Source organism: Coregonus lavaretus, assembly GCF_964263955.1.
Source record: "Coregonus lavaretus genome assembly, chromosome: 19".
In the NCBI taxonomy this organism is placed as follows: domain Eukaryota; kingdom Metazoa; phylum Chordata; class Actinopteri; order Salmoniformes; family Salmonidae; genus Coregonus; species Coregonus lavaretus.
This window is the reverse complement of record NC_140006.1, coordinates 3642637-3786815: the sequence shown is the minus strand read 5'-3', so window position 1 is coordinate 3786815 and position 144179 is coordinate 3642637. Positions and strand designations below refer to the sequence as shown.

Here is a 144179-nt window from a genome sequence, read left to right as displayed (position 1 = left end):
GGAATGGGCCAAAATACCAGCAACAGTGTGTGAAAACCTTGTGAAGACTTACAGAAAACGTTTGACCTGTGTCATTGCCAACAAAGGGTATATAACAAAGTATTGAGAAACTTTTGTTATTGACCAAATACTTATTTTCCACCATAATTTGCAAATAAATTCATTAAAAATCCTACAATGTGATTTTCTACATTTACATATTTTACATTTACATTTTAGTCATTTAGCAGACGCTCTTATCCAGAGCGACTTACAGTTAGTGAGTGCATACATTTTTCATACTGGCCCCCCGTGGGAATCAAACCCACAACCCTGACGTTGCAAGCGCCATGCTCTACCAACTGAGCTACAGTTGCATTACATATTGCATTACTCAGATTGGTTGAACTTTCCCACTGAAACATACCAATCATTCTTACATTGTAACAGAGGTGCTGAGTTTTTCAGACAATTTTTCTGTTCAATAGGCTACACCATGTACAGCTAATGTAACCTACCAAAAGAAATATTTCTGGATTTTTTCTCATTTTGTCTGTCATAGTTGACATGTGCCTATGATGAAAATTACAGGCCTCTCTCATATTTTTAAGTGGGAGAACTTGCACAATTGGTGACTGACTAAATACTTTTTTTCCCCACTGTATATCCTTCCCTACAGTCCACCGTTTGGGTAAAAGGCCTGTCATATCTAGGAAAAGCTAAAGCTGTTTGGGAAGTGAGCAACTTTTTTATCTCTATAACTTGTTCCTCCGCCTCGGAGTTCCAAATGATTTTATCATGGGCTGCCATTGCCTTCCCATAGATAAGATCACTTAACTTCCCAGTATGCAGTGCATAATGTGGTACCCAAGCTCTACAGTAGTTTATCAACCCCAAAAAGCTCATAATTTGTTTCTTGTTTAACGGTTTTGGCGCTCCAAGTATAGCAGTTTTTCTGGATGAGTTTAACATTCGTCCCTCCTGAGTTATGGTGTGTCCTAAGTAAATCACTTCGCTCTGCCAAAGTTGAAGTTTCTTTTTGCTCACTTTGTGTCCCTGTTCTGCCAGGAAGGTTAACAATTGGATTGTATCCCTCTTACATCCCTCCTGAGTGGGATTAGCTAATAGAATATAATCTACATAAACCAACATTTGGCTTCCTTCCTGAGGTTAAAACTTTCCCAAATTCCTAGTTATAGCCTGGGCAAAGATTGTAGGACTTTTCGAGTAGCCTTATGGCATCCTAGCGTAAATCCATTTCCTTCCCTGGAATGTAAAGCCAAACCACCCCTGACTATCTGGATGAACTGGGATACTAAAGAAAGCATTAGCTAAATCAATCACCGTAAAATAGGAGTTATCTGGTTTCAATTGGTTCAGCAATGTATGTGGATCTGGTACACATGGAGCTCTGGTAATTATATTTTTATTAACCCCCTGCAAGTCCATGACCATCCTCCAGTCGGCGCTAGGTGCCGCCTTTTTAACAGGAAATACTGGAGAGTTGCATTGTGCCTCATCTCCAGGAATTATCACCCCTCCCTTAAGTAAATGCTCAAATGTAGGTGTTATCCCTTTTATTGCTTCTGGCTTCATAGGATATTGCTTCTGGTATGGCCTGTGATCGGATCGAGGAACCACTTGTACTGGAGCTACCCCCTTAATTAGTCCCACATCGGCAGGTCCTTGTGACCATAATTTGAACGGAATTGCTGCTAACTCATCCTCCTGTTCCTGAGTTAAGAAAATATCTTCCTGTCATTCGTCAAAACTTGTCTCCAGGTGGACCCCGGGCTGGGTTTTTGCTCTCCAATTCAACTTTCTTCTGTATCTCCCAGTGGAGTGGCTATACTGATCCCCATTTGGTGTATTCTGCCAGTCAGTGATGTTTTTCCCCTGTTTTCCCAATTTACCTAGTGATAACCATTCCTCTGAAGGTTCTTTCACTAGGGAAACATGGGGGCTCCACTTTTCTCTGTACAGTCTCTGGCTCTGTGGTCCCAACTCCACCTCTACAGCTGCACGTTTTTTATCATAGTGAACCCATTTTAACCCAATTGTTCTTTCTGTGGTTTTTCTGTGGGTGCTCATTACACCATAATGTACAGTGTAAGTAATCTACTGTCATCTTGGTTGATCCAATCACTAAATCATTTGCTAGGTCTATTAGTGATTTTGGTATGTCTGTTAGTCCCCCTCTTAGCAGATCCTGGCTATACCAATAGCATGGTTCTCCCTCCCCGCTCACTACCATATTATCCCTTACTACATATGCCTTCATACCCCTCAGAGTCGGCTTCACAGCTACGTTCAACTGAGTCATGGCATCTCTTCCTAGTAAATTGACTGGACACAGGCTTGATACAAGTACAGGTATGCATACCTTTCCCCCTGAATCTTCACGTTGTAAAGTCACAGGGGCCGATAAACGCTCTATAAATTGATGGCCCGAGGCCGAGCGTACCATGATTTTTTCCCCATTAATTCTAATTCCTTAGGGCTTGTCGGCTGCACAGATCTCTGTGCGACATGCCCCTGTGTCACACAATGATGTAATATTTTTTCCCAGTACTGTTAAGGTGAGGTATGGTTTCTGTTCTTGCTGCAGAGCCAATTCAATCGTTGCCAATTCAAACACTTCACACCCCGTATCAATGGGTTCCTCTGACCCCTCTCCTCAACTATCTGTACTACTATCTTCCCCTTGTTCTAGTCATGCCTCATCTTTATCTTCCTCTTTACCGGAACTGGGTGATGGGTGACTGTAGGCCCTTTCTCTTTTTCCACCCCGATTATCTTGCTTACCCTTTCCTTTATGGCCACAGCTGCGATGGTTATGACCTGTCTTGGTACAGTATTTACACAGGGCCCAACACTCTCTGGCAAAGTGTCCTTCCTTGTTACAGTTAAAGCACTTACTTCCTCCCCCATAGGGCAGGAAAGAGTGAGGCCTTTCTCCCCTCTCTTCTGGAGTTCTACCTCTACCAGCTATTTCCCCTAGAGTGGTCATTAAATACTCTGCTCCCTTCTGTTCTTTTCTTACTCTGTCCTGTCTACTATTCTGCTCATGATGGATTGCATATCTCTTCACCTCGGCCTACAAAGTAGTTCCCCATCCCACTAAAGTCCTTTTAATATTCCTGCTTATTTCTGGTCTCATTCCACTGAGGAATGCTATTTTCAGCAACTGGGTAGGCTCAGGTATGCCACTATTTGCGTTAAATACATTTCTCAGTCTTTCTAAATATTGGCTGATGGTCTCACTGTCTTCCTGTTTACATTCATGTACTTTGGAGAAGTCAGCATGTCGATGGTAATGTTCCCTTAAATTATTACACAACTCAGTTATTTTCCCAACATATTGCCCATCATCTGCCCATGGCAGGACTGCTCCATTGGCATCCCCTGAAACCCACTGCCCCCGAACAGCTGCCCAATCTTTCCCAACTAGCGTTCTGACTGCACTCTCAATTTCCCCTGTGTTTAGCTTAAAGCTTGCTGCTAGACTCTCCAAGTCCCTCCTGAACCACTCTATTCCTGTCTTAGGTTGCACTACACCCTCTATAGCTCTTACTACATCTCGCTGTGTCCACGCCCTATACACATCCAGTGTGTCTGGTGCATGCTCCTCCCCAGTCCTTGGGTTCGGCAAGGCTATCAAAGGGTACTGGTCATCTCCTTCCTCATCATCTAACCACTCTCTCTTCCCTGGCTTATTATAGTCTTCTAATCTCTTCAACTCTCTGTGTTTAAATTCTCTAGCCCTTCCTGACTCTTTCTCTCTATCCAGTTCTTCTCTTAGCCTGCCTATTTCCTTTCTACTCTCCCTGAGTTCTGTAAGTTATTTCTGTAAAACTTCCCCCTCTTTCTTATCTTTATTGGCCTCCCTACCCTCCCCCCCTTCTTCCCCCCTCTTCCAACATTCCGGCTTGGCCGTCATATGGTGGGGGAGGGGAGGGACCAGTCCTAATTTTCTCCTACACATGACAACGTTATCATCTGGGCTTTATTTCCAAGCCTGCTCTACTAAAACTGGATATAACCTTTCTGCCCTCTGCTCCGGGGGAGGCACTGAAACCCCAACTTTTACTATATATATATATATATATCCACAAAAAAATATATACATTTGGAAAGTATTCAGACCCGTTCCCTTTTTCCACATAGATTTTTCCCTCATCAATCTACACACAATACTCCATAAGGACAAAGTAAAAACAGAAATACCTTATTTACATACAGTTGAAGTCAGAAGTTTACATACACCTTAGCCAGTTCTTCACAATTCCTGACATTTAATCCTAGTAAAAATTCCCTGTTTTAGGTGAGTTAGGATCACCACTTTATTTTAAGAATGTGAAATGTCAGAATAATAGTAGAGAGAATTATTCATTTAAGCTTCTATTTCTTTCATCACATCACATTCCCAGTGTGTCAGAAGTTTACATACACTCAATTAGTATTTGGTAGCATTGCCTTTAAATAGTTTAACTTGGGTCAAACGTTTCAGGTAGCCTTCCACAAGCTTCCCACAATAAGTTGGGTGAATTTTGGCCCATTCCTCCTGACAGAGCTCGTGTAACTGAGTCAGGTTTGTAGGCCTCCTTGCTCGCACACGCTTTTTCAGTTCTGCCCACAAATGTTCTATAGGATTGAGGTTAGGGCTTTGTGATGGCCACTCCAATACCTTGACTTTGTTGTCCATAAGCCATTTTGCCATAACTTTGGAATTATGCTTGGGGTCATTGTCCATATGGAAGACCCATTTGCGACCAAGCTTTAACTTCCTGACTGATGTCTTGAGATGTTGCTTCAATATATCCACATAATTTTCCTTCCTCATGATGCCATCTATTTTGTGAAGTGCACCAGTCCCTCCTGCAGCAAAGCACCACCACAGCATGATGCTGCCACCCCCATGCTTCATGGTTGGGATAGTGTTCTTCGGCTTGCAAGCAACCCCCTTTTTCCTCCAAATATAATGATGGTCATTATGGCCAACATTTCTCCAAAAAGTACGATCTTTGTCTTCATGTGCAGTTGCAAACCGTAATCTGTCTTTTTTATGGCGGTTTTGGAGCAGTGGGCTGAGCGGCCTTTAAGGTTATGTCGATATAGGACTTGTTTTACTGTGGATATAGATACTTTTGTACCTGTTTCCTCCAGCATCTTCACAAGGTCCTTTGATGTTGTTCTGGGATTGATTTGCACTTTTCGCACCAAAGTACGTTCATCTCTAGGAGACATAACGCGTCTCCTTCCTGAGCGGTATGACGGCTGCGTGGTCCCATGGTGTTTATACTTGCGTACTATTGTTTGTACAGATGAAAGTGGTACCTTCAGGCATTTGGAAATTGCTCCCAAGGATGAACCAGACTTGTGGAGGTCTACCATTTTGTTTCTGAGGTCTTGGCTGATTTATTTTATTTTCCAATGATGTCAAGCAAAGAGGCACTGAGTTTGAAAGTAGGCCTTGAAATATATCCACTGGTACACCTCCAATTGACTCAAATGATGTCAATGTGCCTATCAGAAGCTTTTAAAGCCATGACATCATTTTATGGAATTTTCCAAGATTTTAAAGGCACAGTCAACTTAGTGTATGTAAACTTTTGACCCACTGGCATTGTGATACAGTGAATTATATGTGAAATAATCTGTCAATAAGCAGTTGTTGGAAGAATTACTTGTGTCATGCACAAAGTAGATGTCTTACCGACTTGCCAAACTATAGTTTGTTAACAAGAAATGTGTGGAGTGGTTGAAAAATTAGTTTCAATGACTCCAACCTAAGTGTATGTAAACTTCCGACTTCAACTGTATATATGAATGTATGGAGCATAATGTATTTAAAGTTTTATTCACGTTTTCAAGTACTGGTGACAAATAATGCATTCCAATTCTTGCATAGATTGTAATGGACACCTATGATGTGTGTAAAATACTTTTTTGAAGGTTCTACTGATTATAATGAGCTAATGCTAAGCTATTTGTCAGCTATATGTGGTGCCGTGTTTATTGACATCATACAATGTGTTCTGGGTGTCGCGTAAACGTCTCTCAGATTAAAGATGTTATAATGAGGTGAAGGGTAAACTTCCAAAAGTGAATGAAGGGAAGTGAATGATCGTAGACGACACACCCTCTTCAACATGCATACTGCAAACAGACCAAACTCATCGTCTCCTCTTATTATCTTTGGTTGATGCGAATAAACAAAAATGGCGGCGCTGACAAACTACCCCCATCGTCGTATTACTTCTGATTTCTAGAATGTGTTTTACTCAATTATTTCGATCAATGGTGAGCTCACCCGTGATGTGATGAATTATAAATAGTAATTGCTATTAGCGAATTCATATTGTGGTGTCTGACAGCCGAGAGTTATCTAAATATGACCACTTGTCATATTATTGTTTCTTCAGTTAGCGATAGGACAACTGTAGAATGGGACCACTGTAGAATGGACCACTGTAGAATGATCACACCCGTTTGTTGGTAAGTGTGAAAAGGTTAAAATAGTTGGCAATATCAGTCGGTTTTGTAATGAATGAGCCATCTTATTCAATGAATGATGGAGCTGAGTTTGCCTTTTTCCCCAAAATGTCATTGAAGGTGCTCCAAAGCTTTTTACTATCATTATTTATGTCATTTATCTTTGTTTCATAGTGCAGTTTCTTCTTCTTTTTATTCAGTTTAGTCACTTGATTTCTCAATTTGCAGTACGTTGCCAATCGGTTGTGCAGCCAGACTTATTTGCTATTCCTTATTGCCTCATCCCTCTCAATCATACCATTTATCAAATCCTCATAAATCCATGGGGATTTAACCATTACTTTTTTTCTTAACAGGAGCATGCTTATTAGTAACTGGGATAAGCTATTTCATAAATGTGTCAAGCTCCTCATTACACACCATGGACCAACAAATATTATTTACATCAACAACACAACTTATTTTATGACCTCTTATACACTATATTAGGCCCAGCCTTTGGAACTTTGGTTTTCCTAGATGGAATGCCCCTTTTACCCAGAGGGCATAAAAAGCCTTGAAACATAGATCAACCTTTTAAACCAGAAAACAGGAGAGTGGCGACTGCACGTTTAGAATGGTTAGAACTTTGAATGAGAAGGACCAGAAAGTGTGGAGCTGTGGCTACACGGCTTAAAATGGTAAAAAAAACATTTTAGCAATTTAGCAGACACTCTTATCCAGAGTGACTTACAGTTAGTGAGTGCATACATTTTTCATACTGGACATACCCACAACCCTGGCGTTGCAAGCACCATGTTCTACCAACTGAGCTATAGGAGGTTAGACCAGAAAGACCAGCCGACGTGCAGCGGGAGCTGAACGTTACAAATGGTTGACACTCTAAGACCGGGAAACGTGAGATGTTAGTCCACATGTTTGAAATGGTGAGAAACTCTCAAACTCTCAATCTGTACACAAGAAGAAAAAACTCACTAGACCGTAGCATTACCAGTCTGCAGCTGGTATGTAAAGTAGTCTAGAACTTTCACTAAAGACACGAGTTGGGAAGGACAATCCCATCTCAGACAACAGTTGGTACATCTGAAGTATCTCTTCTAACGAACATTCCATTTAAAGACAAGTCTCACAGAAGTGGGATAGGACACTCAAACCCTTTTTGAGAAAGTGGTTCAACAGAGAGACGACAATAAAGGACAGCTACGCGTAAATATATACCTTGCATTTCTTATCCAAATGAGCGGTGGTTAGGGTCCCAAGTATTATGATTACTGTGAGCATAGTTTCCAAATGTAAGAACGATAGTTTAAATCTCTCTGTCTCTCCCTCTACCTCTCTTTCTGACCCCTCCCTTACCATAACCAAGCAGTCATGTTGTTAGTCCAGTCCACTAGGGACCTGTTTTCATTGCATTACGTTAGTAATCAATAACCTATACTGTGTGTGTGTTCATGTATTCTGTGTTATTATTTAGTTAGTAAATAATTCATTAAACAAATGTGTATTGCTGATTCATCAATAAGGTTAGGGTTCTTGCAGATATCAAGGAGTATGCAACGTTCAGAATGAGACTGATGAGGTAATGATTGATAAGTGACTGTTATCGATATATATATATATATATATATATATATATATATATATATATATATATATATATATATATATATATATATATATATATATATATCTTCCAATAGTTAAAATTGGGAGATGGAAACTCATTAAACAAATTATTCCGTGGTGCCCCAAATTCCTAATTAGTTAATTGTTACATGATTCATTTAATCGGGTAACAATTAAACATAGATAGTTGATTCGATAAATAACAGTCTTCATATTAATGAAAGTCAAGTCATGACAATCCGATGGATCTGGATACTGCTTTCAAGCACATTTCTGCAGCATTAGTAAAGATGTGATCAATACATGTTGATGATTTCATTCCTGTGCTGTTTGTAACTACTCTGGTAGGTTGGCTGATAACCTGAACCAGGTTGCAGGCACTGGTTACAGTTTGAAGCTTTTTCTTGAGTAGGCAGGTTGATGAAAGCCAGTCAATATTTAAATCACCCAGAAAAAATACCTCTCTGTTGATATCACATACATTATCAAGCATTTCACACGTTTTCCAGATACTGACTGTTAGCACTTGGTGGTCTATAGCAGCTTCCCACAAGAATGGGCTTTAGGTGAGGCAAATGAACCTGTAGCCATATTACTTCAACAGTATTTAACATGAGATCCTCTCTAATCTTTACAGGAATGTGGTTCTGAATATAAACAGCAACATCTCCACCACTGGCATTTTTGTATTTTCTGTAAATGTTATAACCTTGTATTGCTACCACTGTATCATCAAAGGTATTGTCTAATTGAGTTTCAGAGATAGTCATAATATGAATGTCATCTGTTACTAGCAAGTTATTATTTTCATGAACCTTGTTTCTTAAGCTACATATGTTAACGTGGGATGCTTGCTTATTTTCATTGCTTTACTGGGAAGCTTAGCAGAAGTAGATATTATCATGTTATTTATGTTAGTGCAGGGTGAGCTGCACACAGTGGACTTTCTACTAGGGCACACCGCCTCAGTGCTAACAGCATAAATCTGGTTCACAGACACATGATTGCTGCATACAATAGCTGTAGGATCAGCAGGAGGCATACAGAGCAGTTAGAGGGACATACATTAGGTTACTTACATTGTGTCTACCAATGCCCCTGGTATAATGTATATTTACTAAAGCATTATGATGACTCAGTGACACAATGGTAGGGATTAACTGAGCTGGGCTTGGGTCATTGATAAGTAATTGTCTCACGCAGCCTTATAATGCTGTGAAAGGATCCAGGAACCCAAATGATTTGGATGGATCCCATCCTCCTTATAAAAAGTGTTTTGTTTCCAAAAGGTATCGAAATTGTAATCAAAAGTTACAACCATTGAGCTGCAATAATCACGTAGCCAGTGTATTTTTTATTTTTTTTACCTTTATTTAACTAGGTAAGCCAGTTGAGAACAAGTTCTCATTTACAACTGCGACCTGGCCAAGATTAAGCAAAGCAGTGCGATTAAAAACAACAACAACACAGAGTTACATATGGAATAAAATAAAACGTACAGTCAATAACACAATAGAAAATCTATATACAGTGTGTGCAAATGTAGTAAGATTATGGAGGTAAGACAATAAATAGGCCATAGTGCAAAATAATTACAATTTAGTATTAACACTGGAGTGATAGATGTGCAGAAGATGATGTGCAAATAGAGATACTGGGGTGCAAATGAGCAAAATAAATAACAATGTAATTAACAATATGGGGATGAGGTAGTTGGGTGGACTAATTACAGATGGGCTGTGTACAGGTGCAATGATCGGTAAGCTGCTCTGACAACTGATGCTTAAAGTTAGTGAGGGAGATAAGAGTCTCCAGCTTCAGAGATTTTTGCAGTTCGTTCCAGTCATTAGCAGCAGAGAACTGGAAGGAATGGCGGCCAAAGGAGGTGTTGGCTTTGGGGATGACCAGTGAGATATACCTGCTGGAACACATACTACGGGTGGGTGTTGCTATGGTGACCAATAAGCTAACATAAGACGGGGATTCGCCTAGAAGTGATTTATAGACAACCTGGAGCCAGTGGGTTTGGCGACGAATATGTAGTGAGGGCCAGCCAACGAGAGCGTACAGGTCACAATGGTGGGTAGTATATGGGGCTTTGGTGACAAAACGAATGGCACTGTGATAGACTACATCCAATTTGCTGAGTAGAGTGTTGGAAGCTGTTTTGTAAATGACATCGCCGATGTCAAAGATCGGTAGGATAGTCAGTTTTACGAGGGCATGTTTAGCAGCATGAGTGAAGGAGGCTTTGTTGCGAAATAGGAAGCCGATTCTAGATTTAACTTTGGATTGGAGATGCTTAATGTGAGTCTGGAAGGAGAGTTTACGGTCTAACCAGACACCTAGGTATTTGTAGTTGTCCAAATATTCTAAGTCAGACCTGCCGAGAGTAGTGATTCTAGTCGGGCGGCCGGGTGCAAGCAGCGTTCGATTGAAGAGCATGCATTTAGTTTTACTAGCGTTTAAGAGCAGTTGGAGGCTACGGAAGGAGTGTTGTATGGCATTGAAGCTCGTTTGGAGGTTTGTTAACACAGTGTCCAATGAAGGGCCAGATGTATACAAAATGGTGTCGTCTGCGTAGAGGTGGATCTGAGAGTCACCAGCAGCAAGAGCGACATCATTGATATACACAGAGAATAGAGTCGGCCCGAGAATTGAACCTTGTGTCACCCCCATAGAGACTGCCAAAGGTCCAGACAACAGGCCCTCCGATTTGACATATTGAACTCTATCTGAGAAGTATTTGGTGAACCAGGCGAGGCAGTCATTTGAGAAACCAAGGCTATTTAGTCTACCAATAAGAATGCGGTGATTGACAGAGTCAAAATCTTGGCCAGGTCGATGAAGACGGCTGCACAGTACTGTCTTTTATCGATCGCGGTTATTTTATCGTTTAGGACCTTGAGCGTGGCTGAGGTGCACCGATGACCAGCTCGGAAACCAGATTGCATACTGGAGAATGTACGGTGGGATTCGAAATGGTCGGTGATCTGTTTGTTAACTTGGCTTTCAAAAACTTTCGAAAGGCAGGGCAGGATGGATATAGGTCTGTAACAGTGTGGATCTAGAGTGTCACCACCTTTGATGAGGGGGATGACCGCGGCAGCTTTCCAATCTCTGGGGATCTCAGACGATACGAAAGAGAGGTTGAGCAGGCTAGTAATATGGGTTGTGACAATTTCGGCGGCTAATGATCATGATCTTTTCATCGAAGAAGTTCATGAATTCATCACTGCTGAAGTGAAAGCCATCCTCTCTTGGGGAATTCTGCTTTTTAGTTAGCTTTGTGACAGTGTAAAAAATAAATGTTGAATTGTTCTTATTCTCAAATCAAATTAAATATCATTAGTTACATACACATATTTAGCAGATGTTATTGTGGGTGTAGCGAAATGATTGTGTTTCTAGCTCCAACAGCTCCTAGCTCCTCAATTAGGTTGGAAAAATAGGATGATCGAGCAGCAGTGAGAGCTCTTCGATATTGCATGGTACTGTCTTTCCAAACTAGTCGGAAGACTTACTTTGGTGGAGCGTCATTTCCGTTCAAATTTTCTGGAAGCTTGCTTCAGGGCTCAGGTGTTTTCTGTATACCAGAGAGCAAATTTCTTGTGACACATTTTTTTTTTTTTTAGGGGTGCGACTGCATCTAGGTTAAATTTTGATCCTCAGTTAGGTGGTTAACTGATTTTTGTACTATGCCATCCTTGGGTAGCTGGAGGGAGTCTGGAAGGGCATTTAGGAATCTTTGTGTTGTCCGAGAATTTATGGCACGGCTTTTGATGATCCTGTGTTGGGGTCTGAGCAGATTATTTGTTGCGATTGCAAACGTAATAAGATGGTGGTCCGATAGTCCTGGATTATGAGGAAAAACATTTAGATCCACAATATTTATTCCACAGGACAAAACTAGCTCCAGGGTGTGACTGTGGCAATGAGTAGGTCCGGAGACATGTTGGACAAAACCCACTGAGTCGATGATGGCTCCGAAAGCATTTTGGAGTGGGTCTGTGGACTTTTCCATGTGAATGTTAAAGTCACCAAAAATGTGAATATTATCTGCCATGACTACAAGGTCCGATAGGAATTCAGGGAACTCAGTGAGGGACACTGTATATGGCCCAGGAGGCCTGTAAACAGCAGCTATAAAAAGTGATTGAGTAGGCTGCATAGATTTCATGACTAGAAGCTCAAAATATGAAAACGCAGGATTTTTTTGTTTGTTGTAAAATTAACTTTGCTGTTGTAAAGGTTAGCAACACCTCCGCCTTTGCGGGATACGCGGGGGATATGGCCACTAGTGTAAGGAGGAGAGGCCTCATTTTACACAGTAAATTCATCAGGCTTGAGCCATGTTTCAGTCAGGCCAATCACATCAAGATTATGATCAGTGATTAGTTCATTGACTATGACTGCCTTGGAAGTGAGGGGTCTAACATTAAGTAGCATTTTGAGATGTGAGATATCACAATCTCTTTCAATAATGACAGGAATGGAGGAGGTCTTTATTCCAGTGAGATTGCTAAGGCGAACACCGCCATGTTTAGTTTTGCTCAACCTAGATCGAGGCACAGACACTCAATGGGGATAGCGGAGCTGACTACACTGAATGTGCTAGTGGCAGACTACAATAAGCTGGCAGGCTGGCTAACAGCCTGCTGCCTGGCCTGCACCCTATCTCATTGTGGAGCTAGAGGAGATAGAGCCCTGTCTATGTCGATAGATAAAATGAGAGCACCCCTCCAACTAGGATGGAGTCCGTCACTCCTCAGCAGGCCAGGCTTGGTCCTGTTTGTGGGTGATTCCCAGAAAGAGGGCCAAATACCTACAAACTCTATATTTTGGGAGGGGCAGAAAACAGTTTTCAACTAGCGATTGAGTTGTGAGACTTTGCTGTAGAGCTCATCACTACCCCTAATTGGGAGGCAGAGACAATTAATTGATGCCGACACATTTTTCTAGCTAATTTACACGCTGAAGCTATGTTGTGCTTGTTGACCTCTGACTGTTTCATCCTAACATCGTTGGTGCCGATGTGGATAACAACATCCCTATACTCGCCACGCTCACCAGTTTTAGCCTTGGCTAGCACCCTCTCCAGATTAGGCTTTACGTTGGTAGCCCTGCCCCCTGGTAAAAAGTGTATGATCGCTGGATGATTCTTTTTAAGTCTAATACTGTGGGTAATGGAGTCGCCAATGACTAGGGTTTTCAATTTGTCAGAGCTAATGGTGAGGCTTCGGCGGCTCAGACCCCTTAACGGGTGGAGGAGAGACCTGAGAAGGCTCGGCCTCTGACTCCGACTCGTTGCATAACGTGGAGAACCAGTTAAAAAATTATGTTGGCTGAATGAGTGACACCGGTTGAGCATGCCGACAGCATTTCTTTCCAGAAGCCTTAAGAAAATTGTCCGCCTGCGGGGACTGTGCGTGGGGATTTATACTACTATCTGTACTTACTGGTGGCACAGACGCTGTTTAATCCTTTCCTACACTTACATTGCCGTTGCCTAATGATTGCATCAGAAGCTGGGCTTGCAACACGGCTATCCTCACCATAAGGTGATAGTTCTCCTGTATATTATGAGTACAGCGACTGCAATTAGATGGCATAGTGTTAATGTCACTACCAAGTAGCAACAAACAGCACAGGAACACGGAGACAAGTCCGGAAGTAACACTTGCAATTCCTCCAAATGATCATATCTAAGTGCTCGCTTGTCAGAAAATGTTTTTAAAAGTGTCATATTCTTCCTGGGGGTGTATTTGAAAATATTTTTATATGATTTCATGTTGCTAAAATGCTGTCAGTTCCACTTTCAAAAACCCATCTTCCATCCCGCCACCTGAATATAAGCGTTTGACATGGGGGAGGGGACTACTTTATCAATGTAGAAGCAACAGTCATTTTCCATACTTTGGTAGTCCTACTTTTCATCCAAATATCATCCAATTTAATGAAAGACATGATGTTGATTGTTGGGGAGCTTTAATCACCCGCAACCTGCATTGAGAATGACTGCCAGGATATGGAAAATTTATTATTGAGACTATCTAAATCATAGAAACTGGAACAGCCATCTCAGTAACAGGTACAATAATTCCAACTACTAACATATTGGATTAGTTTAGAAAAATGTATGTTATTTATGTTTGTGTAACATAAGATGAATCAACCAATCACAGTACATGCAAAACACAGGTATTGAAACAACAATTCTGAAAATCAAACTGCAAGAGAGCATTCTGGGAAATTTGATAATGATGGTCATGGTTTTGAGTTGTTTGAGCAAACATGAAATTGTAATTTTACTCAACAAGCTTCTTCAAATTCAGCTGATTTTGAGCAGAGGTTGTTGAGTAAACACACTTTAACACATTACCTCAAATGTGTGTTCTTTTGAAGTCCACGCAACTCACAGAATAATGCTGATTATCTTGGCCAGGTCGCAGTTGTAAATGAGAAATAGAAATGTAAAAATATAAACAAATACAATAAAAATAATAAGTGGTTGGCTTTTTTACAGTGCAGTGCTCTGTGTTGCTGTTTTGCAGTGAAGGCTAGTGGGAATGTCTTGTCTGATTAGGCTGCAACACACTGCAACATGCTCCCATATGGTGATTTAATTAAGATGGTCATCCCACTGGGCCACAGCATGGCTAAGGTACAGGCCTGGGCCCTTACCACTGACAACCAGCTAGCGCTGATTAGTCCAAGGCTGATTGGAGAGGAGAGACTGTTGTTGGGATGGGTTGGGAGGAGGATGATGATGGTGGTTATGATGAAGATGATGACATTAACTGTGGCCTTTCACCTTGTTTTCCTAGAAATGCCTCATTGGAGGTACTGATAGGAGAGGAAGCCAATGAGATGAACTGAGAAGAGGAGCCAAGGACAGGAGCTAAGAAGACTTTAGTTTTTAGTGAGGATCTCTACTGAAAAGAGGAACCTGCCCTATCTTCCCTCATCATGGGGACTCTTAATTTCACTCACCTTGGAGGTTTTGCTGGACTTGGTCCAAGCCCACTGACTGTCCAGGAGTCTACACACACCTCTGTCTCCTGTTCCTAAGCATACTCCTCCTCTAGCTATCCCTCCCACCTCTGACCTCTGGAGCTGAACTGAAGTGGGCCAGAACAGAATAGACTGAACTAAACCCCGGGAGAGGGAGGGAGACTCCAGAGCAGCTTATACATATATCCTTGGTATGTATGCCTCGTTTGCTCTGCTATGGAGCCAATGTTTGGCTCTCACAGAGTAGTTAGTGGTAGTTATTTATAGTTCTAATGGTTCTTACAGTGCATTCGGAAGTATTCAGACCCCTTCCATTTTTCCACATTTTGTTACTTTACAGTCTTATTCTAAAATGGATTAAATAGAAATATGTCCTCATCAATCTACACACAATACCCATAATGACAAAGCGAAAACAGGTTTTTAGACATTTTTGCAAATGTATTAAAAATAAAAAACAGTAATACCTTATTTACATAGGTGTTCAAACCCTTTGCTATGAGGCTCGAAATTGAGCTCAGGTGCATCCTGTTTCCATTGATCATCCTTGAGATGTTTCTACAACTTGATTGGAGTCCACCTGTGGTAAATTAAATTGATTGAACATGATTTGGAAAGGCACACACCTGTCTATATAAGGTCACACAGTTGACACTGCATGTCAGAGCAAAAACCGAGCCATGAGGTTGAAGGAATTGTCCGTAGAGCGCCGAGACATGATTGTGTAGAGGCACAGATCTGGAGAAGGGTACCAAAACATTTCTGCAGCAATGAAGGTCCCCAAGAACACAGTGGCCTCCATCATTCTAAAATGGAAGAAGTTTTGAACCACCAAGACTCTTCCCAGAGCTGGCTGCCCGGCCAAACTGAGCAATTGGGGGAGAAGGGCCTTGGTCAGGGAGGTGACCAAGAACCCGATGGTCACTCTGACAGAGCTCCAGAGTTCCTCTGTGGAGATGGGAGAACCTTCCAGAAGTACAACCATCTATGCAGCACTCCACCAATCAGGCCTTTATGGTAGAGTGGCCAGACGGAAACTACTCCTCAGTAAAAGGCATATTACAGTCCGCTTGGAGTTTGCCAAAAGGCACCTAAAGGACTCTCAGACCATGAGAAAAAACTTGGTCTGATGAAACCAAGATTGAACTATTTGGCCTGAATGCCAAGCATCACATTTGGAGGAAAACTGGCACCATCCCTATGGTGAAGCATGGTGGTGGCAGCATCATGCTGTGGGCATGTTTTTCAGCGGAAGGGACTGGGAGACTAGTCAGGATCAAGGGAAAGATGAACGGAGCAAAGTACAGAGAGATCCTTGATGAAAACCTGCTCCAGAGCGCTCAGGACCTCAGACTGGGGCGAAGGTTCACCTTCCAACAGGACAACAACCCTAAGCACACAGCCAAGACAACGCAGGAGTGGCTTCAGGACAAGTCTCTGAATGTCCTTGAGTGGCCCAGCCAGAGCCCAGACTTGAAACCGATTGAACATCTCTGGAGAGACCTGAAAATAGCTGTGCAGCAATGCTCCCCATCCAACTTGACAGAGCTTGAGAGGATCTGCAGAGAAGAATGGGAGAAACTCCACAAATACAGGTACAACCTTGTAGCGTCATACCCAAGAAGACTCGAGGCTGTAATCGCTGCCAAAGATGTTTCAAAAAAGTACTGCGTAAAGGGTCTGAATACTTATGTAAATGTGATATTTCAGTTTGTTTTTTATATACATTTGCAAACATTTCTACAAACCTGTTTTTGCTTTGTCATTATGGGGTGTTATTGTGTGGATATTGATGAGGGGGAAAAAAACAATTTAATCAATTTTAGAATAAGGCTGTAACGTAACAAAATGTGGAAAAGGTCAAAGGGGAATACCTACCGAATGCACTGAATGTGGTTTTAATGGTCGTAATATTGGTTCTTTATTGATGTGAAATAGTCACAGGCACATTGTTGGGATGGATCACTGAAAGGATTATTACTTGATACTATAAAAAGTGGATGGAAATAGCTATACAGTACTAGCTGTAATTGATATAGGTTTATGAATTCCATATAAAAATGCTGCCACATTAAAGAGCAACTGCCACTAAAAACCAATGTCTCATTTAGAAAAAAGCTTATATGCCATCGTTATGAGTCAGAATAATTTATTCTACTGTCAAAATTGACTACAAAGTATAAATAAGATAATTTTGGTGATAAAGTTAGTGTTATCCAAAACAGAGTTTTGTGAGACTTGTGTTTGTGGGCAGGATTGAAACAAACCCAACCTTCATTTGGGTTGTGATGCAGTCACACTTCATCACAACGTAAATGAAGGTTGGGTTTGTTTCAATCCTGCCCACAGCTGGCAGCACACAAGTAATCAACAATTTGGAGTGCAGGTGCACGCGACCCGATCGTAATGCTTGTGGTAAATTTGGGTTGACTTTGTATATCCCTATGGGGCTAGTTAGGGACCATCTGTAAATTACACAATAAGACAAGATGTTAAAATTCCAATAGCTCCAAATTTCTATGACTTAAAAACCTCAAACCAACTATAAATTGTAGAAATTCATATACAAATATTGAATCCTTTAATGAGAAAACTAAACGGTGCGCAACATGAAAATATTAACTAATTTACAATGTGTAATTTATTGGCGGCAAACTAACTTTACCACAGTCGCATACCAGACGGCTGAAGCTAATTCACAAAATAATTTGGCTAATTCTTCCCACATCAAACCACACAGAAACCAACTCACATTTGAAATCAGTCATGGCCGCTAGCGTTTCTTATTGAACCAAATCTAAAACATGGCCAAATCAGGAAGTGCAGTTGCCCTTTAAGTGGAATAATGTTATGGAAAACTTCGGATCTAACACTTCAAGAATCTGAGAGACTGAAAAATCCCAACATCTTATTTCCAGGACAAAAAGGTTTTGTATGAACCTTACAATACAATTAGAACAACTGATGTTTTGAAGCAAGGTACAGTAATGTGTGAAACACATAGGATGAAGCAATGTAGTGGTAAAGTGTAGTCTAAACGTTTGATGGATATTTTGTGTCTGTTACTGCAATGTCACAACTAGAGCAAGGAATAATAGATAATATCTAAAGTAGCAATTGTCTGACTTTAATAGCCATGTCTTGATTTAGAAGGTTTAAATGTTACGTTTCAGTGCTGACAACATTAGCTAAACAAAATGTAATACCTGTACATAGGGCACCTTTTTTAGTACAGGTAGCTACAGTTTTTGCATTGGTCCTTTTCCATGTGAAAACACAGAATGTGCTGATTTGTGCAAAAGAGCCTTTGAGGTGATTTTATGAAGTAGCCACTGATCATTTGTTTCAGCTCTTGACTGACAGCAATAACGCACTGTATTCTGGTGGTGTAGCTGTTCTCTTCTTCTTGCTTTGGACAGCTGTGGGCCTCAGACAGTGTCAACAAAGAGCTTCAGTGTGCTGTACATTTATGTTATACCGACCAAGATGTTAGAAATGTATTTTCATACAAAGATTGTTGATGGATGTTGCCGACACTTGGAGCAATGAATGCTTAGATAGATGTGAAAAGAGCACATTGCTGCACAAACAGTACAGTACAGTGATATTTCCCATGGTTGTGAAACAGTAGTAACAGCCATTTGCCTTACAGTGCAGTCCACAGTACACCTGTCCACCTGATGGTAGCTTAGTAGTGGTCAGTCAGTACAGTAATTCAGTCCAGGGTGTAATGATGTTGCAGGTCTGATTGCTATAGTATCATGTGTTTTTACTATGAATAGAAACGGTAGAATGTTGGTCTGGGTGTAGTTGTAATTATTGCACGCGTTAACTGTACTGTAACTAACAGGGAGAAATAAATATTGATATTTTGCAGTGTGTTTGGATGCCTCTGAATATCAATGTCTTGTTGCATTCAGATCACTGTTGTCTGTGCTACAGCTGCTTCTGTAGACAACTGAAGGAGACTGCATCCTGCAGCAAACGATACGTCTAGTCAATAAACAAAAGATTACACTGTTAACACATTATGATGAAATTCAGATGACCGCCAACCTTTCTTCTTTCTACATAAAACAGCCAGGTAATAATCTTGAGACTTTTGAAGTTTGGAGTTTGGAGCAATGAGCCCTTGGCCTAAGAATGATTAAGGTAGGAACTCTGTGAAAGTAGCTCAGGTGCAAAGCTCTACTTCAGCTCAAATAAGAGACTTTGCTCTCCGCTCCCTTTCCCTCTCCCGTCTGACACCAGTGTGAATTACATAACACAGCACCTCTCAATCACAAAGCTTTCTGTAGCTAGGTTTCTATCCAATTGGTGACAGATTTCAATGCGAATATTCAAAAATCTGCATAAAAATATATGTTTTTCCATCAAATTGACTTTTTGCGGATAAAAGGCTGGGTGTGATGACGTACTGCACATAAAAATACCTTTTGCGGTTCAATTCCCATGTACCGAATAAAAAAGACAAGTTAAATGGTCTCCATCACATTTTCAATTCTACTGATGGTTTTCGCACAAACATTTTTGCGTTATATAGCGAATGTGCCCACTTTGGTATTTGCACTTGCGCTCTAGCCAACAGCTCGCCGATACAGTGAGGATATAGCCTACATGATGAGATTATTTTTAGTTGTCAAATGGCAGCCAAGCATCGAGGATCATGTCACCAGAATAAGACCCTTGATATTTATTGGAAAGGAGCATCAAGCTCATCACCTTGCACTTTCACCACCCTGTGAAGTTCATCATAATTTATTTCATATGTAGCCTAATAAAATGCATGCTTTCCTGATGAGTCGTAGTGGTAGGACCACACGCCATATCATCACGTGACTGCAAGTTTACTTCGATATGATGGTTATTATATCAATATTTGCACATAAAAGCATTTCCACCGACATTTCTCGCATAATTAATTTTATAGACACAAAAAGATCCCACCTTGTCCAGGATATTTTGTTCTGTTGACATTTGGAAAGTTTACCGACAAATATTCTGTTTCCATCAGACCTGTCATGAAATGTTTTATCCGACATGTACTTTTCTTGCATAAAGAGGTTGGATGGAAACCTGGTTCGTGACTCTAATAATATTACCTAAGGTAGCTATCACTCACTTCTGATGGGGTGAAGGCACAGAACAGCTGGGCCTCTCTTAACCATAATACAGTGAGTTTGATTGACAGCTCAGGGTTTCTTTTCTAATTGGTAGCAGGGGCCAGATGTATGGGTAAGAGAGAGACTGATATATATATATATATATATATATATATATATATATATACTGAACAAATATGTAAATGCAACAATTTCAAAGATTTTACTGAGTTAAAGTTCATATAAGGAAATCAGTCAATTGAAATGAATTAGGCCCTAATCTATGGATTTCACATGACCGGGAATACGGATATCTATCGTTTGGTCACAGATACCTTAAAAAAAGGGTAGTGGCGTGGATCAGAAAACCAGTCAGTATCTGGTGTGACCACCATTTGCCTCATACAACGCGACACATCTCCTTCGCATAGAGTTTTTCATACCCACAGATCCAGTGGCTTAGCAGGAAATTCAGGTCACTGGCAACCAAAAGGTTCAAATCCCGATTGAGGTTGACTACCAAGTAATATATATTTTTCTAAACTAATTCAATCTTTTACACGCGTTACTGAAAGGGTTGTTCAAGTATAGATGTTCAATCATTCATCTTTTAAAAACTGGCAGTCATTCTTGAATGCAAATTGTATTTATTAAACATCACTTTACAAGCCAGCATTATGACTTGACAGGTGTCCACATACTTTTGGTAATGTATTGTAGGTCTCTTTTTCGAATGTGCCCTGTATTATACAATATAAATATACACATTATACACAAAATAATAAATATAAAAATATATAGATATATATACACACGACCAAAATGTGGACACCTGCTTGTAGAACATCTCATGCCAAAATCATGTGCATTAATCTAGAGTTGGTCCCCACCAGTTGACCGGGGCAGCTTTAGCAGGGCAGAAATTTGACGAGCTGACTTGTTGGAAAGTTGGCATCCTATGACGGACGGTGTCATGTTGAAAGTCACTGAGCTCTTCAGTAACGCCATTCTACTGCCAATGTTTGTCTATGGCGATTGCATGGCTGTATGCTCAATTTTATACACCTGTCAGCAACGAGTGTGGCTGAAATAGCCAAATCCACTAATTTGAAGTGGTGTCCACATACTTTTGTATATATAGTGTAGCTAGATAGCTATTCTACTGGTGCCAAAATGTGGCTGTAGGGTGTCAGTAAATATAATTAAAAGTTTACACTATTGATCTATGGCAAAGATACTTATGTCTCCCCTTTCATCTGTGTCAGGTGTTAGCTAGTTGCTGGCTAGCTATGGCTTCAGCCAACATCGAACAAAAGTGGGGAGGGTTGTTCAAAAATCTGACGCAGTTGTCATGTCAACACATCCGTCAGTGCCCCTTCCGGAGGATGTTTTCTCCAATTGTGGCCCCCAATTCACATCACGTGTATGGAAGACTTTCATGGAGAAGCTGGGGGTCATGGTCAGCCTCACTTCCAGGTATCGGCCTCAGTCTAACGGGCAGGCAGAGAGGATGAACCAGGAGATGGGGAGGTTCCTGAGGAGTCACTGCCAGGAGTGGGCCCGATTCCTTCCCTGGGCGGAGTACGCTCAGAATTCACTTTGTCACTCCTCCACCGGACTGTCTCCCTTCCATTGCGTCCCGGGGTACCAGCCGGCCCTGGCTCCATGGATCCCGAGCCAGACCGAAGCTCCTGCGGTGGAAGAGTGATTCCGGCCGCAGAGGAGGTGTGGAACGCTGCCCACGTGAGGCTCCAACACGCCATCCACCGCCAGAAGGAGCCCTGCCGGACTGTCTCCCTTCCACCGGTTTGTGGGGCCATTCAAAGTCCTCTAGAGGGTCAGTGAGGTAACGTACCGATTACAGCTCCCCACTAACTACCGGATCTCACCCTCTTTTCACGTTTCCCTCCTCAGGCCGGTGGTTCCTGGTCCCCTGGCGGATGCCTTCCCATTTCAGTAACGGATGGAAAAAAATCTAACTAACTGATTGGATTAATTTAGAAATATGTATGTCTTTGTGTAACATAACATTTATCAAAGTACATGCAAAAAAACATTAAAACTATTTTTTTTAAAATCTACCTCTAGTAGAGTATGCAGGGAAATATGATTATGGTACGAATTTGAATTTTTAGGGTACCACCCCAGTGACAAAGATGTTATTTCCTTTTAGGTGGAAAATTCATCATTGTACCATATGATGGGTATTGAGGGTACACAAAGTACGTTTGTACCCTGGAAACAGAAATGTACCCTTTTTTTGAGAATGTGATAATTGTACTTTTATTTTCAAAATATTGTGTACAAAAAGTGACCATTATACTCTTTATCCGCACGTGTATCCTGAAAGGTACTGAACATTATCATGTGAGATCATTGTGTACCTCTGAAGGTACATATTTGTACCCCAGGGAACAATACTGTACCATATTTCTAAGAGTGTAGGGCAAACATCAGCAGGATTATTTGTCACAGAGAAACTCAATATTGTCACTCTTGTGTCTCTCGTCTCACAGACAGAGCTCTACCAGTCTGTGTCCCAAAAAGCACCCTATTTCTTATAGTGCACAACTACCAGTGTAAAACAGTGGAGGCTGCTGAGGGGAGAATGGCTCATAATAATGGCCGGAACGGCGCAAATGGAATGGCATCAAACACCTGGAAACCATGTATTTGATACGATTCCACTGATTCTGCTCCAGTCATTACCACGAGCGTCATTACCACGAGCCCGTTCTCCACAATTAAGGGGCCACCAACCTCCTGTGGTGCAAAAGTAGTGGGAATAGAGTGCCATTTGGGATGCAACCAAAGAGTTTCTCATCATCCCCTGTTAATTGTCTTAGCCTTGCCTGTACGGGCTCTAAAACAATTTCCAGCTGAAGGCATTATAGGATTATTTCAGTCAAATCTTTGATTGTTTGAGATGAGGGGTCACGGCAAGTCCGATAACATGTTGAGTAGAGTAGAGGGGGTATACATTGTTGCTGGTGTTTCCCTGTGACACTATGTTCCCCGGTGAAGACAGCAAAGACAAAGTGTCATTGAATTCACTTGATATCCTATAAAACAGAGAGGGCATCCTAAGCTAAGGATCCTGGGACTAAACACCTCCCTCTGCAACTGGATCCTGGACTTCCTGGATCCTGGACTTCCTGACTTCCTGGACTTCCTGACGGGCCGCCCCCAGGTGGTAAGGGTAGGTAACAACACATCTGCCACACTGATCCTCAACACGGGGGCCCCTCAGGGGTGCGTGCTCAGTCCCCTCCTGTACTCTCTGTTCACCCATGACTGCATGGCCAGGCATGACTCCAACACCATCATTAAGTTTGCCGACGACACAACAGTGGTAGGCCTGATCACCGACAACGATGAGACAGCCTATAGGGAGGAGGTCAGAGATCTGGCCGTGTGGTGCCAGGAGAACAACCTCTCCCTCAACGTGACCAAGACAAAGGAGATGATTGTGGACTACAGGAAAAAAAAGAGGACTGAGCACGCCCCCATTCTCATCGACGGGGCTGTAGTGGAACAGGTTGAGAGCTTCAAGTTCCTTGGTGTCCACATCACCAACGAACTATCATGGTCCAAACACACCAAGACAGTCGTGAAGAGGGCACGACAAAGCCTATTCCCCCTCAGGAGACTAAAAAGATTTGGCATGGGTCCTCAGATCCTCAAAAAATTCTACAGCTGCACCATCGAGAGCATCCTGACTGGTTGCATCACCGCCTGGTATGGCAACTGCTTGGCCTCTGACCGCAAGGCACTACAGAGGGTAGTGCGTACGGCCCAGTACATCACTGGGGCAAAGCTTCCTGCCATCCAGGACCTCTATACCAGGCGGTGTCAGAGGAAGGCCCTCAAAATTGTCAAAGACTCCAGCCACCCTAGTCATAGACTGTTCTCTCTGCTACCGCACGGCAAGCGGTACCGGAGTGCCAAGTCTAGGTCCAAAAGACTTCTCAACAGCTTCTACCCCCAAGCCATAAGACTCCTGAACAGCTAATCATGGCTACCCGGACTATTTGCACTGCCCCCCCACCCCATCCTTTTTACGCTGCTGCTACTCTGTTAAGTATTTATGCATAGTCACTTTAACTCTACCCACATGTACATATTACCTCAACTACCTCAACTAGCCGGTGCCCCCGCACATTGACTCTGCAACGGTACCCCCCTGTATATATAGCCTCCCTACTGTCACTTTATTTTACTTCTGCTCTTTTTTTCTCAACACTTTTTTTGTTGTTGTTTTATTCTTACTTTTTTGTTTAAAATAAATGCACTGTTGGTTAAGGGCTGTAAGTAAGCATTTCACTGTAATGTCTGCACCTGTTGTATTCGGCGCATGTGACCAATAAAATTTGATTTGATTTGATCTGATTTGATTTGATTGTATTAATCCATCTTATTGAAGATTATATAGTTAAGGTATTCCCTCAGTTCCTATGTTAATCTGTGTAAAATTATAAAATGACTTGAAAGCGCACAGTATAAGTATCCACAGCTATCCTAACGCAGGGTTTCCCAAACTCAGTCCTGGAGCCCACCCTTGATGATTAGTTGATTATTTGAATCAGCTGTGTACTGCTATGGCAAAAAAATTACTTGCACCCAGGGGGCTCCAGGACCAAGTTTGTGAAGCCCTTAGTTGTATTTACTTTTATTTATTTGCACCAAAGAAAACAAGTGATAGACTGCTGTGCAGGTGTGGTTGGAAGCCCAAGGGCTTACATGGAAAATGATATACAATACATAAGTACAAAAATAAAAAAGGTTTGTTCAAACAGATAGCAAAACATACTTATTATAAATGTATAATTTAATTGAGCAGTCCTGCCCTAACCCATTCCCACAAAACGGTTCAGTAAATTCATCTGTGGGGACTAGCCCAAAGCAATCCCACATCAGCCCAAGACGGTCTAGCCCACAACAAGCCCAAAACAAGCTAGCCCACAACAAGCCAACATCAACCCAACACGGGCTAGCCTACAGCAGCCCAACAAAGGCTAGCCCACACCAAGTACAGCTACTTCAGAATGTAGAGGCGGGGTCTCATTAGAATATTGGGGGTGTGATTTGAATATACCCCAATTCATGTTAAGTTAAGTTAAGTTAAAAAAGAATAGAAGATAAAAGTTGCTGATACCATTCAAACCAATAAGGGTTCTGAACTTTGAAGCCAATTATCTCGGAATCAATCATCTTTTTTTCAGATAGAACCTTATCGTTCTTAGTCCACAAGTTATTTTACTGCAACCGTTACGAAGAGTGTAATTCCAGTTTAAGTGAACTGTTGTGTGATGTCAAGGATAGATGTATCTTGTACACTGCCGAAGACAAAGTCTTTCGGATAAGGTCATGTGGGCGAAGACAAACTTTAAGATTCTCTGGAATAAATATACATTGTAAAATACAAATAACTTAGCTATCTTTCTTCTACAATGTAAAGGTCAGCTGATCCAAAAGGGTGGGCTTATTTCAGGCAAAGTGAGGGCTGCCATTGGGAGTATGACCAAATGCGCATTGGCCCAACATGGGCAGCCTGTTTTTGGTAACAGGTTCAGGAAAGAATTGCAACATTTACCTGGAGCTAACTCTGCAAATAGCACTTCTGGGTGATTTGAAAAGTCATAGTCAATCGATCAAATAATATAATAATACTTTTAACAAAACATTTTATCTTTAATTTATAATCTGTAGAAACTATGAGAATAGAAAGGTTCAGAACTTTTATGAAACATCACAGCACAGTTGAAAAATATATGGCAAAAATGGATGGGCCTATTATGTAGCCTAATAAAATGCATGCTTTCCTGATGAGTCGTTGTGGTAGGACCACACACCATATCATGCGCGTGACTCCAAGTTTACTTCGATATGATGGTTATTATATCAATATTTGCACATAAAAGCACTTCCACCGACATTTCTCGCATAATTAATTTTATAGACACAAAAAGATCCCACCTTGTCCAGCATATTTTGTTCTGTTGATATTTGGAAAGTTTACAGACAAATATTCTGTTTCCATCAGGCCTGTCATGAAATGTTTTATCCGACATGTACTTTTCTTGCATAAAGAGGTTGGATGGAAACCTGGTTCGTGACTCTAATAATATTACCTAAGGTAGCTATCACTCACTTCTGATGGGGTGAAGGCACAGAACAGCTGGGCCTCTCTTAACCATCATACAGTGAGTTTGATTGGCAGCTCAGGGTTCCTTTTCTAATTGGTAGCAGGGGCCAGAGGTATGGGTAAGAGAGAGACTGATATATATATACATATATATAATATATATATATATATATATATATATATATATATATATATATATATATATATACTGAACAAAAATATAAATGCAACAATTTCAAAGATTTTACTGAGTTAAAGTTCATATAAGGAAATCAGTCAATTGAAATGAATTAGGCCCTAATCTATGGATTTCACATGACCGGGAATACGTATATCTACAGTTTGGTCACAGATACCTTAAAAAAAGGGTAGTGGCGTGGGATCAGAAAACCAGTCAGTATCTGGTGTGACCACCATTTGCCTCATGCAACGCGACACATCTCCTTCGCATAGAGTTTTTCATACCCACAGATCCAGTGGCTTAGCAGGAAATCCAGGTCACTGTCAACCAAAAGGTTTCAAATCCCAATTGAGGTTGACAACCAAGTAATATTTTTTTCTAAACTAATTCAATCTTTTACACGCGTTACTGAAAGGGTTGTTCAAGTATAGATGTTCAATCATTCATCTTTTAAAAACTGGCAGTCATTCTTGAATGCAAATTGTATTTATTAAACACCACTTTACAAGCCAGCATTATGACTTGACAGGTGTCCACATACTTTTGGTAATGTAGTGTAGGTCTCTTTTTCAAATGTGCCCTGTATAATACAGTATAAATATACACATTATACACAAAATAATAAATATAAATATATATATATATATATATATATATATATACACACACACATGACCAAAATGTGGACACCTGCTTGTAGAACATCTCATTCCAAAATCATGGGCATTAATCTGGAGTTGCTCCCCAACAGTTGACCGGGGCAGCTTTAGCAGGGCAGAAATCTGACGAGCTGACTTGTTGGAAAGTTGGCATCCCATGACGGACGGTGTCACGTTGAAAGTCACTGAGCTCTTCAGTAAGGCCATTCTACTGCCAATGTTTGTCTATGGGGATTGCATGGCTGTATGCTCAATTTTATACACCTGTCAGCAATGGGTGTGGCTGAAATAACCAAATCCACTAATTTGAAGTGGTGTCCACATACTTTTGTATATATATAGTGTAGCTAGATAGCTATTCTACTGGTACCAAAATGTGGCTGTAGGGTGTCAGTAAATATAATTAAAAGTTTACAGTATTCATCTATGGCAAAGATACTTATGTCTCCCCTTTCATCTGTGTCAGGTGTTAGCTAGTTGCTGGCTAGCTATGGCTTCAGCCAACATGGAACAAAAGGGGGGAGGGTTGTTCAAAACTCTGACGCAGTTGTCATGTCAACACATCCGTCAGTGCCCCTTCCGGAGGATATTGTCTCCGATTTTGGCCCCCAATTCACATCACGTGTATGGAAGGCTTTCATGGAGAAGCTGGGGGTCATGGTCAGCCTCACTTCCAGGTATCGGCCTCAGTCTAACGGGCAGGCAGAGAGGATGAACCAGGAGCTGGGGAGGTTCCTGAGGAGTCACTGCCAGGAGTGGGCCCGATTCCTTCCCTGGGCGGAGTACGCTCAGAATTCACTTTGTCACTCCTCCACCGGACTGTCTCCCTTCCAGTGCGTCCCGGTGTACCAGCCGGCCCTGGCTCCGTTGACCCCGAGCCAGACCGAAGCTCCTGCGGTGGGACGAGTGATTCCGGCCGCAGAGGAGGTGTGGAACGCTGCCCACGTGAGACTCCAACGCGCCATCCACCGCCAGAAGGAGCCCTGCCGGACTGTCTCCCTTCCACCGGTTTGTGGGGCCATTCAAAGTCCTCTAGAGGGTCAGTGAGGTAACGTACCGATTACAGCTCCCCACTAACTACCGGATCTCACCCTCTTTTCACGTTTCCCTCCTCAGGCCGGTGGTTCCTGGTCCCCTGGCGGATGCCTTCCCATTTCAGTAACGGATGGAAAAAAATCTAACTAACTGATTGGATTAATTTAGAAATATGTATGTCTTTGTGTAACATAACATTTATCAATGTACATGCAAAAAAACATTACAACTATTTTTTTTAAATCTACCTCTTGTAGAGTATGCAGGGAAATATGATTATGGTACGAATTAGAATTTTTAGGGTACCACCCCAGTGACAAAGATGTTATTTCCTTTTAGGTGGAAAATTCATCATTGTACCATATGGTGGGTATTGAGGGTACACAAAGTACGTTTGTACCCTGGAAACAGAAATGTATCCTTTTTTTGAGAATGTGATAATTGTACTTTTATTTTCAAAATATTGGGTAGAAAAATGTACCATTATACTCTTTATCTGCACGTGTATCCTGAACGGTACTGAACATTACCATGTGAGATCATAGTGTACCTCTGAAGGTACATATTTGTACCCCAGGGAACAATACGGTACCATATTTCTAAGAGTGTAGGGCAAACATCAGCAGGATTATTTGTCACAGAGAAACTCAATATTGTCACTCTTGTGTCTCTCGTCTCACAGACAGAGCTCTACCAGTCTGTGTCCCAAAAAGCACCCTATTTCTTATAGTGCACAACTACCAGTGTAAAACAGTGGAGGCTGCTGAGGGGAGAATGGCTCATAATAATGGCCGGAACGGCGCAAATGGAATGGCATCAAACACCTGGAAACCATGTATTTGATACGATTCCACTGATTCCGCTCCAGTCATTACCACGAGCGTCATTACCACGAGCCCGTTCTCCACAATTAAGGGGCCACCAACCTCCTGTGGTGCAAAAGTAGTGGGAATACAGTGCCATTTGGGATGCAACCAAATAGTTTATCATCATCCCGTGTTAATTGTCTTAGCCTTGCCTGTACGGGCTCTAAAACAATTTCCAGCTGAAGGCATTATAGGATTATTTCAGTCAAATCTTTGATTGTTTGAGATGAGGGGTCACGGCAAGTCCGATAACATGTTGAGTAGAGTAGAGGGGGTATACATTGTTGCTGGTGTTTCCCTGTGACACTATGTTCCCCGGTGAAGACAGCAAAGACAAAGTATCATTGAATTCACTTGATATCCTATAAAACAGAGAGGGCATCTGATTGTATTAATCCATCTTATTGAAGATTATATAGTTAAGGTATTCCCTCAGTTCCTATGTTAATCTGTGTAAAATTACAAAATGACTTGAAAGCGCACAGTATAAGTATCCACAGCTATCCTAACACAAGGTTTCCCAAACTCAGTCCTGGAGCCCACCCTTGATGATTAGTTGATTATTTGAATCAGCTGTGTACTGCTATGGCAAAAAAATTACTTGCACCCAGGGGGCTCCAGGACCAATTTGTGAAGCCCTTAGTTGTATTTACTTTTATTTATTTGCACCAAAGAAAACAAGTGATAGACTGCTGTGCAGGTGTGGTTGGAAGCCCAAGAGCTTACATGGAAAATGATATACAATACATAAGTACAAAAATAAAAAAGGTTTGTTCAAACAGATAGCAAAACATACTTATTATAAATGTATAATTTAATTGAGCAGTCCTGCCCTAACCCATTCCCACAAAACGGTTCAGTAAATTCATCTGTGAGGACTAGCCCACAGCAATCCCACATCAGCCCAAGACGGTCTAGCCCACAACAAGCCCAAAACAAGCTAGCCCACAACAAGCCAACATCAACCCAACACGGGCTAGCCTACAGCAGCCCAACAAAGGCTAGCCCACACCAAGTACAGCTACTTCAGAATGTAGAGGCGGGGTCTCATTAGAATATTGGGGGTGTGATTTGAATATACCCCAATTCATGTTAAGTTAAGTTAAGTTAAAAAAGAATAGAAGATAAAAGTTGCTGATACCATTCAAACCAATAAGGGTTCTGAACTTTGAAGCCAATTATCTCGGAATCAATCATCTTTTTTTCAGATAGAACCTTATCGTTCTTAGTCCACAAGTTATTTTACTGCAACCGTTACGAAGAGTGTAATTCCAGTTTAAGTGAACTGTTGTGTGATATCAAGGATAGATGTATCTTGTACACTGCCGAAGACAAAGTCTTTCGGATAAGGTCATGTGGGCGAAGACAAACTTTAAGTTTCTCTGGAATAAATATACATTGTAAAATACAAATAACTTAGCTATCTTTCTTCTACAATGTAAAGGTCAGCTGATCCAAAAGGGTGGGCTTATTTCAGGCAAAGTGAGGGCTGCCATTGGGAGTATGACCAAATGCGCATTGGCCCAACATGGGCAGCCTGTTTTTGGTAACAGGTTCAGGAAAGAATTGCAACATTTACCTGGAGCTAACTCTGCAAATAGCACTTCTGGGTGATTTGAAAAGTCATAGTCAATCGATCAAATAATATAATAATACTTTTAACAAAACATTTTATCTTTAATTTATAATCTGTAGAAACTATGAGAATAGAAAGGTTCAGAACTTTTATGAAACATCACAGCACAGTTGAAAAATATATGGCAAAAATGGATGGGCCTATTATGTAGCCTAATAAAATGCATGCTTTCCTGATGAGTCGTTGTGGTAGGACCACACACCATATCATGCGCGTGACTCCAAGTTTACTTCGATATGATGGTTATTATATCAATATTTGCACATAAAAGCACTTCCACCGACATTTCTCGCATAATTAATTTTATAGACACAAAAAGATCCCACCTTGTCCAGCATATTTTGTTCTGTTGACATTTGGAAAGTTTACCGACAAATATTCTGTTTCCATCAGGCCTGTCATGAAATGTTTTATCCGACATGTACTTTTCTTGCATAAAGAGGTTGGATGGAAACCTGGTTCGTGACTCTAATAATATTACCTAAGGTAGCTATTACTCACTTCTGATGGGGTGAAGGCACAGAACAGCTGGGCCTCTCTTAACCATCATACAGTGAGTTTGATTGACAGCTCAGGGTTCCTTTTCTAATTGGTAGCAGGGGCCAGAGGTATGGGTAAGAGAGAGACTGATATATATATACATATATATATATATATATATATATACTGAACAAAAATATAAATGCAACAATTTAAAAGTTTTTACTGAGTTAAAGTTCATATAAGGAAATCAGTCAATTGAAATGAATTAGGCCCTAATCTATGGATTTCACATGACCGGGAAAACGTATATCTACCGTTTGGTCACAGATACCTTAAAAAAAGGGTAGTGGCGTGGATCAGAAAACCAGTCAGTATCTGGTGTGACCACCATTTGCCTCATGCAACGCGACACATCTCCTTCGCATAGAGTTTTTCATACCCACAGATCCAGTGGCTTAGCAGGAAATTCAGGTCACTGTCAACCAAAAGGTTCAAATCCCAATTGAGGTTGACAACCAAGTAATATTTTTTTCTAAACTAATTTAATCTTTTACACGCGTTACTGAAAGGGTTGTTCAAGTATAGATGTTCAATCATTCATCTTTTAAAAACTGGCAGTCATTCTTGAATGCAAATTGTATTTATTAAACACCACTTTACAAGCCAGCATTATGACTTGACAGGTGTCCACATACTTTTGGTAATGTAGTGTAGGTCTCTTTTTCAAATGTGCCCTGTATAATACAGTATAAATATACACATTATACACAAAATAATAAATATAAATATATATATATATATATATATATACACACACACATGACCAAAATGTGGACACCTGCTTGTAGAACATCTCATTCCAAAATCATGGGCATTAATCTGGAGTTGCTCCCCAACAGTTGACCGGGGCAGCTTTAGCAGGGCAGAAATCTGACGAGCTGACTTGTTGGAAAGTTGGCATCCCATGACGGACGGTGTCACGTTGAAAGTCACTGAGCTCTTCAGTAAGGCCATTCTACTGCCAATGTTTGTCTATGGGGATTGCATGGCTGTATGCTCAATTTTATACACCTGTCAGCAACGGGTGTGGCTGAAATAGCCAAATCCACTAATTTGAAGTGGTGTCCACATACTTTTGTATATATACAGTGGGGAAAAAAGGTATTTAGTCAGCCACCAATTGTGCAAGTTCTCCCACTTAAAAAGATGAGAGAGGCCTGTAATTTTCATCATAGGTACACGTCAACTATGACAGACAAAATTAGAAAAAAAAATCCAGAAAATCACATTGTAGGATTTTTAATGAATTTATTTGCAAATTATGGTGGAAAATAAGTATTTGGTCAATAACAAAAGTTTCTCAATACTTTGTTATATACCCTTTGTTGGCAATGACACAGGTCAAACGTTTTCTGTAAGTCTTCACAAGGTTTTCACACACTGTTGCTGGTATTTTGGCCCATTCCTCCATGCAGATGTCCTCTAGAGCAGTGATGTTTTGGGGCTGTCGCTGGGCAACACAGACTTTCAACTCCCTCCAAAGATTTTCTATGGGGTTGAGATCTGGAGACTGGCTAGGCCACTCCAGGACCTTGAAATGCTTCTTATGAAGCCACTCCTTCGTTGCCCGGGCGGTGTGTTTGGGATCATTGTCATGCTGAAAGACCCAGCCACGTTTCATCTTCAATGCCCTAGGTTTTCACTCAAAATCTCACGATACATGGCCCCATTCATTCTTTCCTTTACACGGATCAGTCGTCCTGGTCCCTTTGCAGAAAAACAGCCCCAAAGCATGATGTTTCCACCCACATGCTTCACAGTAGGTATGGTGTTCTTTGGATGCAACTCAGCAATCTTTGTCCTCCAAACACGACGAGTTGAGTTTTTACCAAAAAGTTATATTTTGGTTTCATCTGACCATATGACATTCTCCCAATCCTCTTCTGGATCATCCAATCATTGATCATAGCAAACTTCAGACGGGCCTGGACATGTACTGGCTTAAGCAGGGGGACACGTCTAACAATGCAGGATATGAGTCCCTGGCGGCGTAGTGTGTTACTGATGGTAGGCTTTGTTACTTTGGTCCCAGCTCTCTGCAGGTCATTCACTAGGTCCCCCCGTGTGGTTCTGGGATTTTTGTTCACCGTTCTTGTGATCATTTTGACCCCACGGGGTGAGATCTTGCGTGGAGCCCCAGATCGAGGGAGATTATCAGTGGTCTTGTATGTCTTCCATTTCCTAATAATTGCTCCCACAGTTGATTTCTGCAAACCAAGCTGCTTACCTATTGCAGATTCAGTCTTCCCAGCCTGGTGCAGGTCTATAATTTTTTTTCTGGTGTCCTTTGACAGCTCTTTGGTCTTGGCCATAGTGGAGTTTGGAGTGTGACTGTTTGAGGTTGTGGATAGGTGTCTTTTATACTGATAACAAGTTCAAACAGGTGCCATTAATACAGATAACGAGTGGTGGACAGAGGAGCCTCTTAAAGAAGAAGTTACAGGTCTGTGAGAGCCAGAAATCTTGCTTGTTTGTAGGTGACCAAATACTTATTTTCCACCATAATTTGCAAATAAATTCATTAAAAATCCTACAATGTGATTTTCTGGAATTTTCTTTTCTCAATTTGTCTGTCATAGTTGACGTGTACCTATGATGAAAATTACAGGCCTCTCTCATCTTTTTAAGTGGGAGAACTTGCACAATTGGTGGCTGACTAAATACTTTTTTTCCCCACTGTATAGTGTAGCTAGATAGCTATTCTACTGGTACCAAAATGTGGCTGTAGGGTGTCAGTAAATATAATTAAAAGTTTACAGTATTCATCTATGGCAAAGATACTTATGTCTCCCCTTTCATCTGTGTCAGGTGTTAGCTAGTTGCTGGCTAGCTATGGCTTCAGCCAACATGGAACAAAAGGGGGGAGGGTTGTTCAAAACTCTGACGCAGTTGTCATGTCAACACATCCGTCAGTGCCCCTTCCGGAGGATATTGTCTCCGATTTTGGCCCCCAATTCACATCACGTGTATGGAAGGCTTTCATGGAGAAGCTGGGGGTCATGGTCAGCCTCACTTCCAAGTATCGGCCTCAGTCTAACGGGCAGGCAGAGAGGATGAACCAGGAGCTGGGGAGGTTCCTGAGGAGTCACTGCCAGGAGTGGGCCCGATTCCTTCCCTGGGCGGAGTACGCTCAGAATTCACTTTGTCACTCCTCCACCGGACTGTCTCCCTTCCAGTGCGTCCCGGGGTACCAGCCGGCCCTGGCTTCGTGGACCCCGAGCCAGACCGAAGCTCCTGCGGTGGACGAGTGATTCCGGCCGCAGAGGAGGTGTGGAATGCTGCCCACGTGAGGCTCCAACGCGCCATCCACCACCAGAAGGAGCCCTCCCTTCCACCGGTTTGTGGGGCCATTCAAAGTCCACTAGAGGGTCAGTGAGGTAACGTACCGATTTCAGCTCCCCACTAACTACCGGATCTCACCCTCTTTTCACGTTTCCCTCCTCAGGCCGGTGGTTCGTGGTCCCCTGGCGGATGCCTTCCCACTTCAGTAACGGATGGAAAAAAATCTAACTAACTGATTGGACTAATTTAGAAATATGTAAGTCTTTGTGTAACATAATATTTATCAATGTACATGCAAAAAAACATTAAAACTATTTTTTTTTAAATCTACCTCTTGTAGAGTATGCAGGGAAATATGATTATGGTACGAATTTGAATTTTTAGGGTACCACCCCAGTGACAAAGATGTTTTTTCCTTTTAGGTGGAAAATTCATCATTGTACCATATGGTGGGTATTGAGGGTACACAAAGTACGTTTGTACCCTGGAAACAGAAATGTACCCTTTTTTTGAGAATGTGATTATTGCACTTTTATTTTCAAAATATTGGGTACAAAAATGTACCATTATACTCTTTATCCGCACGTGTATCCTAAAAGGTACTGAACATTACCATGTGAGATCATTGTGTACCTCTGAAGGTACATATTTGTACCCCAGGGAACAATACTGTACCATATTTCTAAGATTGTAGGGCAAACATCAGCAGGATTATTTGTCACAGAGAAACTCAATATTGTCACTCTTGTGTCTCTCGTCTCACAGACAGAGCTCTACCAGTCTGTGTCCCAAAAAGCACCCTATTTCTTATAGTGCACATCTACCAGTGTAAAACAGTGGAGGCTGCTGAGGGGAGAATGGCTCATAATAATGGCCGGAACGGCGCAAATGGAATGGCATCAAACACCTGGAAACCATGTATTTGATACGATTCCACTGATTCCGCTCCAGTCATTACCACGAGCGTCAATACCACGAGCCCGTTCTCCACAATTAAGGGGCCACCAACCTCCTGTGGTGCAAAAGTAGTGGGAATAGAGTGCCATTTGGGATGCAACCAAAGAGTTTCTCATCATCCCCTGTTAATTGTCTTAGCCTTGCCTGTACGGGCTCTAAAACCATTTCCAGCTGAAGGCATTATAGGATTATTTCAGACAAATAATTGATTGTTTGAGATGAGGGGTCACGGCAAGTCCGATAACATGTTGATTAGAGTAGAGGGGGTATACATTGTTGCTGGTGTTTCCCTGTAACATTATGTTCCCCGGTGAAGACAGCAAAGACAAAGTGTCATTGAATTCACTTGATATCCTATAAAACAGAGAGAGCATCTGATTGTATTAATCCATCTTATTGAATATTATATAGTTAAGGTATTCCCTCAGTTCCTATGTTAATCTGTGTAAAATTACAAAATGACTTGAAAGCGCACAGTATAAGTATCCACAGCTATCCTAACGCAGGGTTTCCCAAACTCAGTCCTGGAGCCCACCCTTGATGATTAGTTGATTATTTGAATCAGCTGTGTACTGCTATGGCAAAAAAAATTACTTGCACCCAGGGGGCTCCAGGACCAAGTTTGTGAAGCCCTTAGTTTTATTTACTTTTATTTATTTGCACCAAAGAAAACAAGTGATAGACTGGTGTGCAGGTGTGGTTGGAAGCCCAAGGGCTTACATGGAAAATGATATACAATACATAAGTACAAAAATAAAAAAGGTTTGTTCAAACAGATAGCAAAACATACTTATTATAAATTAATTGATCAGTCCTGCCCTAACCCATTCCCACAAAACGGTTCAGTAAATTCATCTGTGGGGGCTAGCCCACAGCAATCCCATATCAGCCCAAGACGGTCTAGCCCACAACAAGCCCAAAACAAGCTAGCCCACAACAAGCCAACATCAACCCAACACGGGCTAGCCTACAGCAGCCCAACAAAGGCTAGCCCACACCAAGTACAGCTACTTCATAATGTAGAGGCAGGGTCTCATTAGAATATTGGGGGTGTGATTTGAAAATACCCCAATTCATGTTAAGTTAAGTTAAGTTAAAAAAAAGAATATAAGATAAAAAATTGCTGATACCATTCAAACCAATAAGGGTTCTGAACTTTGAAGCCAATTATCTCGGAATCAATCATCTTTTTTTCAGATAGAACCTTATCGTTCTTAGTCCACAAGTAATTTTACTGCAACCGTTACGAAGAGTGTAATTCCAGTTTAAGTGTAGTGTTGTGTGATGTCAACGATAAATGTATCTTGTACACTGCCAAAGACAAAGTATTTTGGATAAGTTCATGTGGGCGAAGACAAACTTTAAGATTCTCTGGAATAAATATACATTGTATAATACAAATAACTTAGCTATCTTTCTTCTACAATGTAAAGGTCAGCTGATCCAAAAGGGTGGGCTTATTATATGCAAAGTGAGGGCTGCCATTGGGAGTATGACCAAATGCGCATTGGCCCAACATGGGCAGCCTGTTTTTGGTCACAGGTTCAGGAAAGAATTGCAACATTTACCTGGAGCTAACTCTGCAAATAGCACTCCTGGTTGATTTGAAAAGTCATAGTGAATCGATCAAATAATATAATAATACTTTTAACAAAACATTTTATCTTTAATTTATAATCTGTAGAAACTATGAGAATAGAAAGGTTCAGAACTTTTATGAAACATCACAGCACAGTTGAAAAACATATGGCAAAAATGGATGGGCCTAAAATGTAGCCTAATAAAATGCATGCTTTCCTGATGAGTCGTAGTGGTAGGACCACACACCATATCATCGCGTGACTCCAAGTTTACTTCGATATGATTGTTATTATATCAATATTTGCACATAAAAGCACTTCCACCGACATTTCTCGCATAATTAATTTTATAGACACAAAAAGATCCCATCTTATCCAGCATATTTTGTTCTGTTGACATTTGGAAAGTTTATCCAACAAATATTCTGTTTCCATCAGGCCTGTCATGAAATGTTTTATCCGACATGTACTTTTCTTGCATAAAGAGGTTGGATGGAAACCTGGTTCGTGACTCTAATAATATTAACTAAGGTAGCTATCACTCACTTCTGATGGGGTGAAGGCACAGAACAGCTGGGCCTCTCTTAACATTTACATTTTACATTTTAGTCATTTAGCAGACGCTCTTATCCAGAGCGACTTACAGGGGCAATTAGGGTTAAGTGCCTTGCTCAAGGGCACATTTACGTCATTTAGCAGACGCTCTTATCCAGAGCGACTACAAATTGGTGCATTCACCCTATAGCCAGTGGGATAACCACTTTACAATTATACTTTTTTTTTTTGGGGGGGGGTAGAAGGATTACTTTATCCTATCCCAGGTGTTCCTTAAAGAGGTGGGGTTTCAAATGTCTCCGGAAGGTGGTGAGTGACTCCGCTGTCCTGGCGTCGTGAGGGAGCTTGTTCCACCATTGGGGTGCCAGAGCAGCGAACAGCTTTGACTGGGCTGAGCGGGAACTATGCTTCCGCAGAGGAAGGGGAGCCAGCAGGCCAGAGGTGGATGAACGCAATGCCCTCGCCTGGGTGTAGGGACTGATCAGAGCCTGAAGGTACGGAGGTGCCGTTCCCCTCACTGCTCCATAGGCAAGCACCATGGTCTTGTAACGGATGCGAGCTTCAACTGGAAGCCAGTGGAGTGTGCGGAGGAGGGGGGTGACGTGAGAGAACTTGGGAAGGTTGAACACCAGACGGGCTGCGGCATTCTGGATGAGTTGTAGGGGTTTAATGGCACAGGCAGGGAGCCCAGCCAACAGCAAGTTGCAGTAATCCAGACGGGAGATGACAAGTGCCTGGATTAGGACCTGTGCCGCTTCCTGTGTAAGGCAGGGTCGTACTCTCCGAATGTTGTAGAGCATGAACCTGCAGGATCGGGTCACCGCCTTGATGTTAGCGGAGAACGACAGGGTGTTGTCCAGGGTCACGCCAAGGCTCTTCGCACTCTGGGAGGAGGACACAACGGAGTTGTCAACCGTGATGGCGAGATCATGGAACGGGCAGTCCTTCCCCGGGAGGAAGAGCAGCTCCGTCTTGCCAGGGTTCAGCTTGAGGTGGTGATCCGTCATCCATACTGATATGTCGGCCAGAAATGCAGAGATGCGATTCGCCACCTGGTTATCAGAAGGGGGAAAGGAGAAGATTAGTTGTGTATCGTCAGCGTAGCAATGATAGGAGAGGCCATGTGAGGATATGACAGAGCCAAGTGACTTGGTGTATAGGGAGAAAAGGAGAGGGCCTAGAACTGAGCCCTGGGGGAAACCAGTGGTGAGAGCACGTGGTGCGGAGACAGCTTCTCGCCACGCCACTTGGTAGGAGCGACCGGTCAGGTAGGACGCAATCCAGGAGTGAGCCGCGCCGGAGATGCCCAGCTCGGAGAGGGTGGAGAGGAGGATCTGATGGTTTACTGTATCAAAGGCAGCAGACAGGTCTAGAAGGACAAGAGCAGAGGAGAGAGAGTTAGCTTTAGCAGTGCGGAGAGCCTCCGTGACACAGAGAAGAGCAGTCTCAGTTGAATGACCAGTCCTGAAACCTGACTGGTTTGGATCAAGAAGGTCATTCTGAGAGAGATAGCAAGAGAGTTGGCTAAAGACAGCACGCTCAATAGTTTTGGAAAGAAAAGAAAGAAGGGATACTGGTCTGTAGTTGTTGACATCAGTGGGATCGAGTGTTGGTTTTTTGAGAAGGGGTTCAACTCTCGCTCTCTTGAAGACGGAAGGGACATGGCCAGCGGTCAAGGATGAGTTGATCAGCGAGGTGAGGTAGGGGAGAAGGTCACCGGAGATGGTCTGGAGAAGAGAGGAGGGGATGGGGTCAAGCGGGCAGGTTGTTGGGCGGCCTGCAGTCACTAGTCGCAAGATTTTATCTGGAGAGAGAGGGGAGAAAGAAGTCAAAGCATAGGGTAGGGCAGTGTGAGCAGGACCAGCAGTGTCATTAGACTTAACAAACGAGGATCGGATGTTGTCAACCTTCTTTTCAAAGTGGTTGACAAAGTCATCCACAGAGAGGGAGGAGGGGGGGGGGGGAGGATTCAGCAGTGAGGAGAATGTGGCAAAGAGCTTCCTAGGGTTAGAGGCAGATGCTTGGAATTTAGAGTGGTAGAAAGTGGCCTTAGCAGCAGAAACAGATGAAGAAAATGTAGAGAGGAGGGAGTGAAAAGATGCCAGGTCGGCAGGGAGTTTAGTTTTCTTCCATTTCCGCTCAGCTGCCTGGAGCTCTGTTCTGTGAGCTCGCAATGAGTCATCAAGCCACAGAGCTGGAGGGGAGGACCGAGCCGGCCGGGAGGATAGGGGACACAGGGAGTCAAAGGATGCAGAAAGGGAGGAGAGGAGAGTTGAGGAGGCAGAATCAGGAGATTGGAGGGAGAAGGATTGAGCAGAGGGAAGAGATGATAGGATGGAAGAGGAGAGAGTAGTGGGAGAGAGAGAGCGAAGGTTGCGGCGGCGCGTTACCATCTGTGTAGGGGCAGAGTGAGTAGTGTTGGAGGAGAGCGAGAGAGAAAAGGATACAAAGTAGTGGTCGGAGACATGGAGGGGAGTTGCAGTGAGATTAGTAGAAGAGCAACATCTAGTAAAGATGAAGTCAAGCGTATTGCCTGCCTTGTGAGTGGGGGGGATGGTGAGAGGGTGAGGTCAAAAGAGGAGAGGAGTGGAAAGAAGGAGGCAGAGAGAAATGAGTCAAATGTAGACGTGGGGAGGTTGAAATCCCCCAAAACTGTGAAGGGTGAGCCATCCTCAGGAAAGGAACTTATCAAGGCGTCAAGCTCATTGATGAACTCTCCAAGGGAACCTGGAGGGCGATAGATGACAAGGATATTAAGCTTAAATGGGCTAGTGACTGTGACAGCATGGAATTCAAATGAGGAGATAGACAGATGGGTTAGGGGAAAAATTGAGAATGACCACTTGGGAGAGATGAGGATTCCTGTGCCACCACCCCTCTGACCAGATGCTCTCGGGGTATGCGAGAACACATGGTCAGACGAGGAGAGAGCAGTAGGAGTAGCAGTGTTTTCAGTGGTAATCCATGTTTCCGTCAGCGCCAGGAAGTCGAGGGACTGGAGGGTAGCATAGGCTGGGATGAAGTCAGCCTTGTTGGCGGCAGAACGGCAGTTCCAGAGGCTGCCTGAGACCTGGAACTCCAGGTGTGTGGTGCGTGCAGGGACCACCAGGTTAGAGAGGCAGCAGCCACGCGGTGTGAGGGGTTTGTGTAGCCTGTGCGGAGAGGAGAGAACAGGGATAGGCAGAGGCATAGTTGACAGGCTGCAGCAGATGGCTACAATAATGCAGAGGAGATCGGAATGAAATGAACTAAACATCAGGGAAAGGAGAGAGCAGGCCTCCCTCACCAAAAAAAAAAATATATATAACTCTCCCAACTTCCACCTCAGAAACTATAATTGTTTCACTGAACCACCCGAGTAAAACTCTCCCAACTTCCACTTTAGAAATTAGAATTGTTGTAAACTACAGCAGACTGTTATCAGTAGCTGTAATTAAGTACAGCAGCTACCAACCACCTAACGTTAATGCCTCGGATGAGGTTAGAAAAACAGCTGAATGGTAGCAGCTAGCTGGCTCAATCACAGGTACTCTTAAGCATGAAATAACATTGGAAACAATTAACCACAGTTGCAAAAAGTTACCAGTAGCTACCCGCTAGCTAGCTAGCTTTGTTGGTCCAAGTAGTGGGTAAGCTAGCCTCGTGCTTCGCCGGGGTCCACCGAATACAGTCCTTACCTACAATAATTACCTACAATAACCTTCAATAACTACCTGAGTAAGCTACCTATAATACCAAACTACAATACCTACCTACAATCTAAATACATGGTTTAAGCTTAACTCAACACCATATAAGAAGCCAAGCTTACCTTTCATAACGCAGCAATGATTAAACGTTGGGTAGCTAGCACAAAGATATTGTATTTAGCTACCACAGTACAGCCAGCTGGTAGTGTTGGCTGGCTAGCAATGGCTACTGTGTTGACTTTGTTTGAAAAAATGGCGTCGCTGCGAACGAATGTAGCTGTTTAAAAGGATATTGTTTTTAGTTGCAACCGTTGCTAATAGCAACTCGCCAGCTAATCCAGGAGGTGAGTTAGCTAGCTAGCTTCGTGCTACACCCGGCACCGCCGAATATAAAAGTAACCTACAATAACTACACAACAGCTATCCACAACAGCCCACGATGCCTACCTATACTACTTAATAATATACAGCCCACGATGCCTACCTATAGTACCTAACTACAATCTAAATACATAGTTTAAGCCTTACTCGACAAAGCCCAAGCTATGTATAAAGCCAAACTGGCAGACTGCAATCAGTAGCCGAAATTAAGTACAGCAGCTACCAACCACCTAACGTTAATGATAATGAGGTTAGAAAAACAGCTGAAGGTGGAAGCTAGCTGGCTAAATTACAGGCACTCTTAAGCGTGAAATAACATTGGATACAGCTAACCACAGTTGCTAAAAGTTGCTAAAAGTTACCGGTAGCTACCCGCTAGCTAGCTAGCTTTGTTGGTCCAAGTAGTGGGTAAGCTAGCCTCGTGCTTCGCCGGGGTCCGCCGAATACAGTCCTTACCTACAATAATTACCTACAATAACTACCTGAGTAAACTACCTATAATACCTAACTACAATACCTACCTACAATCTAAATACATGGTTTAAGCTTTACTCAACACCATATAAGAAGCCAAGCTTACCTCCTGCTAGAGAAAACACAACCTCTCCCGTCAGTGGGTCATCGGAAAGTGAGTTTGATTGACAGCTCAGGGTTTCTTTTCTAATAGGTAGCAGGGGCCAGAGGTATGGGTAAGAGAGAGACTGATATATATATATATATATATATATATATATATATATATATATATATATATATATATATATATATATATATATATATATACTGAACAAAAATATAAATGCAACAATTTCAAAGATTTTACTGAGTAAAGTTCATATAAGGAAATCAGTCAATTGAAATTAATTAGGCCCTAAACTATGGATTTCACATGACCGGGAATACGGATATCTATCGTTTGATCACAGATACCTTAAAAAAAGTGTAGTGGCGTGGATCAGAAAACCAGTCAGTATCTGGTGTGACCACCATTTGCCTCATGCAACGCGACACATCTCCTTCGCATAGAGTTTTTCATACCCACAGATCCAGTGGCTTAGCAGGAAATTCAGGTCACTGGCAACCAAAAGGTTCAAATCCCAATTGAGGTTGACTACCAAGTAATATATTTTTCTAAACTAATTCAATCTTTGACACGCGTTACTGAAAGGGTTGTTCAAGTATAGATGTTCAATCATTCATCTTTTAAAAACTGGCAGTCATTCTTGAATGCAAATTGTATTTATTAAACATCACTTTACAAGCCAGCATTATGACTTGACAGGTGTCCACATACTTTTGGTAATGTAGTGTAGGTCTCTTTTTCAAATGTGCCCTGTATAATACAATATAAATATACACATTATAAACAAAATAATAAATAGAAATATATATAGATATATATACACACACATGACCAAAATGTGGACACCTGCTTGTAGAACATCTCATTCCAAAATCATGTGCATTAATCTGGAGTTGGTCCCCACCAGTTGACCGGGGCAGCTTTAGCAGGGCAGAAATTTGACGAGCTGACTTGTTGGAAAGTTGGCATCCTATGACGGACGGTGTCACGTTGAAAGTCACTGAGCTCTTCAGTAAGGCCATTCTACTGCCAATGTTTGTCTATGGGGATTGCATGGCTGTATGCTCAATTTTATACACCTGTCAGCAACGAGTGTGGCTGAAATAGCCAAATCCACTAATTTGAAGTGGTGTCCACATACTTTTGTATATATAGTGTAGCTAGATAGCTATTCTACTGGTGCCAAAATGTGGCTGTAGGGTGTCAGTAAATATAATTAAAAGTTTACACTATTAATCTATGGCAAAGATACATATGTCTCCTTGTTCATCTGTGTCAGGTGTTAGCTAGTTGCTGGCTAGCTATGGCTTCAGCCAACATGGAAAAAAAGGGGGGAGGGTTGTTCAAAACTCTGACGCAGTTGTCATGTCAACACATCCGTCAGTGCCCCTTCCGGAGGATATTGTCTCCGATTGTGGCCCCCAATTCACATCACGTGTATGGAAGACTTTCATGGAGAAGCTGGGGGTCATAGTCAGCCTCACTTCCAGGTATCGGCCTCAGTCTAACGGGCAGTCAGAGAGGATGAACCAGGAGCTGGGGAGGTTCCTGAGGAGTCACTGCCAGGAGTGGGCCCGATTCCTTCCCTGGGCGGAGTACGCTCAGAATTCACTTTGTCACTCCTCCACCGGACTGTCTCCCTTCCAGTGCGTCCCGGAGTACCAGCCGGCCCTGGCTCCGTTGACCCCGAGCCAGACCGAAGCTCCTGCGGTGGACGAGTGATTCCAGCCACAGAGGAGGTGTGGAACGCTGCCCACGTGAGGCTCCAACGCGCCATCCACCGCCAGAAGGAGCCCTCCCTTCCACCGGTTTGTGGGGCCATTCAAAGTCCTCTAGAGGGTCAGTGAGGTAACGTACCGATTACAGCTCCCCACTAACTACCGGATCTCACCCTCTTTTCACGTTTCCCTCCTCAGGCCGGTGGTTCCTGGTCCCCTGGCGGATGCCTTCCCATTTCAGTAACGGATGGAAAAAAATCTAACTAACTGATTGGATTAATTTAGAAATATGTATGTCTTTGTGTAACATAACATTTATCAATGTAAATGCAAAAAAACATTAAAACTATTTTTAAAAAATCTACCTCTAGTAGAGTATGCAGGGAAATATGATTATGGTACAAATTTGAATTTTTAGGGTACCACAAAGTACGTTTGTACCCTGGAAACAGAAATGTACCCTTTTTTTGAGAATGTGATTATTGTACTTTTATTTTCAAAATATTGGGTACAAAAATGTACCATTATACTCTTTATCTGCACGTGTATCCTAAAAGGTACTGAACATTACCATGTGAGATCATTGTGTACCTCTGAAGGTACATATTTGTACCCCAGGGAACAATACTGTACCATATTTCTAAGAGTGTAGGGCAAACATCAGCAGGATTATTTGTCACAGAGAAACTCAAAATTGTCACTCTTGTGTCTCTTGTCTCACAGACAGAGCTCTACCAGTCTGTATCCCAAAAGGCACCCTATTTCTTATAGTGCACAACTACCAGTGTAAAACAGTGGAGGCTGCTGAGGGGAGAATGGCTCATAATAATGGCCGGAACGGCGCAAATGGAATGGCATCAAACACCTGGAAACCATGTATTTGATCCGATTCCACTGATTCCGCTCCCGTCATTACCACGAGCGTCATTACCACGAGCCCGTTCTCCACAATTAAGGGGCCACCAACCTCCTGTGGTGCAAAAGTAGTGGGAATAGAGTGCCATTTGGGATGCAACCAAAGAGTTTCTCATCATCCCCTGTTAATTGTCTTAGCCTTGCCTGTATGGGCTCTAAAACCATTTCCAGCTGAAGGCATTATAGGATTATTTCAGACAAATCTTTGATTGTTTGAGATGAGGGGTCACGGCAAGTCCGATAACATGTTGAGTAGAGTAGAGGGGGTATGCATTGTTGCTGGTGTTTCCCTGTGACACTATGTTCCCCGGTGAAGACAGCAAAGACAAAGTGTCATTGAATTCACTTGATATCCTATAAAACAGAGAGGGCATCTGATTGTATTAACCCATCTTATTGAAGATTATATAGTTAAGGTATTCCCTCAGTTCCTATGTTAATCTGTGTAAAATTACAAAATGACTTGAAAGCGCACAGTATAAGTATCCACAGCTATCCTAACGCAGGGTTTCCCAAACTCAGTCCTGGAGCCCACCCTTGATGATTAGTTGATTATTTGAATCAGCTGTGTACTGCTATGGCAAAAAAAATAACTTGCACCCAGGGGGGTTTTATTTATTTGCACCAACGTCAACAAGTGATAGACTGCTCTGCAGGTGTGGTTGGAAGCCCAAGGGCTTACATGGAAAATTAAATACAATACATAAGTACAAAAATAAAAAAGGTTTGTTCAAACAGATAGCAAAACATACTTATTATAAATGTATAAATTAATTGATCAGTCCTGCCCTAAACCATTCCCACGAAACGGTTCAGTAAATTCATCTGTGGGGGCTAACCCACAGCAATCCCACATCAGCCCAAGACGGTCTAGCCCACAACAAGCCCAAAACAAGCTAGCCCACAACAAGCCAACATCAACCCAACACGGGCTAGCCTACAGCAGCCCAACAAAGGCTAGCCCACACCAAGTACAGCTACTTCAGAATGTAGAGGCGGGGTCTCAATAGAATATTGGGGGTGTGATTTGAAAATACCCCAATTCATGTTAAGTTAAGTTAAGTTAAAAAAAGAATAGAAGAAAAAAATTGCTGATACCATTCAAACCAATAAGGGTTCTGAACTTTGAAGCCAATTATCTCGGAATCAATCATCCTTTTTTCAGATAGAACCTTATCGTTCTTAGTCCACAAGTTATTTTACTGCAACCGTTACTAAGAGTGTAATCCAGTTTAAGTGTACTGTTGTGTGATGTCAAGGATAAATGTATCTTGTACACTGCCAAAGACAAAGTCTTTTGGATAAGTTCATTTGGGCGAAGACGAAATTTGAGTTTCTCTGGAATAAATATATATTGTATAATACAAATAACTTAGCTATCTTTCTTCTACAATGTAAATGTCAGCCGATCCAAAAGGGTGGGCTTATATCAGGCAAAGTGAGGGCTGCCATTGGGAGTATGACCAAATGCGCATTGGCCCAACATGGGCAGCCTGTTTTTGGTCACAGGTTCAGGAAAGAATTGCAACATTTACCTGGAGCTAACTCTGCAAATAGCACTTCTGGGTGATTTGAAAAGTCATAGTCAATCGATCAAATAATATAATAATACATTTAGCAAAATATTTTATCTTTAATTTATAATCTGTAGAAACTATGAGAATAGAAAGGTTCAGAACTTTTATGAAACATCACAGCACAGTTGAAAAATATATGGCAAAAATGGATGGGAGGGGTTGAGGGGAGCTGAAGGGTGGGACTAAAAACAACAAGATAACTAATGTAAAATATACTGGGTCCATAAAATGTATATAGGTCCAGAACTTTTGTAAAACAGCACAGTTAAAAATATATGGCAAATAGAAATCATAACGGGATCGTCTTCAGAGATAGATTGTAGGGGTTTAGGGTAGCTGAAGGATGGTATTAAAAACAAAAAAAAGATAACCACCCGGTTCATCAAAACCACCCGGTTACTCAACCCTGCACCTTAGAAGCTGCTGCCCTATATACATAGACATGGAATCACTGGCCACTTTGATAATGGAACACTAGTCACTTTAATAATGTTTGCATACTGCTTTACTAATCTCATATGTATATACTGTATTCTATTCTACTGTATTTTAGTCAATGCCACTCCGAAATTGTTGGTCCTAATATTTATACATTGCTTAATTCCATTCTTTTACATTTAGATTTGTGTGTATTGTTGTGAATTGTTCGATACTACTGCACTGTTGGAGCTAGGAACACAAGCATTTTGCTACACCCGCAAAAACATCTGCTGTGACCAATATAAAATGTGATTTGATTTATTGTAAAATACATTGTGTCAGTGAAATTTATATAAAATGTACAGTTGAAGTCAGTGTCCCGTGTAGCTCAGTTGGTAGAGCATGGCACTTGCAACGCCAGAGTTGTTGGTTCGATTCCCACGGGGGACCAGTATGAAAAATGTATATACACTCACTAACTGTAAGTCACTCTGGATAAGAGCATCTGTATTTTTTTTTTTAAATTGAAGTTTACATAGCCTTAGGTTGGAGTCATTAAAACTTGTTTTTCAACCACTTCACACATGTCTTCTTAACAAACTATAGTTTTGGCAAGTTGGTTAGGACATCTACTTTGTGCATGACACAAGTCATTTTTCCAACAATTGTTTACAGACAGATTATTTCACTTATAATTCACTGTATCACAATTCCAGTGGGTCAGAAGTTTTCATACAATAAATTGACTGTGCCTTTAAAAAGCTTGGAAAATTCCAGAAAATTATGTCATGGCTTTAGAAGCTTCTGATAGGCTAATTGACATCATTTGAGTCAATTGGAGGTGTACCTGTGGATCTATTTCAAGGCGTACCTTCAAACTCAGTGCCTCTTTGCTTGACATCATGGGAAAATTAAAAGAAATCAGCCAAGACCTCAGAAAAAATATTGTAGACCTCCACAAGTCTGGTTCATCCTTGGGAGCAATTTCCAAATGCCTGAAAGTACCATGTTCATCTGTACAAACAATAGTATGCAAGTATAAACACCATGGGATCACGCAGCCGTCATACCGCCCAGGAAGGAGACGCGTTCTGTCTCCTAGAGATGAACGTACTTTGGTGCGAAAAGTGCAAATCAATGCCAGAACAACAGCAAAGGACCTTGTGAAGACGCGGGAGGAAACAGGTACAAAAGTATCTATGTCCACAGTAAAATGAGTCCTATATCGACATAAGCTGAAAGGCAGCTCAGCAAGGAAGAAGCCACTGCTCCAAAACCGCCATTAAAAAGCCAGACTACGGTTTGCAACTGCACATGGGGACAAAGATCGTACTTTTTGGAGAAATGTCCTCTGGTCTGATGAAACAAAAATAGAAATGTTTGGCCATAATGACCATCATTATGTTTGGAGGAAAAAGGGGTGCTTGCAAGACGAAGAACACCATGCACCGTGAAGCACGGGGGTAGCAGCATCATGCTGTGGGGGAGCTTTGCTGCAGGAGGGACTGGTGCACTTCACAAAATAGATGGCATCCTGAGGAAGGAAAATTATGTGGATATATTGAAGCAACATCTCAAGACATCAGTCAGGAAGTTAAAGCTTGGTCGCAAATGGGTCTTCCAAATGGACAATGACCCTAAGCATACTTCCAAAGTTGTGGCAAAATGGCTTCAGGACAACAAAGTCAAGGGCATTGCGTTCATCCATCTCTGGCCTGCTGGCTCCCCTACCTCTGCGGAAGCACAGTTCCCGCTCAGCCCAGTCAAAACTATTCGCTGCTCTGGCACCCCAATGGTGGAACAAGCTCCCTCACAACACCAGGACAGCGGAGTCACTCACCACCTTCCGGAGACAATTGAAACCCCACCTCTTTAAGGAATACCTGGGATAGGATAAAGTAATCCTTCTATCCCCCCTTACCCCAACCCACCCCCCATAACGTGAATGCACCAATTTGTAAGTCGCTCTGGATAAGAGCGTCTGCTAAATGACGTAAATGTAAATGTTTTGGAGTGGCCATCACAAAACCCTGACCTCAATCATATAGAAAATGTGTGGGCAGAACTGAAAAAGCATGTGTGAGCAAGGAGGCCTACAAACCTGACTCAGTTACACCAGCTCTGTCAGGAGGAATGGGCCAAAATTCACCCAATTTATTGTAGGAAGCTTGTGGAAGGCTACCCAAAATGTTTGACACAAGTTAAACAATTTAAAGGCAATGCTACCAAATACTAATTGAGTGTATGTAAACTTCTGACCCACTGGGAATGTGATGAAAGAAATAAAAGCTGAAATAAATAATTCTCTCTACTATTATTCTGACATTTCACATTCTTAAAATAAAGTGGTGATCCTAACTGACTTAAGACAGGGATTTTCTTTTTACTGAGTTAAAATGTATTTGGCTAAGGTGTATGCAAACTTCCGACTTCAACTGTATAAGTGTTGTTGTCAATTAGTTTACTCCAATTAGGGGAGGGGTGGTAGGATTAGAGGAAACAAAAAAAGGAAAAATATATATTTTATACACAGTTTGAGTTTGAGTTTGAGTTTGAGTTTATTTTTACAGGGATAGTGCACATTAATCAACGTTTCAGTAAAAGTGCTGGTTTTAGCCAGCCGGCTAATTTTCAACCGCAGTCCCTGGGCAGGTTATTAAAAACAATTACAATATAGACAATAACAACATAGAACAAGACATATCATACAGACATAGCAACATAGGACAAACAAGACGTAGCATACAGACCGAGCAACATAGAACAAAAAGCAGCAAGACAAAATTCATAAAAGCAACAAAATGTTTCCACACCTCACAAGTTACAGACAACAGACATGGAAAGCGGCAACACACAGCTAGGGACCATGTTCACAAATCTGATTGACCTTTAGCCATGTCTTCAAGCATTTTGTGAAAGTGTGATATGTGGTGCAGTTATGTGTGTCTGATGGCAGTGTATTCCAGACATGGGAAGCTCTCACAGAAAAAGCGGATTTACTAAAGGTGCTTTTCCTTAGGGGAACTACACAGTCACCTCTCATGGCAGACCTTGTGGATCTGCTGCCATATGTTTGGGTTTTCTGTTTAACAAAAATACTGAGTGGAGGGGGAGCCAAGCCATTTAGGATCTTGAATACAAGACATGCATCGGTGTATTGCACAAGATTTTCCCAACTCAGGAGCTCATGTGGTCAAAGGTTTTGAGAATGACACAAATACTAATTTTCACAAAGTCTGCTGCCTCAGTTTTGATTATGTCAATTTGCATATACTCCAGAATGTCTTTAAGAGTGATCAGATGAATTGCAATTAATTGCAATGTCCCTCTATGCCATAAAAATGAACTTAATCCCCCAAAAAACATTTCCACTGCATTTCAGCCCTGCCACAAAAGGACCAGCTGCCATCATGTCAGTGATTCTCTCGTTAACACAGGTGAGAGTGTTGACGAGGACAAGGCTGGAGATTACTCTGTCATGCTGATTGAGTTAGAATAACAGACTGGAAGCTTTAAAAGGAGGGTGGTGCTTGAAATCATTGTTCTTCCTCTGTGAACCATGGTTACCTGCAAGGAAACACGTTCCGTCATCATTGCTTTGCACAAAAAGGGCTTCACAGGCAAGGATATTGCTGTTAGTAAGATTGCACCTAAATCAACCATTTATCGGATCATCAAGAACTTCAAGGAGAGAGGTTCAATTCTTGTGAAGAAGGCGTCAGGGCGCCCAAGAAAGTCCAGCAAGCTCCAGGACCGTCTCCTAAAGTTGATTCAGCTGCGGGATTGGGGCACCACAAGTGCAGAGTTTGCTCAGGAATGGCAGCATGCAGGTGTGAGTACATCTGCACGCACAGTGATGCAAAGACTTTTGGAGGATGGCCTGGTGTCAAGAAGGGCAGCAAAGAAGCCACTTCTCTCCAGGAAAAACATCAGGGACAGACTGATGTTCTGCAAAAGGTACAAGGATTGGACTGCTGAGGACTGGGGTAAAGTCATTTTCTCTGATGAATCCCCTTTCCGATTGTTTGGGGCATCTGGAAAACACCTTGTCCGGAGAAGACAAGGTGAGCGCTACCATCAGTCCTGTGTCATGCCAACAGTAAAGCATCCTGAGACCATTCATGTGTGGGGTTGTTTCTCAGCCAAGGGAATGGGTGTTTCTCAGCCAAGGGAATGGGCTCACACACAATTTTGCCTAAGAACAACACAGCCATGAATAAAGAATGGTACCAACACATCCTCCGAGTGCAACCTCCCTACCATCCAAGAATAGTTTGGTGACGACCAATGCCTTTTCCAGCATGATGGAGTACCTTGCCATAAGTAATAACTAAGTGGCTCGGGGAACAAAACATCAACATTTTGGGTCCATGGCCAGGAAACTCCCCAGACCTTAATCCCATTGAGAACTTGTGGTCGATCCTCAAGAGGCAGGTGGACAAACAAAACCCCCAAAATTCTGACAAACTCCAAGCATTGATTATGCAAGAATGTGATGCCATCAGTCAGGATGTGGCCCAGAAGTTTATTGACAGCATGCCAGGGCGGATTGCAGAGGTCTTGAAAAAGAAGGGTCAACACTGCAAATATTGACTCTTTGCATGCACTTAATGTAATTGTCAATAAAAGCCTTTGACACTTATGGAATGCTTGTAATTATACTTCAATATACCATAGTCACATCTGACAAAAATATCTCATAACACTGAAGCAGCGAACTTTGTGAAGACCAATACTTGTGTCATTCTCAAAACTTTTGACCACGACTGTACAGTACCAGTCAAAAGTTTGGACACACCTACACATTCCAGGGTTTTTCTTTATTTTTACTATTTTTTACATTATAGAATAATAGTGAAGACCTCAAAACTATGAAATAACATATATGGAATCATGTAGTAACCAAGAAAGTGTTAAACAAATCAAAAATATTTAATATTTGAGAATCTTCAAAGTAGCCACCCTTTGATGACAGCTTTACACACTCTTGGCATTCTCTCAACCTGCTTCATGAGGTAGTCACTGGAATGCATTTCAATTAACAGGTGTGCATTGTTAAAAGTTAATTTGTGGAATTTAATGCGTTTGAGCTAATCAGTTGTGTTGTGACAAGGTAGGGGTGGTATACAGTAGATTTGGTAAAAGACCAAGTCCATATTATGGTAAGAACAGCTCAAATAAGCAAAGATAAATGACAATCCATCATTACTTTAAGACATGAAGGTCAGTCAATACGGAACATTTCAAGAACTTTGAAAGTTTCTTCAAGTTCAGTCGCAAAAACCGTCACGCGCTATGATGAAACTGGTTCTCATGAGGACCGCCACAGGAAAGGACGACCCAGAGTTACCTCTGCTGCAGAGGATAAGTTCATTAGAGTTACAATCCTCAGATTGCATCCCAAATAAATGCTTCACAGAGTTCAAGTAACAGACACATCTCAACATCAACTGTTCAGAGGAGACTGTGTGAATCAGGCCTTCATGGTCGAATTGCTGCAATGAAACCACTACTAAAGGACACCAATATGAAGAAGCGACTTTTTGAAGAAGAGACTTGCTTGGGCCAGAAAACACGAGAAATGAAATCTGTCGTTTGGTCAGATAAGTCCAAATGTGAGATTTTTGGTACCAACCGCTGTGTCTTTGTGAGATGCAGATTAGGTGAACGGATGATCTCCGCATGTGTGGTTCCCACCGTGAAGCATAGAGGAGGTGGTGTGATGGTGTGGGGGTGCTTTGCTGGTGACACAGTCTTTGATTTATTTAGAATTCAAGGCAAACTTAACCAACATGGCTACCACAGCATTCTGCAGCGACACGACATCCCATCTGGTTTGCGCTTATTGGGACTATCATTTGTTTTTCAGCAGGACAATGACCCAACACACCTCCAAGCTGTGTAAGAGCTATTTGACCAAAAAGGAAAGTGATGGAGTGCTGCATCAGATGACCTGGCCTCCACAATCACCCGACCTCAACCCAATTGAGATGGTTTGGGATGAGTTGGTCCACAGAGTGAAGGAAAAGCAGCAAACAAGTGCTCAGCATATATGGGAAGTCCTTCAAGACTGTTGGAAAAGCATTCAAGGTGAAGCTGGTTGAGAGAATGCCAAGAGTGTGCAAAGCTGTCATCAAGGCTTTGCAATCCAAGATGGGGTACTTTCCTGCACCCCGCCTCACCCAATGTGGAACGGATTCTATTATTTCTTATAACTTTTTTATCTAGAACCAGCTGAAACTAGCCAGCTAGCCAGCTAACTAGCTACTTGCTAGCTACTTGCTATTAGCCACCGTTAGCGGTTTTCACCATTGTCCATGGCCTGCACTACCTACCAGCCAGCTCTAGCCTGGACAATTATTGGCCAGTCTGCACAGCGCACTATCGACCCAGAACATATCGTATTTTCTGCTGGAATCACTGAATCAATGGACCTTAACACCGGATCATCACAACTAGCTAGCTGCAACCGAATGGATGTTGTAGTTGGCTAATCACCACTGTCCAGAAGCTAGCACCAGTTAGCCTTGAGCTAGCCTCGAGCCAGGCCCATCTCCCGGCTATCTACCTCTCTGTCAACTGGACGGGACCTCCTAGTGTCGACACGGAGCCCTGCCGATCCATCACCACTGGTCTGCCGACGTAATTGATGTGGTTTCAACAGCCTTCCCGTTGCGATGACCACGAAGATCCATCTGCTGGCCCTGGCCCGCTAGCACACGCAATCAACAGCCGTGCGTCCTGCTCGCCTGTTACATAGCAGCCATCGAACTGCTCCCGGACTCACCTATTGCTGTTCACTGGACCTTATGATCAATCAGCTACACAGCTGATGCCTGCTGGACTGTTCCTTTACACGGTACCCCATCCTGTTTATCTGCCCTGTTTATCTGTTTAGCATCAGCCCAAACTTTCATCGCCATTACCAGTTGTTGTCTTAGCTCTCTCGAATAACACCTGTAATTGCTTTATGCCTCTCTCCCATGTCAATATGCCTTGCCTATTGCTGTTTCGGTTAGTTCTTATCAAATTTCACTGTAGAGCCCCAAGTCCTGCTCAACCTGCTTCAGATAGCTCCTTTGTCCCACCCCCCACACACGCAGAGACCGGCTCAATCGGTGCCTCCAGTGATGCTATCTCTTTCATCGTTACCCAACACTTAGGTTTACCTCCATTGTACTCATCCTTCCATTTCCTTGTCTGTACATAATGCCCTGAATCTATTCTACAACGCCCGGAAATCTGCTCCTTTTATTCTCTGTACCCAATGCACTTGAAGACCAGTTCTTAAAGCCTTTAGCCGTATCCTTATTCTACCACTCCTCTGTTCCTCTGGTGATGTAGAGGTTAACCCAGGCCCTGTAGCCCCCAGTATCACTCCTACTCCCAAGGCGCTATCATTTGTTGACTTCTGTAACCGTAAAAGCCTTGGTTTCTTGCATGTTAACATCAGAAGCATCCTCCCTAAGTTTGAGTTATTCACTGCTTTAGCACACTCCGCCAACCCTGATATTCTAGCAGTGTCTGAATCCTGGCTTAGGAAGGCCACCAAAAACTGAGATTTCCATCCCCAACTACAAAATGTTCCTTCTAGATAGAACTGCTAATGGGGGCGGAGTTACAATCTACTGTAGAGATAGCCTGCAGAGCTCTATCATACTATCCAGGTCTGTGCCCAAACAGATTGAGCTTCTACTTCAAAAAATCCACCTTTCCAGAAATAAGTCTCTTACTGTTGCCGCTTGCTACAGACCCCCCTCAGCCTCCAGCTGTGACCTGGACACCATATGTGAATTGATTGCCCCCCATCTATCCTCAGAGTTCATACTGCTTGGTGACCTAAACTGGGATATGCTTAACACCCCGGCCGTCCTACAATCTAAACTAGATGCCCTCAATCTCACACAAATTATCAAGGAACCTACCAGGTACAACCCTAAATCCGTAAACATGGGCACCCTCATAGATATCATCCTGACTAATTTACCCTCTAGATACACCTACGCTGTCTTCAACCAGGATCTCAGCGATCACTGCCTCATTGGCTGCGTCAGTAATGGGTCCGCGGTCAAACGACCACCCCTCATCACTGTCAAACGCTCCCTAAAACACTTCAGTGAGCAGGCCTTTTTAATTGACCTGGCCAGGGTATCCTGGATGAATTTTGACCTCATTCTGTCAGTAGAGGATACCTGGTTGTTCTTTAAAAGTACTTTCCTCTCCATCTAAAATAAGCATGCCCTATTCAAAAAATTCAGAACTAAGAACAGATATAGCCCCTGGTTCACCCCAGACTTGACTGCCCTTGATCAGCACAAAAACATCCTGTGGCGTACTGCATAAGCATCGAACAGCCCCCACGACATGCAACTTTTCAGGGAAGTTAGGAACAAATATACACAATCAGTTAGGAAAGCAAAGGCTAGCTTTTTCAAACAGAAATGTGAATCCTGTAGCAATAACTACAAAACGTTTTGGGACACTGTAAAGTCCATGGAGAATAAGAGCACCTCCTCCCAGCTGCCCACTGCACTGAGGCTAGGAAACACTGTCACCACCGATAAATCTACGATAACCGAGAATTTCAATAAGCATTTTGCTACGGCTGGCCCTACCGCTTCTCCTTCACCCAAATTCAGATAGCTGATGTTCTGAAAGAGCTGCAAAATCTGGACCCCTACAAATCAACTGGGCTAGACAATCATGAACCTTTCTATCTAAAATTAACCACCGAAATTGTAGCAACCCCTGTTACTAGCCTGTTCAACCTCTCTTTCATATCATCTGAGATCTCCAGAGATTGGAAAGCTGCCGCAGTCATCCCCCTCTTCAAAGGGGGTGACACTCTAGAGCCAAACTGTTACAGACCTATATACATCCTGCCCTGCCTTTCGAAAGTATTTGAAAGCCAAGTTTAAAAACAGATCACCGACCATTTCAAATCCCACCATAACTTCTCCGCTATGCAATCTGGTTTCCGAGCTGGTCATGGCTGCACCTCAGCCACGGTCAAGGTCCTAAACGATATTATAACCACGATCGATAAAAGACAGTACTGTGCAGCCGTCTTCATCGACCTGGCCAAGGCTTTCGACTCTGTCAATCACTGCATTATTATTGGCAGATTAAACAGACTTGGTATCTCAAATGACTGCCTCGCCTCGTTCACCAAATAATTCTCAGATAGAGTTCAATGTGTCAAATCGGAGGGCCTGTTGTCTGGACCTCTGGCATTTTCTATGGGGGTGCCACAAGGTTCAATTCTCGGTCCAACTATATTCTCTGTGTATATCAATGATGTATATCTTACTGCTGGTGACTCTCAGATCCACCTCTACGCAGACGACACCATTTTGTATACATCTGGCCCTTCATTGGACACTGTGTTAACAAACCTCCAAACGAGCTTCAATGCCATACAACACTCCTTCCGTAGCCTCCAACTGCTCTTAAACGCTAGTAAAACTAAATGCATGCTCTTCAATCGAACGCTGCTTGCACCCGCCCGCCCGACTAGAATCACTACTCTCGGCGGGTCTGACTTAGAATATGTGGACAACTACAAATACCTAGGTGTCTGGTTAGACCGTAAACTCTCCTTCCAGACTCACATTAAGCATCTCCAATCCAAAGTTAAATCTAGAATCGGCTTCCTATTTCGCAACAAAGCCTCCTTCACTCATGCTGTCAAACATGCCCTCGTAAAACTGACTATCCTACCGATCCTTGACTTCGGCAATGTCATTTACAAAATAGCCTCCAACACTCTACTAAGCAAATTGGATGTAGTCTATCACAATTCCATCTGTTTTGTCACCAAAGCCCCATATACTACCCACCATTGTGACCTGTACGCTCTCGTTGGCTGGCCCTCACTACATATTCGTCGCCAATCCCACTGGCTCCAGGTCATCTATAAATCTCTGCTAGGCATATCCCCGCCTTATTTTAGCTTATTGGTCACCATAGCAACACCCACCCGTAGTATGCGCTCCAGCAGGTATATCTCGCTGGTCATCCCCAAAGCCAACACCTCCTTTGGCCGCCATTCCTTCCAGTTCTCTTCTGCTAATGACTGGAACGAACTTAAAACATCTCTGAAGCTGGAGACTCTTATCTCCCTCACTAACTTTAAGCATCAGTTGTCAGAGCAGCTTACCGATCACTGCACCTGTACACAGCCCATCTGTAATTAGCCCACCCAACTACCTCATCCCCATATTGTTATTTATTTTGCTCATTTGCACCCCAGTATCTCTATTTGCACATCATCTTCTGCATATCTATCACTTCAGTGTTAATACTAAATTGTAATTATTTTGCACTATGGCCTATTTATTGCCTTACCTCCATAACTTACTACATTTGCACACACTGTATATAGATTTTCTATTGTGTTATTGACTGTATGTTTTTTTTAAAATCCCATGTGTAACTCTTGTTTTTTTTTTTTATCGCACTGCTTTGCTTTATCTTGGCCAGGTCACAGTTGTAAATGAGAACTTGTTCTCAACTGGCCTACCTGGTTAAATAAAGGTGAAATAAAAATTAATACAAATAAAAGGCAAAGGGTGGTTACTTTAAAGAATCTAAAATCTAAAATATATTTTGATTTGTTTAACACTTTTTTTGTTACTACATGATTCCTTATGTGTTATTTCATAGTTTTGATGTCTTCACAATTTTTCTACAATGTAGAAGATAGTAAAAATAAAGAAGAACCTTGAATGAGTAGGTGTGTCCAAACTTTTGACTGGTACTGTATATATATTGACAAAAATATGGGGGAGTGGAAATTATGCAGACAATTACGTTGATGGAAGCCTCAATCTATCTGCAATATTAAAGCTGATCTACCCCCTAAAAATATAGAAAGAAAGGGGCAGCCTGCATAGGTTAAATGTTTTAACTTGATTTGGGCTCACATCGTGCCAATGTGGGCATGTTTGCTGGGAAAAGAGGGGCTTATTTCAGGCAAGGTGAGGACTGCCCTTACTAGATATGGGCTGCCCACACTGGGCCACACTGGGCCAATGCCTTGGGGGCCAATGTGGAACCGATAAGCAAAGGCGCATCGGCCAAATGTGGCAGCCTCTGTGGGGCCAATATTTGACCCGCATTGGGCCCACATCGTGCCAATGTGGACATGTTTGCTGGATCCTCTCTGTTCTTTGAAGTAGATGTTAAATTGAACACTCTGCCTTGCTGTCTGTCTGTCTCATCTTTTTGATCAATACCCTTGGATGAAGAGCGCCATGCAATTTGAATACCCTTTCGTACCTCAAAATCAATACAGCAGATCTCTCACAAAGACATACCTTCCTCATTAATCAAACCAGCGCTGTTGTTGTTATTGTTTTCAAGTGTGTATTCTTCTCATGTGTTGCTGTTCACAAATTAATGTTTACCTCTTGAGTGAGTTGTATACAGTGGGAAAAAAAGTATTTAGTCAGCCACCAATTGTGCAAGTTCTCCCACTTAAAAAGATGAGAGAGGCCTGTAATTTTCATCATAGGTACACGTCAGCTATGACAGACAAAATGAGAAAAAAATATCCAGAAAATCACATTGTAGGATTTTTAATGAATTTATTTGCAAATTATGGTGGAAAATAAGTATATGGTCAATAACAAAAGTTTCTCAATACTTTGTTATATACCCTTTGTTGGCAATGACACAGGTCAAACGTTTTCTGTAAGTCTTCACAAGGTTTTCACACACTGTTGCTCGTATTTTAGCCCATTCCTCCATGCAGATCTCCTCTAGAGCAGTGATGTTTTGGGGCTGTCGCTGGGCAACACAGACTTTCAACTCCCTCCAAAGATTTTCTATGGGGTTGAGATCTGGAGACTGGCTAGGCCACTCCAGGACCTTGAAATGCTTCTTACCAAGCCACTCCTTCGTTGCCCGGGCGGTGTGTTTGGGATCATTGTCATGCTGAAAGACCCAGCCACGTTTCATCTTCAATGCCCTTGCTGATGGAAGTAGGTTTTCACTCAAAATCTCACGATACATGGCCCTATTCATTCTTTCCTTTACACGGATCAGTCGTCCTGGTCCCTTTGCAGAAAAACAGCCCCAAAGCATGATGTTTCCACCCCCATGCTTCACAGTAGGTATGGTGTTCTTTGGATGCAACTCAGCATTCTTTGTCCTCCAAACACGACGAGTTGAGTTTTTACCAAAAATTTATATTTTGGTTTCATTTGACCATATGACATTCTCCCAATCCTCTTCTGGATCATCCAAATGCACTCTAGCAAACATCAGACAGGCCTGGACATGTACTGGCTTAAGCAGGGGGACACGTCTGGCACTGCAGGATTTGAGTCCCTGGCGGCATAGTGTGTTACTGATGGTAGGCTTTGTTACTTTGGTCCCAGCTCTCTGCAGGTCATTCACTAGGTCCCCCCGTGTGGTTCTGGGATTTTTGCTCACCGTTCTTCTGATCATTTTGACCCCACGGGGTGAGATCTTGCGTGGAGCCCCAGATCGAGGGAGATTATCAGTGGTCTTGTATGTCTTCCATTTCCTGATAATTGCTCCCACAGTTGATTTCTTCAAACCAAGCTGCTTACCTATTGCAGATTCAGTCTTCCCAGCCTGGTGCAGGTCTACAATTTTGTTTCTGGTGTCCTTTGACAGCTCTTTGGTCTTGGTCATAGTGGAGTTTGGAGTGTGACTGTTTGAGGTTGTGGACAGGTGTCTTTTATACTGATAACAAGTTCAAACAGGTGCCATTAATACAGGTAACGAGTGGAGGACAGAGGAGCCTCTTAAAGAAGAAGTTACAGGTCTGTGAGAGCCAGAAATCTTGCTTGTTTGTAGGTGACCAAATACATATTTTCCACCATAATTTGCAAATAAATTCATAAAAAATCCTACAATGTGATTTTCGGGATTTTCTATTCTCAATTTGTCTGTCATAGTTGACGTGTACCTATGATGAAAATTACAGGCCTCTCTCATATTTTTAAGTGGGAGAACTTGCACAATTGGTGGCTGACTAAATACTTTTTTTCCCCACTGTATGTTGTTGAGAACTTCAACAACCTTTGCCGAGCGCAAAGTGAATTCCTTATAATCTTGCTCAGTGATACACAGGAAGAAGTCGGAGCAAAGAATTGGACAAACATTTCAAGCTAAGGGTAGGCCCAGGCAAAAGAAAGTTAAAGAATGTACCCTTTTACAAGCACTTTTATTTCAACTTTCAGATACTACCTAAGTATTGTACCTCCCAAGAAATATGAGCCTGGCAAACTGTATGAATTGGAAGTCCCTCGCAAACATCCAATAGAGCAAAATGAAGTGAACTTACTGTACATACTGAAGAATTCCAGTGCCAAAAGTTTCAACATTGATGTGTAGAAGGCCCAACTTGAATACAGAGACCTTTCAGTGGAGGACCTATTCAGACAGTATTTGTGTTCACTTTAGCCTCTCTGCTGTAAGCCCATTGCTGAGAATACTGCATGGATGAAAGAGCCTCTAACTCTACCACATTGATGCCGAACATGGTCAGCCTTTTGTCACCTTTGTCCTCTAAATGGCTTAATCGATCCGACGATCACTGGCGCCACACGAAAAGGCTGAGAGTTTGAAAAGCTTTCACAACCCCTACTGCCATGTTTATTGGAAGCCAGAAAATAGGCAATGTACCTTTTTGACTTCTGTGCCCACTCCAAGGAAAGGGAAAAGCTGCAATATGTGGACTTCTTTTCTGAAAATAGCAGATTAGAGAATATTGTTTAGCTACAGAAAAAGATTGTGATTGGTAGACCGGTCCGTCATCAATCAAATGCAACAAACCGAATTACACAGATACAATTTCATTAAATAAACTTCACAGCCTTTGATTATTGAATTGGATGTAGGCCAACTGCAATTCGATATTATCAGGAAGGGCACTACTGTACAGTAAGGGTGCACATTGAGAAAGCAGAAGAACAGTGCTGCCACCTACTGGACAGATCCTAAATCCCTGCTTGCAGGGAACAAGACCAGCAGCTACAGTGATAGTGACATGAATGGTCACCTGTCGCTGTGTCCACATCAATCATTGGCTGTATCTTCTGTAGCATGATATGCACTTCGAAACACTTCTACTGTGCCACTTCACAATATGTACACACAAGTACTTACAGTACTGGTGCATGCATTTCATCTTAGGTGAACACAGGTAAGTGAAAGTTTTTTTGGGAAACTGTTGTATTATGTTATTGTAAGAAGTGATGCATGTGCTGTGTGTGTGGTCTCTGTTGTTGCACTGAAACCATTGATGCAAAGTTAGTTGAAAATGATAAAGCATAATTATTTAAAGTTATGATATGAATATCTCAAAAATCATAGACTGGGATATTGTAATAAGCTGTTGCTACATAATGACATATATGTTACATGCAGGAAGATGTAGTTCTTGCAGCAGGCATTGGGATCGAAATGTGTAGGCATAGCTGCATTGCAACAGTGGTGCAGATAGACAGTTGCCATGAGAGGTTCAACACATGGATTTGAGGGAAATTAGTATAGCTATCACTGTTCACCCCTTTCTCTTGGACTAGCAGTTGGTGACTAACTCAAATCAATAACTTTGGCCTAATCATCATGCTATGAAATAGTTATGAACTTCAAGTTGCAGTAATCACAATATCCAGCAGGAAGCGGTAGAGAAACAGACCAATGACCTCAGAACAGTAAAGCAAAATCTTTACTACAGAAATGAACTTCTTGACAGAAAAGTTAGCAATCCCTGCAGAGTGGATATAGTAATTTGAACCCATTACATTGCATGTCAACTTAACCTCAGCCAGCTAAAATTTCCAACGATGTGCCTAAAGATGAGAATTGGTGGAGAGGAACCAGAACTTTCAGTTAGCTGGGAAGGGACCATTGCGAAAGAGTGGGAGGGGTCTGCAGCTATAGTGGGAGAGAGAGCTTAGGAGAAAGGGGTCAGCTATTCCTTGAGGATGGATGGCAAATAAAGCATTTAGAGGAAAATACTAAATCAGACTACTACAGCCTTGGAGCTGTGTTGGACTTGATGCAACCTTTGAGATACACTTCTTCATAATAAGCCAAGAGATGTTTGCCATAGTGTGTGAAAGGTGTCTTATGATGATTGATGACTAGTGTTGGAGTCGTGGGAAAGGAAAGGCAGATCGTGTATGGCAGATCCACAGCAAAGGACAAGATAGTATGTGAGAGAGGAGGTGACCTGCCTGTGATTGAGGAAGTCATGGAGATGGATGCTGTTGTATCAAGGGTCACTGATGTGGAAATGAGCTCCTGTTCCACTGGTAGTCTCACAAGGTCTGTGCAGCAGAGAAAGGTAAGGACAACTAGATTACAATTTGTTCATTGGCTGAGTTTGATAATATTGTATTAGGTTCTTGTCCTGTGTCAAAATTCTAGGACCTCTACAAGGCTGATGAACGAGAATAATGTTGATATTATGCATGGTCTGCTGTATATCCAGCAGTATGTGAATCCCTGGTGCTTTTTCATCTTATCTATGATTTAGTATACAGCAGAGGGCCATATGCTGTCTCTATTTATTCCTGACAGCTGCAAATATGTGCTTTATGTCCATACACACTACCATAATTATGATCTAAAAGGGGCTGCTTGGGAAACTCTACCCAAGATCTTCTTAGAAGCCAGTGAACTGAGAGACAATGCCCTGAGACCCAAAAGACAGAGACAGTTAGAGTAGACTCTCATAGAGAAGCGAGCTGGGTGATTAAAACATTTCCATTTGCCATGGTGGCAGTGACATTGGTTAAAAAGAATCAGGACTCTCTCTCCAATAGTGATTTGTGACTCACATTTTAGATTGGTGTGCTGACTTAGCCCCTCATAGGATCTGAACTACTTTTGTCTTGGTTTTGTGACTTAACAACTGGCTGTGAGAAATACTGTAGGAAACCAGATGTGAGGAATGAATGAGAGGTGGAAAATCAGTTATAGGATACTATTACACTGATCCAGTCTCACTGGGACAGAGATGCCTCCACTCTAGATGTCTGGCTAGGGATTTTATGGGCTTCATAGACAGATCTACATGACTAGAACTAGGATTAAGGCTCTCTCTCTCTCTCTCTCTCTCTCTCTCTCTCTCTCTCTCTCTCTCTCTCTCTCTCTCTCTCTCTCTCTCTCTCTCTCTCTCTCTCTCTCTCTCTCTCTCTCTCTCTCTCTCTCTCTCTCTCTCTCTCTCTCTCTCTCTCTCTCTCCCTCTCCCTCTCTCTCTCTCTCTCTCTCTCTCTCTCTCTCTCTCTCTCTCTCTCTCTCTCTCTCTCTCTAGAATGGAGTCTGCTAGCAGGATGACTGCAGGACCTATAATGTTGGAGGAATATCGATGGGTCCATTAAAAAAAATCACCAAAAAATATAATGGTTACAACTTAAAGGGGTTCCCCTTAAGCCAAATTACTCTTTCAACTACTAATATACTTCCCAATTCAAAACCATCAACTCACATACAACACATTCAGTTTTTCTTTAATTCATGACTGTTAAGTTTTTACTTGGGTGCAGAATGCTAATTTCCTCTAATTGTTTTTGAAAACAAAACAGTTCTAGATGGCTCTAATCCAAGTGGCTCTGGTCCAAGTATGTGTTTGTTTACTGAAGCTCTATGAGAAGAGTATCGTTGGTCACAGGCCTGTCCTCATGACATCTAGGCTACCGCCAGACTAAAGACCCTGACTTTCCCATCAATGACCGAACAGACTGGAATGTTCCTTAAATGGAGTTTGTGTTGTTATTGTCTTTTTATGTTGACCAAATAGAGAATTTGAGGTCTACAAGTTTGAGGTCTACAATAGATTTTAAAGTCAAGCGTCACACGTTTCAGTTGTATATGTACTTTGAGGTCTTATTTTGCCTGAATATAAAATTGAAGGTTGTGTTTGAGGTCTAAAAGTTTTAGTTGCCTGTGTTAACATGGTTTAGTAACCATTGTGTTGACTACCATTTGAAAGTGTAAACATTTGGACTGATATTTCAGACCACTGTGTCGTGGACTGAATAAAGGGGACCGTGCACCTACAGACCCTAACAACAGGTCAGGGCAACCAAACTGCCCCTCACCTCCCTAGACAACCTGAACAACCAGCTGGAGGTCCCAAGCATAGCCATGCAGGCTGAGAGGAACACCTTGGCTGGGGGCAGAAAACTCTCCAAACCTCCCCATGCCACCATCAAAGACAAGATCTCAAAGTGGGAAGGAAAGGAGTCTTCCCCATCCCCACCATTAACAACAACAACAGCTACTACTACACCCACTCAGAGTATTGTGGAAAGACCTGACTCCTTAATTAAGAGTGATTCCAAACCCACCATGGAGGACTCCAAAAGACCAACCAGCAGGGAGAAGCAGAAGAACAATGGGAAGGAGAACATAGGAAAGGATGGGGATTCAATGCCTACCTCCCCAACAGTCACTACAGTTCCTCTTGTGAAAAGAACAGAATCCCTGAAAAAGATTGACGCCAGACCCACCGTGGAGGAGCACAGGAGTAGACCAGCCAGCAAGGAGAAGCAGCAGAACCATGGGAAGGAGAATGAAGGAATGGCTGGGGATTTGAGGCCTACCTCGCTTGTGGGGCCTGTAAAGGACACTACTGTGAAAATAACTGAATCCCTGCAGAAGAAGAATGTCAGACCCTCCGAGGAGCAGCATGAAGGACACTGCAGCAGGTTGGCCAGCAGGGAAAAGCAGCAGAACATTGGGAAAGAGATCATAGGAAGGGCTGGGGCTTCTCAGCCTACTGTGGAGCCTGTGAAGGAGCAGGTGATGGGGATGCTGAAGAAAGACAACGTTAGGAGACTGGTGGAGCAGAGAGCTGTCTTCACTCTCTTCAAGAAGCTGGAGCAGACCATGAGGGAAGAGAACCCCGGTAAGAGTCCTCTAGAGCTACCTGGCAACTACTTCTGCCCTCCTAGCAGAGATACACAAGTAGAGGCCAAGAGAAGGGAGTTAGAATCCATTTTAGGAACACTGGACGCTGACCAGACGTTTGGGGGGTCGAGGCAAGGTGGGCAAGAGGGACGAGACCTGGAGAATGTGTACACAGAGCCAGGGACACCACCCATAAACCCGGTCCCCAAACCCCAGCGTACCTTCCAGCAAAGTACCTTCCAGCACCTCTCCAAATCTGAAAGGAGGACCCGCTCATTACCGAGACATGGGAAAGTGCAGAGGAATCTGCCCCCACTGCCTTCCATCTCCCCTCCACCTCTGTCCAACCAGCCTTCCCCCGACATCTACAGGAGACCCAGGACAGACAGACAAAGAGATAGAGACAACCAAAACAGGTAAAATAGCAGTACAGAACAGACAACAATACATTCACACTAACAGTAATTAATTCACTCTCATATAAACATACAAACAATATATTCATATTATTTCCCCCTTTCTTTCTTCTGTTCCTTCACAGGAAATCATTTGAGTTCGAGGACATTCTGTCATGTCATCCGCCGTATCATCATTATGAAATTATTACAGGTGAAGAATAAAATACAGATCGATCACAAATAATCATTGAACCTAAATTCAATAGTGTTTAATTATCTTTGGTCTCTCTGCAGACTATTCCAAGGAGAACCCATATGAGGACATTGACGTATCCAGTCAGTGCTCATCACAACCTTCTCTACCTTCCTCTCCTGGGTCAGAATGCTCCAAGGTACATAACACTGTCTCAATAATAACATAAAAGATGTCATCAACAGTCATGACAGTTTGTGTCAGTGTAGCAGATGGGGATCTGTGATGCTCACTCCTAAGCCTGAAGTGTCTCCACAAGCGCTGTTGAATAGCTAGCTTTTCGGTGGTGTGACTGAGTAAGATGCTTCAGGAGGACGGTCATGTGCCCCACCCCATCCTTTTTACGCTGCTGCTACTCTGTTAAGTATTTATGCATAGTCACTTTAACTCTACCCACATGTACATATTACCTCAACTACCTCAACTAGCCGGTGCTCCCGCACATTGACTCTGCAACGGTACCCCCCTGTATATATAGCCTCCCTACTGTCACTTTATTTTACTTCTACTCTTTTTTTCTCAACACTTTTTTTGTTGTTGTTTTATTCTTACTTTTTTTGTTTAAAATAAATGCACTGTTGGTTAAGGGCTGTAAGTAAGCATTTCACTATAATGTCTGCACCTGTTGTATTCGGCGCATGTGACCAATAACATTTGATTTGATTTGATTTGATGTGTATTTGCGAGGCAGAGGTCCTGGGTTTGAGCCTCATGAGCCAAATCAGGAGGAAGAGGTACTCGCTAAGCAAGCAGTGTGATGTCTTTTACATCAGTTTTTGACTTACTTTACTTCACAGATTGACCTGATTGTTTTTGGTCTCTGTGCAGATCTCGAGGCCTGGTTTCTTCAGACAGAACTCTGGTGGGAAGTGTAGCTTCAAACTTCCAGATCTGCGTAAGACCAACCACCACCGTAGTGATAGTGGAGGAGGAGTAGCATCTCCCCCCCGGCTCAGCCCCCCCTCCACCCCTCACAGCCCAGATGATCTGCCCCATTGGCTGTCTGGAGGAGATTCCTATAACCTTGCCTGCAGGAGGATACCAACGGTAAGAGACTGTGGGGTAATCTCAATAGTCTTAAGTTGTTTCCTCTCCTTGTGACACAAACCGGTGCGCCTGGCACATACTACCATACCCCTTTCAAATGCACTTACCCTCTATGAAGGGTTCTACAGATAACCTTTTTATCTTATCTTACCCTCTTATCTTTGGAGGATTCTTCCCTACTGAATATACCTAACATTGAGTTGCACCCCCCCCCCCCCCCCCCCACCCACCACCCACTACCATACCCTGTTCAAAGGCACATACATTTTTTATCTTGCCCATTCACCCTCTGAATGGCACACATACACAACCCATGTATCAGTTGTCTCAAGGCTTAAACATCCTTCTTTAACCGGTCTCCTCCCCTTCATCTACACTGATTGAGATCAATAAGGAATCATAGCATTCACCTGGATTCACCTGGTCAGTTTATGTCATGGAAAGGTGTTCTTAATGGTTTGTATACTCAGTGTATATCCAATATTTATATTTCTAACATTCATTCTTCCAACAGGATGTGCTTAAAATCAACAGCATCTTCGAGGCTCGTGTTGGAAAGAAACATCTGAGGAGGGTCTATCACATTGCTGAGACCAGCTCAGGGAGAGGTGAGTGTGAGATTATTTCAACCCCCCAAAACTTGACTAACATTATTTCAATGCTCTCCATTTTGTAACACTGTGTTTCCTGTTTGTTGCAGTCACAGATGAATACACTGACTCAGAGAGTGAGACAGAGGACAGGGCTAAAGGTACTATGTGAACAACTGACATCTTCCACAATTCCATCAAGTGCTTTTGTCAGTATTCAATTCAATCTCACATTCATTCATCTTCCCTTTTTCTGCCCCTTTCCTTCTCTTTCATTACCCTCCCTTTTTCCTTCCCTTCCCTCCTTCCTCTCTCTCAGCCCATCGGCAGCGTCTATCCTCAGTTCAGTCTATCCTGAGCCAGCCGGGTGAGGGTCAGTACGGTAACAAACACAGCTCTCTGGACCGCACCAGGAATCTGAAGCAGCTACATCAACGTCAGCTCTTTGAGTACTTTCTGGTTGTGGCGCTGCACAGCACCAAGGCTGGCATCCACTACCTGCCGGTGGTCATACAGCAATTTCCTCTCAAGGTGAGGAGAATGAAGGAGTTTGAAGATAGCGCTGAATTGGATAGCTGCCGTCTTTGAGGATCCTGACCGATTCTGCCATTTCTTTTGTTATTTTCTATGCTGATCATAACTTTTTTTGTACATAATGTCTCCACCATCATTTCCTATGACCGAAAACAGCTTCTGGACATCAGAACAGTGATCAATAACCTCGATTTGGATAAAGTGTTCTACTTTAACAAGTCGGCAGCTCTGGACGTTCTGTTTACCCCGGACCAGGCCCTGATCCCAGGACTCGAAAGAGGAAGCGGTGGCGAAAAAGAGGCAAGCTGTAACATAGAGGCAGGAAGCAGGTGCAGTTAGTGAGTTTAATAACAATGAACATGGAACGATACAAAACAAGAGACATGGAAACACAAACAATACTACCTGCTGACTGATAACAAAAGAGTGCTAAATAAAGGGTAGGTCATCAAGGGAGTAATGAAGTCCAGGTGTGACTGATGTGCGTAATGATGGTTGCCAGGTGTGCGTAAAGATGGGTCGTCAGCAAACGGTGGTTAGTAGATCGGTGACGTCGAGCGCCGGAGCGGGGGAGAGGGAGTAGACATGACACAAACGAGGCAGCGTCATGAGAAGACTACTTCAGCGAGCATGGAGAGCGCGATTAACTCCGTCATTTCTAACAAGTTTCAGAAAATAAATTTTGGTAGCATTTCTATGTTAAATTAAAAAAAATAATTTGGTGCATTTTTCCCCATATACCATCCATTTGGCTTTATTTTTATAATATATTACACTTGATCTTTCTTGAATAAGTTCCTCCAGTTCTTTTTGTTTTTCCTCTAACTTATTCTGTGCCTCTATGGGACAGTTTCTATTGCTATCAATCTGTACTGTTAGTCCCTCTAATTCCTTTGTTAATATGAACTATTTTGACCTAAATGGCTTTTGTTTTAAATACGTTTTAAAGGTCAGTATGAGATGAGCATGAGGGTTTTGTTGGCGAACGTGCAAACTCAATTACCTCTGCTCGAGACTATCCTATCAACGGGACCTGAAAAACTGTAATATGCCATGTTTCTCTGAGTTGCTGTTATTTCTATGCATCCTTAAGACCAGACGGCAAAATCGGGTAAGGCGAGAGGGGGAGGGGTGTGTCTTTTTGTTAACAACATCGGGTGCGCGATGTCTAATTTTACTCCACACACAGAAACACATACAAGGCCCTCCCTCACCCTCCCTTTGCAAATCAGACCATAACCTTATCCTCCTGATTCCTGCTTACAAGCAAAAAAACTCAAACAGGAAGTACTGTGTTGCTTGCCTCGAAGCGAGCATAGCTCAATACGGAAGTGGTCTGACGAAGCGGATGCTAAGCTACAGGACTGTTTCGCTATAGCGCAGTCACCGTCTTCATAAATAAGTGCATTGAGGTCGTCATCCCCACAGTGACTGTACGTACATAACCCAACCAGAAGTAATGGATTACAGGCAACATTCACACTGAGCTAAAGGCTAGAGCTTCCGCTTTCAAGGAGCGAGACAATGATACAGACGCTTATACGAAATCCTGCTACGACCACCGACGAGTCATAAAACAGGCAAAGCACCAATACAGGTGTCACGATCGTCGTTACAGGAAGCGGACCAAGGCGCAGCGTGTGATACAAACATGACTTTATTTTAATTAACGAACAAACCAAAACACGACTCGTGAAGTCCAACGGTTAAACATACCGAAACGGAACAAAAACCCACAACACCCACAGGAAAACATACAGATTAAATATGGCTCCCAATCAGAGATAACGAGCCGACAGCTGACACTCGTTACCTCCGATTGGGAGTCATTGACCAAACATAGAAATAAACCCAACAGAAATACAAACATAGAAATACACCCAACGAATGAACACACCCTGGCTCAAATTACAGAGTCCCGGAGCCAGAGCGTGACAGTACCCCCCCCTAAAGGCGCGGACTGCGACCGCGCCTCAATACGGGCTAAACAAGGGAGGGCTGGGTGGGCATACCTCCTCGGCGGTGGCTCTGGCTCTGGCCTTGATCCCCACCTCCTCTCCCACCCCCCAAAGTACCCCTGGTCCTGTCTAGCCCCGCTGGCCGGAGCCGGACTGACGACACGCGCCCCTGGCTTGGTGCGTGGAGGACGAACGGGCCTTACCAGGCTGACGACGCGCACCACTGCCTTGGCGCGGGGAGCAGGAATGGGCCGGACCGGGCTGACGAAGCGCACCCCTGTCTTGGTGCGGAGAGCGGAACCGGGCCGGACAGGGCTGACGAAACGCACCACAGACTTGGTGCGGGGAGCAGGACTGGGCCGGACAGGGCTGACGAAGCGCACCACAGACCTGGTGCGGGGAGCAGGAACGGGCAGAGCCGGGCTGACGAGACGCACCACAGACTTGATGCGGGGAGCAGGGACAGGCCGGGCTGAACTGGCGACGCGCACCACAGACCTGGTGCGGAGAGCAGGAACGGGCAGAGCCGGGCTGACGAGACGCACCACAGACTTCATGCGGGGAGCAGGAATGGGCCGGACTGGACTGACGACGCACACCACTGGCTTGGTGCGGGAAGCTTGGATGGGCCGGACTGTACTGGGGACACACACCACTGGCCCTACACCGGGATCTGGAACGGGCCGGACCGGACTGGCAACACACGCCAGTACCTCTCGCCGTGCCTCTACTTCCTCCATCCCCTCTTTGACCAGTGGCCCCCGTAACCCGGCGGCCTTCTCCGGCAACCCACTGGACCGCTCTATCGTGGCCTCCTGCTGGTCCGCCGTCGTGAGCCCCCCCCTAAAAATTTTCGGGGCGTCTCTCCTACCCGTGGCCCAGGTCTCCATGTCCCTCGCCAGCTTCTCGCCCTTCTGCCATAATGTCAAGCCCCTCTCTTCCTCACTCGGCTTGACCCAGTCCAGGAGGCGAAGGAGATCTGTGAGGGATCTCCCCGGCGATGGCTCCTGGACACGCTGCTTGGTCCCATCTTGGTGGGTTTTTCTGTCACGATCGTCGTTACAGGAAGCGGACCAAGGCGCAGCGTGTGATACAAACATGACTTTATTTTAATTAACGAACAAACCAAAACACGACTCGTGAAGTCCAACGGTTAAACATACCGAAACGGAACAAAAACCCACAGCACCCACAGGAAAACATACAGATTAAATATGGCTCCCAATCAGAGATAATGAGCCGACAGCTGACACTCGTTACCTCCGATTGGGAGTCATTGACCAAACATAGAAATAAACCCAACAGAAATACAAACATAGAAATACACCCAACGAATGAACACACCCTGGCTCAAATTACAGAGTCCCGGAGCCAGAGCGTGACAACAGGACCAAGATCGAATACTACTATGCCGACTCTGATGCTCATCGGATGTGGCAGGGATTGCAAACTATCACGGATTACAAAGGGAAACCCAGCCACGAACTGCCCAGTGAGCTAAATGCCTTCTACGCTCACTTCGAGGCAAGAAACACTGAACCATGCATGAGAGCACCAGCTATTCCAGACGACTGTATGATCTCCCTCTCCATAGTTGATGTGAGTAAAACTTATCAACAGGTTTACATTCACAAGGACGCGGGGCCAGATGGATTTCCAGGACGTGTACTCAGAGTATGTGCTGACCAGCTCGCAAGTGTCTTTACTGTCATTTTAAACCTCTCCCTGACCTAGTCTGTAATATCTACATGTTTAAAGCAGACCACCATTGTCCCTGTGCCCAATAACACCAAGGTAACCTGTCTAAATGACTATGGCCCCGTAGCACTCACCTCTGTAGCTATGAAATGCTTTGAAAGACCGGTCATGGCTCACATCAACACCATCATCCTATACACCCTGGATCCACTCCAATTCGTATACTGCCCCAACAGATCCACAGACGACGCAATCTATATTGCACTCCACATTACCCTCACCCACCTGGACAAAAGGAATACCTATGTAAGAATGCTGTTCATTGACTACAGCTCAGCATTCAACACCATGGACCCCTCCAAGCTCATCATCAAGCTCAGGACGCCGGGACTGAACACCTCCCTGTGCAACTGAATCCTGGACTTTCTGACGGGCCGCACTCAGACAGTGAGGGGAGGCAACAACACATCCGCCACACTGACCAACACGGGGCCCCTCAGGGGTGTGTGTTTAGTCCTCTCCTGTACTCCCTGTTCACCCAGGACTGCATGGCCATGCATGACTCCAACACCATCATCAAGTTTACTGATGACACAATGGTGGTAAGACTGATAACCGGCGACGATGAGGCAGCCTATAGGGAGGAGGTCAGAGCTGGCAGTGTGGTGCCAGGACAACCTCTCCCTCAATGTCAGCAAGACAAAGGAGCTGATCGTGGACTACAGGAAACAACGGTGCGAGCACGCCCCCATCCACATCGATAGTGAAGCAGGTCGAGAGCTTCAAGTTCCTCTGTGTCCACATCACTAAGGAATTAACATGGTCCACACACACCCAACACAGCTGTGAAGAGGGCACATCAGCACCTCTTCCCTCTCAGGAAGCTGCATCATTGATAGTATCTTGACTGGCTGCATCACTGCTTGGTACAGCAACTGCAAGGCACCCGGCCGCAAGGCGCTACAGAGGGTGGTGAGCACGGCCCAGTATGTCACTCCCTGCCATCCAAGACCTCTACAGCAGGCGGTGGCAGAGGAAGGCCCAAACAATGGTTAAAGACTCCAGCCAGCCAAGCCATAGACTGTTCTCTCTGCTAACGCAAGGCAAGTGGTACCAGTGCACCAAGTCTGGAACCACAGGACCCTGAACAGCTTCTACCCCCAAGCCATAAGAATACTAAACAATAAACAAGACTGCTAAATAGCTAATCAAATGGCTAGCCGGACTACCTGCATTTACCCTTTTTTGCACTAACTCTCTTGCACTGACTCTATGCACACACACTGGACTCTACCCACACACTAACACATACTTACACTGACATCCCAACACTTACATACACACACACACTACATACGCCACACACATACAGTGCCTTCAGAACATATTCACACCCCTTTACTTTTTCAAAATGGTGTTGTGTTACAGCCTGAATTTAAAATGGATTACATGTGGCATTTTTGTCACTGGCCCACACCCAATTCCATAATGTGGAATTATGTTTTTCAAAATGTTTACAAATTAATTAAAAATGAAAAGCTGAAATGTCTTGAGTCAATAAGTATTCAACCCTTTTGTTATGGCAAGCCTAAATAAGTTCAGGAGTAGAAATTTGCTCAACAAATCACAATAAGTTGCATGGACTCACCCTGTGTGCAATAATAGTGTTTAACATGGTTATTTAATGACTACCTCATCTCTGTACCAAACATATACAGTTATCTGTATGGTCCCTCAGTCGAGCAGTGAATTTCAAACACAGATTCAACCACAAAGACCAGGGAGGTTTTCCAATGCCTCGCAAAGAAGGGCACCTTTTGGTAGATGGGTAAAAAAAAAAAGCAGACATCGAATATCCCTTTGAACATGGTGAAATTATTAATTACACTTTGGATGGTGTATCATACACCCAATTACTACAAAGATACAGGTGTCCTTCCTAACTCAGTTGCCGGAGAGGAAGGAAACCGCTCAGGGATTTCACCTTGAGGACAATGGGGACTTTAAAACAGTTACAGAGTTTAATGGCTGTGATAGGAGAAAACTGAGGATGGATCAACAACATTGTAGTTACTCCACAATATTATCCTAATTGAAAGAGTGAAAAGAAGGAAACCTGTCCAGAATGCAAATATTCCAAAACATACATACTGTTTTGCAACAAGGCACTAAATTAATACTGCAAAATATGTGGCAAAGCAATTAGCTTTTTTTCCTGAATACATAGTGTTGTTTGGGGCCAATCCAATATAACACATTACTGAGTACCGCTCTTCATATTTTCAAGCATTGTGGTGGCGGCATCATGTTATGGGTATGCTTGTAATCGTTAAGGACTGGGGAGTTTTTCCGGAAAAAAAAAAATTAACGGAATGGAGCTAAGCAAAGGCAAAATCCTAGAGGAAAACCTGGTTCAGTCTGCTTTCCACCAGACACTGGGAGATTAATTCACCTTTCAGAGGAGAATAACCTTAAACACAAATCTACCCTGGAGTTGCCTACCAAGAAGACAGTGACTGTTCCTGAATGGCCAAGGTACAATTGACTTAAATCTATTTAAAAAAATCTATGGCAAGATCTGAAAATGGTTGTCTAGCAATGATCAACAACTTGACTGAGTTTGAATAATTTTTTTAAGAATAATGGGCAAGTGTTGCACAATCCAATGTGTGGAAAGCTCTTAGAAACGTACCCACAAAGACTCACAGCTGTAATCGCTGCCAAAGGTGATTCTAAAATGTATTGACTCAGGGGGTTCAATACTTATCTAATCAAGATAGTAGTGTTTTTTGTGATTGGAAACGTGTGGTGAGTTAAGTGATTGAAAATGAAAATGGTTGCAAATGCCAGAGCCCATGTGTGTCTGCAAGCAGGAGTTGTGACAGAGAGTTTTAAATTTTGTGCACATATGGGATATATATTTTAAAATAAATTACAAATATAGTCTATTTATTTAATGTCCTATCATGATGGAACGGTCCCCAACCATGTACCCTAGACACCCACATGAGTGTTCCACACACTAAGGAGAAGTCCTTATCTGTTTTATAGGCCTACTGCAAGTATTCTATACGCCACCAAGACAGAAAGATCAGGACTTCTCAGAGACCCACTAAAGCAGCACTTCCCCCTCAAGAGTCTGAGCCTGCCTGTCAGGGTTGGTCCAACAAAGCCAAAGCCCCCGGATGGGAGAGCATAATATACAAGGAATTTCTCAAAGCTGCTAATGAGAACCTTGACAACCTTGTAACTAGCCGGTGGGAATTCCATTGGAGACCCCAGGTAGTGGCAGTGCTGGCAACACTAGCTGCAGTATTTGTATTTATACACTGCTCAAAAAAATTAAGGGAACACTTAAACAACACATCCTAGATCTGAATGAATGAAATAATCTTATTAAATACTTTTTTCTTTACATAGTTGAATGTGCTGACAACAAAATCACACAAAAATTATCAATGGAAATCAAATGTATCAACCCATGGAGGTCTGGATTTGGAGTCACCCTCAAAATTAAAGTGGAAAACCACACTACAGGCTGATCCAACTTTGATGTAATGTCCTTAAAACAAGTCAAAATGAGGCTCAGTAGTGTGTGTGGCCTCCACGTGCCTGCATGACCTCCCTACAATGCCTGGGCATGCTCCTGATGAGGTGGCGGATGGTCTCCTGAGGGATCTCCTCCCAGACCTGGACTAAAGCATCCGCCAACTCCTGGACAGTCTGTGGTGCAACGTGGCGTTGGTGGATGGAGTGAGACATGATGTCCCAGATGTGCTCAATTAGATTCAGGTCTGGGGAACGGGCAGGCCAGTCCATAGCATCAATGCCTTCCTCTTGCAGGAACTGCTGACACACTCCAGCCACATGAGGTCTAAAATTGTCTTGCATTAGGAGGAACCCAGGGCCAACCGCACCAGCATATGGTCTCACAAGGGGTCTGAGGATCTCATCTCGGTACCTAATGGCAGTCAGGCTACCTCTGGCGAGCATATGGAGGGCTGTGCGGCCCCCCAACGAAATGCCACCCCACACCATGACTGACCCACCGCCAAACCGGTCATGCTGGAGGATGTTGCAGACAGCAGAACGTTCTCCACGGCATCTCCAGACTCTATCACGTCTGTCACATGTGCTCAGTGTGAACCTGCTTTCATCTGTGAGGAGCACAGGGCGCCAGTGGCGAATTTGCCAATATTGGTGTTCTCTGGCAAATGCCAAACGTCCTGCATGGTGTTGGGCTGTAAGCACAACCCCCACCTGTGGACGTCGGGCCCTCATACCACCCTCATGGAGTCTGTTTCTGACCATTTGAGCAGACACATGCACATTTGTGGCCTGCTGGAGGTCATTTTGCAGGGCTCTGGCAGTGCTCCTCCTGCTCCTCCTTGCACAAAGGCGGAGGTAGCGGCCCTGCTGCTGGGTTGTTGCCCTCCTACGGCCTCCTCCACGTCTCCTGATGTACTGGCCTGTCTCCTGGTAGCGCCTCCATGCTCTGGACACTACGCTGACAGACACAGCAAACCTTCTTGCCACAGCTCGCATTGATCTGCCATCCTGGATGAGCTGCACTACCTGAGCCACTTGTGTGGGTTGTAGACTCCGTCTCATGCTACCACTAGAGTGAAAGCACCTCCAGCATTCAAAAGTGACCAAAACATCAGACAGGAAGCATAGGAATTGAGAAGTGGTCTGTGGTCACCACCTGCAGAACCACTTCTTTATTGGGGGTGTCTTGCTAATTGCCTATAATTTCCACCTGTTGTCTATTCCATTTGCACAACAGCATGTGCAATGTATTGTCAATCAGTGTTGCTTCCTAAGTGGACAGTTTGATTTCACAGAAGTGTGATTGACTTGGAGATACATTGTGTTGTTTAAGTGTTCCCTTTATTTTTTTGAGCAGTGTATTTATTGTGGATCCCCATTAGCTGCTGCCAAGGCAGCAGCTACCCTTCCTGGGGTACAGCAAAATTAAGGCAGTTATACATTTTAAAAACATTTCAATACATTCATAACAGATTTCACAACATATTAAGTGTGTGCCCTCAGGTCTCTACTCTACTACCACATATCTATAACACAAATTCCATGTGTATAGTGCGTATTTTATCATATGTTTGTATGCATGTGTCTATGTTTGTGTTGCTTCACAGTCCCCGCTGTTCCATAAGGTGTATTTTTATCTGTTTTTTAAATCTAATTTTACTGCTGGCATGAGTTATTTGATGTGGAATAGAGTTCCATGTAGTGACCCCAGTAACCCATGGGGAGGGGGTCACACTCAGATAATCAGAGAGGGGGCAAATTATTGTGGCCCTGGTGGCACAAAATAATAAAAAGGTCTGACTGTTCAGAGATGCTTGGGAAAATGGTCACAACATAACGTTAATTGTGAAAATATATTAAGATATGCACACAAAAAAAAAACATATATATATATATATATATATATTTATATTTTATAACAGTGTACAATAAAATCGAGATGAGGGCATTGGAAATGCTTTTGGCTGTTAATCTGCTTCTGTTCTGTAGGTGGCACTTTATGCTCTTTTTAAAGCGTGGGTCCCAATCTCTCAAAGGCCCTAGGACCCAGGTGGACAGGTGTGGTCTGCCAGTCACTGGGCCGACAACCCAACTTGGGATGGGGGGAGGTTTTAGCGGGTGGAATAGTGGAGAACAATTGGAGGTTTACTCAGTAGCAGTGCAAATATCATGGTACAGCAATATGGACACTCAATCATCATGGTACATTTACAAACATATATTATTAGAAATATAATATAAACTTGTATCTCATTATGGTAAATGGTGAAATAAGTATAGCCAGTTATAATTGTATTGGCTTAGCAGATAATAAGAAAAGACAATCAGTATTTACCTAACTTTTATAGGAAACTCAGTCAAAAATGTTAGATCAAGTTTTGTGGAAAAAGGACTGATTTGTACTTCTCCCATGGGCAAATAAACTCAAAAGTGGTGATGATATTAATTAACAATAATTTTCATCCGAATGTGTAAATTGTCCAAACAGATCCGCAAGGAAATTGATTATTTTGTGAAATGTTTGGGAAACAGCACAGCAGAGTTGAAAATATATGGCAAATAGAAATCAAAACTGGATGGTCTTCAGAGATAGATGGGAGGGGTTGAGGGTAGATGAAGGATGACACTAAAAACAAACAAAATATAACTAATGTAAAATGTACTGTGTTCGTAAAATGTATATAGTATGTATGAGCTGGAAGTAGAAGCCTAAGTGTTGTAGTCCATTAGTTTACTCCAATTAGGGGAGGGGTGGTAGGGTTAGGGGAATATAATACAGGGAAATATATGCAATATTAAAGGTGATCCACCCCCCAATTTTTTTTGTTTTTAACGATACTGTTTATTTTTCATTCATGTTTTACAAACATTAGATTTTTTTATTCTACTTCGACATTAAAGAGTATTTTGTGTAGATCGTTGACAAAAAAACTCATTTAAATCCATTTTAATCCCACTTTTTAGCACAACAAAATGTGGAAAAAGTCAAGGGGTGTGAATACTTTCTGAAAGCACTTTATAGCACACGCACACATGCATACTGAGTACTGACGTCACAAACATACACCACATACGCTGTTGCTACTGTCTATCATCTATCCTGTTGCCTAGTCACTTTACCCCTACCTATTTGAAAATAGCTACCTCAAGTACCTCGTACCCCTGCACATTGACTCGGTACTGGTGCTCCCTGTATATAGCCATGTCACTTTTACTCTTTATTGTTATTCACTGTGTATTTATTCCTTGTGTTACTATTTACATGTTTTATTCTATATCTTTATCTTAACTCTGTATTGTTGGAAAAGGAAAAGGACAAATAAGTAAGCCTTTCACTGTTGTTTATGAAGCGTGGCAAATACAATGTGATTTGATTTGAATGCTTGGACAGAAAATGTGTCCTGACCTAGCCTCTTCTCCTTTTCGATTTGCAGATATAAAATTATGCTGCACAGGAATTCCACTTTGGGGAGTATAAAGATGTTGTACATTTTAAAAGGACAGGATAGTGAGCAATCTGTTGATAGTTCCACTTAACCTTAAAATTGGCTTAGCATTGGGTAATCCTCTCAGATCTGCAATGGGTCTTTGGGAAAGTGTTTCGAAGTTAACGGCTAAGGGTTGATTTGGGTCGGGATTAGACTCGGTTTTTGCTGGATTTAATCTTTTGACCCAGACTTAGTGTAATGCTGTTTTGCCCTGCTCTGTCTGCAGCTGGAGCGGAGCTTCAAGTTCATGAGGGAGACAGAGGACCAGCTAAGGATCATTCCCCAGTTCTGTTTCCCTGATGCTAAGGACTTGAAGCCAGTAGAGAACTACCCCAGGTCAGCAGGATCACACTCATAATACACTAATCTAATATAGCCTACATGTCTTTGTATTCATACACAGTTCTCATGTTTGAGAAAAGTGCTTTATAGATCAAATGTATTTAGCTCATTTTAACGATCTTGGATCTGTACCATACCTTACTCTTACAGTGAGGGAAAAAAGGATTTGATCCCCTGCTGATTTTGCCCACTGACAAAGAAATAATCAGTCTATAATTTTAATGGTAGGTTTATTTGAACAGTGAGAGACAGAATAACAACAAATAAATCCAGAAAAACGCATGTCAAAAATGTTATAAATAGATTTTGCATTTTAATGAGGGAAATAAGTATTTGACCCCTTTGCAAAACATGACTTAGTACTTAGTGACAAAACCCTTGTTGGCAATCACAGAGGTCCGACGTTTCTTGTAGTTGGACACCAGGTTTGCACACATCTCAGGAGGGATTTTGTCCCACTCCCCTTTGCAGATCTTCTCCAAGTCATTAAGGTTTCGAGGCTGACGTTTGGCAACTCGAACCTTCAGCTCCCTCCACAGATTTTCTATGGGATAAATGTCTGGAAACTGGCTAGGCCACACCAGGACCTTAATGTGCTTCTTCTTGAGCCACTCCTTTGTTGCCGTGGCCGTGTGTTTTGGGTCATTGTCATGCTGGAATACCCATCCACGACCCATTTTCAATGCCCTGGCTGAGGGAAGGAGGTTCTCACCCAAGATTTGACGGCACATGGCCCTGTCCATCATCCCTTTGATGCGGTGAAGTTGTCCTGTCCCCTTAGCAGAAAAACACCCCCAAAGCATAATGTTTCCAACTCCATGTTTGACGGTGGGGATGGTGTTCTTGGGGTCATAGGCAGCATTCCTCCTCCTCCAAACACAGTGAGTTGAGTTGATGCCAAAGAGTTCCATTTTGGTCTCATCTGACCACAACACTTTCACCCAGTTTTCCTCTGAATCATTCAGATTCAGATTGGCAAACTTCAGACGGCCCTGTATATGTGCTTTCTTGAGCAGGGGGACCTTGCGGGCGCTGCAGGATTTCAGTCCTTCACGGCGTAGTGTGTTACCAATTGTTTTCTTGGTGACTATGGTCCTAGCTGCCTTGAGATCATTGACAAGATCCTCCCGTGTAGTTATGGGCTGATTCCTCACTGTTCTCATGATCATTGCAACTCCATGAGGTGAGATCTTGCATGAGCCCCAGGCCGAGAGAGATTGACAGTTATTTTGTGTTTCTTCCATTTGCGAATAATCGCACCAACTGTTGTCACCTTCTCACCAAGCTGCTTGGCGATGGTCTTGTAGCCCATTCCAGCCTTGTGTAGATCTACAATCTTGTCCCTGACATCCTTGGAGAGCTCTTTGGTCTTGGCCATGGTGGACAGTTTGGAATCTGATTGATTGATTGATTGCTTCTGTGGACAGGTGTCTTTTATACAGGTAACAAGCTGAGATTAGGAGCACTCCCTTTAAGAGTGTGCTCCTAATCGCAGCTCGTTACCTGTATAAAAGACACCTGTGAGCCAGAAATCTTTCTGATTGAGAGGGGGTCAAATAATTATTTCCTTCATTAAAATACAAATCAATTTATAACATTTTTGACATGCTTTATCTGGATTGTTTTGTTGTTATTCTGTCTCTCACTGTTCAAATAAACCTACCATTAAAATTATAGACTGATCATTTCTTTGTCAGTGGGCAAACGTACAAAATCAGCAGGGGATCAAATACTTTTTCCCCTCACTGTATTAGGCTCATAAACCAAAATACTGACCTTGGAGACTATGTGGCCCAGCAAACATGACCCCATTGGCCCCATGTCGGTATTCAGTGGGCAAGGTGGGCACAGGCTAGCCCACAGCAATCCCACATCATCCCAACACACTAAGCCCACACCAGACCCAAACGGGCTAGCCCACAACAAGCCCAACACAGGCTAGCCCACACCAATCCCACATCAGCCCAACACAGGCTAGCCTACACCAGCCAAACAAAGGCTATCCTACACCAATCCCAAATCAGCCCAACACAGACTAACCTACACCAGTCAACACAGGCTAGCCCACACCAGCCCAACACGGGCCAGACCAAGCCCAACACAGGCTAGCCTACACCAGCCCAACACATGATAGTCTACAACAGCCCAACACGGCTAGCCCATACCAAGCCCTCACAGGTCCAAAACGGGCTAGCCTACAACAGCCCAACACAGGTTAGCCCACACCAAGCCTAACTCAGGCTAGCCCACACCAGCCCAACACGGGCTAACCTACAACAGCCCAACACAGGCCAGCGCACACCAAGTCCAGCTAGCAATATTTGTGGGGCATGATTTGCACACAGTTCTTTTCAGACAAGTTTATAGTAACTTTCCAGTTAAAATCTAACTTTTAAAAGTTCATATTATGTTAACTCATAACAAAATAATGTTGTTGACTCATCCTATACTTGTATTTGTGGGCAAAGCATAAATTGGAGGGGGAATAAACACTTTTTAAAAAAACACCTCAAACTTGTATCTCAAACAGACCATTTAAAAAATGCTTGCTATTTCCTCATAAATGAGCTGGCCAGTCAGCGGTCTACTCTGTTGCTGTGGAACGCCCACACCATTCCAACACAGAAAAGCTGCTTTTTAACATACTAACAACTATTTCACTCATATTGTAATTAGTTATTGGTCATATTTCATAGAAATCTGAAAACACCGGACAGTGACTTTGTGTTCTGTTGTGTGATGAGAAAATGTTTTTTGATCTTGTACACTGCCAATGATTTTAAATACTTAAGTGCCAAATGTGACATATGAGAAGTATGTCTTGGTTGTCCTTCTGATAAAATGTAACATGATCCTTTAATACCTTTAAGTCTTGACAATTATGCAATGTATGAATGGAATTAAAATAAAATAAATAAATTAAATTGTAATGAATGAATTATAAATACATTCCTATGAAATTGCAAAGGCAATTGTGGCACATGTGGCAATATTTGTGTCCGCATTGGGCCCACATCGTTCTAATGTGTACGGGCTTATTTCAGGCAAAGTGAGGGCTGCCCTCACCAGATATGGGCTGCCCACACTGGGTCACACTGGGCCAATGCCTTGGGGGCCAACGTGGAGCCGTTGAGCAACAGCACATTGGCCGAATGTGGGCAGCCTACATGGGGCCAATATGTTTGCCCGCGTTGGGCCCACATCATGCCAATGTGAGCATGTTTGCTGGGAGGTTTATATCAGAATCCAATAAGCATATTATACATTAATATATTGTATTTTATTTTCCCACAGTGAAATGTTCTCTTTTGTTTTGACTGGCGAAGATGGAAGCAGGAGATTTGGATACTGTCGTCGTCTACTGGTAAACAGAAACAGTTGAATGTATTTACCTTTAGCATGTATTCCTTCAGTACACATATACACTACAATACCAAAAGTGTGTGGACACCTGCTCGTCGAACATCTCATTCCAAAATCATGGGCATTAATATGGAGTTGGTCCCCCGCTCAACTCTTCTGGAAAGGCTTTCCACTAGATGTTGGAACATTGCTGCGGGAACTTGCTTCCATTCAGCCAAAAGAGCATTAGTGAGGTTGGGCACTGATGTTGGGCGATTAGGCCTGGCTCACAGTCGGTGTTCCAATTCTTCCCAAAGGTGTTCGATGTGTTCGATGGGGTTGAGGTCAGGGCTCTGTGCAGGCCAGTCAAGTTCTTCCACACCGATCTCGACAAACAATTTCTGTATGGACCTCGCTTTGTGCACGATGGCATTATCATGCTGAAACAGGAACGGGCCTTCCCCAAACTGTTGCCACAAGTTGGAAGCACAGAATTGTCTAAAATGTAATTGTATGGTGTAGCGTTAAGATTTCACTTCACTGGAATTAAGGGGCCTAGCCCAAACCATGAAAAACAGCCGCAGACCATTATTCCTCCTCCACCAAACTTTACAGTTGGCACTATGCATTTCGGGCAGGTAGCGTTGTCCTGGCATCCGCCAAACCCAGATTCGTCCGTCGGACTGCCAGATAGTGAAGCGTGATTCATCACTCCAGAGAACGCATTTCCACTGCTCCAGAGTCCAATGGTGCTTTACACACTCCAGCCGACGCTTGGCATTGCACAAGGTGATCTTAGGCTTGTGTGTGGCTGCTCGGCCATGGAAACCCGTTTCATGAAGTTCCCGACAAACAGTTATTGTGCTTACGATGCTTCCAGAGAACTTGGAACTCAGTAGTGAGTGTTGCAACAAAAGACAGATGATTTTTATGTGCTGTGCGCTTCAGCACTCGGCGGGCCCATTCTTTGAGCTTGTGTGGCCTACCACTTCGCGGCAGACCGTTGTTGCTCCTAGACATTTCCAATTCACAATAGCAGCACTTACAGTTGACCGGGGAAGCTCTAGCAGGGCCGAAATGTGACAAACTGACTTGTTGGAAAGGTGGCATCCTATGACGGTGCCACGTTGAAAGTCACTCAGCTCTTCAGTAAGCCATTCTACTGCCAATGTTTGTCTATGGAGATTGCATTGCTGCGTGCTCAATTTTATACATCTGTCAGCAATGGGTGTGGCTGCAATAGCCAAATCCACTAATTTCAAGGGGTGTCCACATACTTTTGTATATATAGTCTATCATACAGACAATAGAGTCACTGACAGGAAGTGGTTATTTATGATGTCGGCTGAGTAAATAACCATGATACTGCAAATAGAGATGGACTGGTGGGAAACAGTTATTCCCTGAGATGGATTCAGCTGAAATATGTGCATGTGTGTGCGCTTATGTGTGTGTGTGTGCTTTACTGTGTGTATAGTGTTGTAGATGCCTGCGTGCTTGTGTGTGTGTTGTTATTTCTGTGAAAACATCCTCAGTCTCTTTCACCCTGCTGAAAAAAACAGCATAGACCAGCATAAATTTCAAGCTGGTCCATGTTGGTCTATGCTGGTCAGTGCTGTTCGGATGCTGGTCAAACTGGTATGACCAGCATGGTCTAGCTGGTTATGCTGGCAGACCAGCCTTCGTTGTGTTTTCGCTGGTGACCAGCCTTTGTTGTGTTTTTGCTGGTGACCAGCCTTCGTTGTGTTCTCGCTGGTGACCAGCCTTCGTTGTGTTCTCGCTGGTGACCAGCCTTTGCAAAACCAGCATCAATTCACATTATGCTGGCTTGCAAAGTTATGTTTAATTCCTATTGGAATCCAGCCAGAGTGGATTCCCACAATCTACATTCAGAATAGAGAGCAATAGTAATGGCTTTTTTCTTTGTAGGCACTAACTCTGCCATGGCTCGTTGGCTAAAGCCTATGGAGAAATTAATGTTTTTTTCGTAGGGTTTTTGGATAAACACGGAAAATAAGATCTGTGGTAAACACAGGTTTAGGAGATCTTATGAGTTTTGTTCTATGAGATTATCTTCATCAGCTAACATCACTTTTAGTGAATTTTGAAACATTTACGTAATCAAAACATGCACATGAAGCACATCAAGGCTTCATAATTCATAAAGGTCATGTTAACTGACTGATATTATTTCATAGAACGAGCCTGTGTTAAAGGTGAACTGCACTCACTGATTCCGCATGTGTTTCTTCCGGTGCTCATTAAGAAATGCAGCGGCTATTACTGAAGCCCAAACGAGTTGTCTTTGGAGTGTGCTTTAATGTGGGTGTTTCTTGGGTGTGTCTTTGCCATTCAATCACAACAAACAAACAAAGGCAGTAGTGAGTAACTTAGTGAGAGTGAGGTAAGCGAAGCTAGCTTTGCTATGGGAGTTAAGTTTTGAAGTTGAGGACTTCTCCTCTCCTGACTGACTCACCATCTCAAGATTATGTTATTTTTAGCCATCCTGACAGCAGCTAGCTAGCTAGCATAGCTTGGGGATAGGTACAACTGGCTAGCCTATCTAGCTAGCTGATATTTCTCTGTCAAATCACAGTTATGCCAAGATAGCAAGAAGTACCAGTGTCTGGAATGTGTTTCATGAGACACTCGTTCTACAACACCTTCCTACTAAAGTAGCTTGCAACTTGAAGTTTTATCAGTCATGTAAAGACATGTTACAGTGGAAACAATATGAACTGTCAACACAATATTCTATAACTGGCTAGTTCTATAACGATCTCATCTCTCCTTACGTCTGCTGTTAGATCTTTCCCGGGGGACAAATCCCAGGACTAATATCCATACAGGTGTAGGCTACATGTGGACATTTCACAAACATGGCCAGCTTGAGTGTAGTTAAATCTACATTATAGCTTATTTACGGCAGAAAATATTTTGTATTAATAACACAAATGCACCCATCACTTTTTTGTTGATACATTTTATCAACAAAAAAAGTGATGGGTGTGTTTGTGTTACAAATACAAAACATTTTCTGCTGTAAATAAGCTATCATATAGATTTGCTTATAAAGACAGTAATGCTTACTTTGAATGAAAATAAGTTGTGTGTAGAGTACAACCGCAGATAGAAACCTTGTTCTATCTCTACACACAATGACATTTTTTTGGTGAACCAAATTATTTTTTAATCTTCAACATAGAAATGCTACCAAAAAGAATTTACTGAAACTTGTTACAAATGACGGAGTCATCCATGATTCACCAAACAATATTTTGAAAGAGGAAGCAAAGGTACTTTAAGCATGTGTTTTCATTTCAGACTCCTCCACCTCCACTAACCGAAGTTAATTGTATGGATTTTTTAAATTGATAAATAATATAAAACTAACAGCTGTACAGAAAGACCAAATTACAGAAGAGGAACTTCGGGATGCAATTAAAGCATTTAAGTCCGGGAAAACTCCAGGGCTGGATGGCATACCAGTGGAGGTATACCAAACCTTTTTTGATATACTCAGAGGACCGTTAATAGCATGTTTTAACCACTCCTATAAAAATGGTAGATTATCAGATACTCAACAAGAAGGTCTAATTTCATTATTACTGAAACAGGATCCAAGTCGTGAATATAAAGATCCAGTCCAATAAAGAAATTGGAGGCCACTTGCACTTCAGTGTTGAGACGCAGAAATTCTAGCAAAATGCATTGCGCATGGAATTAAAAAGGTATTGTCGGATATTATTAATCCTAATCAGACAGATTTTTTACATGGACGATACATTGGAGATAATTTAAGACAAGTACTTGAAACAATAGAACACTGAAAAATCTGGGAAACCAGGCCTGGTATTCATAGCTGACTTTGAAAAGGCTTTTGATAAAGTACGACTGGAATTTATACACTACTTGTAAAGAGTTTGGACACACCTACCCTATTCAAGGCTTTTTCTTTATTTTTAAAATGTTTTACATTGTAGAATAATAGCGAAGACATCAAAACTATGAAATAACACATAGGGAATCATGTAGTAACCAAAAAAGTGTTAAACAAATCTAAATATATTTTATATAGGGAACAAGAAAATGCTCATCAAGAAGCAGCACTCCTAGTGGCCGGGGACTTTAATGCAGGCGAACTTTAATCCCTTTTACGTCATTTCTACAAGCATGTCACAAGTGCAACCAGAGGGAACTCCACACACAGAGACGCGTACAAATCTCTCCCTCACCCTCCATTTGGCAAATCTGACCATATTTCTATCCTCCTGATTCCTACTTACAATCAAAAACTAAAGCAGGAAGTACCAGTGACTCGCTCAATACAGGTCAGGGATGTTACGCTACAGGATTGTTTTGCTAGCACAGACTGGAATATGTTCTGGAATTCATCCAATGGCATTGATTAATAAGTGGATCGACGACGTCGTCCCCACAGTGACCATACGTACATATCCCAACCAGAAGCCATGGATTACAGGCAACATCCGCACCGAGCTAAAGGCTAGAGCTGCCACTTTCAAGGAGCGGAACACTAATCCGGACACTTATAAGAAATCCCGCTATGCCCTCAGACGAACCATCAAACAGGTAAAGCGTCAATACAGGACTAAGATTGAATCCTATTTCACCGACTCTGACGCTCGTCGGATGTGGCAGGAATTGCAAACTATTACAGACTACAAAGGGAAACCCAGCCGCGAGCTGCCCAGTGATGCGAGTCTACCGGATGGGCTAAAAGCCTTTTATGCACGCTTCGAGGCAAGCAACACTGAAGCATGCATGAGTGCACCAGCTGTTCCAGACGACTGTTTGATCACGCTCTCCATAGCCGATGTGAGGAAGATCTTTAAACAGGTCAACATTCACAAGGCCGCGGGGCCAGACGGATTACCAGGACGTGTACTCAGAGCATGCACGGACCAACTGGCAAGCGTCTTCACTGACATTTTCAACCTCTCGCTGACCAAGTCTGTAATACAAATCAAATCAAAATATTTTGGCCACATGCGCGGAATATAACAGGTGCAGACATTACAGTGAAATGCTTACTTACAGCCCTTAACCAACAGTGCATTTATTTTAAATAAAAAAGTAGAATAAAACAACAAAAAAGTGTTGAGAAAAAAAGAGCAGAAGTAAAATAAAATAACAGTAGGGAGGCTATATATACAGGGGGGTACCGGTGCAGAGTCTCCCGAGTGTCGCAGTGGTCTAAGGCACTGCATTACATTGTTGAGGCGTCACTACTGCCTGGGGTTCGATCCCAGGCTGTGTCACAGCCGGCCGTGACCGTGAGTCCCATAGGGCGGAGCACAATTGGCCCAGCGTCGTCTGGATTAGGGGAGGGTTTGGCCAGTGAGCTTTCCTTGGCTCATCGCGCTCTAGCGACTTCTTGTGGCAGGCCGGGCGCCTGCACGCTGACTTCGGTTGTCAGTTGAGCAGTGTTTCCTCCGACACATTGGTGCGGCTGGCTTCCAGGTTAAGCGAGCAGTTGTTAAGAAGCATTGCAGCTTGGCAGGTCATGTTTCGGAGGACGCATGACTTGACCTTTGCCTCCTCTGAGCCCGTTGGGGAGTTGCAGCGATGAGACACGATCGTAACTACCAATTGGATATCACGAGAAAGGGGGTAAAATTACAAACAAATAAATAATAATTTTTTTAAAGAACAAGATTCATCTTTTTAACTCTGGCAGTCATGCTGAATGCAGATTGTGGAATCCACTCTGGTTAGATTACAATAGGAATTTAAAACCCATTTGAGTCGATGACCGCACCACCGTTGAAATCTATTTAGCATAATACAAATATCCCCATCAAAATCTGTCAGTTTAAATTAGAGATATGTTTTTTGCATGGGCTGTGTCTTAATCCACCACATCCTCCGATGTTGCCCTTCCTCATCTGCGGTGAAAGGTGGCAGAGCTAGAGCGGTGTTTGTCAGACCATGAGACATACCGAAAATTGGTCTTCTGACCAAAACGTATGTAGCATCCGAACGGTTTGTCATGGTTTTCTAAGCCAGAACCCAGAAGCAGACCAGGACAAGGTGAGTTGAACGAAGGTGAGTATTTATTAACAGATTCAAAAGACGATGCAGAATAATCCAGGGGACAGAGCGGGCGGCGGAGATGAGTTGGTGGAGGTGCAGTGGCAGATCCAATAATGGCTCGGTAGCCGCCGACAACCAGGCAGGGGTTGGGTGAAGGTTCCGGGAGAATGACTGTAGATAGAAACAAACGGAGGTAAGTACACGGCAAGCCAACAAGGTGCAAAACAACAAAACTAACGCTAGTAACTCAGAGGCTGATACGCTGACAAACATACTGTTCATGGCTAACGATCCGGCAGGGAATGGATGTCAGGTCAGAGCTTATGAAGGGTGATGATCAGGACCAGGTGTGCAGATCGCTGATGAGATGCAGGTGCGGGTAATCGGGAGATCTCCCGCCTAGCAACGTCGCCCGGCAACCAGGCAGGGAGCGTTCAAGAACCTTCAGGAAACAGGAGATTCAGAGCAGAAAAAGCGGCAACACAGGCAGGAACCGACTCAGGACGCAGGGTTCATGACATGGTTTGCCTATAGACTATTATGATCCCTCTGTGGAAAGCTGAGACTCTCACGAATATGATGGTGTGTTCGTGAGAGCCTACGAACCCCACAAACGTCATGGGACTAATCTGAAGTTGGTACAGTTGATCTGCTAACTTCTGTCTGTAGCGTCCGAACAGTTTGGGCTACACACTGATATGACCCCTTGTGGGCGTGACATTCAGATAGTTCTTTTTGGCCAACTGTGAGAGCTAAATTTCATTCATTTTCATCATGTTAAGTTTGTACACTGCAAATTTCAGTTTTCCTTCAATAGTTTTGCACGTTAAATATTTTAATATAAAATGTAGAACATTATTAAAAAATTATAAGAAGATGGTAACTATCTCAACATTGGGATATTCATAGTAATGTATACTCTTGTGTAAACCATATTAAAGCTACAAAAGTGCCGGTGATCAATCTTAACATGGTGACAATACAACGAACAGATGAACCGGAATGACATTTACTCTCACGGGTGGCCAAAAATAACTATGAAAGCCACGCCCCCACTAAGCCATGTATCCAGTCTTCTGATCTGACCCGGTGGATCATAGCTCAATAACCCAGCAACAACAACCCAACTTAAAGAAAACAATGGGTTGTTTGTGACCCAACTTGTTGGCTCAAAATAACCCAATGTGTGTTCTGTCCAATATTTACACAAATTGGGTTGTTTTTAACCCAGATTTTTTTTTTGTTGAGTGCAGCTGGTGTTTCTTCTACACAACTCCTGTAAGCAACAGTATTGGAGACAGAGTGAATGGTGATAGAAACCCCAAGGGGTCGTATATTGAGCTGACCACCGACAAGATGCCACGTCTTGTATGTGGATGTGTTTCAACAGAGGTCTTGAATTGAAACGTGTCAGTCTCAACACACCAGTTTAATCCTGGTAAGTCATCTATATCGAAGTACAGCTCTCTGGTCACCTTGGATTCTTTCCTTGGGAATAGATGTCAACACCACACAACTATTGGTAATCCATTTTAACAAGTAAAATCCTCCTTTTGACAGCATAGCAGTCAGGTCCAAACACATCAGCTCCAAAGAAAGTCTTACTGTCCTCAGCATTCTTCTTCAGCATGTAGTTTGACCAGTTTGGCAACAATGTCGTTCAAAGCAAATGCACCAGCATCCTGTACGCCACAGGGTCCTGTGTGACATTTCCATCAGGCCACCACAGAAAACAAATGAAGTTGACACCCTTCACTGACACCTTCACTTGGTGGAAAATGGCTTGTATGTCTGCCATTGAAGCGACAGGTTCCTCTCTGAACCTTGTCAGGAGAGTATTTGTGAGGTCTTGACCTTGTAGCAATTGGCTGTTCAGGGATGTTCTTCTGAAAACTGCTCCACAGTCAAACACCACATCTCTATATTTTACCATCGCTGTGGTTCAACTGATGATCTGGCACAACCTCAGCATACCCTTTGTCAATAACGTCAGTTAGAAAAGCTGTGTATTCTTCCTGATACTTCTCGTATCTTTTAAACGTTCTCTTCAAACTGCACTCACTGCTCAGAAATACAGCGGTTGTTAGGTATGGTGATGTCATCACTCTTGAATGGCAGGACCATACAGCAATGTCCCTCCTGAAGTATAACTGAACAATCCATTATTTCCATAAACTTCAGGTCCTCGCTTGACATCTCTAGTTCTTCCTCTGTGGATTTCTCATTAAAATCATGGTTATATTGCGCCACCAACAACACTTCTATTTTGGCGACAGAGATCAACCTAAAAGCAAGTATCCATTCTTCTCCTTGCTGTTTTTGCCTTCTCTTAAAGGCCAATTCATGACCCATCCCAATAGGGTCAAAACGGCATAAGGTCCATTGTCTCGACTATTAATAATCTCCCAGGGATCCAATGTGCCAATCAGTAGGTCCACATCTGCATTAAGGTGAGGGATCTGGACACCAGCCATTGTTTAACATCATCCACCATTTTTTGTCATTTGATTTCAATCTAGTTGTGAACCACACATCCTGTTTTTCACCCTCATTGTCAGGTAGAGGTAGATCCATAAACTGACCATGCATTTCAAGTGCATCATCACATAGCTTGAAAAACACTTAGAGTTGCTTTGAACCTGTCACGATCGTTGAGAGACAGGTCAGACCAAGGTGCAGCATGGTATGCGTACATGTTTATTAAGACGAATAAACACTTGACAAAATAACAAAACGTGAAGCTCAAACAGTGGCTACACACAACAAGCCAAACACACAAAGTCACAAACAAGATCCCACAACTAAGGTAGGTAACATGGCTGCCTAAGTATGATCCTCAATCAGAGACAACGATCGACAGCTGCCTCTGATTGGGAACCACACCCGGCCAACATAGATATACAAAACTAGATCAACACATAGAAATGTACACCCTGACCAAACCAACTAAAGACAACCGGCCTTTCAAGGCCAGGGCTTGACAGTACCCCCCCCCCCCAAAGGTGCGTACTCCGGCCGCACCAACCTGACTCATTAGGGGAGGGTCCGGGTGGGCATTCAGCCTCGGAGGCGGCTCCGGCTCCGGGCGTGACGACCTCTCCCTCTCTGCCGCCCCGTTGCACCCCTGGTCTGGTCTGGACCTCGGCGCAATGCTTCCCCTCTCCTTCCTCCCACTGACTGGCGCTGAACTGGACCCTGGTGGATCGGACTGCTCTGGCTCCGGAGTGGAGCCGCTGACCGGAGCTGGACTAGGCACCGGTGGAGCGGACTGCTCTGGCTCCGGAATGGAGCCGCTGACCGGAGCTGAACTTGACCCCGGTGGAGCGGACTGCCCTGGCTCCGGAGTGGAACCGCTGACCGGAGCTGGACTGGGCACCGGTGGAGTGGACTGCTCTGGCTCCGGAGTGGAGCCGCTGACCACAGCTGGACTGGGCACCGGTGGATCGGACTGCTCTGGCTCCGGAGTGGAGCCGCTGACCGGAGCTGGACTGGGCACCGGTGGAGCGGACTGCTCTGGCTCCGGAGTGGAGCCGCTGACCAGAGCTGGACTAGACACCGGTGGAGCGGACTGCTCTGGCTCCGGAGTGGAGCCGCTGACCGGAGCTGGACTGGGAACACGCACCACTGGTCTGGTGCGAGGAGCAGGCACGGGTCGAGCCGGACTGGAGACACGCACCACTGGTTTGGTGCAAGGAGCAGGTACGAGGCGTACCGGGCTGGCGACACGCACCACTGGTTTGGTGCGGGGAGCAGGTACGGGCCGTACTAGACTGGATACACGCACCACTGGTTTGGTGCGGGGAGCAGGTACGGGGCATACCGGGCTGGCGACACGCACCACTGGTTTGGTGTGGGGAGCAGGTACGGGCCGTGGTGGACTGGATACGCGCCCCACTGGTTTGATACGGGGAGCTGGTACGGGGCGTACTGGACTGGATACGCGCACCACTAGTTTGGTGCGGGGAGCAGGTACGGGGCGTACCGGGCTGGCGACACGCACCACCGGTTTGGTGCGGTGAGCTGGCACAGACCGTACCGGGCTGTGGAGGCGCACTGGAGGTCTGGAGCGTAGAGCTGGCACAACCCGGTCCTGGCTGGATGCCCACTTCCGCACGGTACGTGCGTGGTGTTAGCACAGGACACACTGGGCTGTGAATGCGCACTGGAGACACAGTACGTAGAACCGGCGCAGGATATGCTGGACCGAGGAGGCGTACTGGAGACCAGGAGCGTTGAGCCGGCACAACCCGTCCTGGCTGGATGCCCATTTTCGCACGGCACATGCGTGGCGCTAGCACAGGACGTACTGGACTGTGCAGGCGCACTGGCGACACAGTGCGTTTCTCCGCATAACACGGAGCCTGCACGGTCACACGCTTCTTAGCGTGAATATGGGGATTTGGCTCTGCTCTGAACCCTGGCTCCGCCAACCACCCTGTGTGCCCCCAAATGTTTTATTTATTGGGACTGCTTCTCAGGCTTTCTTCGTGACCGAGTCCTTTTAAGTCACCGTTTCTCCTCCCTTGCTGCCTCTGTCTGCTCCCAAGGAAGGTGATCCATCCCAGCCTGGGTCTCTTCCCATGTCCATGATCCCTTACCATTTAATATCTCCTCCCAAGTCCATGATCTCTGCTCCTCCTGGGCACACTGCTTGGTCCTTGTTTGGTGGGATCTTCTGTCACGATCGTTGAGAGACGGGTCAGACCAAGGTGCAGCGTGGTATGCGTATATGTTTATTAAGACGAATAAACATTTGACAAAATAACAAAACAACGAAACGTGAAGCTCAAACAGTGGCTACACACAACAAGTCACAAACAAGATCCCACAACTAAGGTTGGCAACGTGGATGCCTAAGTATGATCCCCAATCAGAGACAACGATCGACAGCTGCCTCAGATTTGGAACCACACCCGGCCAACATAGATATACAAAACTAGATACATAGAACATAGAAATTCACACCCTGACCAAACCAACTAAAGACAACCGGCTTCTCAAGGCCAGGGCGTGACAGAACCTGACATATTCACATTGTTTTTAATGAGGTCATCCATTTAACATTATTTTACTTGCTTGAGTCAATTAATTTTCTTCCTTTCTGAAGATTGTCAATGTACAATTCCAAGCCTTTTGCAGTCAGCTTAATGGTATTTTTTTCTTCCATATGATCCATTTCAACCTTTGACTTACTATCGTTACCATTCACTTTTCTCAGAATCTTGAGCAGCAGATTCAATAGCAGCAGTAGCAAGAAGATACGTTTCTTTTTTTAGCCATATCTATTTCAATTTCAACTTCAAAAGAATCACAAGCGCACCAAAGAATGGCATTTTAAATTGGGTTTGATTGCAATCCACAACAAGCGCATCCCAAAAAATATCCAATGCATAAATCCACAAAGTCCATTATTCACAATCAAATGCTTACGAATGCCCAACGATCCAAAATATATTGGAGACACAACCAGCCCCTTTAATCACTTGCAGCAACTTAGTAGTAACCCAATGCAATGTACAGACCAATGCTGTTCCAAACGTAGCCATATGCAATAGAGAATGAAAAAGATACACCCACTGGTTGTCTTCTTGTGTCTTACCTTCAGCTCCGTTGGCATTCTCCTTTGTGAGTCAGCATTTCAAATCACAATGTCGGTGTGTTCAAACTATCCATGTGCTGGTGCAATCAATCAATGAAACGTTTTCAGAAATCCAGCGGTACATAATTCATCCAAATCCAATGAATTCCAAGAAATCGAGAATAGGTTCTTACTTTAAAGCAGCTCATGCACCTCTCTAATTCATAGGGGTTAAATGCGGAATACACATTTCGGTTCAATGCATTCAGTTGTGGAACGGACTAGGTATCCCCTTTCCCTTCCCTTTTGTTGACAATTTGCTTCGGAAAATCTAAGAATTCTAAGTAGCTAATGTCACCAGGTGAGTTGATGGTAGCAAAAGGACTTGTTATTTGCGCCCCTCAAACATGGCAAAAATGGTTACCTTGAACGAATGAATGAATGAATGTTGATCCGTAGAGTTGACTGTACTAATCCTTTGTATCTTGTTTGGTGTTTCTTGCGTTTTCTTGCATTCAATTGCTTTGGTTTCATTGCGGTAAGAACTGTGAGCTCTTCCACCATCCACACACACACACACACACATACACACACACACACACACACACACACCATACAGGGCCTTCAGAAAGTATTCATACTGCTTGACTTATTCCACATTTTGTTGTGTTACAGCCTGAATTCAAAATGTATTTAATATATTTTTTTTCTCATCCATCTACACACAATACCCCATAATGACAAAGAGAAAACATGTTTTAAGAAAATTTGGCAAATGTATTGAAAATGAAAGACAGAAATATCTCATTTACATAAGTATTCACACCCCTGAGTCAATACTTTGTAGAAGCACCTTTGGCAGTGATTACAGCTGTGAGTCTTTCTGGGTAAGTCTCTAAGAGCTTTCCACACCTGGATTGGCAACATTTGCCCATTATTCTTTTCAAAATTCTTCAAGCTCTGTCAAATTGGTTGTTGATCATTGCTAGATAACCATTTTCAGGTCTTGCCATAGATTTTCAAGTAGATTTAAGTCAAAACTGTAACTCAGCCACTCAGGAAAATTAACTGTCTTCCTGGTAAGAAACTCCAATTATTCCTCTAGGATTTTGCCTGTGCTTAGCTCCATTCCATTTCTTTTTTATCCTGTAAAAACTCCCCAGTCCTTAATGATTACAAGCATACCCATAACATGATGCAGCCATGCTTGAAAATATGGAGATTAGTGCTCAGTAACGTGTTGTATTTGATGTGCCTCAAACATAACACTTTTTATTCAGGACCAAAAGTTAATTACTTTGCCATATTTTTTGGCAGTATTACTTTAGTGCCTTGTTGCAAACAGGATGCATGTTTTCAAATATGTTCCTTCTATTCACTCTGTTAATTAGGTTAGTATTGTGGAGTAACTACAATGTTGTAGATCTGTGGTCCTCTGTAGCTCAGCTGGTAGAGCACGGCGCTTATAACGCCAAGGTAGTGGGTTCGATCCCTGGGACCACCCATACACCAAAAAAAAAAAATGTATGCACGCATGACTGTAAGTCGCTTTGGATAAAAGCGTCTGCTAAATGGCATTATATTATTATAGATCCATCCTCAGTTTTCTCCTATCACAGCCATTAAACTCTGTAACTGTTTTAAAGTCACCATTGGCCTCATGGTGAAAAAGTGGTTTCCTTTCTCTCCGGCAACTGAGTCAACAAGGATGCCTTTATCTTTGTAGTGACTTGGTGTATTTATATACCATCCAAAGTGTAATTAATAACGTCACCATGCTCAAAGCGATATATATTCAATGTCTGCTTTTTAATTTTTTACCCATCTACCAAAAGGTGCCCTTCTTTGTGAGGCATTGTAAAAACTCCCTGGTCTTTGTGGTTGAATCTGTGTTTGAAATTCACTGCTCAAAATGAGGAAAATGTCAAGTGGTGTGAATACTTTCTGAAGGCACTGTACATTCAAACACCTTTGTCTTTATAGATCACCTGATGTGTGTTTACCACCACCATTTGTATGCCCCTAGTGGTTGGGAGTGTAATTGCCTGAATAAGACAATAATATAAGATACACCCAAATTGGCTCCAAAAAGTTGTCACCTAATGTTATAAGCTTTCTTGTAATCAGAAAAGTTCAGTGAAGGTACAGTGAGCTACTGGCAGCTAGTTGCAAGTATGTTACTGTGCATTTTACAATAACTTACTAACATCTGGTTGCTAGATAGATAATGCAAAATTCACAGCAACTTCAAGGCAACTAACATCCATGATGTTACTGTGAAATGCACAGTACCCTTTTAACAGTGCAGTACTTTAATATCACATGCTCTTACAAAGATTGCAGAACTTCGACAACATAACCATCCACTTAAACTGGTAACACTTCCACTGACAGTTGGCACAAATATACATATATTAGATCATGCCCCCAAATATGGTACATTGCCCCCACCTACATTTCAAAGCGCAGTGATGATTGTGCCTTACATTCAAAATATTGGGTAGAAAAATGTACTGTTATACTAGATTAACTGACCAGTGGCATGTGAGTTAAGTTCCAAATATTAAGTTCTGCTTTTCTGATGTATCAAATACTTACAGTGGGGAAAAAAAAGTATTTAGTCAGCCACCAATTGTGCAAGTTCTCCCACTTAAAAAGATGAGAGAGGCCTTTAATTTTCATCATAGGTACACATCAATTATGACAGACAAAATGAGAAAGAAAAATCCAGAAAATCACATTGTAGGATTTTTCATGAATTTATTTGCAAAATATGGTGGAAAATAAGTATTTGGTCAATAACAAAAGTTTCTCAATACTTTGTTATATACCCTTTGTTGGCAATGACACAGGTCAAACGTTTTCTGTAAGTCTTCACAAGGTTTTCACACACTGTTGCTGGTATTTTGGCCCATTCCTCCATGCAGATCTCCTCTAGAGCAGTGATGTTTTGGGGCTGTCGCTGGGCAGACCAAGGTGCAGCATGGTATGCGTACATGTTTATTAAGACGAATAAACACTTGACAAAATAACAAAACGTGAAACATCAACTCCCTCCAAAGATTTTCTATGGGGTTGAGATCTGGAGACTGGCTAGGCCACTCCAGGACCTTGAAATGCTTCTTACGAAGCCACTCCTTCGTTGCCCGGGCGGTGTGTTTGGGATCATTGTCATGCTGAAAGACCCAGCCACGTTTCATCTTCAATGCCCTTGCTGATGGAAGGAGGTTTTCACTCAAAATCTCATGGTACATGGCCCCATTCATTATTTCCTTTACACGGATCAGTCGTCCTGGTCCCTGTGCAGAAAAACAGCCCCAAAGCATGATGTTTCCACCCCCATGCTTCACAGTAGGTATGGTGTTCTTTGGATGCAACTCAGCATTCTTTGTCCTCCAAACACGACAAGTTGAGTTTTTACCAAAAAGTTCTATTTTGGTTTCATCTGACTATATGACATTCTCCCAATCCTCTTCTGGATCATCCAAAAGCACTCTAGCAAACTTCAGACGGGCCTGGACATGTACTGGCTTAAGCAGGGGGACACGTCTGGCACTGCAGGATTTGAGTCCCTGGTGGCGTAGTGTGTTACTGGTAGGCTTTGTTACTTTGGTCCCAGCTCTCTGCAGGTCATTCACTAGGTCCCCCCGTGTGGTTCTGGGATTTTAGCTCACCGTTCTTGTGATCAGTTTGACCCCACGGGGTGAGATCTTGCGTGGAGCCCCAGATCGAGGGAGATTATCAGTGGTCTTGTATGTCTTCCATTTCATAATAATTGCTCCCACAGTTGATTTCTTCAAACCAAGCTGCTTACCTATTGCAGATTCAGTTTTCCCAGCCTGGTGCAGGTCTACAATTTTGTTTCTGGTGTCCTTTGACAGCTCTTTGGTCTTGGCCATAGTGGAGTTTGGAGTGTGACTGTTTGAGGTTGTGGACAGGTGTCTTTTATACTGATAACAAGTTCAAACAGGTGCCATTAATACAGGTAACGAGTGGAGGACAGAGGAGCCTCTTAAAGAAGAAGTTACAGGTCTGTGAGAGCCAGAAAACTTGCTTGTTTGTAGGTGACCAAATACTTATTTTCCACCATAATTTGCAAATAAATTCATAAAAAATCCTACAATGTGATTTTCTGGATTTTTTTTCTTCTCAATTTGTCTGTCATAGTTGACGTGTACCTATGATGAAAATTACAGGCCTCTCTCATCTTTTTAAGTGGGAGAACTTGCACAATTGGTGGCTGACTAAATACTTTTTTCCCCCACTGTATGTCATGCAATAAAATGCAAATTCATTACTTAAAAATCATACAATGTGATTTTCTGGATTTTTGTTTTAGATTCCGTCTCTCACAGTTGAAGTGTACCTATGATAAAAATTACAGACCTCTACATGCTTTGTAAGTAGGAAAACCTGCAAAATCGGCAGTGTATCAAATACTTGTTCTCCCCACTGTATATGTATATGTTCCACCTCAGGACAAGGGGCTACAGTCCATTACGGATTACAAAGGAAGACCAAGCCGTGATCTGAACAATGATGCCTCTACCAGACGAACTCAATGCATTTTATGCTCACTTGGACAAAAAAACAACACAGAGCCGTACATGAGGGCCCCCACCGACCCAGAAGACTGGGTGATCTCACTCACCGAGGCCGACTCTCGCAAGACTGTGGGAGCGGACGGTACACAAGGGCACGTTTTCAGAGCATGCGCAGAACAGCTGGCAGGCATATTCACTTTAATTTTCAACCTCTACTTGTCCCAGTCTGTAATCCCCACGTCTCAAGCTGACCACCATCATTCCTGTTCCTAAGAACTCTAAGGCTACCTGCCACAATGACTACCGCCCTGTAGCACTCACATCTATAATCATGAAGTGCTTTGAAAGGCTGGTTATGGCACACATCAACTCCATCATTCCAGACACCATAGACCACATGTGCCAAACTCATTCCACAAAGGGGCAAGTGTCTGTGTGTTTTTGCTCCTCCCTTGAACTTGACTGATGAATTAAGGTCACTAAATAGTAAGGAATTGATTGATTGTCTAGGTCGTAATTGAAAGGAAAAAACAAAGACCAACAGATGCTAGGCCCTCAATGGAATGAGTTTGACACCCATGCACTAGACCCACTCCAATTTGCATAACACCCAAACAGATCCATGGACGACGTAATCTAAATTGCACTCCACACTGCCTTCACCCAACTAGATAAAAGGAATACCTATGTGAGAACACTGTTCATTCACTACAGCTCAGCATTCAACACCATAGTCCCCTGCAAGCTCGTTGCCAAGCTTGGGACCCTGGGACTGTACACCTCCCTCTGCAACTGGATCCTGGACTTCCTGATGGAAAGGTGGTGATGATAGAAAACAACACCCCCGCCCCAGTGACCCTCAACATGGGGGCCCCACAGGGGTGTGTGCTTAGTCCCCTCCTACACTCCTTGTTCACCCACGCACAACTCCAACACCATCATCAAGTTTGCTGAAGATAGTAGGCCTGATCACCGGCGACGATGAGTTAGCCTACAGGGAGGAGGTCAGTGACTTGGCGGTGTGGTGCCAGGACAACAATCTTTCCCTCAATGTCAGAAAGACAAAGAAACTGATTGTAGACTACAGGAAACGGAGGGCAGAGCACACCCCCATTCACATCGACGGGGCTGTAGTGGAACAGGTCGAGTGCTTCAAATTCCTCTGTGTCCACATCAATAAGATCCTAACATGGTACAAACACAGTTGTGAAGAGGGCACGACAATGCCTCTTCCACCTCAGGAGGCTGAAAAGATTTGGCATGGGCCCTTAGATCCACAGATCCATGTTCTACAGCTGCACCATTGAGAGCATCTTGACTGGCTGCATCACCGCTTGGTATGGCAACTGCTTGGCCTCCGACCGTAAGGCGCTATAGAGGGTGGTGCATATGGCCCAGTACATCAGTGGGCCTGAGCTCCCTACCATCCAGGACCTCTATATCAGGTGGTGTGAAAGGAAGGCCCAGAAAATTGTTAAAGACCCAAGCCATAGACTGTTTTCTCTGCATCCACATGGCAAGCGGTACCGGAACGCTAAGTCTGGGACCAAAAGGCTCCTTAACAGCTTGTACCCCCAAGCCATAAGACTGCTGAACAGTTAATCAAATGGCTACCCAGACAATTTGCATTGACCCCTTTTTTTGCATTGACCCCCTCTCTTGCACACACACATACTACACTGACACTCCAATACACATTTAAGTCATTTAACAGACACTATTATTAAAGCGACTTACAGTGAGTGCATATATGTTCGTACTGGTCCCCCTTGGGAATCAAACCCATAACCCTGGAGTTGCAAGCGCCATGCTCTACCAACTGAGCCACACGGAACACATGCATATTGACGCCCCACACATACACTCACACATAGACACACTTTCACACTCTTTCACACTTCACATATGCTGCTGCTACTCTGTTTATTATCTATCCTGATTGCGTACTCACTTTCACCCCTACCTATATGTACATATTACCTCAATTACCTCAGCTACCTGGTACCCCTGCACATTGACTCAGTGCTGGTACTCCTTGGATATAGCCTCGTTTTTTTCTTACTTTTCAACTCAGCATTGTTGGGAAAGGGCTCATAAGTAAGCATTTCACGGTAAAGTCTACACAGGTTGTAACCATTTATGTAGGGTTCTTAATAGAACCCCCTGTATATGGTCCTATCTAGAACCCTCTATGAAGGGTTCTGCCTAGAAGCCCCTATGAAGAGTTATACCAATAACCATTTTATCATCTAAAGGTTTTTCCTAGAACCTTCTATGAAGGGTGAACCCTCTTATCTTTGGAGGGTTCTTCCTTACTGAGTATACCTAATATTGAGTTGCAGCCCCCCACCACCATACCCGTTCAAAGGCACTTAAATTTTTTGTCTTCCCCATTCACCCTCTGAATGGCACACATACACAATACATGTCTCAATTGTCTCAAGGCTTAGAAATCCTTCTTTAACCGGTCATCTCCCCTTCATCTACATTGATTTGAAGTGGATTTAACAAGTGACATAAGGGATCAGAGCAGGTATTCTTAATGATTTGTATATTCAGTGTATATCATAATTTCTTTGAGGTCCTTGTTATACCCTAACACAGTGGTGTTAGGAAACTCCACATCAGGCCTGCAAGTTGCATTATGCTGACTTGCAAAGTGATGTTTAATTCCTATTGGAAGCCAGCCAGAGTTAGGATATCCAACTAGTGAATTTTTTTATCACCCGCAACCTGCATTCAGAATGACTGCCAGGGTAGGGAGATTGAATACTGAGACTACCTCAATCATCTAAACTGGAACAATCATCTCAGTAATGGGTGCAATAAATCTAACTACTAAAAGATTGGATTAGTTTAGAAAAAGGTATGCTATTTATCTTTGTATAGCATACAATTCATCAATCAGTCAACATACATGCAAAAACACAGATATTTAAACAAATAATTCTAACAATTACCCTGCATATCAAATAAAATCTAAATGTATTTGTCACATGCTTTGTAAACAACAAGTGTAGACTAACAGTGAAATGCTTACTTATGGACCCTTCCCAACAAAGAAGAAAGAATAAAAAGTATGTGAAAATAATAAAACGAGCAATAAATAGAAAAATAATAACACAAGGAATAAATACTCAGTGAGTACGTTAACTTGGTGTCACGGTTTCGGCCGAGGCTGCTCCTCCTCCTTGTTCGGGCAGGTTTCGGCGGTCGTCGTCCCCGGAGTACTAGCTATCACCGTTTGATGTTTTCGATGTCTGTTTGGTTTTGTCTGATTGTGTACACCTGTTTCCTGTTTGGTTGATTATGTCTCCTATAAGTTTCTCGTTTGGTTAGTCTTGTGTTGTGTGTTATTGTCCGCCTGTCGGTAGGAGCTGCGAGTTTCTGCTCAGTTTATTTGTTTGGTGTTTTTACGCACAGTTTGCGTAATCGCTCGCCTCTGTTTGTTTCGAGGCCCGTGTTTTGTATTTTGTCACTTTATGACTAGTAAAGTCTGTTGGACTAAGCCTCTGTGTCCTGCGCCTGACTCCTACACCACATCCACATCAGTTCCTGACACTTGGCTATATACACGGGTTACCAGTACCCGAGTCGATGTGCAGGGGTACGAGATCATTCAGGTAGATATGTACATACAGTGGGGAAAAAAAGTATTTAGTCAGCCACCAATTGTGCAAGTTCTCTCACTTAAAAAGATGAGAGAGGCCTGTAATTTTCATCATAGGTACACGTCAACTATGACAGACAAAATGAGAAAAAAAATTCCAGAAAATCACATTGTAGGATTTTTCATGAATTTATTTGCAAATGATGGTGGAAAATAAGTATTTGGTCAGTAACAAAAGTTTCTCAATACTTTGTTATATACCCTTTGTTGGCAATGACACAGGTCAAACGTTTTCTGTAAGTCTTCACAAGGTTTTCACACACTGTTGCTGTTATTTTGGCCCATTCCTCCATGCAGATCTCCTATAGAGCAGTGATGTTTTGGGGCTGTCGCTGGGCAACACAGACTTTCAACTCCCTCCAAAGATTTTCTATGGGGTTGAGATCTGGAGACTGGCTAGGCCACTCCAGGACCTTGAAATGCTTCTTACGAAGCCACTCCTTCGTTGCCCGGGCGGTGTGTTTGGGATCATTGTCATGCTGAAAGACCCAGCCACGTTTCATCTTCAATGCCCTTGCTGATGGAAGGAGGTTTTCACTCAAAATGTCATGATACATGGCCCCATTCATTCTTTCCTTTACACGGATCAGTCGTCCTGGTCCCTTTGCAGAAAAACAGCCCCAAAGCATGATGTTTCCACCCCCATGCTTCACAGTAGGTATGGTGTTCTTTGGATGCAACTCAGCATTCTTTGTCCTCCAAACACGACGAGTTGAGTTTTTACCAAAAAGTTATAATTTGGTTTCATCTGACCATATGACATTCTCCCAATCCTCTTCTGGATCATCCAAATGCACTCTAGCAAACTTCAGACGGGCCTGGACATGTACTGGCTTAAGCAGGGGGACACGTCTGGCACTGCAGGATTTGACCTGGCGGCGTAGTGTGTTACTGATGGTAGGCTTTGTTACTTTGGTCCCAGCTCTCTGCAGGTCATTCACTAGGTCCCCCCGTGTGGTTCTGGGATTTTTGCTCACCGTTCTTGTGATCATTTTGACCCCACGGTGTGAGATCTTGCGTGGAGCCCCAGATCGAGGGAGATTATCAGTGGTCTTGTATGTCTTCCATTTCCTAATAATTGTTCCCACAGTTGATTTCTTCAAACCAAGCTGCTTACCTATTGCAGATTCAGTCTTCCCAGCCTGGTGCAGGTCTACAATTTTGTTTCTGGTGTCCTTTGACAGCTCTTTGGTCTTGGCCATAGTGGAGTTTGGAGTGTGACTGTTTGAGGTTGTGGACAGGTGTCTTTTATACTGATAACAAGTTCAAACAGGTGCCATTAATACAGGTAAAGAGTGGAGGACAGAGGAGCCTCTTAAAGAATAAGTTACAGGTCTGTGAGAGCCAGAAATCTTGCTTGTTTGTAAGTGACCAAATACTTATTTTCCACCATAATTTGTAAATAAATTCATTAAAAGTCCTACAATGTGATATTCTGGATTTTTTTTTCTAAATTTGTCTGTCATAGTTGACGTGTACCTATGATGAAAATTACAGGCCTCTCTCATCTTTTTAAGTGGGAGAACTTGCACAATTGGTGGCTGACTAAATACTTTTTTTCCCCACTGTATAGGTAGGGATAAAGTGACTAGGCAACAGGATAGCTAAAAATCAGTAACAGCAGCTTATGTGATGAGTCAAAAGAGATTAGTGTAAAAAGGGTCAATGCAGATATTCCGGGTAGCTATTGGTTAACTATTTAACTAACTATTTAGCAGTCTTATAGCTTGGGGGTAGGAGCTGTTCAGGGTCCTGTTGGTTACAGACTTGGTGCATCGGTACCGCTTGCCGTGCTGTAGAATAGAGAACAATCTACGACTTGGGTGGCTGGAGTCTTTGACAATATTTAGTGCCTTCCTCTGACACCGCCACGTAGAGGTCCTGGATGGCAGTTAGCTTGGTCCCAGTGATGTACTGGGCCGTACGCACTACCCCCTGTATCATCTTGTGGTCGGATACCAAACAATTGCCATACCAAGCGGTGATGCAGCCAGTCAAGATGCTCTCAATGATGCAGCTGTATAACTTTTTGATGACCTCAGGGCCAATGCAGAATCTTTTCAGCCTTCTGAAGGGGAAGAGGAGGAAAGAGGCGTTGTCGTGCCCTCTTCATGACTGTCTTGATGTGTGTGGACCATGATAGTTCGTTAGTGATGTGGACACCGAGGAACTTGAAGCTCTCGACCTGTTCCACAACAGCCTCGTTCCACAACAGCCCCGTCGATGTGAATGGGGAGGTGCTCGGCCCTCGGTTTCCTGTAGTCCACAATCAGCTCCTTTGCCTTGCTGATGTTGAGGGATAGGTTGTTGTCCTGGAACCACGCTGCCAGGTCTCTGACATCCTCCCTGTAGGCTGTCTCATCATCGGTGATCAGGCCTACCACCATCCTGTCGTCTGTAAACTTAATGATGATGTTGGAGTGTGCGCGGCCACACAGTCGTGGGCGAACAGGGAGTACAGGAGGGGACTAAGAACCCATGAGGGGCCCCCGTGTTGAGGGTCAGTGTGGCGGACGTGCTAGTGCCTACCTTCACCACCTGGGGGTGGCCCGTCAGGATCCAGTTGCAGAGGGAGGGGTTTATTCCCAGGGTCCTTAGCTTAGTGATGAGCTTCGAGGGCACAATGATGTTGAATTCTGAGCTGTAGTCAATGAACAGCATTCTCACATAGGTGTTCCTTTTGTCCAGAAGGGAAAGGGCAGTGTGGAGTGCAATAGAGATTGCGTCATCTGTGGATCTGTTGGGGTGGTATGTGAATTGGAGTGGGTCCAGTGTGTCTGGGATGATGGTGTTGATGTGAGCCAGCCTTTCAAAGCATTTCATGGCTACAGATGTGAGGGCTTTAGGGCAATAGTCATTTAGACAGGCTACCTTGGCTTTCTTGGGACAGGGACTATGGTGGTCTCCTTGAAACATGTAGGTATTATAGACTGGGTCAGAGAGAGGTTGAAAATGTCAGTAAAGACACTTGCCAGCTGGTCAGCGCATGTTCTGAGTACGTGTAATGGTAATCCGTCTGGCTCTGTGGCATTGTGAATGTTAACTTGTTTAAAGGTCTTACTCACATCGGCTACGGAGAGCATGATCACACAGTCGTCCAGAACAGCTGGTGCTCTCATGGATAGTTCAGTGTTGCTAGCCTCGAAGCACGCATAGAAGGTATTTAGCTCCTTTGGTAGGCTAGTGTCACTGGACAGCTCGCGTCTGGGTTTCCCTTTGTAATCCGTGACAGTTTGCAAGCCCTACACATCCGACAAGCGTCAGAGCCGGTGTAGTAGGATTCGATCTTGGTCCTGTATTGACACTTTTTCTGTCGGAGGGCGTAGCGGGATTTCTTATAAGCGTCTCGGATTAGTGCCCCGCTCATTGAAAGTGGCAGCTCTAGCCTGTAGCTCAGTGAGGATGTTGGCTGGAATCCATGACTTCTGGTTGGGATATGTATGTACGGTCACTGTGGGGACAACGTCGATGCACTTATTAATAAATTCCTCAATGCCATCGGATGAATCCTGGAACATATTCCAGTTTGTGCTAGCAAAACAGTCCTGTAGCTTAGCATCCACTCCATCGGACCACTTCCGTATTGAGTACTTTACGTTTGAGTTTTTGCTTGTAAGCAGGAATCAGGAGGATAGAGTTATTGTCAGATTTGCCAAATGTAGGGCCAGGGAGAGCTTTGTATGTATCTCTGTGTGTGGTGTAAAGGTGATCTAGTTTTTTTTCCCTCTGGTTGCATATTTAACATGCTGATAGAAATGAGGTCAAACGGATTTTAGTTTTCTTGCATTAAAGTCACCGGCCACTAGGAGCACCGCCTCTGAGTGAGCATTTTCTTGTTTTCTTATGGCCCTATACAGCTCATTGAGTTTTGACTTAGTGCCAGCATCGGTTTGTGGTGGTAAATAGACAGCTACGAAAAATCTAGATGAAAACTCTTTGGTAGATAGTGTGGTCTACAGCTTATCATGAGATATTCTAATGCAGGCGAGCAGAATCTCGAGACTTCCTTAATATTAGAGATTGCGCACCAGTTGCTGTTAACAGAGACACACACCCCCTCCTCCTGAGCTTCCCCGACGCAGCCGTTCTGTCCTGCCGATATATAGAAATACCAGCTAGATTTATATTTACCATATCCTTTTTCAGCTACAACTTGGAGAAACACAGGATATTACAGTTCTTTAGATCACGTTGATAAGATAGTATCGAACGGAGCTTATTCAGTTTATTCTCTAGTGATTGCACATTCGCCAATAGAACGGAGGGTACAGGTGATTTATCCACGTAGTCTCATCAGGTATCCCACACGCCGGCCTCTATAGCGCCGTCTCCTCCTTCTTCGAGTGTCGGGGATTTGGGCCTGGTCCGTGATAATCAATATGTCTTTCGCCTCCGACTCATTGAAGTAGAGGTCCTCCTCCAAATGGAGGTTAGTGATAGCTGTTCTGATGTCCAGAAGGTATTTTTGGTCATGAAATAGAGAGCATGCTGGGAAATAAGATATATGGTTCTATGTAGAACCCTTCTTGCCTTCCAAAGAATCCATCTTGCCTTCCAAAGAATCATCAAATAACCCTTTCTTCCAAAAACGGTTCTAGGTAGAACCCTTTGCCTTACAAAGACTCCTTCTCTTCCAAAAGGGGTCTTCAGATCAAAACGGTTCTTGGTAGAACCCTATCCCTCCGCAAAGAACCATTTCGGAACCTTTTTTCTAAGAGTGCAGCCTATGCTGGTCTATGCTGGGGGGTTTTCAGCAGGGACACGGCTTAGGTTTTCCTAGAGGGGCTATGACAAAGCATTAAAATATCCTCCTCTCTTCTCCCAGCCCAGTGGGAAAGGAAAGCGTCTCCCTGAAGTCTATTGCATCGTCAGCCACTTGGGATGCTTCCACCTCTTCTCCAAGGTATAGTATACTGTACATCAGCCTCCTGGTTGCCACCTCTCATCCTGTATCCCATCAAACCCAGGATTCGAGCTGGCAACTCTTCCATTACTGGCCCGTCTCTCTAACCTCTAGGCTACTTGCTGACCTCTCTGTCCTGCCCTGTGTGTGTGTCCGCCAGGTCCTGGATGAGGTGGAGAGGAGGAGGGCCCTGTCTCCAGCCCTGGTCCAACCCTTCATGAGGGCCATTATGGAGGCTCCGTTTCCTGCCCCTGGCAGACCCATCACCATAAAAACCTTCCTGCCCGGATCTGGTACTGAGGTAGGTCCTCGATTTTACGTTATTCTCCAAAGAAGACCTCCAATAATATTACATACAGATGCCATGCAAAGTCTTTGAGTTGAAGAGTTCTTTGCTGCGTCCGTTTTGTATTACTTAGTAAAATATATCTCACTCTCCATTCTCTTTGTCTCTCTCTCCTCTTCTCACTCTCTGTCTTTCTCTCTCTGTCACCCCCTGTCTGTTTATCTCTCCCCCCCTTCTTTCTACCCCCATCTCCTGTCTCAGGTAATGGAGCTGTGTCGTCCATCTGACTCTCGTCTGGAGCACGTGGACTTTGAGTGTCTCTTCTCCTGTCTGAGTCTGCGTCTGCTACTCAGGGTCTTTGGTTCTCTCCTGCTGGAACGTAGGGTCATCTTCACTGCAGACAAACTCAGGTGTGATGCCATTAGCCTGATAGGCTACTCAGCACTTTATGGCATAGTTAATAAGTAGAAATCAAAACAATTTGATGTATTATTTTACAATTATATTTTATTTCAAAGCAGCCACAAAGCATCCCCAAAGATGGTAGTATAGCTGGGACTGTGGATTTTATAGCTGAGAGGAAAAACACAAGAGACAGAATAAACAGAGAAAATAAAATAGTGGCACAGCCTCATGGTTCAAATGTTTTTCTTCAATGTGACAGGGAGATATTGAGTGAAGCCTGCTGTTGTGTTGATTCTGTCCCTTTTAGAAACTGTTTATTTCTCTTTGGAAAATGCCTGTGAGAGCCAGAGATGGCTAGGGCCACTGGGGTCAGTGTGCTTCTACACCTGCATTACTAGCTGTTTGGGGTTTTAGGCTGGGTTTCTGTACAGCACTTCGAGATATTAGCTGATGTAAGAAGGGCTATATAAAATAAAATTGATTGATTGATTGATAGTAGAAGAGAGGTACGCAGAGTGGAATGACATAGTTGTCCTAGAGTTGGGTTCCCCAACTGGCGGCCCACGGGTGATTATGATCATTTTCTTTTACATTGTTGGACATAAAAGACTGTAAAACACCAGCAAATTAGGAAATATATTCCAAAGTATTCCCATGCATAATAGAGAGGTATACACTGAGTATACGATACATTGCAGCCCCCCCCACCCCACCCCACACACACGCATCCTTTTTGCCCTCAGAACAGCCTCAATTGGTCGGGCATGGACTATAAAAGGTGTCGAAAGCGTTCCACATGGGTGCTGGCCCATGTTGACTCCAATGTTTCCCACATCTGTGTCAAGTTGGCTGGATGTCCTTTGGGTGGTGGACCATTCTTGATACACATGGGAAACTAATGAGCAGGAAAAACCTAGCAGCGTTACAGTTCTTGACACAAACTGGTGCGCCTTGCACCTACTAACATACCCCGTTCAAAGGCACCTAAATATTTTGTCTTGCCCATTCACCCTCTGAAAGGCACATATACACAATCCATGTCTCAATTATCTCAAGGCTTAAAAATCCTTCTTTAACCTGTCTCCTCCACTTCATCTACACCGTTTGAAGTGGATTTAACAAGTGCCATCAATAAAGGATCCTAGCTTTCACTTGGATTCACCTGGTCAGTCTATGTCATGGAAAGAGCAGGTGTTTTGTATACTCTGTGTATGTGATCATATATAAATGTAAGCAAGGTTTGAAATGATTGGGTTTTAGTCAAATATTATATATGCTTGGGCTTCTTGTGGTCAATTTCCAGTCTACATATTTTTTGTAATTATGTTCCGGACCCCTGACCATCTGCTCAAAATCAAATCAAATCAAATGTAATTGGTCACATACACATATTTAGCAGATGTTATTGAGGGTGTAGCGAAATGCTTGTGTTCCTAGCTACAACAGTGCAGTGGTAACTAACAATTCACAACAATACACACAAATCTAAAAGTAAAATAATGGAATTAAGAAATATATAAATATTAGGACGAGCAATGTCTGAGTGGCATTGACTAAAAGTACAGTATATACATATGAAATGAGTAAAACAGTATGTAAACATTATTGAAGTGTATAGTGTTCCATTTAAAGTGACCAGTAATTCCATGTCTATGTACATAGGGCAGCAGCCTCTAAGGTGCAGGGTTGAGTAACCGGGTGGTAGCCGGCTAGTGATGGCTATTTAACAGTCTGATTGATAGCCTTGAGATAGAAGCTGTTTTTCAGTCTCTCGGTCACAGCTTTGATGCACCTGTACTGACCTTGCCTTCTGGATGATAGCGGGGTGAACAGGCTATGGCTCAGGTGGTTGATGATTGAGTGCTGTAGGTGTCCTGGAGGGCAGGCAGTGTGCTCCCGGTGATGTGTTGGGCAGACCGCACCACACTCTGGAGAGCCCTGCGGTTGCGGGCGGTGCAGTTGCCGTACCAGGCGGTGATACAGCCTGACAGGATGCTCTCAATTGTACATCTGTAAAAGTTTGTGAGGGGACAAGCCACATTTCTTCAGCCCCCTGAGGTTGAAGAGGCACTGTTGCGCCTTCTTCACCACAGTCTCAATGTGGGTGGACCATTTCAGATTGTCAGTGATGTGTACACTGAGGAACTTTAAGCTTTTCACCTTCTCCACTGCGGTCCCGTCGATGTGAATAGGGGCATGCTTTCTCTGTTGTCTCCTGAAGTCCACGATCAGCTCCTTTGTTTTGTTGACGTTGAGGGAGAGGTTATTTTCCTGGCACCACTCCACCAGGGCCCTCATCTCCTCCCTGTAGGCTGTCTCATCATTGTTGGTAATCAGGCTTACTACTGTTGTGTCGTCTGCAAACTTGATGATTGAGTTGGAGGCGTGCGTGGCCACGCAGTCATGGGTGAACAGGGAGTTCAGGAGGGGGCTGAGCACGCACCCTTGTGGGGCCCCTGTGTTGAGGATCAGCGTAGTGGAGGTGTTGTTTCCTACCTTCACCACCTGGGGGCGGCCCGTCAGGTAGTCCAAGACCCAGTTGCACAGGGCGGGGTTCAGACCCAGGTCCCCGAGCTTAATGATGAGCTTGGAGGGTACTATGCTGTTGAAGTCTGAGCTATAGTCAATGAACAGCATTCTTACATAGGTATTCCTCTTGTCCAGACGGGATAGGGCAGTGTGCAGTGCAATGGTGATTGCATCATCTGTGGATCTATTGCGGCAGCATGCAAATTGAGTGGGTCTAGGGTGTCAGGTAAGGTGGAGGTGATATGATCCTTAACTAGCCTCTCAAAGCACTTCATGATGACAGAAGTGAGTACTACGGAGTGATAGTCATTTAGTTCAGTTACCTTTGCTTTCTTGGGCACAAAAACAATGGTGGACATCTTGAAGCATGTGGGGACAGCAGACTTGAATAGGGAGAGGTTGAATATGTCCGTAAACACTCCAGCCTTCTGGTCTGCGCATGTTCTGAGGACGCGGCTAGGGATACCGTCTGGACCGGCAGCCTTGCGAGGGTTATCACGCTTAAATGTCTTACTCACGTTGGCCACGGAGAACGAAAGCCCACAGTCCTTGGGAGAAGACCGCATCAGTGGCACTGTGTTATCCTCAATGCAGGCAAAGAAGGTGTTTAGCTTGTCCGGGAGCAAATGTCTGTGTCCGCGAAGTGACTGGTTTTCCCTTTGTAATCTGTGATTGTCGGTAGACCCTGCCACAAATGCCTTGTGTCTGAGCCATTTCATTGAACCTCCACTCTGTCACTGTACTGACGTTTTGCCTGTTTGATTGCCTTACGGAGGGAATAATTACACTGTTTGTATTCGACCATATTCCCAGTCTCCTTGCCATGGTTAAATGCGGTGGTTGAGGCTTTCAGTTTTGCACGAATACTGCCATCTATCCAAAGTTTTTGGTTTGCGTAAGTTTTAATAGTCACAGTGGGAACAACATCCCCTATACACTTCCTGAGGAACTAATTCACGTGTCCATGTATACGTCAATGTTATTCTCAGAGGCAACCCGGAACATATCCCAGTCTGCGTGATCAAAACAATCTTGAAACATGGATTCTGATTGTTCAGACCAGCATTGAATAGACCTTAGCACGGGTACTTCCTGTTTGAGATTCTGCCTATAGGAAGGGAGGAGCAGAATGGAGTTGTGATCTGATTTGCTGAAGGGAGGGCGGGGGAGGGCCTCGTAGCCATCCTGGAAGGGAGAGTAACAATGGTTGAGAGTTTTTGTTGCGCGAGTACTAGAGGCAATGTGTTGATAGAACTTCGGAAGCGTTTTCCTCAAATTTGCTTTGTTAAAATCCCCAGCTACAATAAATGCGGCCTCAGGTTATGTGGTTTCCAGTTTGCACAAAGCCCAGTGTAGTTCCTTGAGGGCCATCGTGGTATCGGCTTGAGGGGGATATACATGGCTGTGACTATAACTGAAGAGAATTCTCTTGGGTGGTAATACCGTCGACATTTGATTGTGAGATATTCTAGGTCAGGTGAACAAAAGGACTTGAGGTCCTGTACATTATCACAATCACACCACACCTTTCTTCTTCCCAGAGAGTTCTTTATTCCTGTCTGCGCGATGTACTGAGAACCCAGCTGTCTGTATGGACGGAGACAGTATTTTCAGAGAGAGCCATGGTTCCGTGAAACAGAGTATGTTACAGTCCATGATGTCTCTCAGGAAGGAGATCCTCGCCCTGAGCGTGTCTACTTTATTGTCCAAGGACTGAACATTAGCGAGTAAAACACTCGGAAGCGGTGGATTGTGTGCACGCCTCCTGAGTCTGACTAGAAGTTCACTCTGAATACCTCTTCTTTGCCAGCAGCATCTTGGAGCAGCATCTGGGATAAGTTCAATTGCCCTGGGGGGTACGAACAAAGGATCAAATTCGGGAAAGTCGTATTTCTGGTTGTAATAGTCGTATTTCTGGTCGTAAAAAATGTGGCCCGCGGCTGTATCTACTTAATGATCCCTGTCCTAGAGTGAAGGAAAATGCCCCCCTGTGGGAAATATGGGCATTGAGGAGAAATCCAAAAATGACAGCGGAAGTTATTGTATTTTGACGAAGGACAAAATATTTCACACCACACTGCCGACTAGTGGTGAAAATATGCACATACAAACTTTTTAAAGAGCAACTGAAGGCGATAAACATCTACAGTGAGGGAAAAAAGTATTTGATCCCCTGCTGATTTTGTACGTCTGCCCACTGACAAAGAAATAATCAGTCTATAATTTTAATGGTAGGTTTATTTGAACAGTGAGAGACTGAATAACAACAAGAAAATCCAGAAAAGGCTGATGTTCGTCAACTCGAACCTTCAGCTCCCTCCACAGATTTTCTATGGGATTAAGGTCTGGAGACTGGCTAGGCCACTCCAGGACCTTAATGTGCTTCTTCTTGAGCCACTCCTTTGTTGCCTTGGCCGTGTGTTTTGGGTCATTGTCATGCTGGAATACTCATTCCACGACCCATTTTCAATGCCCTGGCTGAGGGAAGGAGGTTCTCAACCAAGATTTGACGGTTCATTGCCCCGTCCATCGTCCCTTTGATGCGGTGAAGTTGTCCTGTCCCCTTAGCAGAAAAATACCCCCAAAGCATAATGTTTCCACCTCCATGTTTGACGGCGGGGATGGTGTTGTAGGGGTCATAGGCAGCATTCCTCCTCCTCCAAACACGGCGAGTTTAGTTAATGCCAAAGAGCTCGATTTTGGTCTCATCTGACCACGACACTGTCACCCAGTTCTCCTCTGAATCATTCAGATGTTCATTGGCAATCTTCAGACGGCCCTGTATATGTGCTTTCTTGAGCAGGGGGACCTTGCGGGCGCTGCAGGATTTCAGTCCTTCACGGTGTAGTGTGTTACCAATTGTTTTCTTGCTCCCAGCTGCCTTGAGATCATTGACAAGATCCTCCCGTGTAGTTCTGGGCTGATTCCTCACCGTTCTCATGATCATTGCAACTCCACGAGGTGAGATCTTGCATGGAGCCCCAGGTTGAGGGAGATTGACAGTTATTTTGTCTTTCTTCCATTTGCGAATAATCGCACCAACTGTTTTCACCTTCTCACCAAGCTGCTTGGCGATGGTCTCGTAGCCCATTCCAGCCTTGTGTAGGTCTACAATCTTGTCCCTGACATCCTTGGAGAGCTCTTTGGTCTTGGCCATGGTGGAGAGTTTGGAATCTGATTGATTGATTGCTTCTGTGGACAGGTGTCTTTTATACAGGTAACAAACTGAGATTAGGAGCACTCCCTTTAAGAGTGTGCTCCTAATCTCAGCTCGTTATCTGTATAAAAGACACCTGGGAGCCAGAAATCTTTCTGATTGAGAGGGGGTCAAATACTTTTTTCCCTCATTAAAATGCAAATCAATTTATAACATTTTTGACTTGCGTTTTTCTGGATTTTTTTGTTATTATTCTGTCTCTCACTGTTCAAATAAACCTACCATTATAGACTGATCATTTCTTTGTCAGTGGGCAAACGTACAAAATCAGCAGGGGATCAAATACTTTTTTCCCTCACTGTATGTGGCATCAATATGAGTCATTACAATGTATTCTAGTGTCAAAATTGACTACAAAGTGTAAATAGATAAAACGTGTACTACAAAGTGTAAATATTGGGATGCAAACCAAAAATTGAATACATTTCAACTATATGGTACAGGTGTTTTCTTTTTTTTTGCCCATAACCATGTGTGTGAGGTGTATACTTTTGTTTCAAAGTAGATTTGACTACCAAGAAACAATCTGTGTGACCCTGATTTAGCCAACTGCAGTAAAATGTTATTAATGAGACAACTAAAAGGTGTGCAACCATTTACATTGTGTAATTTATTGACGGTCCCTAACTAGCCCCGAGCTAGACTGTCCAAAGTCAAACCAACTCTGTCACGGTCTCACACCAGCAGGCTGAAGCTAATTGTGGAAAGAAGTTGCCTAGCCTAGGCAACCTCAAGACACAAGGTTAGACTGTTTAAAGTTATCTAGAAGGGTGAGAGACTGTAACTGTGTACTGTTTTGGCACAGTGAATGTACAAACGCTTGCCACGTACGAACACACACACACACACACACACACACACACAAGACAACTCTCCTTTGGCTACAGTCATGGCCGCTGAATTTCTTAATGAGTAAGCTAAAAAACTAGGCCAAATCAGTATGTTCAGCCCCCATTTAATGAACCTTTTTTAGAATGCAGCAAAGAATACAGTGAGTATACCATGAAACCTGTTGTGATTCAACTTGGAGGATAAATAACTAACTGTTAGATAACTTGAATCACTTACCATTTCTCTTCTCTGCAGTACTCTGTCTCAGTGCTGCCATGCAGTGGTGGCTCTACTCTACCCGTTCACCTGGCAGCACACCTACATCCCCGTGCTGCCCCCTGCCATGCTGGACATAGTGTGTACCCCCACCCCCTTCATCGTAGGGCTACTGTCCAGCTCCCTCCCACAGCTCACAGAGCTACCCCTAGAGGAGGTGAGAATACAACCCCTGTCTGGTGCTCAAATCTCAACAGGAGAATATACAGTATGTACTGTCGATATGTTTTGGGGTGCTGTAATCCACAAGGAATTGAAGTTTGATGGCCAGGACTCACACACCCTATCTGCTTTCCCTCCTCCACAGGTGCTGGTGGTTGACCTTAGAAACAGTCGCTTCCTCAGACAGGTACTGTTACTTCACAGATTACCCTGAAATACACAGATTTAGCCTAGTCCTGGACTCAAATGCAGCTTCATTATGTTCACTTCATCTAAGTCTGTGATATTTAGCTAATCATGTATATTGTGTTTCTCTTGAATGTCCATGTCAGCTGGATGATGAGGACTCTATCCTGCCTTCTAAACTCCAGTCAGCCCTAGAGACAGTCCTGGAGAGGAGGAGAGAACTGGCGTCAGAGCGAGGAGGACACAGTCCGAATGGTACAATTATATATTATACTGTTGTGATAACCTGCGCGACTGCTGCAGTCGAGAGCGAGAGAGAGAAAATAGTATCCTTTGATTACTTGTGATTGGCCGACAACAACAACAAGCTACACACGCCATTCTTGTGAAAAGCCTGAGCAGCAGCATAAAGTGGGACTACCCTCTGGCTCTGTGTGTGACGTGGCAAACAAGTTAGGAGATCAATGGAAGATGGAATTCAAATGACAGAATTAAAGTTAAATGAGAAGGATAGGCTACAACGACCAAGAGCCAACAGGTAGGCTGGTACTTAATACTCTGAATGGAGTTGTTGTTGTAATTGTGTAGGACGGAGAAAGAGCAGCCTATGTAGCCTCAGTTAGCCTACCCTGCTAGCTAGCTAGGTAACTAGTTAGCTTATGTAGCTTTTCTTCTGGGTTTGATGCAGTCAAAAAAGGTACTATGTAATCAGATTGATGATAAATAACCTACTTTGGCAGCTTGAAGTTAGAAACTAGTGCGAGTCAGCTTGGTTGCTGCTGTCTCTCTCTCCCTCGGCTCTCGGCTCGTGCATTAACGGCTTAAGTTAATAGCCTACCTTAAAACTTCAATTAAATGCAGAGTCTCAAATAGCCGACTGTCCCTTTTAATAGCCGGACAGCGGCACACATTTCAGCAAATAAACACGTTTCAAATAAACGCTGGCATTTCGCCCTCTAGTGGTGAAAGCAAAGAGGAGGATAATTATTCTGTCAAGGAAACATTTTTTTTCTTCTCGAAATAGAGGCATACTAAGACAAAAGAAACGTGACAGTTTGTAAATGATAACACATTAGTGCAGGAAATGATAGTCCCGTGTGGCTCAGTTAGTAGCGCATGGTGCTTGCAACGCCAGGGTTGTGGTTTTGATTCCCACGGGGGAATATACTTCTCCTGGGCTAAGAAACTCAAAAGGGGTGATAATATTAATTAACAGTAATTTCGATCTGAATGTGCAAATTGTCCAAACAGATACGCAAGGTAGATGGATTATTTTAAATATGTTATTGGACCATAAACAAATACGTCTCATTAACCTTTACGGACCAAATAATGATGATCCACACTTCTTTGAAAAGATATATAATAAATTATCGACCTTGCAAGCAATTCAAGACTCTATTATTATGATGGGAGATTATAATACTGTTTTAAATACCTCAATGGACCGTAAAGGAAATCACACTACAAACAATCACCCTCATGCTCTTAAGGAAATAGTGAAGGTCATGGATACATTAGAACTAGTAGATATATGGAGGCTTAAATATCCTGATCTAGTGAGATATACACTGCTCAAAAAAATAAAGGGAACACTAAAATAACACATCCTAGATCTGAATGAATGAAATAATCTTATTAAATACTTTTTTCTTTACATAGTTGAATGTGCTGACAACAAAATCACACAAAAATTATCAATGGAAATCAAATTTATCAACCCATGGAGGTCTGGATTTGGAGTCACACTCAAAATTAAAGTGGAAAACCACACTACAGGCTGATCCAACTTTAATATAATGTCCTTAAAACAAGTCAACATGAGGCTCAGTAGTGTGTGTGGCCTCCACGTACCTGTATGACCTCCCTACAACGCCTGGGCATGCTCCTGATGAGGTGGCGGATGGTCTCCTGAGGGATCTCCTCCCAGACCTGGACTAAAGCATCCGCCAACTCCTGGACAGTCTGTGGTGCAACGTGGCGTTGGTGGATGGAGCGAGACATGATGTCCCAGATGTGCTCAATTGGATTCAGGTCTGGGGAACGGGCGGGCCAGTCCATAGCATCAATGCCTTCCTCTTGCAGGAACTGCTGACACACTCCAGCCACATGAGGTCTAGCATTGTCTTGCATTAGGAGGAACCCAGGGCCAACTTCACCAGCATATGGTCTCACAAGGGGTCTGTGGATCTCATCTCGGTACCTAATGGCAGTCAGGCTACCTCTGGCGAGCACATGGAGGGCTGTGCGGCCCCCCAAAGAAATGCCACCCCACACCATGACTGACCCACCGCCAAACCGGTCATGCTGGAGGATGTTGCAGGCAGCAGAACGTTCTCCACGGCGTCTCCCTACTCTGTCACGTCTGTCACATGTGCTCAGTGTGAACCTGCTTTCATCTGTGAAGAGCACAGGGCGCCAGTGGCGAATTTGCCAATCTTGGTGTTCTCTGGCAAATGCCAAACGTCCTGCACGGTGTTGGGCTGTAAGCACAACCCCCACCTGTGGACGTCGGGCCCTCATACCACCCTCATGGAGTCTGTTTCTGACCGTTTGAGCAGACACATGCACATTTGTGGTCTGCTGGAGGTCATTTTGCAGGGCTCTGGCAGTGCTCCTCCTGCTCCTCCTTGCACAAAGGCGGAGGTAGCAGTCTTGCTGCTGGGTTATTGCCCTCTTACGGCCTCCTCCACGTCTCCTGATGTACTGGCCTGTCTCCTGGTAGCGCCTCCATGCTCTGGACACTACGCTGACAGACACAGCAAACCTTCTTGCCACAGCTCGCATTGATGTGCCATCCTGGATGAGCTGCACTACCTGAGCCACTTGTGTGGGTTGTAGACTCCGTCTCATGCTACCACTAGAGTGAAAGCACCGCCAGCATTCAAAAGTGACCAAAACATCAGCCAGGAAGCATAGGATCTGAGAAGTGGTCTGTGGTCACCAACTGCAAAACCAGTCCTTTATTGGGGGTGTCTTGCTAATTGCCTATAATTTCCACCTGTTGTCTATTCCATTTGCAGAAACAGCATGTGAAATTTATTGTCAATCAGTGTTGCTTCCTAAGTGGACAGTTTGATTTCACAGAAGTGTGATTGACTTGGAGTTACATTGTGTTGTTTAAGTGTTCCCTTTATTTTTTTGAGCAGTGTACATGGTGGAGACTCAATCAAGCTAATAGTCTTGACTACTTTCTTATGTCATTCTCGTTGGCACCAAAAGTTAAAAAAGTATTGATAGGGGACAGAATGCGGTCTGACCATCATATAATTGGCATATACAGTGGGGAGAACAAGTATTTGATACACTGCCGGTTTTGCAGGTTTTCCTACTTACAAAGCATGTAGAGGTCTGTAGTTTTTATCATAGGTACACTTCAACTGTGAGAGACGGAATCTAAAACAAAAATCCAGAAAACCACATTGTATGATTTTTAAGTAATTAATTTGCATGTTATTGCATGACATAAGTATTTGATACATCAGAAAAGCAGAACTTAATATTTGGTACAGAAACCTTTGTTTGCAATTACAGAGATCATACGTTTCCTGTAGGTCTTGACCAGGTTTGCACACACTGCAGCAGGGATTTTGGCCCACTCCTCCATACAGACCTTCTCCAGATCCTTCAGGTTTCGGGGCTGTCGCTGGGCAATACGGACTTTCAGCTCCCTCCAAAGATTTTCTATTGGGTTCAGGTCTGGAGACTGGCTAGGCCAATCCAGGACCTTGAGATGCTTCTCACGGAGCCACTCCTTAGTTACCCTGGCTGTGTGTTTCGGGTCGTTGTCATGCTGGAAGACCCAGCCACGACCCATCTTCAATGCTCTTACTGAGGGAAGGAGGTTGTTGGCCAAGATATCGCGATACATGGCCCCATCCATCCTCCCCTCAATACGGTGCAGTCATCCTGTCCCCTTTGCAGAAAAGCATCCCCAAAGAATGATGTTTCCACCTCCATGGTTCACGGTTGGGATGGTGTTCTTGGGGTTGTACTCATGCTTCTTCTTCCTCCAAACACGGCGAGTGGAGTTTAGACCAAAAAGCTCTATTTTTGTCTCATCAGACCACATGACCTTCTCCCATTCCTCCTCTTGATCTTCCAGATGGTCATTGGCAAACCTCAGAAGGGGCTGGCTTGAGCAGGGGGACCTTGCGTGCGCTGCAGGATTTTAATCCATGACGGTGCAGTGTGTTACTAATGGTTTTCTTTGAGACTGTGGTCCCAGCTCTCTGCAGGTCATTGACCAGGTCCTGCCATGTAGTTCTGGGCTGATCCCTCACCTTCCTCATGATCATTGATGCCCCACGAGGTGAGATATTGCAAGGAGCCCCAGACCGAGGGTGATTGACCGTCATCTTGAACTTCTTCCATTTTCTAATAATTGCGCCAACAGTTTTATGCCTTCTCACCAAGCTGCTTGCCTATTGTCCTGTAACCCATCCCAGCCTTGTGCAGCTCTACAATTGTATCCCTGATGTCCTTACACAGCTCTCTGGTCTTGGCCATTGTGGAGAGGTTGGAGTCTGTTTGATTGAGTGTGTGGACAGGTGTCTTTTATACAGGTAATATGTTCAAACAGGTGCAGTTAATACAGGTAATGATTGGAGAACAGGAGGGCTTCTTAAAGAAAAACTAACAGGTCTGTGAGAGCCGGAATTCTTACTGGTTGGTAGGTGATCAAATACTTATGTCATGCAATAAAATGCAAATTAATTACTTAAAAATTATACAATGTGATTTTCTGGATTTTTGTTTTAGATTCCGTCTCTCACAGTTGAAGTGTACCTATGATAAAAATTACAGACCTCTACATGCTTTGTAAGTAGGAAAACCAGCAAAATCGGCAGTGTATCAAATACTTGTTCTCCCCACTGTACATTACTCTTACTGAATTTCCACGTGGGCGAGGATATTGGAAATGTAATCAAAGCCTATTGGATGATAACTTGTTTTTAACTAGAACAGAGGAATTTATAACTGATTTTTTCCGACATAACATAGGTACAGCAAATCCCCATAATATCTTATGTTTCACCGAGTCGTGGCTGAACGACGACATGGATAACATACAGCTAGCGGGCTATACGCTACATCGGCAGGATAGAACGGCTGACTCCGGTAAGACAAGGGGTGGCGGTCTGTGTATATTTGTAAACAACAGCTGGTGCACAAAATCAAATACTAAGGAAGTCTCGAGGTTTTGCTTGCCTGAGGTAGAGTATCTCATGATAAGCTGTAGACCACACTATTTACCAAGAGAGTTTTCATCTATATTTTTCATAGCTGTCTATTTACCACCACAAACCAATGCTGGCATGAAGATTGCACTGAATGAGCTGTATAAGGCCATAAATCAACAGGAAAACACTCATCCAGATGCAGCGCTCCTAGTGGCCGGGGACTTTAATGCAGGGAAACTTAAATCCGTTCTACCTAATTTCTACCAGCATGTTAAATGTGCAACCAGAGGAAAAAAACTCTAGACCACCTTTACTCCACACACAGAGACGCATACAAAGCTCTCCCTCGCCCTCCATTTGGCAAATCTGACCATAACTCTATCCTCCTGATTCCTGCTTATAAGCAAAAACTAAAGCAGGAAGCACCAGTGACTCGGTTAATAAAAAAGTGGTCCGATGATGCAGATGCTAAGCTACAGGACTGTTTTGCTAGCACAGACTGGAACATGTTCCGGGATTCTTCAGATAGCATTGAGGAGTACACCACATCAGTCACTGGCTTCATCAATAAGTGCATCGATGATGTCGTCCCCACAGTGACCGTACGTACATACCCCAACCACAAGCCATGGATTACAGGAATCATCCGCACTGAGCTAAAGGGTAGAGCTGCCGCTTTCAAGGAGCGGGACTCTAACCCGGACGCTTATAAGAAATCCCGCTATGCCCTCCGTCGAACCATCAAACAGGCAAAGAGTCAATACAGGACTAAGATTGAATCGTACTACACTGGCTCTGACGCTCGTCGGATGTGGCAGGGCTTGAAAACTATTACAGACTACAAAGGGAAGCACAGCCGCGAGCTGCCCAGTGACACAAGACTTCCAGACGAGCTAAACCACTTCTATGCTCGCTTCGAGGCAAGCAACACTGAAGTATGCATGAGAGCACCAGCTGTTCCGGATGACTATGTGATCATGCTCTCCGTAGCCGATGTGAGTAAGACTTTTAAGCAGGTCAACATTCACAAGGCCGCAGGGCCAGACGGATTACCAGGACGTGTACTCCGAGCATGTGCTGACCAACTGGCAAGTGTCTTCACTGACATTTTCAACATGTCCCTGACTGAGTCTGTAATACCAACATGTTTCAAGCAGACCACCATAGTCCCCGTGCCCAAGGACTCTAAGATAACCTGCCTAAATGACTACCGACCCGTAGCACTGACGTCTGTAGCCATGAAGTGCTTTGAAAGGCTGGTCATGGCTCACATCAACAGCATTATCCCAGAAACCCTAGACCCACTCCAATTTGCATACCGCCCCAACAGATCCACAGATGATGCAATCTCTATTGCACTCCACACTGCCCTTTCCAACCTGGACAAGAGGAACACCTACGTGAGAATGCTATTCATTGACTACAGCTCAGCATTCAACACCATAGTGCCCTCTAAGCTCATCACTAAGCTAAGGATCCTGGGACTAAACACCTCCCTCTGCAACTGGATCCTGGACTTCCTGACGGGCCGTCCCCAGGTGGTAAGGGTAGGTAACAACACATCTGCCACACTGATCCTCAACACGGGGGCCCCTCAGGGGTGCGTGCTCAGTCCCCTCCTGTACTCCCTGTTCACCCATGACTGCATGGCCAGGCACGACTCCAACACCATCATTAAGTTTGCCAACGACACAACAGTGGTAGGCCTGATCACCGACAACGATGAGACAGCCTATAGGGAGGAGGTCAGAGACCTGGCCGTGTGGTGCCAGGATAACAACCTCTCCCTCAACGTGACCAAGACAAAGGAGATGATTGTGGACTACAGGGAAAAAAAGAGGACTGAGCACGCCCCCATTCTCATCGACGGGGCTGTAGTGGAACAGGTTGAGAGCTTCAAGTTCCTTGGTGTCCACATCTCCAACGAACTATCATGGTCCAAACACACCAAGACAGTCGTGAAGAGGGCACGACAAAGCCTATTCCCCCTCAGGAGACTGAAAAGATTCGGCATGGGTCCTCAGATCCTCAAAAAATTATACAGCTGCACCATCGAGAGCATCCTGACTGGTTGCATCACCGCCTGGTATGGCAACTGCTTGGCATCCGACCGCAAGGCACTACAGAGGGTAGTGCGTACGGCCCAGTACATCACTGGGGCCAAGCTTCCTGCCATCCAGGACCTCTATACCAGGCGGTGTCAGAGGAAGGCCCTCAAAATTGTCAAAGACTCCAGCCACCCTAGTCATAGGCTGTTCTCTCTGCTACCGCACGGCAAGCGGTACCAGAGTGCCAAGTCTAGGTCCAAAAGACTTCTCAACAGCTTCTACCCCCAAGCCATAAGACTCCTGAACAGCTAATCATGGCTACCCGGACTATTTGCACTGCCCCCCCACTCCATCCTTTTTCGCTGCTGCTACTCTGTTAATTATTTATGCATAGTCACTTTAACTCTACCCACATGTACATATTACTTCAACTAGCCGGTGCCCCCGCACATTGACTCTGCACCGGTACCCCCCTGTATATATAGCCTCCCTACTGTTAATTTATTTAACTTCTGCTCTTTTTTTCTCAACACTTTTTTTGTTGTTGTTTTTTTGTACTTTTTTGTTAAAAATAAATGCACTGTTGGTTAAGGGCTGTAAGTAAGCATTTCACTGTAATGTCTGCACCTGTTGTATTCGGCGCATGTGGCAAATAAAATTTGATTTGATTTGTCTGGGACACCTTTTAGTGTGCCTTTAGAGGCCATGCAATTCAGTACTCATCTCGAAAACAAAAGCAATTTAGGTCAAAAGAGTCCACACTAACAAAGGAAATAGAAGGTCTTTCAGAACAGATAGATAGCACTAAAAACTCTAACATAGAGGCTCAGTATAAATTAGGGGAAAAACAAAAAGAAATGGAGAAACTTATTAAAGAAAGATCAAGTGTAATATATTATAAAAATAAAGCAAACTGGATGGAATATGGGGAAAGTCTTCAACATAGGAATGCTACCAAAAATAATTTATTGAAACTGGTGACAAATGACGGAGTCACCCATGATTCATCAAATTATATTTTGAAGGAGGAAACAAAGTACTTTAAGCATATGTTTTCGTTTCAGTTGCCTCCATCTCCTCTAACTGAAGCAAATTGTAGAGATTTGTTTAACAGCCATGCAGAAAGACTCATGTGAACGTGAAATTACAGAGGGGGAACTTCTGGATGCAATTAAAGACTTTAAGTCCGGGAAAACACCAGGGTTGGATGGCATACCATCGAGGTATACCAAACCTTTTTTGATATACTCAGAGGACCGTTATTAGCATGTTTTAACCACTCCTATGTAAATGGTAGATTATCAGACACTCAAGAAGAAGGCCTGATTTCATTATTACGGAAACAGGATCCAGTCCATTTAAAAAATTGGCGGCCTCTTACACTTCAGTGTTGTGATGCAAAAACTCTAGCAAAATGTATAGTGCATAGAATTAAAAAGGTATTGTCGGAAAATATTCATTCTAATCAGACAGGTTTAATACATGGGCAATACATTGGAGATAATATAAGGCAAGTACTGGAAACAATAGAACACTATGAAAAATCTGGGAAGCCAGGCCTACTATTCATTGCAGACTTCGAAAAGGCATTTGATATAGTACGACTGGGGTTTATATATAAATGCCTGGAGCATTTCAATTTTGGACAATCTCTTATAAATTGGGTTAAAATCATGTATAGTAACCCTAGGTGTAAAATAGTAAATAATGGCTATTTCTCAGAAAGTTTTAAACTGTCAAGAGGAGTGAAACAAGGTTGTCCACTATCGGCATATCTATTTATTATTGCCAACGAGATGTTAGCTATTTAAATCAGATCCAACAATAATATCAAGGGATTAGAATCCAGGGCTTAAAAACAAAGGTGTCATTGTACACTGATGATTCATGTTTTCTTTTAAATCCACAACTTGAATCCCTCCACAGCCTCATAGAGGATCTAGATACATTTTCTAACCTGGATTGCAACCAAATTATGATAAATGTACTATATTACGTATTGGATCACAAAAAAATACAATTGTTACATTACCATGTAGTTTACCAATAAAACGGTCTGATGGTGATGTGGATATACTCGGAATACATATCCCAAATGAAATACAGTGGGGAAAAAAAGTATTTAGTCAGCCACCAATTGTGCAAATTCTCCCACTTAAAAAGATGAGAGAGGCCTGTAATTTTCATCATAGGTACACGTCAACTATGACAGACAAATTGAGATTTTTTTTCTCCAGAAAATCACATTGTAGGATTTTTAATGAATTTATTTGCAAATTATGGTGGAAAATAAGTATTTGGTCACCTACAAACAAGCAAGATTTCTGGCTCTCACAGACCTGTAACTTTTTCTTTAAGAGGCTCTTCTGTCCTCCACTCGTTACCTGTATTAATGGCACCTGTTTGAACTTGTTATCAGTATAAAAGACACAGGTCCACAACCTCAAACAGTCACACTCCAAACTCCACTATGGCCAAGACCAAAGAGCTGTCAAAGGACACCAGAAACAAAATTGTAGACCTGCACCAGGCTGGGAAGACTGAATCTGCAATAGGTAAGCAGCTTGGTTTGAAGAAATCAACTATGGGAGCAATTATTAGGAAATGGAACACATACAAGACCACTGATAATCTCCCTCAATCTGGGGCTCCACGCAAGATCTCACCCCATGGGGTCAAAATGATCACAAGAACGGTGAGCAAAAATCCCAGAACCACACAGGGGGACCTAATGAATGACCTGCAGAGAGCTGGGACCAAAGTAACAAAGCCTACCATCAGTAACACACTACGCCGCCAGGGACTCAAATCCTGCAGTGCCAGACGTGTCCCCCTGCTTAAGCCAGTACATGTCCAGGCCCGTCTGAAGTTTGCTAGAGTGCATTTGGATGATCCAGAAGAGGATTGGGAGAATGTCATATGGTCAGATGAAACCAAAATATAACTTTTTGGTAAAAACTCAACTCGTCGTGTTTGGAGGACAAAGAATGCTGAGTTGCATCCAAAGAACACCATACCTACTGTGAAGCATGGGGGTGGAAACATCATGCTTTGGGGCTGTTTTTCTGCAAAGGGACCAGGATGACTGATCCGTGTAAAAGAAAGAATGAATGGGGCCATGTATCGTGAGATTTTGAGTGAAAACCTCCTTCCATCAGCAAGGGCATTGAAGGTGAAACGTGGCTGGGTCTTTCAGCATGACAATGATCCCAAACACACCGCCCGGGCAACGAAGGAGTGGCTTCGTAAGAAGCATTTCAAGGTCCTGGAGTGGCCTAGCCAGTCTCCAGATCTCAACCCCATAGAACATCTTTGGAGGGAGTTGAAAGTCCGTGTTGCCCAGCGACATCCCCAAAACATCACTGCTCTAGAGGAGATCTGCATGGAGGAATGGGCCAAAATACCAGCAACAGTGTTTGAAAACCTTGTGAAGACTTACAATAAACGTTTGACCTGTGTCATTGCCAACAAAGGGTATGTAACAAAGTATTGAGAAACTTTTGTTATTGACCAAATACTTATTTTCCACCATATTTTGCAAATAAATTCATAAAAAATCCTACAATGTGATTTTCTGGATTTTTTTCCCTCATTTTGTCTGTCATAGTTGACGTGTACCTATGATGAAAATTACAGGCCTCTCTCATCTTTTTAGGTGGGAGAACTTGCACAATTGGTGGCTGACTAAATACTTTTTTCCCCCACTGTAAACTATCTCACTCCAAAAAAATGTAATAGAAAGTTAGCAAAAATAGATAAGATCTTGCTACCATGAAAGGTAAATATCTGTCAATTTGTGGAAAAATCACACTGACTAACTCTTTAGTATTATCCCAATTTACCTATTTGCTTATGGTCTTGCCTACGCCTAGCGAAAGCCAGACAAAATTAAACGGGCCTATTTATATAATGAATATGAATTAGGAGGACAGAAATAATTAAATATTAAAGCATTTGATCTATCACTAAAAGCTTCAGTCATACAAAAATTATACTTAAATCCGAACTGGTTCTCTAGCAAACTAGTAAGATTGTCTCACCCAATGTTCAAGAACGGACTTTTTCCCTTTATTCAGATTACAACCCCTCACTTTCAGGTATTTGAAAAGGAAATCATCTCCGAAATATTACTATTTCTAAAACAAGCCATAGAAAGTTGGGTGCAATTTCAATTTAATCCTCCAGAAATGACAGAACAAATATGGCAACAAATATTGTGGTTAAACTCAAATATACTAATTGATTAAAAAAAACTTTTCTTTTTTGAGAAAAAAAATAAAAAAGGTATAATCTTCGTAAATGATATTATCGGTAGGAATGGTGGAGTTATGTCGCACATGCAGCTAACAAAAACATATGGAAATGTCTGCTCTACTCAAAATTACTACCAAATAATTGCAGCCTTACCACAAAAATGGAAGAGGAAAGTGGAAGGAGGAAAAAGTAAGGAACTTGTCTGTCAGCCTTGCATTAAAGAACATAATTGGTTAAAGAAAATTGTGATAACTAAAAGAGTTTACCAGTTTCATTTAAGGACCAAAAGACTGACAGCCGTCCCATATAGATTGCAAAATAGTTGGGAAGAGATTTTGAAATACCGATTACATGGCATAGTGTTTATGAACTGATACGCAAAACGATGCCGGATGCAAAACTTAGAATTTTTCAATTTAAATTATTGTATAAAATTCTTGCTACCAATAGAATGTTATTTGATACAATCTTCCCAGCTCTGCAGATTTGGCTGTGAAGAAACAGAATCATTAGATCATTTGTTTTGGGACTGTCCATTTGTAGCTTGTTTCTGGACACAGGTCCAGGAATGGCTGAAGGATTGCAATATTTGCATGGAGCTGACCCTGCAGATAGCACTACTGGGTGATCTGAAAAGTCATAGTCAATCGATCAATAATATAATAATACTTTTAGCAAAGATGTTTATTTTCAATTCACAAACTGTAGAAAAAAATGAGAATAGAAAAGTTCAGAACTTTTGTAAAACATCACAGTACAGTTGAAAAATATGGCAAATAGAAATCCAATTTGGATGGTGTTAAGAGACAGATGGGAGGTGTTGAATGGAGCTGAAGGATGGGACTAATAACAACAACTAATAACAACAAGATAACTAGTGTAAGACATGCTGTGTCCATAATAAGTATATAAGTTATATATTGTGAGCTTTTGTGAAATAGCACAGTCAGAAAGATATGGCATATAGAAGCATACCAGATGGACATCATGAAAATGATCGGAGGAAGTTCAGGAGTAAAAACAAACAAAATATAATGAGTGACTGTGTCCATAAAATGTATATACAGTGGGGAAAAAAGTATTTAGTCAGCCACCAATTGTGCAAGTTCTCCCACTTAAAAAGATGAGAGAGGCCTGTAATTTTCATCATAGGTACACGTCAACTATGACAGACAAAATGAGGAAAAAATATCAGCCTGAGTTCTGTCTTTAATGAATTTATTTGCAAATTATGGTGGAAAATAAGTATTTGGTCAATAACAAAAGTTTCTCAATACTTTGTTATATACCATTTGTTTGCATTGACACAGGTCAAATGTTTTCTGTAAGTCTTCACAAGGTTTTCACACACTGTTGCTGGTATTTTGGCCCATTCCTCCATGCAGATCTCCTCTAGAGCAGTGATGTTTTGGGGCTGTCGCTGGGCAACACAGACTTTCAACTCCCTCCAAATATTTTCTATGGGGTTGAGATCTGGAGACTGGCTAGGCCACTCCAGGACCTTGAAATGCTTCTTACGAAGCCACTCCTTCGTTGCCCGGGCGGTGTGTTTGGGATCATTGTCATGCTGAAAGACCCAGCCACGTTTCATCTTCAATAACCTTGCTGATGGAAGGAGGTTTTCACTCAAAATCTCACGATACATGGCCCCATTCATTCATTCCTTTACACGGATCAGTCGTCCTGGTCCCTTTGCAGAAAAACAGCCCCAAAGCATGACGTTTCCACCCCCATGCTTCACAGTAGGTATGGTGTTCTTTGGATGCAACTCAGCATTCTTTGTCCTCCAAACACGATGAGTTGAGTTTTTACCAAAAAGTTCTATTTTGGTTTCATCTGACCATATGACATTCTCCCAATCCTCTTCTGGATCATCCAAATGAACTCTAGCAAACTTCAGATGGGCCTGGACATGTACTGGCTTAAGCAGGGGGACACGTCTTTCACTGCAGGATTTGAGTCCCAGGCGGCGTAGTGTGTTACTGATGGTAGGCTTTGTTACTTTGGTCCCAGCTCTCTGCAGGTCATTCACTAGGTCCCCCCGTGAGGTTCTGGGATTTTTGCTCACCGTTCTTGTGATCATTTTGACCCCACGGGATGAGATCTTGCGTGGCGCCCCAGATCGAGGGAGATTATCAGTGGTCTTGTATGTCTTCCATTTCCTAATAATTGCTCCCACAGTTGATTTCTTCAAACCAAGCTGCTTACCTATTGCAGATTCAGTCTTCCCAGCCTGGTGCAGGTCTACAATTTTGTTTCTGGTGTCCTTTGACAGCTCTTTGGTCTTGGCCATAGTGGAGTTTGGAGTGTGACTGTTTGAGGTTGTGTACAGGTGTCTTTTAAACTGATAACAAGTTCAAACAGGTGCCATTAATACAGGTAACGAGTGGAGGACAGAGGAGCCTCTTAAAGAATAAGTTACAGGTCTGTGAGAGCCAGAAATCTTGCTTGTTTGTCTGTGACCAAATACTTATTTTCCACCATAATTTGCAAATTCATTAAAAATCCTACAATGTGATTTTCTGGAGAAAAAAAATCTCAATTTGTCTGTCATAGTTGACGTGTACCTATGATGAAAATTACAGGCCTCTCTCATCTTTTTAAGTGGGAGAACTTGCACAATTGGTGGCTGACTAAATACTTTTTTTCCCCACTGTATGTATGCATGTATATATTATTTTCTTTTTTTCTTTAAAAAAAAAAAATCTTTATTTTATTATTTTAACAGGGAAAAAAACAGACTGAGACCTAGATCTCTTTTACGGCTGTGCCCTGTGTAAACATGTACAGTTTTAGAAATACAGTGGGGAGAACAAGTATTTGATACACTGCCGATTTTGCAGGTTTTCCTACTTACAAAGCATGTAGAGGTCTGTAATTTTTATCATAGGTACACTTCAACTGTGAGTGACGGAATCTAAAATCCAGAAAATCACATTGTATGATTTTTAAGTAATTATTTTGCATTTTATTGCATGACATAAGTATTTGATCACCTACCAACCAGTAAGAATTCCGGCTCTCACAGACCTGTTAGTTTTTCTTTAAGAAGCCCTCCTGTTCTCCACTCATTACCTGTATTAACTGCACCTGTTTGAACTCATTACCTGTATAAAAGACACCTGTCCACACACTCAATCAAACAGACTCCAACCTCTCCACAATGGCCAAGATCAGAGAGCTGTGTAAGGACATCAGGGATAAAATTGTAGACCTGCACAAGGCTGGGATTGGCTACAGGACAATAGGCAAGCAGCTTGGTGAGAAGGCAACAACTGTTGTGGCAATTATTAGAAAATGGAAGAAGTTCAAGATGACGGTCAATCACCCTCGGTCTGGGGCTCCATGCAAGATCTCACCTCGTGGGGCATCAATGATCATGAGGAAGGTGAGGGATCAGCCCAGAACTACACGGCAGGACCTGGTCAATGACCTGAAGAGAGCTGGGACCACAGTCTCAAAGAAAACCATTAGTAACACACTACGCCGTCATGGATTAAAATCCTGCAGCGCATGCAAGGTCCCCCTGCTCAAGCCAGCGCATGTCCAGGCCCGTCTGAAGTTTGCCAATGACCATCTGGATGATCCAGAGGAGGAATGGGAGAAGGTCATGTGGTCTGATGAGACAAAAATAGAGCTTTTTTGACTAAACTCCACTCGCTGTGTTTGGAGGAAGAAGAAGGATGAGTACAACCCCAAGAACACCATCCCAACCATGAAGCATGGAGGTGGAAACATAATTCTTTGGGGATGCTTTTCTGCAAAGGGGACAGGACGACTGCACCGTATTGAGGGGAGGATGGATGGGACCTTGTATTGCGAGATCTTGGCCAACAACCTCCTTCCCTCAGTAAGAGCATTGAAGATGGGTCGTGGCTGGGTCTTCCAGCATGACAACGACCCGAAACACACAGCCAGGGCAACTAAGGAGTGGCTCCGTAAGAAGCATATCAAGGTCCTGGAGTGGCCTAGCCAGTCTCCAGACCTGAACCCAAAAGAAAATCTTTGGAGGGAGCTGAAAGTCCGTATTGCCCAGCGACAGCCCCGAAACCTGAAGGATCTGGAGAAGGTCTGTATGGAGGAGTGGGCCAAAATCCCTGCTGCAGTGTCTGCAAACCTGGTCAAGACCTACAGGAAACGTATGATCTCTGTAATTGCAAACAAAGGTTTCTGTACCAAATATTAAGTTCTGCTTTTCTGATGTATCAAATACTTATGTCATGCAATAAAATGCAAATTAATTACTTAAAAATCATACAATGTGTTTTTCTGGATTTTTGTTTTCGATTCCGTCTCTCACAGTTGAAGTGTGCCTATGATAAAAATGACAGACCTCTACATGCTTTGTAAGTAGGAAAACCTGCAAAATAGGCAGCGAATCAAATCCTTGTTCTCCCCACTGTAGATAATATCACCATAATCTAAAACGGACATAAAAGTAGCCTGCACAATTTGTTTTCTATTTACGGAGGAAAAACAAGCCCTGTTTCTGTAAAGGAACCCTATCTTGAATTTGAGCTTTTTTCCCAATTCAGTAACATGTTTTTTAAAAGAAAGCCTATCATCTAACCATACCCCTAAGTATTTATATGCAGAGACCTGTTTGATTTGAGTACCATCCAAGCTAGTGTTTACAAAAGTGTTTCTAATTGAGAGTTTAGACCTTGAAAAAAACATGACATTTGTTTTCTTAGCGTTTAAAACAAGTTTAAGCTGTAAAGGAGAGCCCTGTAGTATCCTAAAATCAGACTCCAACTACATTAAAGCTTGGTCCGCTGTTGGAGCAATAGAGTACATCACTGTGTCATCTGCATATAAATGGAATTTACAATATCTGACATCATCACCAATGTTGTTTATATAAAGTGAGAACAATAGTGGGCCAATTATTGAACCTTGAGGGACCCCTTTAAGTAACTGTAAAGGGTCAGACTTGACCCCGTCGACCATGACGGCCTGAGTTCTATCTTTAAGATAGTCATAAAACCATCGACAGGCATCAGTGCCCAGTCCTATAGATGACAGCTTACTCAAAAGGATAGCATGGTCTACAGTGTCAAAAGCTTTTGACAAATCTACAAACAACACAGCACAGTGCTTTCTATCATCTAAGGCATTTGCAATATCATTTACAACAAGCATAGTGGCCGATGTGGTACTGTGTTTAGATCTAACACCAGATTGATTGGTGCTAAAAATACTGTTAACAGAAAGAAAAGATTGTAACTCTTTGTTGACTATAGATTCTAGGATCTTTGCCAGACAAGGGAGCCTAGAGATGGGTCGATAGTTAACCAAATCACTACCGTCACCTCCCTTATGTAATGGCAGAACAAAAGCTGCTTTCCACACCTTAGGGATATTTCCTGTGCTTAATGTTAGATAAAAAATGTGTGTCACTGAACCAGCAATGATAGGTGCAGCACACTTAAGTAAGTACGGGTCTAAATTGTCAGCGCCTAAGGATTTCTTAGTATCAATGGCACACAGGGCAGCTAGAACCTCTGCTTCAGTTATTTTCTGGAAACTAAAAACAGGGTTACCATTTTTCAGAGTAACGGTTGAAAAGCAAGACGAAAAATCAACTAACTGGCCAGTACCACAATGGCCACTTATCCTTTCAAATAAAAAACCAGCAGAGATGAAATGCTTATTAAAAGCATCACAAATATCATTTTTTTCACTTAGAATACAGGAGTCTGAGATAATTTGCTTAGGAAGAGAAACAGTAGAATTCCCCTGTTTCAGTGAATTAACGGTTTTCCTGAATTTTGCTGGATCTCCTGCAGAATCTGTCATAGCATTAAGGAAGTAATTTGATTTAGCCTTTTTGACAGCTGCAGTACATTTATTTCTCAATTGCCTAAAAAACAGCCAATCAGCTGGAGTACCTGTTTTCCTCGCCAAGGCCCAGGCCCGATTATTTTGCAGAAAAATACCTGACAATTCAGGAGAGAACAAAGAACTGGTTCGGTTTCTTACTCTGTGATTCTTAAGCGGGGTATGTTTATCAGACATAGAGGTAACAATAGAAGAGAAAAAAGCAAGGGCTAAAACCGGGTCCAGAAAGCAGCAAGTGGATAAAAGCTCAGAGTGATATAAGTCAAGGATAAAAGCTTGCTGTGAGAAATGTTTATAATTTCTGTTAGAGATTATACAGGGATCAGAGTGTTTCAGCCTGGTATCTCTAATACAAGCAATAGAGCAGTGGTCACTGATATCATTTGAAAAAACCCCACTAGCTGTGTATTTATGGGTGGTATTTGTTAGAATAATGTCTAGTAGAGTAGATTTGACTGGATTCTTAAAGTTGGGACGGGTTGGTTTAGTTATCAGCTGAGTTAGATTTAGCTCAGTACAAATGTCTTTTAATTTATCGGATACTGGTGAAAGCCAATCCAGGTTAAAATCTCCCAAAATCAGTAATTCAGAGTTTGCATAATTAGACAGTATATCAGATAATTTGCATAGAGTACAAGGAGGAGCTGAGGGGGGGCGATATACCCCTGCTAGAGTTAAATGAGCATTATTACCAAGTACCACATTTAAAACTAGACATTCATATTGCTTTGGAACAGAGGTTGATATGGACACAGAAACATTTAAGCAGCATTTTACATAAATCGTGATACCACCACCTCTACCAACTCTATCAGCTCTATAAATATTGTACCCAATCAACTGAACATCTGAATCAGGCACAGAATCACACAGCCACAATTCAGATACAATCAGTACATCAACATTTGATTGTGAGACCAAAATTTCAATAAAGTCCAACTTTTGGATCAGGCTTCTAGCATTCAAATGAATTATGCCCATGCCATTGCTACGGGAATTCATATCAGATGGAGTATCCAAGGTAGCACCTGAAGCTGCACTGAATGAGCAATAAACCATTTTCGGGCTATTGACAGAGCTCAATTTTATGGGGACAAGATTACTACTAACAATACCTCTCTGCATGTAAGTAGTATTCGCAATACGGTGATTGGACAATAATCTAGGAATTGCAGAAAGGTTGTTAGCTGTAGTTTGTTCCATATTTGCAATTGAGGGACTAATTAATGAAACTGGGAGAGGAGCATTGAACATAGCCTGATAGGGGAGCGTACAATCCCAAAAGTCAACCCCCGAAAATACACAACGTCAGGTATCAAAGGCTCTACATGAGGCAAGAGTAAGAGACATGTTGGTGGAGAGGATGCTGGAGCCATACCTGTTAAGATGTAAATTGTCCCGAAGAAATAGACCTGGTCGGTCTGTATAAGCTGCAAAGTTATCCACAAAGGAATTCCCATCGTGCAGCAGTATCCCTTAAGCCATGTGTGTAATTGGCGTATACGACTAAAACCATATCCGTGTAGCGTGGGGATGGAAAAGGACCGGAAACAATGCACTGCTTCCTAGATTCCAGCATCGTATTTATCAATGTTTTAAAATCGTCTCTCAATTTCTATGACTGCTGGAGTTTAATGTAATTTGACCCAACATGGACAATGACAGTTGAAGCGGCGGAGTGCTTGCTAATAAGTAGCGGTAGCATGGAATTTAGGTCAGGGATCCTAGCGCCAGGGTAGCAGAAAGTCTCAGCTTTCCGGATTGAAACGTTTCGGACCATGGATGAACCCACCGCGAGAACGGAAGGACTACAGATGGGTTTATTGGGTAAATGACGGGGCCTCTCCCGGGTGATCTGCCTCCTAGCAGGTTGAGGGGGGCTAGCAGCTGAGACTGACGACCTAGCGGTAGGCAAGGAGCGCAGATGAGTGTGCTTGGGCACTTCCACCTGAGAGTGAGACGGCAGCAGTAGAGATGTAGCGGAGGGACCCTGTACAGTATGATTGGAATGCACTTCCAGGTCTTCCAGGACCTTGAATCTCCTCCCCAATTGTAGTACTTCCGAAACATTTGATGGATTCCGTTTCCTGGAGTGCTTTACTCCCCGGACAGCAATCCAGGCATCCTGAGGTGGAGCAGAAGGGGTGGAACAGACCGGGCCCTTCGTTTTAGCTCCTAGCCTGGGCCATGGCTCATTTAAGGGAACCGAATGGAGTTTCTCCGTTACAGGCTCAGCAGAAGTGGAGGTGCCAAGCCAGGGGCAGGTGACGTCGTCGATTTTGGAGGTGGTTTGTGCAACCATGGAGTCCAGGAGTTCTTCGTCCTCCTTGATCTGGCGCAAGACAGATACTCTCCCCTTCAGCTCAGCAACTCTCTGGCTCAGGTACTGGCAGGTGGTACATCCAGGGGTGAGCGAAGCCATGAGAGACACGTCACCTCCGTCAATGTTAAAACATAACAGCAATGGCGGAGGCGGCAGCAGCAACAGCGGCTCCAGCAATAACAGGAGGCTGGACCAAACACGTTACCTTCTTCTGGTAGGAAAGGAATGGCTTTCCCCAAAACCTTCTCAAGTAAATGTTAACTTCAAAGTAGCGTATGCCTGCCTGGCAGAATTATACTGTGATAATTTGCATCAATCCAGTGGCCATTTGTTTGGCAAACTCTGCAATCACATGAGCGCTACAGCAACGAACTTGACAGGTGTGTGGAGGCGGGGTCTGACGATAATGCAGAAAAAGAAAATATATATACAGTATATGTGTGTACATATGTATGTATGTGTGTATATATATATATATATATATATATATATATATATATATATATATATATATATATATATATGTGTGTGTGTATGTATGTGTATATATATATATATATATATGTATATATGCGAGAATAAAAACATATGGGGGATTGGAAGTGATGCTGACAATTTGCAATATTAAAGCTGATCTACCCCCTAAAAAAACAAAAAAACATTTATGCACTCACTACTGTAAGTTGCTCTGGAAAAGAGTGTCTGCTAAATGACTAAAATGTAAATGAAGAAATTGATTTAAACACTGGAATTAAACATTGAAGTATGCAAATTAGCAAAACCTGTGTGCATTAAGGATATAGAGTCCTGTCTCTAATAAGTGCCTGTTGTGTACAGTGATTTAAGCAAATAAACACCTGGGCTATTAATTGAAGTTTTACGGTAGCTAAAAATTGGCTTTTCTGCTGGTTCCCTCACTTGGACGGCTCAGATCAGGTCTGGACCCGACCGGGTCTATACAGGGCTGTGTCTGGTTGTCCTCAGTGCCGTTCGGACCGGGTCTCCATATTTAAAATGTTTATTTATTCGGGTAGGGTCCAGAGAGGAAATCCCTGGGTCCATTTCAGAACGGGTCAAACTTTTTAGACCCTCGAGACCATTAGTTTGAGGTCAACAGACTATAGTGTTTTGTACTGTATCAGTTTTGACACACCCTTTCTCTCTCTCTCTCAGACTCTGGCCACCTCAGCACCGTTGTGTCCGAGGCCTTTGTGCGTTTCTTTGTAGAACTCGTCAGCCACTATCCGCTCTTCATCACCGAAAGGGAGGTTGACGCCTCCTCCCCTTTCTCCTCATCCTCCTCCCCCATCCCCTCTTCCTTCCAACGCGAGTCCTTCCGTAAGTCTGTCTCATCTAAGAGTCTGAGGCAGTTCCTGGAGGTCTTCATGGAGACACAGATGTTTGGCCTGTTCATCCAGGAGAGAGAGCACCACAGACAGGCACTGAGAGGTACGGGTCAAAGGTCAGAGTTCAGATTCAAAGTTCTAAAGCTTTATTGTCCAACTTTGGATAACACAAAGTTTGTTTGTTTTTCTACAGGACTGTTTGAGGTGAGGGTACAGGAGTATTTGGACTCAATTCATGACAATGAGCATCGCAGGTTCAACAAGTTCCTCAAAGGACTGGGTAAGGATTAGACCATTACATTGGAGAGTATGAACTGAGTGTTATTTGAGTGTGAGAAGACAAGCTGCTGCTCATATTGTTTAAGTATGTACCTGTGCTTAAAGTTGTTTTATTTAATTTTTTTACCTCCAGGAAATAAAATGAAATTCCTGTCCAAAAAGTGATCCCCTCTCGACCAATAATCTGTTAAACCAGTAGCCTACAGCCAGATGAAGATGGGACTGGACACAATAATGACTGAAGAACCAAGAGAACAACTGACAATGAGCTTATTGTGACTGAGGCCATGTCTAGACTTGACAGTTAATGCAGTTTTTGTATTCTGATCATGGAGTTCTGATCATAGAATTCCGAATACATTATTTAATTTTTATTTAATTTAATTTAACCAGGGAAAATCACCTTGAGACCTAGCTCTCATTTGCAAATGTACCCTGGGAACAATACAGAAAAGTATACACAATTTAAAAAAAACTAATTCAATAAATAGCAAATATTATATACACAATAAACAATCAAACAAAACAAACACATTTATAAATATAAAAATCCCTAGCCTTTCTCCTATACTTACACAGAGACAACAACACATCCAAATGAAATGTTACTTGGAGATTATTCCACATGATAGGGGCCTGGTAGGAAAAGGCAGATTTACCCAAGTCTGTGGATACACGTGGAGTCTCCAGCATTAACCAACCCTGTGACCTAATGTTGTTATCCGAGTTTCTATATTTCATCAATGATGTTAACTAATTTGGTAGTTTATTGAGTAAAGCTGTATGAACAAAAACAGAATAATGAAGTGACCTACGTGTTTTTAGCGAGGTACAACCAACTTTATGATAAAGGATGCAGTGGTGAGTGTCAAAACTGTCAGAGGTTATAAACGAAGTGTGCTATGATAGATTGTGTCCAAGGGCTTCAAAACACTGGTAGCTGCATTCATGTATATAATATGGCCATAATCTATAACAGGAATAAATGTAGACTGAATGATCTGTATTCTACTATTTAATGAAAGGCAAGCCCTATTCCTGTAGAAGAAGCCCAACTTAATTCTTAATTTCTTGACTAATTCATCAACATTATTTTTAAAAGTTAGCATTCGTATACACCTACACTTAAATGTGTCTATCGTGTCCACATGAGTTCGGGCTTGCATTTATGAAGCCAGCAAACACGTTCCTCACACGCTAGAAACATATTTCCTCCAATGTTATAATGAAAAGGTAGCTAGCTCTGAACACAATCAGACCACCTGTCTTTTTGATGTGATCCTCATATTCTGATAGCAGAAGTCACATGTAAGTGTCAAGTGTAGACATGCCCTCACGGACACATGTTAAAGCTACAGGATCACATGAAGCCTGCAGTGTGTACATGATAGACACACTGCACATGATAGACTCAACAGAGATAATCCTGTATACTGGGAGACTGTATAGCACAGCCTGTAGAGAGAGTGGCATTGTACTATATACTGTACTTATCCAGTCTAAATGATCCAGACTGCATTTTTTATGAGTCCACAGGAGGGCAGTAGTTCATCTGATTTTAACATGGTACTACAGCATATGTACAGTCGTGGTCAAAAGTTTTGAGAATGACACAAGTATTGGTCTTCACAAAGTTTGCTGCTTCAGTGTTTTTAGATATTATTGTCAGATGTTACTATGGTATACTGAAGTATAATTACAAGCATTCCAGAAGTGTCAAAGGCTTTTATTGACAATTACATTAAGTTTATGCAAAGAGTCAATATTTGCAGTGTTGACCCTTCTTTTTCAAGACCTCTGCAATCCACCCTGGCATGCTGTCAATTAACTTCTGGGCCACATCTTGACTGATGGCAGCCCATTCTTGCATAATCAATGCTTGGAGTTTGTTAGAATTTGTGGGGTTTTGTTTGTCTACCCGCCTCTTGAGGATTGACCACACGTTCTCAATGGGATTAAGGTCTGGGGAGTTTCCTGGCCATGGACCCAAAATATCGATGTTTTGTTCCCCAAGCCACTTAGTTATCACTTTTGCCTTATGGCAAGGTGCTCCATCATGCTGGAAAAGGCATTGTTCGTCACCAAACTGTTCTTGGATGGTTGGGAGAAGTTGCTCTCAGAGGAAGTGTTGGTACCATTCTTTATTCATGGCTGTGTTCTTAGGCAAAATTGTGAGTGAGCCCACTCCCTTGGCTGTGGAGCAACCCCACACATGAATGGTCTCAGGATGTTTTACTGTTGGCATGACACAGGACTGATGGTAGTGCTCACCTTGTCTTCTCCGGACAAGCTTTTTTCCGGATGCCCCAAACAATCAGAAAGGGGATTCATCAGAGAAAATTACTTTACCCCAGTCCTCAGCAGTCCAATCCCTGTACCTTTTGCACAATATCAGTCTGTCCCTGATGTTTTTTATGGAGAGAAGTGGATCGTCGCTGCCCTTCTTGACACCAGGCCATCCTCCAAAAGTCTTCGCCTCACTGTGCGTGCAGATGCACTCACACTTGCCTGCTGCCATTCCTGAGCAAGCTCTGCACTGGTGGTGCCCCGATCCCGCAGCTGAATCAACTTTAGGAGACGGTCCTGGCGCTTGCTGGACTTTCTTGGTCGCCCTGAAGCCTTCTTCACAACAATTGAACCTCTCTCCTTGAAGTTCTTGATGATCTGATAAATGGTTGATTTAGGTGCAATTTTACTAGCATCAATATCCTTGCCTGTAAAACCCTTTTTGTGCAAAGCAATGATGATGGCACGTGTTTCCTTGCCATCCTTGCCATGGTTAACAGAGGAAGAACAATGATTTCAAGCACCACCCTCCTTTTAAAGCTTCCAGTCTGTTATTCTAACTCAATCAGCATGACAGAGTGATCTCCAGCCTTGTCCTCGTCAACACTCTCACCTGTGTTAATGAGAGAATCACTGACATGATGTCAGCTGGTCCTTTTGTGGCAGAGCTGAAATGCAGTGGAAATGTTTTTTGGGATTAAGTTCATTTTCATGGCAAAGAGGTACTTTGCAATTAATTGCAATTCATCTGATCACTCTTCATAACATTCTGGAGTATATGCAAATTGCCATCATAAAAACTGAGGCAGCAGACTTTGTGAAAATTAATATTTGTGTCATTCTCAAAACTTCTGACCACGACTGTATAATGTAATTGCTATGAGTATGGTTGATTTGATGAATACAGATACTTTCCCCTGATTGTTGTTCTTGTTAATTAGACTCTGTCCTGGATGCAATCAGATTGAGCGTTAACCGGCATTGGCCGATATCCGCATAGCAAATGTTTTGGTGGTGTTGGAGGTGTAACTGCAGTATGAGCTGACATATCGGTGAGCGGGTGCTCTTGTGTTGTCACAAACCACTCCATTCTTTATTATCCCTAACACGTTAGAAGTTCAAAACGGCGCTAGAACGTGAAGGCTCTATCGTTCTTGAAAATAATGACTCTCAAATGTCAAACCATTGATGTTAGGTTTTCATGTTAATTTGGATAGGGGATTTATGCCTATCAATCTAATTTGAGTGTTTGAATTTGTAACACGGCTACATGAACTTCTAACGCGGCTGTATGGGATTTGTCAGATTATAGTCAGGTGCGGTTTCATTGCATCCAATGGCAGTGTCCACAATAAGGTAATGCAACAAGCCGCTTGTGGATTTGACAGATCTAACGCAATTCCACCTCAGACACCACCAAAACAACTCTATGCGGATGTCAAGCTGATTGAATCCAGCCCTCTGACTGGATAATTATTTGGGGACAAAACCAACAGCTTCGGTTTCCCTTGAATTCCTTTCCTTACAGTGTTCTGTACAATAAATGTCAGTACAGTGAGGATCTAAAAAAAGGGACAACTTAAAAACAACCAGAGTTATGTACTTTATGAAGTGGAAGATGTATACTTACTGCTAGCATGCATGTTTGTCAGCCTACAGGCTACTTATACTTAGCTAGCAGGCTCAGAGTTGGCGGGAAGACTTCTATGTGGCAGACTGAAGCTGTGCTTGTTTAGGATGGCGGAAAGGCAGGGCATTATGCCACATTCATGTAATGTTGGAAACTCGGGACCTCTGAGTTAAAATGAACGTAAGTTATTTGCGTAGAGCTACCTATTGGTTGATTCTGGTACCTCCCAATTCGGCATCCAACTCTTCCGCCTAGGTTAGCAAGTCGGAATTTTCATAGTTTCCGACATGATATGAATGCTGCATTATCTCTGGAGGGGTTTCAGGTCCAGGTGTTTGGGTTTCAGTTCCAGGTCCAACACGACAGCTGTATGGACGTCCATCAGCTGTCACCCCATGCACTCTCCTCCTCTCCTTCTCTCCTCTCCTCCTACTCTCCAGAAACATGTCCAGTCCAACACCTATCCCCAGTACCTTCTCTTAGCCCTTACTACTTAAGTGGTTGGAGTCCTGAATTGGAACTGGATATTTTTTTTTCCCAATGCCCATTGAGACAGAAACAGCTGAGGGTTTTAGGTTGTTCTCATGGAAATAGATGGCATTGGTACTCATTGATAAACCTTGGGGAATGTGTTTGGTTGGAATTTAAAATGAAAAGTTTATAGTCTAACATTCTATTCTGGGCTTTGAGTCATTGAAACACAACAGATCCTCAGAGAGGATAAAATACTTCACTAGGGGAAAGCATTACATAACACAGCTGCTGACTGCTGAGTATACTGTTGTATTGTCTCATCCTCACGTATTTACCTTTTGCCCAGTGAGCCAGCCTGTATGCCACAAGGACATCCACATCAACACAACAAACTCACAGCCAAATGTTTGCACCGTAAAGCTGTCAGAGGATAACAAAAGAGAATTGTACCATCAAATCAGACAGACAGTGACGTCCATTACCTCGCTGCAAAACCTTCCCAGGGTGCAATAAAATACCCAAATGTTTTGAAGAAGATTAATCGTCTGTTGAAAGAAGTCTGTTGACAGATGTTTGCCTCATTCCAGGATAATGTTCTCTCTCTCTATAGCAGTCGGACCAATTTGTGCATCAATTTTAGACTATAGCTAGGTAGACCTTTACTTCACCCAGCAATGCAACCACCTGTCTGTTTGTCAGCATGTCAGTTGGGGATTACTAACAATTACTAACAAGGACTCCTGGTTCTTATTGCAATGTTGCTGACCTGTTACTGAGGGCTCAAATATAACATCAATACAGATGGAATTGGTTGTGCTGGGGTTTAGCCATGTATAGACTACTGAGCTATAATATGGTGGCCAACGCGTCTACATGTATGACATTCCTGTAAAAACTGAGCTGGTATTCACCCTTGACATGTATGATATTCCTTTTTTTAGCATACAAATTCGTGACATTGGAAAGGAATTTAACATTTTGAAAAAAGAAAGTGGGCTTTATGCAACAGTGAAGGGCCACCAACTCAGTGCTATACAAAGCACACTACTACAGCCTGTTTTTCCTCACATTCCAATTCCAGCTGTGTGTGTGTGTGTGTGTGTGTGTGTGTGTGTGTGTGTGTGTGTGTGTGTGTGTGTGTGTGTGTTATATTATATATTTTATATATTATATATGTTATATTGGCCCTCCTGTAGCTCAGTTGGTAGAGCATGGTGCTTGCAACGCAAGGGTTGTGGGTTCGTTTCCCACGGGGGGCCAGTATGAAAAATGTATGCACTCACAAATTTTAAGTCGCTCTGGATAAGAGCGTCTGCTAAATGACTAAAATGTCAATTGGCTCACAAAAAAATAAAATAAATGAATGGTTCCAATGTCATGGCCCATTAAAAACACATTACTAAGGCATCCTATGCTGCTCCTGCCATACTAGAGAATTTCCACGATCAAACTTTATTTCCACAGTAAAGTCATAGGGTACGGGAGAGCCCTGCTCAAAAGTAGTGCACTATGCAGGGAATAGGATTCCATTTGGGATGCAGTTTAATTTGACATTTTTATTACATAATTACTTGATTTAAGGGAGGTACGGAAGGTAACTAATCTGCAATTACTGTATCATCAATCAATAATTATCTTATTGAATCTATCTGAAGTGAATTGTTAACAAAAGTATGTCTCACTGTGTTTTGGTATGTACTGTTTTAGGCCCCTAAATGGATTCTGGCAATCGGAGTGTCCCTAAATGCCTGTTATGTAGCCATAGGTGGGTCTGCTGAGGACTAAACTGACAGATGCAGGAAGGGTCTCTTTAGCCCTTGGCCTTTCTTTCACCCCATCTCAGTTCAGTAAATTAACCAGTTCACGCCAATGCTTGTTTATAATGGAAACCAGCCATGTCCAGCCATAAGACTGTGTAACAAAGGACTGATAACAAACTTCCTGCACCTCTGCTCCCTGTGGATTTAAACTGCTCTCTTCAAACCGGACAATATTGCCACTCCTATTTGCCATATCCTCAATTTAAGCCTACTAGAAAGTGTGTGCCATTAGGCCTGGAGGGAAGCAAAAGTCATTTTTCTACCTAAGAATAGTAAAGCCCCCTTTTCAAATAGCAGACTTATTAGCCTGTTACCAACCCTTAGGAAACTTTTAGAAAAAATTGTGTTTGACCAGATACAATGCTATTTTACAGTAAACTAATTGACAACAGACTTTCAGCACGCTTATAGGGAAGGACATTCAACAAGCACAACACTTGACTGATGATTGGCTGAGAGAAATTGATGATAAAAAGATTGTGGGGACTGTTTTGTTCGACTTCAGTGCGGCTTTTGACATTATCTTTTCATCTTATGTGTTATGGCTTTACACCTCATGCTATATTGTGGATAAAGAGTTACCTGTCTAACAGAGCACAGAGGGTGTTTTTTAATGGAAGCTTCTCCAACATAATCCAGGTAGAATCAGGAATTCCCCAGGGCAGCTGTCTAGGCCCCTTACTTATTTCAATCTTTACTAACGACATGCCACTGGCTTTGAGTAAAGCCAGTGTGTCTATGTATGTGGATGACTCAACACTATACACATCAGCTACTACAGTGACTGAAATTACTGCAGCACTTAACAAAGAGCTGCAGTTAGTTTCAGAATAATGGGTGGCAAGGAATAAGTTAGTCCTAAATATTTCAAAAACTAAAAGCATTGTATTTGGGACAAATCATTCACTAAACCCTAAACCTCAACTAAATCTTGTAATGAATAATGTGGAAATTGAGCAGGTTAAGGTGACCAAACTGCTTGGAGTAACCCTGGATTGTCAACTGTCATGGTCAAAACATATTGATACAACAGTAGCTAAGATGGGGAGAAGTCTGTCCATAATAAAGTGCTGCTCTGCCTTCTTAACAACACTATCAAAAGGCAGGTCCTACAGGCCCTAGTTTTGTCGCACCTGGACTGCTGTTCAGTCGTGTGGTCAGGTGCCACAAAGAGGGACTTAGGAAAATTACAATTGGTTCAGAACAGGAAAGCACGGCTGGCCCTTAAATGTACACGGGGAGAAAACATTAAAGATATACATGTCAATCTCTCATGGCTCAAAGTGGAGGAGAGATTGACTTCATCACTACTTGTTTTTGTAAGAAGTGTTGACAAGCTGAATGAACCGTGCTGTTTGTTTAAACTACTAGCACACAGCTCGGACACCCATGCATACCCCACAAGACATGCCACCAGAGGTCTCTTATAATTATAATAATTATATAATTATAATTAGTCATTTAGCAGACGCTCTTATCCAGAGCGACTTACAGGAGCAATTAGGGTTAAGTGCCTTGCTCAAGGGCACATCGACAGATTTTTCACCTAGTCGGCTCGGGGATTAGAACCAGCGACCTTTCGGTTACTGGCACAACGCTCTTAACCACTAAGCTACCTGCCGCCCGTCTCTTCACAATCCCCAAGTCCAGAACAGACTATGGGAGGAGCACAGTACCACATAGTCATGACTACATGTAACTTTATTCCAAATCAAGTAACTGATGCAGTAGAATCAGATTTTAAAAAACAGATACAAATACACCTTATGGAACAGCGGGGACTGTGAAGAGACACACACAAAGGTCCAGACACACGCATATGCACACAAGCGCTAGCACACGCACTCTACACACACGTACATTAGAATATTGTTGTGCGGTGGTATTATACATTTTGTATTGTAGATATGTATTGGTGTAATAATGTTATATTATGTACTGTTTTATATTTTGTTTTATATGTAATGTAAGTGCCTTGATGTGTTTGGACCCCAGGAAGAGTAGCTGCTGCCTTTG

General features: G+C 43.1%; 1 protein-coding gene across 1 annotated transcript; it reads left to right on the top strand.

Moving 5' to 3' along the window:
- Positions 1-64071: 64071 nt before the first annotated feature.
- On the top strand, positions 64072-136793 carry LOC311146525 (DENN domain-containing protein 2A-like; the record flags this gene model as incomplete). The annotated part of the gene is made up of 17 exons (XM_084183044.1): positions 64072-65252; positions 65378-65445; positions 65529-65626; positions 66316-66534; positions 67049-67142; positions 67235-67285; positions 67444-67655; positions 78578-78687; positions 81988-82057; positions 106710-106787; positions 106948-107088; positions 107335-107483; positions 114311-114488; positions 114639-114680; positions 114826-114934; positions 135502-135954; positions 136087-136793. 17 exons carry the CDS (start codon positions 64072-64074, stop codon positions 136116-136118), a joined length of 3285 nt encoding a protein of 1094 aa, XP_084039170.1. The 3' UTR covers positions 136119-136793.
- Positions 136794-144179: the final 7386 nt, after the last annotated feature.